The 105,452-nt window shown below is 39.9% G+C and overlaps 2 protein-coding genes across 2 annotated transcripts; both read left to right on the top strand.

Moving 5' to 3' along the window:
• Positions 1 to 26,983: 26,983 nt before the first annotated feature.
• Positions 26,984 to 58,342, top strand: LOC119805899 (killer cell immunoglobulin-like receptor 3DL1; the record flags this gene model as incomplete). The annotated part of the gene is made up of 8 exons (XM_042054412.1): positions 26,984 to 27,062; positions 38,566 to 38,850; positions 40,043 to 40,348; positions 42,237 to 42,530; positions 45,885 to 46,007; positions 46,437 to 46,501; positions 58,155 to 58,174; positions 58,330 to 58,342. Coding segments are annotated over exons 1-8 (1,185 nt in total), but the record flags the coding sequence as incomplete, so codon positions are not given.
• A 6,274-nt stretch (positions 58,343 to 64,616) lies between these two features.
• LOC119805900 (killer cell immunoglobulin-like receptor 3DL1) lies at positions 64,617 to 88,010 on the top strand. Its single transcript, XM_038317665.2, has 9 exons — positions 64,617 to 64,650; positions 64,884 to 64,919; positions 68,279 to 68,560; positions 69,732 to 70,037; positions 72,084 to 72,377; positions 73,124 to 73,162; positions 87,126 to 87,251; positions 87,719 to 87,765; positions 87,867 to 88,010. Exons 1-9 carry the CDS (start codon positions 64,617 to 64,619, stop codon positions 88,008 to 88,010), a joined length of 1,308 nt encoding a protein of 435 aa, XP_038173593.2.
• Positions 88,011 to 105,452: the final 17,442 nt, after the last annotated feature.

Genomic DNA, 105,452 nt, shown 5'->3' with positions numbered 1-105,452 from the left:
GAAGAATCTCAGACACAGAAGATACTATAGAGGAAATAAACTCATTGATTAAAGAACACAACAAATACAACAAAACATTAAAACAAAACATCCAGGAAATCGGAGACACCATAAAAAGACCAAACCAAAGAATAATAGGGGTAGAAGAAGGAAAAGAATTACAGCTCAAAGGCCCAGAAAATATATTCAACAAAATTATAGAAGAAAACTTTCCCAACCTAAAGAAGGATATTCCTATGAAGGTACAAGAAGCATACAGGACACCAAATAGACTGGATCAAAAAAAAAGCATCCCCTCACCATATAATAATCAAAACACAAAATGTACAGAATAAAGAATGAATATTAAGAACTGCAAGGGGAAAAGGTCAAAAACATATAAAGGGAAACCTATCAGAATTACACCTGACTTCTCAATGGAAACCACGAAAGCCAGACAGAAGGTCTTGGATAGATGTACTGCAGACACTAAGAGACCATGGATGCAAGGCCAGACTACTATAGCCAGCAAAGCTTGCATTCATCATCGATAGAGAAAACAAGATATTCCAGGACAAAAACAGATTTAAATAATACATAGCCACAAACCCAACCTTACAGAAAATATTAGAAGAAAAACCACAAACCAAGGAAGCCAACAACACCCATAATAACACAAGCATCTGACAACCTTCCAGCAGCACAACTCAAAGAAGGGAAACATACAAACACTACCACCAGAAAAAATTAACCAGAGTTAACAAACACTGGTCATTAATATCACTTAATATCAATGGACTAAATTTACCTACAAAAAGGCACAGGTTAAGAGAATGGATATGAAAACAGGATCCAACATTATGCTGTTTATAAGAAACACATCTCAAACTTAAAGACAGACACTACCTCAGAGTAAAGGGTTGGGAGAGGTTTTCCAATCAATGGACCAAAGAAACGAGCAGGTGTGGCTATACTAATATCTAACAATATTGATTTCAAACTAAAATCAATCAGAAGAGATAGAGAAGGAAACTTTATACTCATAACATAATGGAGGATTCTCATTGGTTAATAAAGACTCTGCCTTGGCTTTTTGATAGAGCAGGATTTAGATAGGTGGAGTAGACAGAACAGAATGCTGGGAAGAAGGGAAGTTAGGCAGACATGATGAAGCTCCGGCCCAAGATGGACATATGTTAGAAACTTCCTGGTAAGCATCCACCTCGTGGTGCTATACACATTACTAAATATGGGTTAATCAAAATGTGAGAGTTAGGCAGTGAGAGGCTGAAGCTAATGGGCCAAGCAGTGTTTAAAAGAATACAGTTTGTGTGTTGTTATTTTGGGGCATAAGCTAGCTGGGCAGCCAGGAGCTGGGCAGGAATGCAGCCTGCAGCTCATCACTACAATAAAAGGAACAATTTATTAGGAGGAAGTCTCAATTCTGAATATCTATGCCCCTAATATGAAAGCACCCACATATGTAAAAAAACATTACTAGAACTCAAAGCATACATCAAATACCACACTCTAATAATGGGTGATTTCAACACCCCTCTCTCACCAATGGACAGGTCAACCAGACAGAACTTGACAGAGAAATAAGAGAACTAACAGTTGTAATGAAGCAAATGGACTTAACAGACATCTATAGAACATTCCACCCAAACAGAAAAGAATATACCTTCTCAGCATCTCATGGAACCTTCTCAAAAATTGATCACATAATTGGTAACAAAGGAAGCATCCATAGATACAAAGAAACGGTAGTAACCACCTGTGTACTATCATGAAATAAAGTTAGAAATCAGTAACAATTCAACCCCCAGAAAGCCTACAAACTCATGGAAACTGAACAGTCAACTACTGAACCACCCCTGGGTCAAGAAAGAAATAAAGAAAGAAATTTAAGTCTTCCTAAAATTCAATGAAAATAAAGATAAAACATACCCAAACCTAAGGGACACTATGAAAGCAGTGCTAAGAGGAAAGTTCATAGCACTAAGTGCCCACTTAAAGAAAATGAAGAAAGCACACATTAGAGACTTAACAGCACACCTGAAAGCTCTAGAAAAAAGAAGCAGACTCACCCAGGAGGAAAAGAAGATGATAAATAATGAAAAAGAGGGCTGAAATCAACAAAATAGAACACAGAAAATAATCCAAAAAATCAATGAAACAAAAAACTGGTTCTTAGAGAAAATCAATAAGATTGACAAACCCCTATCTAAATTAATCAAATGACAGAGAGAGAACACACAAATTAACAAGATCAGAAATGAAAAGGGGGACATAACACAGACACAGTGGAAATTCGGAGAATAACTAGATCTTACTAAAAAAGCCTGTATGCCACAAAATTGGAAAATGTGAAAGAAATGGACATTTTTAGATAAGTAACATATACCAAAATTAAATCAAGACCTGGTGAACAATTTAAATAGACCTGTAAGTCGTGAGGAATTAGAAGCTGTCATCAGAAACCTCCCTACCAAAAAAAAGCCCTGGACCAGATAGTTTCAATGAAGAATTCTACAAGAACTTCCAGGAAGAGCTAATACCTAATCCCCTTAATGTGTTTCACAAAATAGAAACAGAAGAGTCATTGCCAAACTCCTTTTATGAAGCTACAGTTACCGTGATACCAAAACCACACAAAGACTCAACCAAGAGAGAGAATTACAGACCAATCTCACTCATGAACATCGACACAAAAATTCTCAATAAAATACTGGCAAACTGAATCCAAGAACACATCCAAAAAATATACATTATGATCTGGCTTCATCCCAGAGAGGCAGGGCTGGTTCAACATACATAAATCTATCAACATAATCCATCATATAAATAAACTGAAAGAGAAAAACCATATGATCATTTCATTAGATGCTGAAAAAGCATTTGACAAAATTCAACACTGCTTTATGATAAAATGTCGTGGAGAGATTAGGGATACCAGGTTCATTCCTAAATATAATAAAGGCAAGATACATTAAGCCGACAGCTAATATCAAATTAAATGGAGAGAAACTCAAAGCCATTCCTCTAAAATCAGGTGTAGTGATGAGAGCGGCGGGCTGTGTTCCTGCAGCCCAGCTCCTGACCACCTGGCTAGCTTATGCCCTGAAATAACAACACACAAATTGTATTCTTTTAAACACTTCTTGGCCCATTAGCTCTAGCCTCTTACTGGCTGTCACATCTTGACTAACCCATATCTAATAATCTGTATGCCACCATGAGATCATGGCTTACTAGAAATGATTCAACATGTCTGACCTGGTGGCTGGCTCCATGGCATCTGTCTCAGGTTGGAGCATCATGGCAACTGCCTGAGGCATCTGCCTCACTCCCATCATCCTGTTCTGTCTACTCCACCCACCAATGTTCTGACCTATCAGGCCAAGCAATTTTTTTATTAATTAACCAATGAAATAATCAGATAGACAGAAGACACACGTACATCAATAGGAACAAGACAAGGCTGTCCACTCTCTCCATACCTCTTCAATATAGTTCTTGAAGTTCTAGCAATAGCAATAAGACAGCATAAGGAGATCAAGGGGATTCGAATTAGAAAGGAAGAAGTCAAACTTTCCTTATTTGCAGATGATATGATAGTGTACATAAACGACCCCAAAAACTCTACCAAAGAACTCCTACAGCTGATAAACAACTATAGTAATGTGGCAGGATACAAGATCAACTCCAAAAAAATCAGTCGCCCTCCTATACACAAAGAACAAAGAAGCAGAGAGGGAAATCAGAGAAACATTACCATTCATGATAGCCACAAATAACATAAAGTATCTTGGGGTAACTCTAACCAAAGAAGTGAAAGATCTATTTGACAAGAACTTTAAGTCTTTGAAGAAAGAAATTGAAGAGGATACCAGAAAATGGAAAGATCTCCCATGCTCTTGGATTGGGAGGATCAACATAGTAAAAATAGCAATTCTACCAAAAGCAATCTATAGATTCAGTGCAATCCCCATCAAGGTCCCATCAAAATTCTTCACAGATCTTGAGAGAACAATAATCAACTTTATATAGAAAAACAAAAAACCCAGGATAGCCAAAACAATCCTATACAATAAAAGTACTTCTGGAGGCATTACCATCCCTGACTTCAAACTCTATTATAGAAGTACTTTAATGAAAACAGCTTGGTATTGGCAAAAAACAGAGATGTTGACCAATGGAACTGAATCAAAGACCCGGATATTAATCAACAAACAAATGAACACCTGATTTTTGACAAAGAACCTAAAATTATACAATGGAATAAAGAAAGTGTCTTTAACAAATGGTGCTGGCATCATTTGATGTCAACCTATAGAAGAATGAAAATAGATCCATATCTATCACCATGCACAAAACTCAAGTCCAAATGGATTAAAGACCTCAATATTAATCTGAACACACTGAACCTGATAGAAGAAAAAATGGGAAGTAGTCTGCAACACATGGGCACAGGAGACCACTTCCTGAGTAGAACCCCAGTAGCACAGACAATAATAGCAACAGTGAATAAATGGGACCTTTTGAAACTGAGAATCTCCTGTAAAGCAAAGGACACTGTCATTAAGACAAAAAGGCAACCTACTGTTTGGAGAAGATCTTCACCAACCCTACATCAGACAAATGTCTGATCACCAAAATATATAAAGAATTCAAGAAACTAGACATTAAACTCTAACAAACCCAATTTAAAAATGGGGTACTGAACTGAGCATCAAAATCTCAACAGAAGTAGTTCAAATGGTCAAAAAACACTTAAGGACATGCTCAACCTCCTTAGCAATCAGGGAAATGCAAATCAAAACAACTTTGAGATACCATCTTACACCTGTCAGATTGGCTAAAATCAAAAACACTAATGATAACCTATGCTGGAGAGGATGTGGAATAAGGGGAACACTCATCCATTGCTAGTGGGAATGCAAACTTGTGCAACCACTTTGGAAATCAGTGTGGTGGTTTAGCTGGAAACTGTGAATCAACCTATCTCAGGATCCAGCAATCCCTCTCTTGGGAATATACCCAAGATATGCCCTATCATACTACAAAAGTATTTGTTAAACTATGTTCATAGCAGCACACTTTTTAATAGCCAGAACCTGGAAACAACGTAGGTGCCCCTCAATAAAAGAATGGATAAAGAAGGTGTGGCACATATGCACTTTAGAGTTCTACTCAGCAGTAAAAAACAATGACATCTTGAATTTTGCATGCATTTGGATAGAAATAGAAAACACTTTACTGATTGAGGTAATCTAGACCCAAAAAGATGAATAGGGTATGTACTCACTAATAAGTGGATTCTAGCCATAAACCAAGGACATTGAGTCTATAGTTCGTGATCCTAGAGAAGCTAAATAAGAAGGTAAACCCAAAGAAACACATATATTTATCCTCCTGGATATTGGAAGTAGACAAGATCACCAGGCAAAAGTTGGTAGCAGAGGAGTAGGGGGGTTGGGAGAAAGGGAGATGGGGAGAGAGAAGGGAGAAGGGGAGGATTGGGCAGAGCTTGGGGGAATGGGATGGTTGAGATGGAGGAAGGGTGGATATGGGAGCAGGGAAGAAGATATCTTAACTAAGGGAGCCATTTTAGGGTTGGCAAGAGACTTGGCTCTAGAGGGGTTCCCAGGTGTCCAAGGGGATTTCCTCAGATAGGTCATTGGGCAAGAGAGGAGATGGTGCCTGTGCTGGCCTCCTCCCATAGCCACACTGATGTATATCTTGCATATCACCATAGAACCTTCATCTGGCAATGTATGGAGATAGAGATAGAGACAGAGATCCACATTGGAGCACCGGACTAAGCTCCCAAGATCCAAATGAGGAGCAGAAGGAGGGAAGACATGAACAAGGAAGTCAGGACCCCAATGGGTGAGTCCACCCACAGAGATGGTGGGACTGATCTAATGGGAGCTCACCAAGGCCAGCTGGACTGGGTCTGAAGGAGCTTGTGATCAAACTCGACTCTGAATGTGGCTGACAATAAGGGCAGACTGATAAGCCAATGAAAATGACCCTGGATTTTGATTCTACTGCATGTACTGTCTTTTTGAGAGCCTAGTCTGTTTAGATGCACACCTTCCTAGACCTGGATGGAGGAGAGGGCTTGGACTTCCCTCAAGGCAGGACACCCTGACTTCTCTTAGGACTGGAGAGGGAGTGGGAGGGGGAGTGGGGAGAGTGGGAGGAAAATGGGAGGATGGGAGAAGGTGGAAATTTTTAATAAAAAAGAACATAAAATGAAAATATGGGAAAGACAACATTTATAAATTATAATATCTTTTATAAAATAACATATTAAAATTCTAGTTATAGCAACAAAAAAGAGTCAGAGATATACCTACTGCCTCTGTTAGAAGGCCAACAAAAACCATAAGATAAACAACAGCATCATGTGTGCAGAGTCCCAGTTCAGACCCATCCAGTGTTTGTAGTGGTCACTTAAGTCTCTGAGCCCCTATGAGCCCTGCTTAGTTGATTCTGTGGTCCATGTTCTTTTGGTAACCTGCATCTCTTTGGATGCTATATGCCTTCCTCAACACCATCTGCCTGGTTCCCTCAGTTTTACCTGAAATTTGGATGTATCTGTTCCCATCAGCCACAGGAGAAAAACGCTCTGATGATAGGGACTGATAGGGTTAGGGACTGATTTAGACTGATGAGCCTGGCCATCCAGGATGTGCCAGACATGGGCTCCCTCTAGTGGCTTGAGCATCAAATTAGTCATTGTTTAGCCACTCTGAGGCACCATTGCCCTGGTGCATCTTACAGACAGAAGAGGTCATATATTTTGTGACAAGCTGTAATCCTAGTGAGGCACATCTTATACTTATTTTAAGAACTATTAAGTGAGAAAATACAGGTGGCAAAGTCATTTTCAATTCAGATTCTTTGTTTTTTATTTTATTTGTATTACTACTTTGAGAATAACAAGCAATATGTTTTGATCATATTCCTCCCCTGCTCTACATTCTCCTGGACTTGGCCACCATACTTTGTGTTCTATTTTTTTATTCATGAAGTTCAATTTCTGGTGCTAATATATTTGTGGATGTGTGACATTCCACTGGAGCATGCTCTGCTTGCTTGTATCAGCACTTCTCAAACTAGCATTCCCTCTCTCAGCAGCTATCAGTTGCTATAACTCCTGGGCTAGGCATGGGTCTCATGCCCACCTCCCCTCTCCATGCTGGAATTTTGTCTGGTTTGAGCTTCCCCTGGTGTTTGGCATGCAATTACAACTGCTTATGAAGTTCACATATAAAACTACCTTGTTGTGTCCAGAAGACACTGGGTCTTTGTTATCCTTAGCCTCTTTATGCCATCTCTTCTTCTATCTCTTCCTCAATGATCCAGGAGTTTCTGGAGTGAGCATGTGATATAAACAGCTCATTTCATGCCAAGAATTCTATAGTCTCTTATTCTATGCACCTTGGCCAGTTTAGGGGTTCTGTATTAATCATCATCTACCACAAATACAAGCTCCTCTCCTAAGGGTTGAGAAGTGTGTTAATATGTGGATATAAGAATAAGTCATTAGAAGTAGGTTTAATAATATGTCCATTTAAGAGAATAATAGTAGTAGGTTCTCCATAAAGACTCTTGTGACAAATAAATATTAATATTAATATTAATAAATTAATAAACACAAGGAAGCTGGGCATGATGACACATGTCTTTTATTCAAGCACTCAGGAGGCAAAAGCAGAGCCAAGCAGATCTCTGTTATTTGAGGGCAAGCCTGATCTATTAAGCAAGTTTCAGAATAACCAGTGCTGTTACAGATAAAAACCCTGCCTCATAAAAAAATTTAAAAAATAAATATAAGGTAATCCAGCAAACTGTGTAATCAAAGATTTGCCTTTAATTAAATTCACACTGGGCTTCAACATATGCTTTTCTGTATTCTCCAGATGCTGTTAATTAAAGTTTTCTGTCATCGGGAGCACAGACCTATTTTTTTTAATATTTCATTTAGATTTTCCATCAATTTAAAATATTTTCTAAGATGTTGTTGAAGTAAGCACCTCCTCTTTCTCACATGTTTTCATTAGTATGCTGTTAAAAATCTAGTTCCTCTGGATTGAAGCATTACCTTTTGGAAGAGAACTCATTAAGACTCAGGAACTAAACAAAACTTCACAAGTCTCAGAAAGGCCATGAAACATACAAGACTCACAGATTCAAAAGCACCTTCCCTATGGTTATATAATTCATAATATCTGAGGAGAGAAGAGCCTACAATTCACCACCTGCATACACATTATGCAGACAATTCTGGGGATGGAGCATTCATGAGTCATAACAAGACTTTTTTGGTACAGGCACCTTTCTTTTATTTACATCTCAGGATTATCCCCTTATCCATGATCCAAGTATAATAAACTCCTCAGTTCAGTAAGATAGGCCTAAGTGGATTACTTGTTGGATCTGTAATTGATGCCCTATCTGAGATCAATAAAAGTTTGCTCATATAGCCCCAGAAAGAGTCACACAACCTATGTACACATTACCAATATAAGATATGGTTTCTATTTCTGTGCTAAAACTCCATGAGCAAGGGCTAATTGGAATAAGACTTTCTTTGGCTTAAATACCTTACGTATGGAAGGAAGGTCACAGTTTATTGAGGGAATCCAAGGCAGGAACCTTGAATCAGGAATTGAAGCGGAAGTCATGAAGGTTCACCACACACTGGTTTGCTCTTAATGACATTCATGTCATTTTTCTTATGTAACTTGAGATGACCTGCTCCAGAGTAGCACCACCCACATTGGGCTAGAACTTCCAACAGCAATTCTTTTTTTTCTTCTGTTGCCTTTTTTTTTAATTAAAATTTTCCGCCTCCTCCCTACCTCCCAATTACCTCCTACTCCCCTCTCCACTCCTCCTCCCTCTCTTGTCCTAAGAGCAGTAAGGGTTCCTTGCCCTGTGGGAAGTCCAAGGTCCTCCCCTCTCTATCCAGGTCTAGGAATATGAACATCCAAACAGGCTAGGTCCCCCCAAAGCCAGTATATGTAGTAGGATCAAAGTCCAGTGCCATTGTCCTTGGCTTCTCAGCAGCCCTCATTGTCTGCCATGATCTGGGAGTCCAGTTTTATCCCGTGCTTTTTCTGTCAGTCCAGCTGGCCTTGGTGAGCTCTGATTAGATCAGCCCCACCATCTCTGTGGGTGGGTGCACCCCTCGTGGTCCTGACTTCCTTGTTCATGTTTTCCCTCCTTCTGCTCCTCATTTGGCCCTTGGGAGTTCAGTCCAGTGCTCCAATATGGGGCTCTGTCTCTATCTCCATCCATCGCCAGATGAAGGTTCTATGGTGATATGCAAGATATTCATCAGTATGGCTATAGGAAAGGGCCATTTCAGGCTCCCTCTCCTCAGATGTCCAAGGAACTAGCTGGGGAAATCTCCCTGGACACCTGGGAACCCCTCTAGAGTCAAGTCTCTGCCAACCCTAAAATGGCTGCCTTAATTAAGATATATACTTCCCTGCTCCCATATCCACCCTTCCTATATCCCAACCATCCCATTCCCCCAAGCTCTCCCCATCCTCCCCTTCACACTTTTCTCTCCCCATCTCCCCTTACCCCCATCCCACTCCACACCCAAGTTCCCAATTTTTGCCTGGCAATCTTGTCTACTTCCAATATCCAAGAGGATAACTATATCCAACAGCAATTATTAATCAAGAAAATGCTTAACAGACTTGTCTATAGGTTAATATTATGGATACATTTTGTCGATTGAGTCCCACAACCCAAATTACTATAGTTTTTTTTCAACTTGACAACAAAAGGAACTATGACACTACCCCACCTAGAGGACCACTCTCTTCTGAAGGAAAACAAAGGAGAATTGCATCTGAGGAGAGGGAATGCTTGAGGTGGACTTTGAGTAGTTGTTAAGAGAGAAGGGTATGACTGGGGTGTCTTATATGAAAGAACAATAAATTAAACATAAAACAAGATGAAACTTTTGTATTTTATTTTATTTTATTTTATTTTATTTTATTGAGCTCTTCATTTTTCTCTGCTCCACTCTACTCCTCCCCTTCAACCTTCTGACAAGGCCCCCATGCTCACAATTTACTCAGGAGATCTTGTCTTTTTCTACTTCCCATGTAGATTAGATCTATGTAAGTCTCTCTTAGGGTCCTCATTGTTGTCTAAGTTCTCTGGGATTGTGGTTTGTAGACTGGTTTTCTTTGTTTTATGTTTAAAAACCATTTATGATTGAGTACATATGATAATTGTCTTTCTGGATCTGGGTTCCCTCACTTCAAATGATGTTTTCTAGCTTCATCCATTCTTTGCAAAATTCAAGAATTCATTATTTTTTTCTGCTGTGTAGTACTCCATTGAGTAAATGTAACACATTTTCCTTTCCCATTCTTCAGTCAAGGGGCATTAGGTTGTTTCCAGGTTCTGGCTATGACAAACAATGCTGCTATGAACATAGTTGAGCACATGTCCTTGTGGCATGATTGAGCATCCTTGGATATATATCCAGAAGTGGTATTATTGGGTCTTGAGGAAGGTTGTTTCCTAATTTTCCTAATTTTCTGAGAAATCGCCACACTGACATCCAAGGGGCTGTACCAGCTTGCATTCCCACTAGCAATGCAGAAGTGTTCCCTTTACCCCATAACCAATCCAGTATAAGTTGTCATCAGTGTTTTTGATCTTGGCCATTCTTACAGGTGTAAGATGGAATTTTAAAGTTGTTTTGATTTGCATTTCTTTGATGACTAAGGATGTTGATTATTTCTTTACGTGTCTTTCAGCCATTTTAGATTCCTCTCTGTTGAGAGTTTTCTGTTTAGTTCTCTACTCCATTTTATTTATTAGATTATTTATTCTTTTGGTATCTAATTTCTTGAGTTATTTGTATATTTTGGAGATCAGACCTCTGGTGGTGTCAGTGAAGATCTTTTTCCCATTCTGTAGGCTGTCGTTTTGTCTTGTTCCATCCATTTTCATGCAAATTTCAAGATGTCACTGGGTTTTACACTAAATAGTTCTCCATTTTGCAAATGTACCACATTTTCCTTATCTGTTTTTAGGTAGTGGGGCATCTAGGTTGTTTCCAGGTTCTGGCTATTACAAATAATACTGCTATGAACATAGTTGTCCCTGTAGTATCATTGAGCATCTTTTGGGTATATGCCCAAGAGTGGTATTGCTGGGTCCTAAGTAAGGTTGATTCCTAATTTTTTGAGAAATCGCCATAACGATTTCCAGAGTGGTTATACAAGTTTACCTTCCCACCAGAAATGGATGAATGTTCCCCTTACTCCAAAACCTTTCCAGCATAAGCTATCATTGATGTTTTTGACTTTAGCCATTCTGACTTGTGTAAAATGGTATCTCAGAGTTGTTTTGATTGGCTTTTCCCTGATGGCTAAAGATGTTGAACATTTCTTTAAATATCTTTTGGACATTTGAGATACTTCTTTTAAGTTTTTAATTGTATTCTTTGGAATTTTGATATTTAGTTTCTTGAGTTCTTTACATATTTTGAAGATTAGTCCTCTGTCTGATGTGGATTTGGTGAAGATCTTTTCACACTCAGTAGACTGTCTTTTGTCTTATGGAAAATGTCCTTTGCTTTACAGAGACTTCTTCTGTCCAGTAAGTCTCATTTATTTACTGCTGCTCTCAGTGTCTGTGCTAGTGCTGTTATATCTAGGAAGTGGTCTCCTGTGGCCATGCATTGAAGGCTACTTCCCATGTTCTCTTCTGTCAGGTTCAGTGTGGTCAGATTTATATTGAGGTCTTTAATGCACCTGGACTCAAGATTTGTGCATGGGGATAGATTTGGATCTATTTTCATTCTTTTACATATTGTCATCCAGGTATGATAGCACCATTTGTTGAAGTTTTTCCATTTTATAATTTTAGCTTCTTTATCAAAAGTCATGTATCCATAGGTATGTGGCTTAATATCCATGTCTTTGAATCAATTCCATTGGTCAACCTGTCTGTTTTTATGCCAATACCAAGCTGTTTTCGTTACTGTAGCTCTATAATAGAACTGATGTCAGGGGTGATGGTGCTTCTGAAAGTTCCTTTATTGTACTAGACTGTTTTGGTTATCATGTTTTTTTTTCATTTTCCCATATGAAGTTTATAATTGTTCTTTACAGGTTTGTGAAGTATTCTTTTGGGGTTTTGTTGGGGATTGCATTGAGTCTATAGTTTGTTTTTAGTAGGATTGTCATTTTTTATTTTGTTGGTCTTACCTATTCAAGAGCATGGGAGATACTTCCATTTTCTGCTATCTTCTTCAATTTCTTTCTTTAAAGACTTAAAGTTCTTGTTGAACATGTCTTTCACTTCTTTGGTTAGTGTTACCATAAGATATTTTAGTTATTTGTGACTATTGTGAAGAATGATGTTTCTCTGATTTCTTTCTCAGCTTCTTTATCATTTGTATATAGGAGGGTTACAATTTTTTTTAGTTGATCTTGTATCCTGCCACATTGCTGAAAGTATTTCTTAGGTGTAGGAGTTCCCTGGTAGAATTTTGGGGGTCATTTATGTATACTATTATATCATCTGCAAATAGCGAAAGTTTGACTTCTTCCTTTTCAATTTGAATCTACTTGATCTCCTTATGTTGTCTTAGTGCTCTAGCCAGAACTTCAAGCTATATTGAAGATATATGGAGAGAGTGGACAGCCTTGTCTTATTCCTGATTGTAGTGGAATCACTTTGAGTTTCTCTCCATTTAATTTGATGGTGACTGTCAGCTTGGTGTATATTACTTTTATTGTATTTAGAATTTTTTTTGTATTCCTGACTTCTCAAAGACCTTTATCATGAAAGGGTGTTGGATTTTGTCAAATGTTTTTCAGCACCTAATGAGATGATCATGTTTTTTTTTTCAGTTTATTTATATGGTAGATTACTATTGACTGAAGTTTTCTGTCCTGCCCAGTTCCCGCAGTTGTTAAGTCCCAAAGAAATCACATAGAGGTCTACATTACATATAAACTGATTGGCCTAGGAGCTCAGACTTCTTATTAACTCTTCTAACTTATATTAGCCCATTATTCTTGTCTATGTTAGCCACTTACCACATGACAGTGGCTTACCAGCTAAAGTTTCAACATGTCTATTTCCGGTGGGTCCATGGCATCTATCTGACTTCACCCTTCTTTCTCCCAGCATTCAGTCTAGTCCTCTCCGCCTATCTAATTTCTTCCCAATCAACAGGCTAAGGAAATTTCTTTATTCATTAGTTATTCACAGAACACAGAGAGGAGGAGACCCCCACAACAGATTATATTGACAGATTTTCACATGTTGAACCACCCCTGCATCTGTGGTATAAAGCCGACTTGAAGGATGATTTTTTATGAGTTCTTGGATGCAGTTTGCCAGTATTTTATTGAGTATTTTAACATCTATGTTTATGAGTGAGATTGATACGTAATTCTCTTTCTCGGTTGAATTTTTGTGTGGTTTCAGTATCAGGATATCTGTAACCTCATCAAAGTCATTTGGCAATGTTTCTTCTGTCTCTATTATGTGGAACAATTTAAGAAGTATAGGTATTTGCATTTCTTTGAAGTTCTGGAAGAATTCTGCACTGAAACCATCGGACCCTGGGCTTTTTTTTTTTTTTTTTTGGTAGGGAGGGTTTTGATGACTGTTTCTATTTTCTTACAGGTTATAGGTCTTTTAAATTGTTCACCTAGTTTTCATTTAAATTTGGCATGCAGTATCTATCCAGAAAATTGTCTACTACTTTTACATCTCCCAAATTTGTGGAGTTCTTCGTAACAGGATCTAATGGTTCTCTGTAGTCCTCAGTGTCTGTGGTTATGTTCCACTTTTTATATCTGATATTGTTCATTTGGATGTTCTCTCTCTCTCTGCTTTTTTTTTTTAGTTAGGATAAGGTTTGTCTATCTTGATGATTTTCTCAAATAATCAGCTCTTCATTTTATTAATTCTTTGTATTGTTGTTTCTATTTTATTAATTTCAGCCCTCTGATTATTTTCTGTCATCTACTCCTCCTGAGTGTTTCTGTTTCTTTTTGTTCTAGAGATTTCAGGTGTGCTGTTAAGTCACTACTGTCAGATTTCTCCAGTTTCTTTATGCAGGCACTTAGTTCTATGAACTTTCCTCTTCACACTGTTTTCATAGTGTCTTATAGGTTTGGGTACATTGTGCCTTCATTTTCATTGACAACAAGAACATGTTTAACTTCTTTCTTTATTTCTTCCTTGACCCAGGATGGTTCAATTGAACACAGTTCAATTTCCGCGAGTTTTTAAACTTTCTGAAGTTAGTGTAGTTGTTAAATTCTAACTTTAAACCATGGTGAACCAATAAGATACGGGGATTATTCCAGTTTTTTGTATCTGTTAAGGACTGTTTTGTTACCATGCATGTGGTCAGTTTTAGAGACAGCTCCATGAGGTACTGGAAAGAAAATATATTCTTTTGTGTTTTGGTAGAATGTTCTGTAGATGTCTGTTAAGTCAGCTTGAGTCATGACATCTGTGAGTTCTCTTATTTCTCTATTAAGTTTCTGTCTGATTGATCTGTCCATTGTGGAGAGTGGCAGGTTGAAGTTTCCCACAATTAGTGTTTAGGGTTTGATGCATGGTTTAAGCCTTACTAATGATATATATATATATATATATATATATATATATATATATATATATGTGTGTGTGTGTGTGTGTGTGTGTGTGTGTGTGTGTGCTCTTGTATTTGGGGCATAGATGTTCAGGATTAAAACTTCATTTTTATGGATTGTTCTTGTTATGAGTATAAAGTATCCTCCATCTCTTCTGACTTATTTTAGATTAAAGTCTAATTTGTTAGATTTTAGGATAGCTACACCCACTTGTTTCTTAGGTCCATTTGATTGGAAAATCCTTTCCTAACCCTTTACTCTGAGGTAATATCTGTCTTTGAAGTTGAGATGTGTTTCTTATATACATCAGAAGGCTGGATCCTGTTTCCATATCTATTCTCTTATCCTATGTCTTTTTATAGGTGAATTGAGTACACTGATATTAAGAGATATTAATGACCAGTGATTGTTCATTCCTGTTAATTTTTGGTGTTCGTGTTTCCCTTCCTTGGGGTTTAATGGTATGTGGTTACGAAGGTGCAATTAGCTTCCTTGGGTTAGGGTTTTACTTCTAGTTCTTTCTGTAGGGCTGTATTTGTAGATAGGTATTGTTTAAATTTGTTTTGTCATGGAAAATATTGTTTTCTTCAACAATGGTGATGGAAAGCTTTATTGGCTACAGGGGTCTGTGCTTGCATCCATGTTCTCTTAGTACCTGCAACACATCTGTCCAGTACCTTCTAGCTTTCATGGTTTCAATTGAGAAGTTGAGTGGAATTCTGGTTGCTCTTCCTTTATATGTTACTTGACTTTTTCCTTTGCAGCTCTTAATATTTTTCTTTATTCTGTATGTTTTGCATTTTGATTATTATATGATGACGGAAAGGGGTTTTTTGTCTAGTCTATTTGGTGTTCTGTAAGCTTCCTTTATCTTCATAGGGATATCCTACTGGAGGTTGTAAAATTTTTCTTCTATGATTTTGTTGAATATATTTACTGTGCCTTTGAACTGGAGTTCTTCTACTTCTTCTATCCTTACTATTTTTATGTTTGGTCTTTTCATGGTTTCACAGATTTTCTGGTAGTTTTGTGTTAAGAATTTGTTGAATTTAATATTTTCTTTCTATTTCCTCTGTTGTATCTTCAATGCCCAAGAATCTTTCTTCCATCTCTTGTATTCTGTTGGTTATGCTTGTATCTGTAGTTCCCATTCATTTACTCAGATTTTCCATATCCAGAATTCCCTCTGTTTGTGTTTTCTTTATTACCTCTACTTCAGTCTTCAAGTCTTGAACTTTTTGAACTGTTTGTTTCACCCGTTTTATTGTTTTTTCTTGGTTTTCTTGGGTTTCTTTGAGAGGTTTATTGATTTCTTCCAATATTTTTGTCTTTTCTTCTATAAGGCAATTTTTCATGTCCTCTTTAAAGTTCTCCATCACCCTCATAAAGTTGTGTTTAAAATCATTTTCTTCAGCTTCTTCTGGGTTAGGATGATCAAGTCTTCCTTTTGTATGATGCTGCAATGATGCTTATTAGGCTGTTGAATAAATTCTTGTATTGGTGCCTACCCATCTCTTCCTCCAACTGGTGCCAGCAGTGTCTTTGCCTCTTGGTCCAATCCTTGCAGTGGCTCTCTTTGTCTTTAGTAACTGTTATTTCTCTGCTTTGTACTGCTGCTGTTTTTGTCTCTGGGAGCCACTGGGGTCTTTTGTAGACAGTTCTCTCGGTCTGCTCTCTTGGTTCACTCTCTTGGTCCTCTGTCTTGTTTCTCTCTCTTGGTTCTCTTTGTGGATTTGCAGCCTGTTTTTCAGTGTTCCTCTGCAGTTGCAGGGGATAGGAGTGTTTCGGGACAGAGTGGGACTTGTAACTTACAGGGTCCAATTAATGGGGTAAAGGCGTTGGAGCAACCTACCTTTAGGAAGCTTGGCTGCTGGCTGGCTAGAGAAGCAGAGACAGGTGAGGGAGGGGCCTGCAGTTTTGCCCCAGTATGGAGGGCATAGAGAGTGGGATGCCCCACTTATTGGGTAGTCATTTGCTTCTTGGTCTTCTTTGTGTAGTTGAAGTCTGTGTTGCAGATTTCCTCTGATGTTGTATTGGATAGAAGAGTTTAGGGACAGAGTAGGACTTGTAGCTTACTGGGTCTGTTCTATGGAATGGGAGTGTTGGAGCAGCCTACCTGCAAGAAACTTGCCTGGTAACTCTATAGCTTTATTTTTTGATTGCAATCTTCAATTAACAAATCTCTTTCTTAATGTCTGGCAAGATTTTTGCTGTAATATTAGTAGCTTTACTAATCATACAGGTAATATTTGAGACCACTCTTTATATTCAAATAACTATTCCTCAGCATGGCTGTAAAAGTGTTGTTGTGGCTGCAACCATTATATAATCTAATAAATGCAAAAATAACCACAATTTTCTGGGTGATATCTCTTAATTCCATTGATTGTTTGTGATGATTTACCAATCACAATAGTATTTCCATCAAAAAATGTATACCCAAAGACACTAGTTTTTGAGACAAAAGTGTGTGATTAGAGGTGGAATTCAATTAGGAGAGATATAAATACATTTAAATCACACAAGATATGATACAAAATACTATTGACAGGAATATCAGGGAACGTCTATGACGATAAGTGTAGGTGGTTGTATTTTGTCCCCTGTGCTATTATACATACATATATATATATATATATATATATATATAGAGAGAGAGAGAGAGAGAGAGAGAGAGAGAGAGAGAGAGCATATATGTGATTTCTATGCTATATTAATTTCTTTTTAAGAGCCTGGCCCATTAGCTCTAGCCTCTTACTGGCTAACTCCTACATCTTGCTTAACCCATTTCTAATAATCTGTGTAGCACCACAAGGTAGTGGCTTACCGGGAAAGATTCAGCATGTCTGACCTGGTGGCTGGCTTCATGGCGACTGACCCAGAGAGGAGGGCATGGCGATTGCCTCTCTTCCCTCTTCCTCCCAGCATTCTGTTCTGTCTACTCCATCCACCTAAGGGCTGGCCTATCAAATGGCCAAGGCAGTTTCTTTATTAACCAAAGAAATCAACACAAAACAGAAGACCCTCACACATCAGCAGAATTCACTGGGTTGACATTTCTGATACCTGCCAGGATGTGTCCAGCAGAAAACTTTCTTCCTCTGCTTTCTTCACACACTCTGCCTTTTTTCTTTTTCATTTGTTCTTCCTAAGGCCAAAGCAATGTATTACTGTACTATGGCTTGCAAAATAATTGACAGGGATTTTTATCTCCCCTTTATGCACCCTTCATATACTGTTTCCTATGCAAATAAAGTTGTAGAGCTGAATATTTTGTTGCTTTACTTTGTATCTTAGCAAACATCTGGTAATTCTTCAAAATGCTTTGTCTTGTAGGACTAATCAGAACCCATGTTAATTCCACCCTCACATATGGGCCTGAACCCTTGCATCTGAGGCTACAGTTTTATGATATCCTAATTACTTCTGGAGTTTGACCTCAAGCAGTTAAAGTTAAGCATATTTATACAGTACAATTGCCAGGAGAGATCCCTTGTATAATAAAATCCACAGTGTAAAGGAAATACAATGACATTGAAATTCGATTCAAAGTATATGCTATTTCTTTCAAGAATGTACGCTCTAGAGATAGGCTGCCTGTATTAGTTTATGGGTCTAAGGAAGGGTCTGATGTGGTCTTAGTCATAAAACTAGCTTATAGGTCATTTGGTCTATTAGTCACCTCTATTCCTGGTTGTGGGTGCTTGAGGAATCTCCTGTATATATAGAAAGAGTAGGGGTCATCTAGACAAATAGGTATCTCTGGTTCTGGTTGTAGGTACTTGATAGGGCCTGGACTTTCAGATAACATGGAGTTCACATAGACTATTAGTTACCTCTGGTCTTGCTTGTAAGAGAGTGATATGATCTGAATATTCAGACATCAAATCTCACCAGGCTGTTAGCCACCACTAATTCCCAGACTTCTGGGAAGAAATGCAGGTTATACATCTGTTCTTTGAAAAAACAACCATGGACAGTTAACTTCTCTGATTTCCCTAGTGGGTGGTAGGCACAAGGAACTTTGTGCTCCCAACATGCAATCATAAAGAAAAATTAAATAAAACATTTACAAAAAATGGATGGAACTGGAATTTATTATGTTTATCATAATAAGACAGATTTAGAAAGGCAAATACTGAATTATTTAATATACAGAGGCTAGATTAAAATTGTGGTTTTATATTTTTACTTTTGCCAAATTTTTAGGTCAATGAACAAAGTATTGGGTTCTTATGGCATATTTACAATTATGCCTCATTCTACATGTGTTTGTGTGTATGAATGAGAGAGAAAACTAATGTTATATCTTTTTTGATGATTGCTGAAACTTGTAGAGACAGATTAATATAGAGAGAAGATAGCATAAAGAGGGTGGAGAATTAAGACTGTGAGTAGTAAATCCTTGTAACAGAAGGAAGAAGAAAGAACCAAGTAGAAGATGAAAGGAAAACTGTAATAACAGGGTAGGATGTGATCTAAAGTCTTCCAAGAACAAATTGAGTCATTTCTTAGACACTTCAGGACAAGTGATCTAAAATAATAGAGAGAGACAAACAGCCATCTTGGGACATTTTCGTTAACTCCTTCCAAACCTCAGGGACCATCACAAAAGAGAGACAATGAAGGAACATAAGAACTAGAGGAAGCAAAGGAATGCTGTTTGAGGCTGGTCTCTGAAGATGACAAGGCTATTATTACACAAATGAACTCAGAGCATCTGTGATTACCTAGTGGAACAATAAACCCGAATATGCAATATTGTGTGCTGATGACTAAAGGAATATCAATGTATATTCTCAAGATTGGTTTGTAGCCGGGCGGTGGTGGCGCACGCTTTAATCCCAGCACTCAGGAGGCAGAGGCAGGCGGATCTCTGTGAGTTCGAGGCCAGCCTGGTCTACAAGAGCTAGCTCCAGGACAGGCTCTAAAAAAAAAGCTGCAGAGAAACCCTGTCTCGAAAAACCAAAAAAAAAAAAAAAAGAAGATTGGTTTGTAAAACTAGACAAAGTGGTAACATAGTTTCTGAAATTCTTAGGCAATTTAAATGGTAGGTTTATCTTGTTATTGTTTGATTTTTAATTCAAATGCCAACTTGCCATTATCTATACTCACTTCAAGATAGAGTCTGAGAGTTTGTCTAAATCATAGAGAGTTGGCCTATGTGCATGTCTGGAGGGAAATTTACCTATTTAGTTTCTGTGGTGTGAGAAGACCTGGCCACTATCGAGTCACCATTCTCTAAGCAGGATGTCCTTAAATGTTTTGAAGTGAAGAAAAAAAGTAGAAAATAATAATATATTCCTTGAGCTCTGACTTTGAACTATGGATACCATGTGACCAACTGTCTTTTTCTAGTGACTGTCTCTGTGTTTCATCCACAATGGTGGAACTATAATTGAAATTAAACTTGTATAGTTTTAAAATAAAAGCAAAAAATGGTTGTGTAAATAAAAGTGTTTTAATGTTTGTGTTCCCAGAATTTTGTGGGCTAAAGCATATGGTACTCAAGTTTGAGGTGAGTCTGTTCTTCATAAGCAAATTCTGGTATACACTGGGCTACATAATAAATCCTTCCAGGAAAAAAAATAAAAAGAAGTTTAAGTTGAAAAGATAGGTAGGAATTTGAGCACCACTATAAAATCTTTGAGAAAAACCTTAATAAAATGTAGAAATATAAAGAGAATTCTTGGTCTCTTCTAAGTGTCTAGCCAAGAGCAACTGAAAATAAGTATTTCAAGAAGGAACTGTTCCTTTTGCCTTTGGAGTAACAAATATAGAAATGTGTGGTTAGGAAATCAGACCTCACATATTTTATAGATCAATCTACTCTAATCACAAATATCTGTTGTTGTGAACACATGTGAACAGGATGCTAACTGATCTGAGGCTATATCAGCAAAACAGTCACACAGGAAGCCATCATCCTGTCCTCAGTGATTACTAAAACAAAAGTTGATTACCAAGGAAGGCAGGGCTTCCATAAAAGCTAGACTCATTCTTTCCACAAAGACTAGTTGATTTTAGTGGAAGCTAGAGATAGTCTAAAATCCTCAGCATTCTGCTGAAGTAACAATAACTGTATCTCAAGGTATGGGGCTTGTTTGCTTCTATCCAATATATAACATATTGTCTGAATTTCATGGTACCTGTTGGGCAGTGTCTATTGGTCAATGACTTCATAAAATGTCTTGTGAAGAATGAACCCTTTGACCCACTGTACCTCGAAAGACAACTGGATATGCAGCCTCTCTGGTCAAGATGAGACTTGATGGTCAAGGCAGAAGGGGTAGTAATCTAAGAGAGGATATCATGAGAGCAGCCAATTATGATTGACTTGTAATTGATTTTCACATATGGGCATCATGTGTCCTCATGTGGCCAGCCTTCCCATCACAGAGGGTGCTACTCTGTATAAGTCATAAGGGTAATAGGCACCTAAAGCTGTTAGGAAATCTGTCCTTAGCAAACATCCATCACACAAGCAGAGTTAGTCAGTCAACAAAACAAACCAGTAACAACAATGTGGTGATATCTTGTCTGTACTCTAAAAAATAAAGCTTGTCTGAAGATCAGAGGGTGCAGCTAGCTATTAGTTAAGCATAGAGGCCTGGATATCTGTACAACAGACAGGAAGTGATATGAGTAGGTAAAGATAGGAGGAGAGAGGACTATAAGGTAGGAGGAGACATGAAGTCGACCATTTTGGCTAAGGAGTTAGAAAGGTAAGAGTTGGCTATTGCTTTTTCCTTTCCTCTTTTCTCTCTCTGATCATTCAGCATTTATCCCCCCACCAAAAGAAAACAAGTAAGCCTATTTAAAGATGATGTACAGAAATAAACAGAGAATTCTCAAAAGGGATATTGCAAATAGCTGAAAATCACTTAAAGAACTGTTCCAAATGCTTAACCATTAGGAATATTCAAAACAAAATTACTTAAAGATTCCATCATATGACTGTCAGAATGACTAAGATCAATAAAACAGAAGACATCTCATGTTAGTGAAGGAGTAAATCAAAGAAAACACTCATTTATTTTAAGTGGGAGTGCAAAATTGTACAGCCACTGTTGAAATCAGAGTGTTGGTTCTTAAGGATAATATGAATCAATATATATCAAGACACAGATCTAGTATACTTAGACATATACCCAAAAAATTTCATCCTACTAAAGAGATTCTGGCTTAGATACATTCATTATTGCTCAATATATACCAGACAGTATTTGGAAACAACACAGATGCTCCTCAACAGAAGAATGAATGAAGAAAATAAGGTATATCTACACGATGAATTGTAACCCAGAAGTTAAAAACATGTAACAACATAAAATTTACTAGTTAGTGGATAGAACTAGAAAAAATCATATTGAGTGAAATAAGTCAGACTCAGAAAGACAATATGTTATGCATTTGCTTATATGTTGATATTAGCTGTTTAATTAATGATAACCAAGCTACATCCTTGAATGTAGAGGTTAATTCACATGAAGGGACCAGGGTCACATATGCATCATTTGGAAAAGGGAGATTAAAATAGATGGTTATGGAAAAATGGAGATACGAGTATAGGAAATCAAGTGTGGAGGAGGAGGGATGGGAGAATAAGAAAGAAAATTTGAGAAGAGACAGCTAAAATTTGGGCCATTTGAGAGGTAATAAAGCCTAATAGAGTAGAAGCTTTGTAAAATATGTACATACATGAAGGAGAGCTAAATGAAGTTGTCTAAAATGGATGAGAAAGAGTTCTAACAGGATAGTTCTTGTCAACTTAAAGATGCTCCAGCACCAGGAATAGGTTACAACAAATTGAGACGTTGGCCAAAGAGATCCCATGGGAATCCAAACAACACCAGATGTTACCAAGACTATAAGCTGCTCTTCACAAATTGACAACAAGGCCCTAATGCTAAAGACACAACTCAGTAAACATGGGGAAGTCGATTTGATACCTACACAAAGCTTCACTCCTCTGTTCTAGCATCTTAGGTACACACATTTACTCTACACACTACCAACCATAAATACCAACCCAGCTACAAATCTTTGGTTGACATTGGTGTCATGTATAAAAGATATGCTAGGGCGTTGATGACATTATGAGAGTAATCAACCAAATGTGTGGCTTGACTAAAGGCTTGTTACACAAGGCAGAACCCATACCCAACATTTCTCAGGTGACCATGAACCAGAGACCTGATAGCCCAGGGACCTAGGTTATAAGAAATATTACTGTTCTTAAAAAGTAAAAGATTGCCAGGCAAAAATTGGGAACTTGGGGGTGGGGTGGGTTGGGGGCAAGGGGAGATGGGGAGAGAAAAGTGTGAAGGGGAGGATGGGGAGAGCTTGGGGGAATGGGATGGGTGGGATATAGGAAGGGTGGATATGGGAGCAGGGAAGCATATATCTTAATTAAGGGAGCCATCTTAAGGTTGTCAAGAGACTTGACTCTAGAGGGGTTCCAGGGTATCCAGGGAGATTTCCCCAGCTAGTTCCTTGGGCAGCTGAGGAGAGGGAACCGGAAAAGGCCAGATCCTGTAGCCATACTCATGAATATCTTGCATATCACCATAGAACCTCCACCTGACAATAGATGAAGAAAATGACAGAGCCCCACATTGGAGCACCGGACTGAGCTCCCAAGGTCCTGATGAGGAGCAGAAGGAGAGAGAACATGAGAAAGAAAGTCAGGACCGTGAGGGAACCTCCAGCTGGCGACAGATGGGGAAGGTGACTGAGCCCCACATTGGAGCACTGGACTGAGCTCCCAAGGTCCTGATGAGGAGCAGAAGGAGCGAGAACATGAGGGAGAAAGTCAGGAACGTGAGGGGTGCGTTCACTCATGGAGACCGGTGGGGGTGGGACAGAACTAATGGGAGATCACCAACTCCAGTTGGAATGGGACTGATGGATCATGCGACCAAACCCGTCTCTCTGAATGTGGCCAACAGCGGGGGATGACTGAGAAGCAAAGGACAATGGCTCTGGGCTCTGATTCTTCTGCATGGACGGGCTCTGTGGGAGCCTTCTCAGCTTGGTCGATCATCTTCCTGGACGGGGGGGGGGGGGGGGGGCGTGGGGGGGGAGTTGGGAGGACCTTGGTCTTAGCATAGAGTGGGGAGCCCTGATGGCTCCTTGGCCTTGAGAGGGAGGGAGGGGAGCATGGGTGGAGGGGAGGGGAGGGAAGGGGGAGGAGGAGGGGAGGGAAGGGGGAGGAGGAGGGAAGGAGATGGAAATTTTTAAATATAAAAAAATAAACCATGAGAAAAAAAACAATGAAATGAAATAGCACAACTTAATAGATGTATATCTAGGGTTTGGGGTAAAGAATTATAAGGGTGTAGGGCTGGAGAGAGCGCTCAGAGGTAGAGTCTGTTCTGCTCTTGCGAAGGACACAGATTAGTTCCCTATGCCAACACCAGGAGGCTCACAATTGCCTGTGACACCAGCTCCAGGGTATCTCATCAGTGCCCTCTGCTGGCCTGAAAAGGCACCACAATCCACATGCACATATTAACATATAAAATAAAATAAAAAATTTTAAAGAATATGAATGATACATTTTAAAATAAATTTCACTCAAAGCAAAAATATACTTGCTTTATTTCTTTGCTTTTGAAAAGAAGATGGGGAGAGAAAAGTGTGAAGGGGAGAACAGGGGGAGCTCGGAGGAATGGGGTGCTTGGGATATAGGAAGGGTGGATATGAGAGCAGGGAAGCATATATCTTAATTTAAGGAGCTACCTGAGGGTTGTCAAGAGACTTGACCCTAGAGGGGTTCCCAGGTTTCCAGGGAGACGCCCCCAGTTAGTTCCTTGGGCAGCTTAGGAGAGGGAGCCTGAAAAGGCCAGTTCCTATAGCCATACTGATGAATTTCTTGCATATCACCATAGAACCTCCACCTGACGATAGATGAAGAAAATGACAGAGCCCCACATTGGAGCACCGGACTGAGCTCCCAAGGTCCTGATGAGGAGCAGAAGGAGAGAGAACATGAGAAAGAAAGTCAGGACCGTGAGGGAACCTCCAGCTGGCGACAGATGGGGAAGGTGACTGAGCCCCACATTGGAGCACTGGACTGAGCTCCCAAGGTCCTGATGAGGAGCAGAAGGAGCGAGAACATGAGGGAGAAAGTCAGGAACGTGAGGGGTGCGTTCACTCATGGAGACCGGTGGGGGTGGGACAGAACTAATGGGAGATCACCAACTCCAGTTGGAATGGGACTGATGGATCATGCGACCAAACCCGTCTCTCTGAATGTGGCCAACAGCGGGGGATGACTGAGAAGCAAAGGACAATGGCTCTGGGCTCTGATTCTTCTGCATGGACGGGCTCTGTGGGAGCCTTCTCAGCTTGGTCGATCATCTTCCTGGACGGGGGGGGGGGGGCGTGGGGGGGGGGGGTTGGGAGGGCCTTGGTCTTAGCATAGAGTGGGGAGCCCTGATGGCTCCTTGGCCTTGAGAGGGAGGGAGGGGAGCATGGGTGGAGGGGAGGGGAGGGAAGGGGGAGGAGGAGGGGAGGGAAGGGGGAGGAGGAGGGAAGGAGATGGAAATTTTTAAATATAAAAAAATAAACCATGAGAAAAAAAACAATGAAATGAAATAGCACAACTTAATAGATGTATATCTAGGGTTTGGGGTAAAGAATTATAAGGGTGTAGGGCTGGAGAGAGCGCTCAGAGGTAGAGTCTGTTCTGCTCTTGCGAAGGACACAGATTAGTTCCCTATGCCAACACCAGGAGGCTCACAATTGCCTGTGACACCAGCTCCAGGGTATCTCATCAGTGCCCTCTGCTGGCCTGAAAAGGCACCACAATCCACATGCACATATTAACATATAAAATAAAATAAAAAATTTTAAAGAATATGAATGATACATTTTAAAATAAATTTCACTCAAAGCAAAAATATACTTGCTTTATTTCTTTGCTTTTGAAAAGAAGATGGGGAGAGAAAAGTGTGAAGGGGAGAACAGGGGGAGCTCGGAGGAATGGGGTGCTTGGGATATAGGAAGGGTGGATATGAGAGCAGGGAAGCATATATCTTAATTTAAGGAGCTACCTGAGGGTTGTCAAGAGACTTGACCCTAGAGGGGTTCCCAGGTTTCCAGGGAGACGCCCCCAGTTAGTTCCTTGGGCAGCTTAGGAGAGGGAGCCTGAAAAGGCCAGTTCCTATAGCCATACTGATGAATTTCTTGCATATCACCATAGAACCTCCACCTGACGATAGATGAAGAAAATGACAGAGCCCCACATTGGAGCACCGGACTGAGCTCCCAAGGTCCTGATGAGGAGCAGAAGGAGAGAGAACATGAGAAAGAAAGTCAGGACCGTGAGGGAACCTCCAGCTGGCGACAGATGGGGAAGGTGACTGAGCCCCACATTGGAGCACTGGACTGAGCTCCCAAGGTCCTGATGAGGAGCAGAAGGAGCGAGAACATGAGGGAGAAAGTCAGGAACGAGAGGGGTGCGTTCACTCATGGAGACGGTGGGACAGAACTAATGGGAGATCACCAACTCCAGTTGGAATGGGACTGATGGATCATGCGACCAAACCTGTCTCTGAGTGTGGCCAACAGCCGTGGCTGACTGAGAAGCAAAGGACAATGGCTCTGGGCTCTGATTGTTCTTCATGGACGGGCTCTGTGGGAGCCTTCTCAGCTTGGTCGATCACCCTCCTGGACCTGGGGGGAGTTGGGAGGACCTTGGTCTTAGCATAGAGTGGGGAACCCTGATGGCTCCTTGGCCTTGAGAGGGAGGGAGGGGAGGTATGGGTGGAGGGGAGGGGAGGGAAGGAGGAGAAGGAGGGGAGGGAAGGGGGAGGAGGAGGGGAGGGAGGGGGGAGGAGGAAGGAAGGAGATGGAAATTTTTAAATATAAAAAAAATAAACCATGAGGAAAAAAAAAAAGCTGGATGCACCATCTTCCTCCTCTCTCCTTCTCTCTGCACACTGACTTCCCCAGGCCTGTACACGCCCCCTCTAATAAACTCCTAAACGGGAAAAAAAAAAAAGAAAAGAAGTGGAATTTTATTATTCTAAAAACTAGACAATCAAGCAAATCATTGAATAATTATAACCCAACACAGCATTATTACCAACAAAATCATTTTGATAGAGACATTAGGACTGCTGACATTTTTCACAGAACACCAGAGGAAATACTGGGTCTCAGATTTAAAAAGTAACTACATGCAAACTTTTAGTATAATAATCAAATTGATTATTTGAAGAAAAGGTGTTGGGATACAACTCAGTTGTAGTCATGGTACATGTCGTTACTGAGGATCTGCAATCTGAACAATTTCCAAGAAGCTGTGATCCATCAAAACTATGGTAAAACGGGGAGAGTTTGTGAACGCTCCTTTGGGGACACGCATCTTTAATCCAAGCACTTGTGTGACACTCTCAGGTAATCTTTTAATTCAAAATCAACCTACTCACAAAATGCATTCCTGGCTACCCAAGGCTACAGAGAAACCATGTCTGGAAAAAATTAATAAACACAGGGTGAAAGCGGATGTGCTCTGTTAGTCAGCTTTCCGTGTTGTGGTTAGATAGATACTTCAAGCCACTCACGACATCCTGTAAGTTTTAGTCTGGCTCTGCCCCTTGTCAACTAAATCAGCACCATGCTGTCTGTGCTCCTAAACCTTGTGTCTATTGGTGAGTCGTGCTGGGAATGAAGGGTTTGGAAAAACAGGGTGGGGATCTCCTCCTGGGAGGCTGGATCCATCCACGACAGAAACTCTGGCTTTCTTGGTAGATAATGGTGCATAAATTTATTTTTCAAAGTGACCTCTGGACCAGGCAATGGTGGCACATGCCTTTAATCCCAGCACTGGGGAGGCAGAGGCATGCAAATCTCTGTGAGTTTGAGGCCAGGCTAGTGTACAAGAGCTAACTCCAAGATAGCTAGAGAATATTACACAGAGAAACCCTATCACAAAAGCAACAACAACGACAAAAATGTGAACTCTGGTTCTGCTGTACAAAGGCCCAACGGGGATGGGGAGTTAAGATCACCAGGTTATTGGAAGGAGATAGATCATCCATCATGAGTTTTTCTTTCTAGGCTTCTTCCTACTCCTGACTCCGTTGGCAAAACCGGGTGAGTTCATCCTTAAAACCATCGAATAGATAAGTTTCACTCTAGCAGTAGAGCCTTCATTATGAGGTTTTGGAGAGTGGTTTCCCTTAGGGACTCCTTGGTAAGTTTTCTGAACTTTGAAGTTCAGGCACTAGAAACCTGCCATCCAGTTCTCTTGGAGATACTCTCAGACACTGATCTTGATTGAGTTAGACACCAACTTTAATCAGATAAACTTTGATTTTTGGGGTTTTTTTTTGTTTTTTTGTTTTGTTTTTCAACACAGGTTTTCTCTGTGTGGCCCTGACTCTTCTAGAACACACTTTGTGCAGCAGGCTGCCTGTTAACTCAGATATTTGCCTGTTTTTCCCACCCAAATGCTAAGATTGGAAGAGTGTGCCATAATACTTGGAGAATAAACATTTTTAATTAAAAATAAGCTTCTCCTTTGCTATATCTCAACTGATCACCCCCACATACTTTGAGATTTTGTTATAATTTATGACTTTCAAATACATTTTTCACTTGACAAATGACTGAAGTTATTATTTTTGTCCTCAAACATGAATGTTACAGAAAGAATTTGTGTACCACCTGCAAAATATTGCAGCCTCTTATTTTGGCTTGCTTTTAGTGAGCTACTTCTACATTCTCTACATCAAGATGTTCTCATGCTGCTCATTAGAAGACTTTCCTTTCAGCTTAAAGGACTCCACAATATCTCAAGGGCTTATGGTTGCTGACTCTCTTTTCTGCTATTTTTTAAAAAAATTCATAATCTGTATTTCTGAATAACAGTGTTGCTGACATTTAGAACAGACTTTTTCTTTGTTACACTCATTTCATTGATTACACCATGCTGGTCTCTTGTGGCTTGTAGGTCTTTGCTTAGAACTCAACCATTAACTATATTGGAAGTCCCTCATGTGTTCTTTGCTTCTCTTATCATTCTGATTTCAGGATCTCTTACAATAGCAATATGTTCTGAGATCATGATTATTTGAGAAAAATTTCTTTTGTGTTCCATGACCTTCTTGGACTTGATCAAGGTCATTTTACTCCAGGTTTAAGAATTTTCTATACTCCTTTCTCTACATTTATTTTGCTTATTTTTATTAGCTATTATTCTTGTCTTTTTCTTATTGTTTTGCTACTTCTTTGATAATTTTATGCAATTTATTTTAATTACATTAACTGTCCTGCCTAAACTAATCCTAGTTCCACACCTCTATACACACAAGGAAATCACTGTCTTACTTTATCCTTTTGTAATTTTTGTGACTAATTATCTGATATTGGGATGGTATCAAAAAAATCCTGTCATTCTTCTTCATGGTATATTCATTCTACCCATCAGATTATATAATGCCTGATCTAAGAACACTCATTCTCCTATTTTATCACATGTAATTTTAAAGCATTTGATTAACTTTTTAAAATTTTGCATTTATTTGGCATGCCCCCACAGTCATATACTCTCGTGTTTTGTGTGTGCTTATATATTTGAATCTCTCTCTCTCTCTCTCTCTCTCTCTCTCTCTCTCTCTCTCTCTCTCTCTCTCTCTCTCTCTCTCTCTCTGTGTGTGTGTGTGTGTGTCTGTGTCTGTGTCTGTGTCTGTTTCTGTATTTGTGTGTATTGGGTGTTGGGTATACTTTTGCTATAGGACAAGTGTGTATTTCAGAGGACAGCCTTCTGAAATCAGTTTTTTTCTCTTCACCACATGGGCCCAGCAATGGAACCCAGAAAGTCAGGCATAGCAGCAACACCCTTTATGTCCTTAGACATCAAGCTGGTCCACAAACATGTCAAATTCAGTAGTTGCATGCTTTAATTAAGATTAATGTTGCCAACTTTTTTCTGCTGTTTAATGATTTATTTCCAAACTTTATATTATAGAGTTTGATTTTATATAGTTAGACACTCTCTTAGTCTTTTATAAAAACTACTCCTTTTAAATTTAATTTCTTGAGACTTTCATATATGAGTACTATATTTGCATCATTTCTATCTGTTAGAATATATCTGAGGAATTTGATATCCTATGCCATGGATAATTCCCCAATCAAGTTTCTTGATGCTCTATGCTCAATATCTAAGAAAAGCAAACAAGATGAATGTCTTTCAGCTGATGAAGAGATAATAAAAATGTCTCACACGAACACTCTATAATATTTTTCAGTGGTAAGTAAGAATGAAACCATGATATGTTCAGAAAAATACATGGACTTAGAAAATATTATACTGAGTGATGTTACACAGACCATAAAAAGTGCAACATCTCACTAATGTCTTGTAGTTACCAATCTTTACTCATGGTGTCTTATACTTCTGTCACTGTTTTAGAAATACTGCAGTGAATTATCTGTTGTGGGCATCATAGATCTTCCTTTCCTCTGTATTTACTACCAGAGCCTCAGCATTGTTCTGTGGCATGTTTGAGTTCTCTGATTTTCTTTCTTATTTTCTTTTTGTTTCCTTTTTTCTTTTTTTATTAAAAATTTCCGCATCCTCCCCGCCTCCCATTTACCCCCCTCCTCCCTCGACTCCCCCTTCCTCTCCTGTCCAGAGAGCAGTAAGGGTTCCCTGCCCTGTGGGAAGTCCAAGTTCCTCCCCTCTCCATCCAGGTCTAGAAAGGTGAGCATCCAAACAGGCCAGGCTCACCCAAAGCCAGTATGGTAGTAGGATCCAAATCCAGTGTCATTGTCCTTGGCTTCTCAACAGCCCTCATTGTCCACTATGTTCAGAGAGACCAGTTTTATCCCATGCTTTTTCAGTCCCAGTCCAGCTGGGCTTGGTAAGTTCCAAATAGATCAAACCCACCATCTCAGTGGGTGGGAGATCTCCTCGCAGTCCAGACTTTCTTGCTCATGTTCCCCCTCCTTTTGCTACTCATTTGGACCTTGGGAGCTCAGTGCGGTGCACCAATGTGTGGCTCTGTCTCTATCTCCATCCATCGCCAGATGAAGGTCCCCTCACGGTCCTGACTTTCTTTCTCATGTTCTCCCTACTTCTGCTCTTCGTCAGGACCTTGGGAGCTCAGTTCGGTGCTCCAATGTGGGGCTCTGTCTCTATCTCAATCCATCGCCAGATGAAGGTTCTATAGTGATATGCAAGATAATCATCAGTATGACTATAGGATCTGGCCTTTTCCGACTCCCTCTCCTCAGCTGCCCAAAGAACTAGCTGAGGACATCTCCCTGAATACCTGGGAACCCCTCTAGAGTCAAGTCTCTTAATAATCCTAAAATGGCTCCCTTAATTAGGATATATGCTTCTCTGCTCCCATATCCACCCTTCCTATATTCCAAGCATCCCATTCCCCCAAGCTCTCCCCATCCTCCCCTTCACGCTTTTCTCTCCCCCATCTCCCCTTGTCCCCAACCCACCCCACTCCCAGGTTCCCAATTTTTGCCAGGCAAACTTGTCTACTTCCAATATCCAGGAGGATAACTATATTTTTCTTTGGTTTCACCTTCTTATTGTCTTCTCAAGGATCACGAATTATAGGCTCAATGTCCTTTATTTATGGCTAAAAACCGATTATGAGTGAGTACATCCCATGTTCATCATTTTGGGCCTGGGTTATCTCACTCAGAATAGTATTTTCTATTTCCATCCATTTGCATGCAAAATTCAAGATGTCATTGTTTTCTACCGCTGAGTAGTACTTTAATATGTAAATATTCCACAGTTTCTTCATCCATTCTTCCACTGAAGGGCATCTAGGTTGTTTCCAGGATCTGGCTATTACAAATAATGCTGCTATGAACATAGTTGAACAAATGCTTTTGTAGTATGATTGGGCATCTCTTGGGTAAATTCCCAAGAGTGGAATTGCGGGGTCCAGGGGTAGGTTGATCCCGAATTTCCTGAGAAACCACCACACTGCTTTCCAAAGTGGTTGCACAAGTGTGCATTCCCACCAGCAATAGATGAGAGTAGCCCTTACCCCACAACCTCTCCAGCAAAGGCTATCATTGATGTTTTTGATTTTAGCCAATCTGACAGGTATAAAATGGTATCTCAAAGTTGTTTTGATTTGCATTTCCCTGATAGCTAAGGAGGTTGAGCATGAACTTAAGTGTCTTTTGGCCATTTGGACTTCTGCTGAGAATTCTCTGTTCAGTTCAGAGCCCCATTTTTTAATTGAATTAATTAGCATTTTGAAACCTAGTCTCTTGAGTTCCTTATATATTTTAGAGATCAGACCTTTGTCAGTTGCAGGGTTGGTGAAGACCTTTTCCCATTCAGCAAGCGGCCTTTGTGTCTTAGTGACAGTGTCCTTTGCTTTACAGAAGCTGCTCAGCTTCACGAGGTCCCATTTATTCAATGTTGCCCTTAATGTCTGTGCTGCTGGCGTTATACGTAGGAGACAGTATCCTGTGCCCATATGTTATAGAGTACTTCCCACTTTCTCCTCTAACAGGTTCAGTGTGTTCCGATTAATACTGAGGTCTTTAATCCATTTGGACTTGAGTTTTGTGCATGGTGGTAGATATGGATCTACTTTCATTCTTAAACAGGTTGACATCCAGTTATGCCAGCACCATTTGTTGAAGATGCTCTCTTTCTTCCATTGTGTACTTATGGCTGGTTTATTAAAAATCAGGTGTTCATAGGTTTGTGGGTTAAGACCTGGGTCTTCTATTCGATTCCATTGGTCAACTTCTCTGTTTTTATGCCAATACCAAGCTGTTTTCAATACTGTAGCTCTGTAATAGAGTTTGAAGTCAGGGATGGTAATGCCTCCAGGAGTTCCTTTATTGTATAAGATTGTTTTGTCTATCCTGGGTTTCTTCTTTTCCATATAAAGTTGATTATTGTCCTTTCAATATCTGTGAAGAATTTTGATGGGACCTTGATGGGGATTACATTGAATCTATAGATTGCCTTTGGTAGAATTGCCATTTTTACTATATTGATCCTCCCAATCCATGAGCAAGGGAGATCCTTCCATTTTCTGGTATCCTCTTCAATTTCTTTCTTCAAAGACTTAAAGTTCTTGTCAAATAAATCCTTCACTTCCTTGGTTAGAGTTACCCCAAGATACTTTATGCTATTTGTGGCTATCGTGAAAGGTTATACTTCTCTGATTTCCCTCTCTGCTTCCTTATCCTTTGTGTATAGGAGGGCAACTGATTCTTTTGAAGTAGATCTTGTATCCTGCCACATTACTGAAGGAGTTTATCAGCTGTAGGAGATCTTTGGTGAAGTTTTTGGCGTCGTTTATGTACACTATTATATCATCTGCAAATAATGAAAGTTTAATTTCTTCCTTTCCAATTTGAATCCCCTTGATCCCCTTGTGTTGTCTTATTGCTATTGCTAGAACTTCAAGCACTATACTGGAGAGATAAGGAGAGAGTGGACAGCCTTGCTGTGTTCCTGAATTTAGTGGGATGATCTTGAGTTTCTCTCCGTTTAATTTGATGTTAGCTATTGGCTTGCTGTAAATAGCCTTTATTATATATAGGAATGACCCTTGCATCCCTAATCTCTCCAAGACCTTTATCATAAAGGGGTGTTGAATTTTGTCAAATGCTTTTTCTGCATCTAATGAGATGATAATATGGTTTTTTTTCCTTCAGTTTATTTATATGACGGATTACATTGATAGATTTTCGTATGTTGAATCAGCCCTGCATTTCGGGGATGAAGCCTACTTGATCGTAGTGGATAATTTTTCTAATGTGTTCTTGCATTCTGTTTGCCAGTATTTTATTGAGAATTTCTGCGTCAATGTTCATGAGTGAGATTGGCCTGTAATTCTCTTTCTTGGTTGAGTCTTTGTGTGGTTTAGGTATCAGGGTAACTGTAGCTTCATAGAAGGAATTTGGCAGTGACTCTTGTGTTTCTATATTATGTAATACCTTAAGGAGTATAGGTATTAGGTCTTCTTGGAAGTTCTGCTAGAATTATGCATTGAAACCATCCTGGGCTTTTTTTTGTAGGGAGGTTTTTGATAACAGTTTCTAATTTTTTGTGACTAACAGGACTATTTAGATTGTTCACCTGGTCCTGGTTTAACTTTGGTATGTGGTACTTATCTAAAATAATGTCCATTTCTTTTTTTTTATTTTTCTCATTTTTTATTCAAGTTTCCATCTCCTCCCCTCCTCTTCCCCCTTCCCTCCCCTCCCTTCCACTCATACCCCCACTCCACCCCTCTCCAAAGACCAAGAGCCATCAGGGTTCCCTTCACTATGTTAACTCCAAGGTCCTCCCAGCTCCCCCTAAGTCCAGGAAGGTGAGCAACCAAACTGACAAGGCTCACAGTGAGCCCGTCCATGCTGTAGAGTTCATGTTCATTGCCATTGTCCTTGGTTTCTCAGTCCTCCTCCACCGTCAGCTACATTCAGAGAGTCCGGTTTGGTCCCCTGTTCCATCAGTCCCATTCCGACTGGACTTGGTTGTATCCCGTTAGATCTGTCCCACCGTCCATTTCTTTTACATTTTCCAATTTTGTGGCATACAGGCTTCTGTAGTAAGATCTAATGATTCCCTGAATTTCTTCTGTGTCTGTGGTTATGTCCTCCTTTTCATTTCTGATCTTATTAATTTGCTTGTTCTCTCTCTACCATTTGATTAGTTTGGCTAGGGGTTTGTCAATCTAGTTGATTTTCTCCAAGAACCAGATTTTTTTTTCATTGATTCTTTGGATTGTTTTCTGTGTTTCTATTTTGTTGATTTCTGCCCTCAGTTTGATTATTTACAGTCTTCTACTCCTCCTGGGTGAATCTGCTTCTTTTTTTCTAGAGCTTTCAGGTGTGCTGTTAAGTCTCCAATGAGTGCTTTCCCAATTTAAGTGGGTACTTAGAGCGATGAACTTTCCTCTTTGCACTGCTTTCATAGTGTCCTATAGGTTTTGGTATGTTGTGTCTTTATTTTCATTAAATTCAAGGAAGACTTTAATTTCTTTATTTATTCTTTGACCCAGGTGTGGTTCAGTAGTTGACTGTTCATTTTCCATGAGTTTGTAGGCTTTCTGGAGGTAGCATTGTTGTTGAATTCTAATTTTAATCCATGGTGATCCGATTAGACACAGGTGGTTACTAATATTTTTTTTGTAACTGTGGAAGTTTGCTTTGTTACTGAGTATTGGTCAATTTTCGAAAAGGTTCCATGAGCCACAGAGAAGAAGGTATATTCTTTCCTATTTGGGTGGAATGTTCTATAGATATCTGTTAAGTCCATTTGGTCATTACCTCCATTAAGTCTTTTAACTCTCTATTAGGTTTCTTTCTGATTGACCTGTCCATTGGTGAGAGAGGAGTGTTGAAGTCTCCTACTATTAATGTGTGTGGTTTGATGGCTGCCTTGAGTTCTAGTAGTTTTTTTTTTACCTAAGTGGGTGCTTTTATATTAGGGGCATAGATATTCAGGATTGAGACTTCATTCTGAAGGATTTTTCCTGTAATGAGTATAAAGTGTCCCTTTCCATCTCTTCTGATTGATTTTAGTTTGAAGTCAACTTTGTTATAAATTAGTATGGCCACACCGGCTTGTTTCTTAGGTCCATTTGCTTGATAAACCTTTTCCCAACCCTTTACTCTGAGTAGATGTCTGTCTTTGTGGTTGAGGTGTGTTTCTTATAAACAGCAGAATGTTGGATCCTGTTTTCGTATCCAATCTCTTAGCCTGTGCCTTTTTATAGGTGAATTGAGTCCATTGATATTCAGTGATATTAATGACCAGTGGTTGTTACCTCCTGTCATTTTTCTTCTGGTAGTAGAGTTTGTGTTTTACCCTTCTTTGAATTGGGCTGGTGAAAGGTCACTAGATGTCTGAGTTATTGTGGGAATTGTTGGACTCCTTGGTTTGTGATTTTCCTTCTATTACTTCTGCAAGGCTGGATTTGTGGCTACGTATTGTTTAAATCTGTTTTTGTTCTGGAATATCTTGTTTTCTCCATCGATGGTGAATTCAAGCTTTGCTGGGTATAGTAGTCTAGGCTTGTATCCATGTTCCCTTAGTGTCTGTAGCACATCTATCCAAGACTTTCTGGCTTCATGGTTTCCATTGAAAAGTCAGGTGTAATTCTGATAGGTTTCCCTTTATATGTTACTTGACCTTTTTCCTTTGCAACTCTTAATATCTGTTCTTTATTCTGTATGTTTTGTGTTTTGATTATTATATGGCATGGGGATGCTTTCTTTTGATCCAGTCTATTCTGTTTTCTGTAGGTTTCTTGTACCTTCATAGGAATATCTTTCTTTAGGTTGGGGAAATTTTCTTCTATAATTTTGTTGAATATATTTTCTGGGCCTTTGAGTTGTAATTCTTCTCCTTCTTCTACCCCAATTATTCTTAGGTTTGGTCTTTTCATGGTGTCCCAGATTTCCTGGATGTTTTGCGTTAAGAATTTGTTGGGTTTGTTTTGTTCTTTAATCTGTGAGTTTATTTCCTCTATAGTATCTTCAGAGTCCGAGATTCTTTCTTCCATCTCTTGTATTCAGTTGGAAATACTTGTCTGAAGTTTCTGTTCATTTACTCAGAATTTCTGTTTCTCGTCTTCCCTCGGATTATGTTTTCTTCATTACCTCCTTTTCATTTTTCAGGTCTTGTACTGTTTCCCTTACCTGTTTGATTGCTTTTTCTTGTTTCTCTTGTTTTTCTTGGGTATCTTTGAGAGATTTATTTATTTTTTCTACCTTTTTGTTTGTCATCTCCATTTCTTTATGGCAGTTTTTTACCTCCTGTTTAAGGTCCTCTATTATTTTCATAAAGTACTGTTTAAGGTCAGTTTCTTCTATTTCTTCTGGAGTAGGGTGTTCAATTTTTGTTGTTTCTGGTGTCTGGATTCTGATGATGTCATGTTGCCTTTCATGTTGTTGGAAGGGTTCTTGCATTGGATTCCTGCCCATCTCTTCCTTCAAATGGAGCCAAGAGGGACTTGGTGTCTTAGACCAATCTTTGCTGTGACTGTAGTTGGTTGGATCTCCTCAGTGCCAGAGCAGGAGCTATTCCTTTCAGCACACTCTGAAGGAGCCTGCCCTCACTTGCAGGAATCCTCAGACCTGCCTGGGGGCCAGAGTCTGACCCCTTTGTGTGGATGGCCTTAGTACAGTAGCAGGATAATTGAATACACTAGGGAAGGCTTGGGAGAGGCAGGGACGTGAGAACCAAAGACAATCCTGCACCAGGAGCTGGGGGAGGAGATCTGTTCTCTCTTTCAGGGCAGGTTGCCCCAGGGTCGCACACACTCACCCATTCTGATGGAGCTCCACTGCACTGGATCAATGATTCATCGACTTCTCTGATTTTCATGTGCAAGTTTATACACAGACACCTTCATATTGAAGAGAACCATCACCCCATCACATGCAGATGTTCTGTGAATGTTAATAGACCTTTACTATAAATTCTAACCTGAGAATGGATTTGGGTAAATTGGATACAACCCTGGACAGTATGACATTGGTGTCAGTTTTCCATGTTTGACTACCTTGCCTCCTCTGTTTTGAGATCAGATGCTTTTGGGAGCTGGGCTTCCTGGTACAGTCAATTACTGGAAACATTCCACAATGAGGGACAATTTTTCACTGGGGTACTTAAAAGCCTCTACCTGAGAAGTGTTACAAGATTCCCACACTGTTTGGAGTCTACATTGTCTTCTTGCAGTGTTTTGCTACTGTCTCTTTTCTCAAATACATCTACCAAGTGTATAGGGAAGAATGACCAAGAATCATTTGCTGACAATCAGGAGTCCAAATACTTTCAATTTCCAAGTATCCAAAGAGGCAGAACAATGCTATTCTCTCAATATTTCATGTGCAAAAGGAAAGAGCCTTGAAATGGTTGAGAAACTGTATGTCTGCCTCTAACTTGCCACTCAGTGTAGAAACATGATCTGGTGTGACCTCTGTAAATGAAGCTCTGTACAAGAGCACATAAGGGGCAGAGTCATACAAAGGACTCATCCCGACTGTTTTGTTGTTAATTTTCTCAGTTCTGTGATCCTGAGGGCTGACTCCCCTTGCTCCTGAAGTCTGGGACATTCACAATGTATTTATAACCAGTATTGTTAGATTTCTAGAATCACCGAAGGTGAGTTAACAGCATTCCTTTTTCTTTAACTTAGTGGCCATAATTCTCATCTGTGATCTCATAAATGAGTTTTCCCTCTAGTCATCTGTTAATTTCTTTTTAGATTTCATTTTTTATGACCAAATCTACTTCATTATTTAATAATTACTCAAAATTCTCAATTAACAAATATTTACATAGAAAGACACTCCATGGGTTTATAGTAATTTGGGGACATACATTTCATGAAAATGAACCTATTTTGTTTGAGACTTCCCATGGGAAGACACAATACATGCAGTTATGGTCATCCCATAAAGGAAACCCAGGACAGACCAAACAATGATTGCATCAATGTCCAAACCTTTGAACCTGTGTGTCTGCTGAGATTACTAATAGCAGTATGGATAAGGGTTTATTTGCAGAAAAAAAAGGATGACTCAAAAGCATTACTGAAAGCATACCTCAATATGGGTGATTATCATGAAAGCCAAAACCATGGAGCTCCCTGTACAACTTTCTGGCAACTCCTTTTAGAATTCAGCAGGAAAACTAACTTACAGTGTCTATAGAGTGGGAAGGGCCACTGGTGAATCTTGCAAGTTTCAGCTCTCCAATACATTGATGTTTGTTTACCTCTTGAGTCCTTTAAGCCTTTGAAGCTCTAATATTGAAACCAATGTTTCAGTTCAGAGAAAAGTGTCAAACAAGGAACCCTGAAGAAGTAAAATTTGAAGGTACACCTCTCAGGAATGAAGGTGGATCACTAAATATTTTACTCTGGGTATCTTTCTACAGGAATTAGTAACAAATCTTCACTGTCTGCCTGGCCAAGCCATATTGTTTCTCAGGGACAGTATGTGACCCTTACTTGTGACACTCACAGTGAGTCTAATATGTTCAAGCTGTACAAAGAACATGGAACTCCTATTCCTCAGTTCCATAACAGAATATTCCAGAAAAGACTTCTTTTGGGACCTGTGACTCCAGCATATGCAGGAACCTACAGATGCTGTAATTATAAACCTCAATTCCATAATGAAATTTCATCATACAGTGACCCTCTGAAGATCATCATTTCAGGTCAGAGATCATACTTGTTTTCCACATCATTTGTTGTGTATTTTCATTCATCCCACCAACTGTTCCCACCTTAGAATTTGTAAAACAGGTTTTAGTCAGAGGCTCAGCATTATAAAGGAATACTCAACACAAGAAACTGGAGACTATGATAAACATAACAATATACCCAAGGACATGTATATTCTTTTCCCTGAAGCTTAATGACTCTTGAATAAAACAAGGAAAACTTGGGCCTGACGACGGAACTCATTATCAATAAGAGGGCATCAGGATGCGAAAATATCCTCAATTATCCTGACTCTGCAGAACCACAAGTGTTGATAAAACAGAATAAGGAAAATGCAGTTGCTTCACTTGTGTGCAGTACAAAGCATTATAAGGGGGAGACCCTATTTCTAACTCTGATAGTTGAGGAAGTTTCCAAGTGCCAAGAAATTCACCGGGCCTCTAAATAATGGATGGCAAAAAGAAATGGATTCCTTCCTAGTGATTTGAGGAGTAATATATTCCTGCACAAAATTGATTTATGCCACCTGAGCTTGTTTCTGATTTCTGCCACAAGAACACTTGTGTTGTCTTTAAGAATCACATTTGTAATAATTGTATTGTAGTGACTGGTAAGAATACAGAGACCCATATTAAGGACAACTTAAAAGCTGGGGAAAGGATGTGCAGAAAATGGTAAAGTAAGGAAGGTAATGCATTAACATGTTAGAAGGAAACAATGCAAATGATTCTAGATCAGGAATGCCTTAGAGAAGTTTGAACCATAGAGGTTAGAAGTATTTGCCTGATACCTACCTTCACTACTGATTCTCTTATCTTGTCAAGGATTATACTTGGTCAAAGGTAGCTCAAAATGACTCATGAAGGAGCATGTCAAAATCCTTGCCATGTTTTCTGCATTCCCTGAACTTAAAAAGGAACAGCAGTGGCTATGGTAGACAGGGTCAAATGACACATTCTCATAATAAGTCAATTGGAAAATATTGTGCTGCTACCTGGGCCAAATAAGTGGAAAATAGTCAGAGAAAGATAGGGGAATCTGTGTACAAAGCAGACATATAAGCAGAAAAGGAAAGGACACTGGGACACTAAGAGGAAGAACATATATTAAGGGGGAAAATAGCATAGGAATTCTGGGATACATAGATTGATAGCAGGTTCATACTCACAATCTCTTTATTCCTAGGAATCTACAGGAAGCCTTTTCTCTTGGCTCTACCAACTCCCCTGGTAAAATTAGGAGAGAAGGTGACACTGAAGTGCCATTCAGAGATTATGTTTGATACTTTCACTTTGACTTCACATAGAATGGGAGTAATCAAGGACTCTTTCCAGCTCTCTGCAGAATCTCATCTTGGGATGTCCCATGCCAACTTCCCAATAGGTCCTGTGGCACCTGACCATGCTGGGACTTACACATGCTATGGTTCTTACCACCAAACACCATATGAGTGGTCTGATTCCAGTGACTCTGTTGACATAAAGATCACAGGTAAGAGGGTGCTACCTGGTCCTAATCCTCTCTGTGATGCAGAACAGTTATTCTATTGACTAGAAGTCCTGGGAGGTTGTGTGAAATAGGAGGGTTAGAAACTTAGAGAAAGGCAGCCTGTGGAAGTATATTACTGACATAGACAATGAAAACGGAAATACAAGAAAAGATCATTAGTTATAATGTAAAGCACAGATGTAGGAATGTCAAAGAATCCATAACTAGAGGTAAAGAGAAAGGAGTAACTTGATGAGCTTAATATGATAATATCATCCTTCTACTAATATTCAATGTCCTCAACAATTCAGATTTTTGTTTACTTTCACCTCTACAAGACATCTTCTGGAGCATAGACATATTGTGTGTCTTAGCCAAGTTTATGTGTTGAGTGTGGTTGGTTCTTCATGAGATCTGAGGTCTTGGTACAGATGACACCCATAAAATTTCTATCTAGTTTGACAGTTCTTCCATTCTTGTGGTTGACTGGTTATTCATCCAAGGACAGCATAACCCTGAGTAATTGAGTAGACCACCAGTTTCTGTCTGTTCTCTACATTTCCAAACTGCTGTCAGTCCATGTTCCAAACAAAGTCATCTAGGATGGGTAAAAGAAATCCTATTGTGGTTCTGCCTGGAATACACAGACACAAATAATACAGAGAAATAGAAACAAATACAAATAATATGTCGGGCAGAGAGACTGAGAGATAGACTCAGAGATAGAAAGGGCTGAGGAAATAATAAGCATTGCATGTGTGCAAAAAGAAAACCTGCAAAAAGTCTTAAGGTTGAATGAAATATTTGAAAGATAAAGAAATAATAGCAAATATTGGATATTTCAAATCAGAGATAGGGAGGCAGATGATAGGTTACACTTGAGCAGTAAATATATTACAAGGGAAGGAAGATCATCATGGCTCCTTTACAAGGGAAACAAACACATTTATGGAATATTCTGTCCTTTGAAAAGAGAGATTCATTAACACAGATACAGAAAAAGAGACAAGATAGAAAATGAATTACATAGAATGAAGTCAGATTCTACATTTTTAATATACATAGAATGAGAAAATAATAGGTCATAAAATTGGTAACAAACCATGAGAAAGGGAAGATTAACAAAGAGGGATGGGAAAATAGGACGAATGCATATGCCATGGAAGGGTCAATGCCAGGAAGAACCAGCAAAAGTGGCATACAGGAATAGGGTGAGAAGAAAATGAACAGAATGGACTGCATGATGATGTCTTAATGAAGTCCATTGCTTTATGTCCCAATAAAAACAAAATAATAAGTACCTCTAATTAAACCCTTTGATTGAAAAAACATTTGGAAAACCTGAAAGTATAAGGAAGAACAAGTGGGAAAGAGAAGTGAATCAGAAGAAGTTGAAGAACAATATAAAATACTAGTGTTAATATGATAAATAATACACTATAATAAATATATAGATATATACAGAAACAACAAAAGACAAAGAAGGCATGAAATAAGCAACTGTATTTTACTTTAAGAAAGCAAAAAAGTTTGTAAAAATGAACAAAATACATTGTATGTAAAAGTATTTCATAATCAAGTCAATTAATAAATACTATTAAAATATATTAATAAAAAACTTCTAAAAGACACATGTCATGATCCAATGAATACAACAAGACAAAGAAACTCTCAAAGAGCAAAATGGTGGAAAGAATGCTTGTGTAACACAGTGAAGTCAGAGACACAGTAAGATAAGATTGAAGAAGGCAGAGGAAGAGAATAGAGAGACAGGGAGAAATGTAGAGAAAAAGAGAGAAAGATCATAGAAATGGAAGCAGGAAAAGAGAACACTAAGGAGCACATTGATAAGGAACTGCCCCTCTAACTGTCTCTGCCCCTTTCCTTCTAGGTTTATACAAGAAACCTACTCTGTCAGCCATGATGGGCCCTGTGGTGATGCCAGGGGAGAACATGACCTTGTCCTGCACCTCTGACCATCATTTTGACATGTTCCATCTGTCCAGGAAAGGGATGCCTCAGGTACTTGGACTGCCTGCAGTTCAGAGTCACAATGGAACATTCCATGCCAACTTCCTTCTTGATCCTGTGATACAGGAAGAGAACTATAGATGCTATGGCTCTTTCAGGAACTCCTGCAATGTGTGGTCATCCCCAAGTGACCCATTTTACCTTCCTGTCATAGGTAAGAAAACCTCATCAGTATCTCATGCTTTGAGACTAATAAAATCCTAAAGCCATGTTTGAGAAGCATCCTACTGACTATGGAGAGAAAGTCTCATAGGAAGTTTGAAAGAAGCATTGCCATGAGTCCTCTTTTTTTTATATGTGTGTGTGTTTGTGTGTGTGTATGTGTACTAAAACAATGATGTGCTCAGCAAGCTATATAAATAAGACATCATATAATGTAAGAATATATATATATATATATATATATACACACACATTAACACATAGAACAGTAATAATCAAAGAAAAAGTAGCCTTCAACTTAAGAGTGGTAGGGGATATGGGATATATTGGAGAAAGAATATCAGGAAGGGTTTGGAAAGATGAAAAGATGTGGGAAGGGATCTAAATTATATTTCAATTAAAACTTTTCAAAAAGCAGATGAAATTTGAGAAAGGGTATCAGATTACAAATGATAGATAGGGAGCTTATCAATAAATGCTTACCTCACTTGGCCAAACACCCTGGGACCTCTCTGTACAAGAGAGATATAGAAGGAAGGCATGACATACTCTTACTGGATGAGGTTGGGATCAGTTGAGCAGAGCAGATACGGAGCAGTCCTCCTGATATCTCAGTCATAAAGATCTCCCCAAAGTATGCCTATTGTCTCATAAAAACTTGAAATCCAAGAACAGAGTGGCATTCTTCAAGTGAATCACATAAAGACATCCTGTAACACATTGATATTCAGAACTAAGGAGTGAAGTGGTTGCTGGTCACCAACCTGAAAGGACTTTCCATAAGAGGAAGATAGACACCATCATTGACCACCTCTCTCTCCCTCTTCTGTTCCAAGTTTCTAGTAAACTCACCCAGAATTGTCCTTAATGCACATAACCACACTACACTAGTGAGTAAGTTATTCCTCTTCTTCATTTGAACCATAGACAAAATATCTCCTGTGGTCGTGTGCTGTGCCAGTGGCCTCACAGCTCTGTAATCTTAGCCTCAATATCTTTCTCTGATTCTCAAACTCTGCAAAAACCAGTAGTTATTTAGGGGCAGAATGAGTTCTTTAGGGACTCATCACCTCTAATTCTGCACCTGAGAACCCTGTAAGTGATCAGAAAGGATAATTTCACTTCCTTCCAAACAACAGTGAAGTGCTAATTCTAACTCTGTTTATCCTAGAAAGGGGTGATCAGGCATAAGAGTAAGGAAGCAAGCAGAAGGGAGCATATTACACAAACACAATCTGTGATGGAATAGCCTTGACTTCATATTTTTCCTTTTGGAGAATTATTGTTTGGTTCAGGGATGTTGTAGATTTATAAGTTCCAAAGCAGATTGGCTGAGCACTGGTGTGAATCTCAGGTTAGGACTCTGAACACATGATCTACATTTTGTTCTGTCCTTTTCCTGTTAGTGGTATAAAGTTGATGAGATGGAACACTCATTCACAAGTCACATGAAGTAGAGGTTACATACAAGGAAGCTGCAAGAGATAAATTTGAAGTTTCATGGTATTGCAGTCTGCCAAGTTAAAGGAATGATGTTGATCAGGGATGGAATTGCATCAGCACCGTCCCCCTGCACAATTTATCATGCAAGATGTAGGATGGTCTGCTCAGGATTTTATACTGTGAAGCTATAGGAATATATAGCTAAAGAATAATCATAAAACATTTTGTAGTGCAGATAGTAACAGAGCCCAGGGTGTTTTGAAAAGTTCATCCTTACTGCCATTGATACCATATATAGTACATATTATATTTACTATTAGAATTTTATATGCTAAAACACAGAACACATAGTAATATGACATATGCCATCTAGTATATAATTCTATATGTATTAATTCTTTGATAATTTTAAACAATGTGCTTTGATCATATTCACTCACTTTCTCTACTCCTCCTAGACCTACCTACCAAACTCTGTTATATGTTTTATCCATGAAGTCCCATTTGTGATGCCCATATATTCGTGGATGTGTGACCTACCACTGGAGCATGGCCACCTTACTTGTAGCAACACTCTTGAAACTAATTTTCCCAGCAGTTATTTTTTGCCTATATCTCCTGGACTAAAAATGGGACTTGATGTCCACATCCCCACTGCATGATGGGATTTGGTCTGGCTTGAGCATCTACTGATCTTGTGCATGCTGTCACAACTGCTTTTGAGTACAAACATGCAACTTTCCTATGAGGCATGATTAATCACAACTCAGAGACAGAAATTTGGGTTAAACCTGAAGGTCTGGAAAGAAAAGCAGCCAGCCACTGATTCTTACCTCAACCTAGTCCAAAATGGTGATCTTGCCTCTATGATCTCAGAATGAGACTATGTCTGAGAGCTGTCTTCTCCCGTTTTATAATCCTCTCCAGGGCTGGAAATAAAGGCATGTATCAGTAGGATTAAAGGTATGCACCACCATGTTTCTATGACAAACTAATATGGTTACTGTAATTAAAGGTGTGTGTTACCACTGCCTGGTCTGTAAGGCTGATCAGTGGGGCTGTTTTACTCTCTGATCTTCAGGAAAACTTTATTTATTAATTACAAATGAAATGTTATTGTAGGAAGACCACTTGTTTGTTTCCCAGACATCCGAAATAATCACACAGAAACTGTATTAAATAAAATCACTGCTTGGCCCATTAGCTCTAGATTCTTATTGACTAACTCTTATATCTTAATTGAACCCAGTTCTAGTAATCTATGTATCACCATGAAGCTGTTGCTTACTGGATAAAGTTTCCGGCACCCGTGTCTGGCAAGGTTTACATCCGCCTTATTTCTCCCAGCCTTCATTTAGTCCGCCCCCCAGCTATGCTCTTCCCTATCACAGGCCCAAAACAGCTTCTTTATTAACCAATGGTATTCACAGCATACAAAGGGAATCCCTCTTCAAAATACCACTACAGTCCTCCTGTGTTCACAACACAGTCTTCTTGGTAATTACAATCAAGCTCATTTAGCTAATTTTGGCCCAGCTGTTTTCCACAATGAACACTGAAGATTTGTAGAAGTGGAAGTGATGTAAATGTCCCAGTTAGAGCCAAGCATTCCACAGTGTTTTAGTGTCTGCAGTTTAGCAAGTTGTGGGTATCTGTACTAATCACCTATTGCAAATAGAAACTTCCCTGCTGAGGGCTGAGTGATGTAGTAATACAGTATTCTAAAGAAAAGCCATTAGGAATCAGTTTAATACTGTATGTATTTAGCTGAATAAGAGCAGTTCTTCTTCAAGAATCTTGTCCTAAAAATTAATGGTCTATTACTTATCCTTCTATCATTAAATATTAGGCAATCTATACACTAATCCTAAGATTGACAACTTATTGGATTCATATCTTTCAGCAGATAATCATGGACTCCTGCATATTCTGATTAGAGTGTTATTTTTCATGATGGCTGTCTTCCTCATGTTCATCATTCATTCTCAGTGTTCTGCCAAAAGGAATAAATATCGGGAAGGAGTCAGTGAGTGTCATCTGAGTAGCATGAGAAACTGAGCCTGGAGGAATGCAGGTGTGTGGTCTTCATTTACTTAGCCCAGGACAGGGTCACTGAGGTAGGACTTTACCAATAGAAAAGATAAGCCCTTTTTCTTTCTCTCGGCCCTCAGACTAGGGACTAGATCCTCACTGTATATTCACATTCAAAGCAGGCTAATATTCAGGAGAAGTTTTATGAAAGAGAAAGAAGGAAAGCTGAAAAGAGAACTAGTAGTGTGGCAATGTGATGAGCTGGAGCTTAGAACATAGAGATGCAGAACAGCTGACTCTGCTCTGGGGAAGAAGATCCAACTTGGGTTTTACCATATCTCTCATTAATACATTGGTATTTGATATAAACTTGCAGTAATGCTTTCTTAGATGTTACTAATTACTTCTGCCCATAAAAATGCAGCCATCTATGACAAAGAAGGACATGCAACAGGTAGGCCCTCATGTACCCACCCTCTTCTGTATATGGTGAGTCCTGCATTCCCTCATGCTCTGTAATAACATGTGCATACAACGTCACTTACCATTTACCTCTTTCTAGGAACATGAAAGAAAAGAAATGCTGGAGGTGACATACACAGAATTTGTTCAGGGGACATTGAAACAACAATTGATCATGCCCAATCGCCAGAAGCCTCTGGAATTATCCATAAATATCATGTGTACATGGGAGTTATGAAATGATAAGTTGAGAACAAAGACTGTCTATAGGACATGAGTTCTAAAGGAAGTTCTGAAGAATTCTTCTGTAGAGAACACAGTCTTTTGGCAGCAAAACTAACAAATGCAATGAAATAATTGCTGGAATCATAGGGAAGAAGTCTCTAACTTCAGGACCATCCATCATTATTCCAGCATAGAACTTAATGTGGCTTTTCTTTATTTAAAAGTATTATGGTTCTCACTTTTCCTTTGGACATAAGTCAAAATATCTTCTACAGTCTATGGGTACTTAATCCTTTTTATTTGTGCCAACCTGTAAAACCTAACTAGCTGCAGTTTCTGGACCTACTTGATGATGATCAACCATCATTAACCATTTGAGTATCTCACAATTCCATATCAGCAAGAGGCCCATTCTTTTTATTAGTATATATTACTAATATGTAATAATGTTATCCAACACACTCATTTTCTTATATGTATCTATATTTTGATCATAATCACACCCATTTTCCTATTTTGACTTTTGACTACTCCTGCCGATATCCTTCCAGAAGCCCACACTTAACAATGGGTTTTAGCATATACTGTTCTGTGTATACAAAATGTTCTTTGTCAAAATATTCTTTCATCAGAGGCATCCATGTGCCTTAATCTTTCAATGTAGACTTCTCTATTGAAAAATAGTTTCTAAAACGTGACTGAGGTAAGGCACCATCAGCTTCTCCCATGTTTCTATTACTGTGCTCCTAAAAAATTAACAAGTGTCAATTGAAGCCTTTCAGAAGAGGAATCATTAAGACTCAGGTAATAAACAAAACCTCACAAGTATCAGGAAGATTCTGAAGCATACAAGACTCACATACATTTTCACAAGTGCCTTCCCCCAAAATTGTATGTGTAATTATAATTGCAAAGCATAGAAGACCCTCCATTTGACCAAGGTACCTGCAAGGAAGTGAAGGAGGCCCACATAAATAGTTTTCCTGCAGCATCATCCATTTGGGCGCAAGATTATGGAGGTACGGCCAACTTTAAGTCACCCATGCTCCTTTAATTATCTCCTCATTCATTAGGATTGTTAGTGTTATATTGATGGCTACCTTTATGTTTAAAAGTTTTAAATTTTTGTACTAAGGAGAACTATAAAGAAAAATGGTACTTGAAATGTGAAAGCTTGCTAGTGGTTCATTTTTTTAATTGACTGGTCATGTATAATTTTAGGAAAGCTGCTCTTTCTGTTTCTATAAATAAAAGCTTTCTTTGTACCAGATGGCCTTATGCTTTCATGTGGACAGAATGTAACTTTAGGTGCTTGCCTTTAAAATCATCTGACTGTGGTGTCTGGGGCTGCATTTTGGAATCCCTTGTCCTAGATATATACCTGTGTCAGGATATGAATAAAAGTCTCTGCTTTATTAAAATGTGTTAGAGGCCAGACTGTTGAATCTCTGACAAACACTCACACCCATATCATCATGATCCTGCAAACAATCCTAGTAAATGCATTAGTTCACCAAAATAGTCCTAGGTGGATCATTTATTGGATCTGTCATGGGTGCCCTAACTGGGATCAACAGATGTTTGCTCACATCTCAACAGAGTCATACAGGGTGTGTACACAGTAACAATCTTAAATATGATTTCTATAGCTATTATAAAAGCCCATGACCTAAAGCTAATTGGGACAAAGAATCTGTTTGGATTACATTTCTTACACAACTCCAGATCACAATCCATTCTGTGATACCAAAGTACCTGGAGGCAACAACTGAAGCAGATACAATAAAGTTTATCATATACTGGATCATTCCTCATGCCTTGTTCAGCATACTTTCTTGTACAATTTTGGGTGACCTGCCAAATAGTGTCACCATCACAGTAGTCTAAACCTTTTCACATCAACCATGAATCAAGGAAATGCCCAGCAAACTTACCTATAGACTTATCATGTGGATGCATTTTCTTGATTCAGGGTCCTATTTCCCAAGTGACTATAGCTTGTGTCATATTGACAAAAAACAGCCAAGACATTGCCCCATATGTTCCCTTTTGGATTTTAATACCAGTACTGTGAGGTATATTTTTGTGTTTCTGTCTGTCTGTCTGTTGGAACAGACTGGAACTTTCTAAGTACCCTCAAACTTTGGGTTTTCCTGCTTCAACTTCCCCAAAGTTAAGGTTACAGGGACTGTGAGAATCCTGAAGAAGAAATATTATTTGAAATCTCTTTACTCAAAATTGCCTTCAAAGAACAGAGAAGAGTGGTGCTTTATTGCCGTGACTTGAAAGTTTTATGCAATATAAAAAAATTAATGCTAGAAAATAGATGTAAATGAAAATAATGTTTAGCAAAGGAAGCCAGATTCTAAATGGTAAATACTGCACAATTTTAGATATAAAAACTAGGTTTAAAATTATATTTTAACTTTTTCATATTTATTAACTTTTTAGGTTAACATACAAAGTATTGGGTTTCGTTATTACAAATCTGTAATAATGTTTATCTGCATGTTTGTGTGTGAGAGAGAGAAAGAGAGAAAGAAAGAGAGAGAGAGAGAGAAAGAAAGAGAAAGAGAGAAAGAAAGAGAAAAAGAGAGAGAGAGAGAAAAAAAAGAGAGAAAGAGACAGAGAAAGAGAGAGAGAGAAACCTAGAAAGAAGGACAGGAGAAGGAATTAAAAGGTATCCTTAATGTGAGATTTTTTATTTGAAGAAAATTTCCTTTTTTAGTTTATTTTTAATAATTAATATTTTGCAGCCCAATCATGGTTTTCCCTCCCAGCCCATCCACTCAACTTCATACCCCCCATTCATCTCCTCCTCCATTTTCTTCATAAAAGGGCAGGCCTCCAATGGATATCAGCCAGCCAGAGTATATCAAGTTGCAGTAAGACCTGGAACCTTCTCTCCTATTGAATCTGCACAAGGCAACCCAGTAAGAGCAAAGTGTCTAAAAAGTGTGTAACACTGTCAGAGACACACTAGAAGACTCAGCTGAACATCTGTAACACTTGTGGGGACTCTAAATCAGTCCCATACAAGCTCTCTGTTTGGTGGTTCAGTCTCTATGACCCCCTGTGAACTCAGGATAGTTAATTCTGTGGTTTTCTTGTGTTGTACTTGACCACCCTGGCTCTCACAATCCTTAACCCTTCTTTTCCAATGCATTCACGGAGTCTGCCAAAGGTTTGGATGTAGTTCTCTGCATGTTTCCATCTGTTCCTTAACCAAGCCTCTCTGATAAGAGCTGGGCTAGTCAAAAATCTTTGAACACAAAAGAATATCATAAAGAATCATTTCATTGACAATTTTTGCCAGTCATATTTAGTTCTATCATAAATCTCTGGGCTGTCCAGCCTCTGGGTTCATGCCTTCCAGACAGTATTAGGGGAAAACTACCTCTCATATTACAGGTCTCAATTTGAATCAGTCATTGGCTGGCCACTCCCACAATTTCTGTGCCACCTTTCCTCCACCATATCTTGTAGGCAAAGCAAATTGTAGGTCAAAGTTATGCAACTGGTTGGGGTCCCATTCGCTCCACTGGTCTTGTCTAGTAACAGGACGTGGCTGGTTGAGGCTCTGAATCCTCCATCACTAGGATTCTTAGCTAAGATCACAATCATAGATTTTTAGGAATTATTATTACACCAGGTTTCAAGTTCATCCCAGAGATGCTCCTGATTCCAGTTGTTGTTCCCAGTACTCTCTTCCACCTAATCTCTCTACTGTTCCCATGCCCACCCTCATCAAGACCCCTCCCTCACATTTACCACTGATATCTATTCCCCCTTCACAATGAGATTTATGCCATCCCAAGTCACTTTGTTACTTAGGTTCTTTGGGTCTTTAGAATACAGCACGGTTATCCTTTACTTTAGGGCTAATATCAATTTATAAGTGAGTATACACCATGTTTTTCTTCCTGGGGCTGGGTTACATGACTGAGGATGGATGAACTTTTCAAGTTCCATTCATTTACCAGAGAATTTTATGATTCATAAATGCATATAATTTATTTTGATCATATTCAAAACTGACTTAGCTCCCTAACTCCTCCCACAAACTGGCAACTTACCAAATCAACATCAGCCCCTTGAAGATCTCCAGAAACAGCACAAAAGGGGAAGCAGTGAAAAGAATGAAAGAGCCAGAGAATGGGGAGGTGTGTTGAGAGAGGCTGTTCACTGTACATGACATGCCTGTTGCACACGTGAACATACAGCAACTGTCATTACCTGGTGGATCTATCTCCCTTCATAAGCTCTCCACACACTGGTATCTATGTGAATAAATTGAAAGAGCTGTTGTTCTGAGTATTTTGTTCCTCTTACTTTGAATCTTAGTAAACACCTGATATTTGTGCAATGACTTGGTCTATAATACAGATTAAAATCTGTTTTAATTTCACACACTTATGGTCATGAATCCTGTGAGGGGCCAGAGTTTCATGAACCCTTAATTTCTATTTAAAGAAAACTTTCTACCCTCCCCTGAGGTCTTGGACCTTTAGACTTGTAGCCAGCTGTGGAAATTCCTGCAAATGCTATGGGTAGCAGAGAAATCAACCTCAAGAGGCAATGAGGAAACACAGTTCATCATGACTTAGTTAGCCTGGTTGTTACAGACTTCTTGACTCTGATCCTAAGCAGTTTATCTAAGCAGTTTATTTTATGCACAATGAAAAATAGTATGCTTTGAGAGAAACAAGTTTCCTGGTGTAATACATTCCCTAGGGCAAAAGGAAGTATAATGACATCAAAACTCCATGCAAAGTACATGTCATTTCTTCTGAGAAGAAGGGCTCTAGAAGTAGGCTACCCTTATTAGTTTAAAGTTCATTAATATTTTAGATTACCTTACAAACTATAGAGTCTTTACAGCATATTTATATATATGTGTCATTCTCTCTCTCCTTCCCTCTCTCTCTCTCTCTGTCTCTGTCTCTGTCTCTCTCTCTCTCTCTCTCTCTCTCTCTCTGTGTGTGTGTGTGTGTATGTGTGTGTGTGTGTGAAGGAGAGAGAGAGAGAGAAAATTAAAGCCTCATTTTTTTGTGGTGCTCCCTGAAACTTGCAGATGGGTGTGATATAGAGAGGAAAGAAGCATAAGTGGAGAGGAAAATAAAGAATGGTGGGTAACAGAATTCCTGTAATGGTAAAGCAGAAAGGAGAATCAACTAGGAGAAGAATGGAAACCATCAGGGAGAGGGGAGGCTGTGATCTAAATCTTACATGAACAAACCCTTCACCTCAAATCATCTAAAACAATTTATAGAGACAAACACCAACTTTGGAACATCTATATCAGCGCTTTCAAGGATGAGGGAACATCAGAATGGTGGCCAGTAGGAAGAACATAAGAGTTAAAGGATGGGAAGGAATAATGTGAGAGGCTGGTCTCTGATGACAAGGCTATGAAAAATGAGCAAACAGCACCTGTGATTACCTAGTGGATCAAAAACCATGAATATGTGTAGTGTGAATCGGCGGGGCTGCGTCCCGCCACCCGGCCGCCGGCTAGCTTTACACCCGAAATAATTACATGGAAACTGTATTCTTTTAAACACTGCCTGGCCCATAGTTTCAGCCTCTTATTGGCTAATTATCATATCTTTCTTTAACCCATATTTAGTAATCTGGGTAGCACCACGAGGTGTGGCTTACCAGGAGAGATCTTAACCTGCGTCCATCTCGGAGAGGCGCAGCATGGAGACTCCCTATGGAGACTGCCTGAAGCGTCTCCCCAACTCTACTTCCTTGTTCCCACAATTCTGTTCTGTCTACTCCACCTACCTAATTTTCTGTCTCTTAAAGGGCCAAGGCAGTTTTCTTTATTAATTAACCAATGAAAGAAACATAGACAGATAACTCTCCTCCATCAAATATGCAACTGTATTCATGGTGTGCTGATGACTAAAAGTTTTTCAGGTATATTCTCAAGAGTAGTTAGTATAGCGAGATAAGTGGTGAGACCTGTTTCTAAAAAAATTTAGTCAATTGTAAATAGAAGTGTTATCTTGGTATTTCTGCTAGTGTGGTTATTAATTTAAAACGTTCACTTGCTACAATCTATACTCACTGCAAGATAGAGTCTGAGAGTTTCTCTAAATGACAGAGTTGGCCTATGGGCATGTCAGGGCAAAAGTTTCTTGTTTTGATTAAATGTTGTGAGAAGACCTGGTATCTATTTAGGGAGTGACACCATTTCCTAATCAAGAAAGTTCCTCAAACTAAAATGAAGAAAACAAGCTAAGAATAAGCATGTGTTCTTTGAGTTCTGATTATTAACTATGGATAAATGTGATCAGTTGCCAGGTTGTCGTGGTGGTGCATGCCTTTAATCCTAGCACTCAGGAGGCAGAGGCAGACGAATCCCTGTGAGTTCGAGGCCAACCTGGTCTACAAGAGCTAGTGCCAGGACAGGTTCCAAAGCTACAGAGAAACCCTGTCTCAGAAAAGAAAATGTAACCAGTTATCTGCCTTGAGTGACTGTCTCTTATACTTACCCACAATGATGGAACTTAACTGAAATTGACCTTTTAGAGCTTAAAATAAACAGGAAAATAGTTAAATAGAAGTGGCATGATGCACACATGTGGACCCAGGGTTGGGCAAGATTGAGAAGAATGAACTCATATTTGAGGCCAGTCTGTTCTTCAGGAGTGAATTCTGGTATACACTGGACTGTATAATCAACCCTGCAAGGAAAAAATAAAAGGAAATTTAAAGTGAAAAGAGATGCAGAAATTTGATCACCACTATAAATTCCTTGAGGGAACTACCCCTAAAAGTCAGAAATATAAAGAGAAGAATTTACTCTTTATAAGAGACTACTCAAGAGTAACTGAGAACTAAGTATTACAAGAAGAAAGTATTCTTTCTGCTTTTGAAGTAACAAATATAGAAATAAGTGGCCAGGAACTCAAACCTCACACATCCTGTTGGTCAATCTACTCTATAGCAAATATCTGATGTTGTGAACTCACATGGACATAAAGCTAACTGAAACTATATTTGCATAACAGCCACACAGGATATGAACATCCTTTTCTCAGAGATTACAAAAATGTAAGTGGGTTACCAAGGAAGATGGGGTCCCCACAAAAATTCGACCCACACTTTACAGAAAGACTAGTTGAATTTAGGACAGCTGATGATAGTCTAATATCCTTAGCATTATGCTGAGGTACCAGTAATTCAGTTTCAAGGTTTTGAGCTTGGCTGTCTCTCTATATAAATGTCTGGGTTTCATGGTGACTGTCATCTGACATAGGTTCTATGGTGATATTCAAGATAGTCATCAGTCTGACTATGGGACAAGGCCAGTACAGGCACCCTCTCCTCTACTTCCCAGGGTCCTAGCTGGAGACATCCCTGTGGACATCTGGGACCCTCTCTAGAGTCAAGCCTCTTGCCAACCCCACAATGCCTCCCTTAATTAAGATATCTTTTTACCTGCACCCATATCTGTCCTTCCTTCTCAGCCATCCCCGTCCCCCAAGATTTCCTCAAACCTCTCCTTGTCCCTATTTTCTTCCCCTCTCCCCTTAACCCCACCCCACCAACATCCCCATTCCCCCACCTTTTGCCTGATGATCTTGTTTGCTTTCAATTCCCAGGTGGATCTATACATGTTTTTCTTTGGGTTCACCTTATTACTTCGGTTCTCTAAGATCACTAGGCTCAATGTCCTTTGTTTATGGCTAGAATCCACTAATGAGTGAGTACATACCATATTCATCATTTTGGGTCTGGTTTATCTCACTCAGGATAGTGTATTCTATTTCCATTCATTTGCATGCAAAATTCAAGATGTCATTGTTTTTTGACTGCTGAGTAGTACTCTAATGTGTAGTTGTGCCACACTTTCTTTATCCATTCTTCTATTGAGAGACACGTAGGTTGTTTCCAGGTTCTGGCTATTACAAATAATGTTTCTCTGAACAGAGTTGAACAAATGCTTTTGTAATATGATTGGGCATCTCTTGGGTATATTCCCAAGAGTGCAATTGCTGGGTCCTGAGGTATGTTGATTCCCAATTTTCTGAGAAACCACCATGGTGATTTCCAAAGTGGTTGCAAAAGTTTGCATTCACACCAGCAATGGATGAGTGTACCCCTTACTCCACATCCTCTCCAGCATAGGCTACCATTGGTGTTTTTTATTTTAGCCATTCTGACAGGTGTAAGATGATATCTAAAAGTTGTTTTGATATGCATTTCCCTGATAGATAAAAAAGTTGAACATGTCCTTAAGTATCTTATGGCCATTTGAACTTCTGTTGAGAATTCTTTGTTCAGTTCAGTACCCCATTTTTTAATTGGGTTGTTTAGAATTTTAATGTCTAGTTTCTTGAGTTCTTTATATATTTTGGAGATCAGACCTTTGTCTGATGTGGGGTTGCTGAAGATGTTCTCCCATTCAGTGATTTGCTTTTTTGTCTTAATGACTATGTCCTTTGCATTACAGAAGCTTCTCAGTTTTAGGAGGTCCCATTAATTCATTGTTGCTCTTATTGTTTGTGCTACTAAGGTTATAAGTACGAAGTGGTCTTCTGTGCCCATGTATTGCAGGCTATTTCCCACTTTCTCTTCTATTAGGTTCAGTGTGGTTGGATTTATATTGAGGTCTTTAATCCATTTGGACTTGAGTTTTATGCATGGTGACAGATATGGATCTATTCTCATTCTTCTACAGGTTGACATCCAGTTAGGCCAGCACCATTTGTTAAAGATGCTTTCTTTCTTCCATTGTATAATTTTAGCTTCTTAGTCAAAAATCGGGTGTTCATAGGTTTGTGGATTAATATCTGGGTCTTCAATTCTATACCATTGCTCAACATCTCTTTTTTTATGCCAATACCAAGCTGTTTTCATTACTATGGCTCTGCCAGTCAGAAGAGATGGTGAAGGACACTTTTTACTCATAACAGGAACAATTCATCAAGATGAAGTCTCTATCCTGAATATCTATGCCCCTAATATAAAAGCACCCACATATGTAAAAAAAAATTTACTAGAACTCAAATCACACATCAAACCCCACACACTAACAGTAGGAGATTTCAACACTCCTCTCTCACCAATGGACAGGTCAACAAGACAAAAACTTAACAGAGAAATAAAAGAACTAACAAATGTAATTAATCAAATGGACTTAACAGACATCTATAGAACATTCCACCCAAACAGGAAAGATTATAACTTCTTCTCATGGAACCTTCTCGAAAATTTATCACATACTCAGTAACAAAGCAAGCATCCACAGATACAAAAAAAATGGAATAATCACCTGTGTCTTATTGGATCATCATGGAGTAAAGCTAGAATTTAACAACAATTACACCCCCAGAAAGCCTACAATCTCATAGAAACTGAACAGTCAACTACTGAACCACCCCTGGGTCAAGGAATAAATAAAGAAAAAAATTAAGTCCTTCCTCGAATTCAACGAAAATGAAGACACAACATACCCAAACCTATGGGATACTATGAAAGCAGTGCTAAGTGGAAAGTTCATAGCACTAAGTGCCCACATAAAGAAAACAGAGAAAGCTCACATTAGATACTTAAAGGCACACTTGAAAGCTCTAGAAAAAAAGAGCAGAATCACCCAGAATAGGTAGAAGACTGGAAATAATCAAACTGAGGGCTGAAATCAACAAAATAGAAACACAGAAAAGTATTCAAAGAATCAATGAAACAAAGAGCTGGTTCTTTAAGAAAATCAACAAGATGACAAATCCCTATCCAAACTAATCAAAAGGCAGAGAGAGAACACACAAATTAACAAGAACAGAAATGAAAAGGGGGACATTCTTATGATCGTGTACAAAACTCAATTCCAAATGGGTCGAAGGCCTCAACATAAGAACAGATACAATGAACCAGACAGAAAAGGAACTGGGGAACACATTCAGACACACTGGTATAGGAAATAACTTTATGAATGGAAAACCGATAATACATGCCCTTAGAACAACAATTAATAAGCAGGAACCCATGAGACTGAGAACCTTCAGCAAGACAAAGAATGCCATGATTCATACAAGGCAGCATCCTAGTGAATGGGAAATGATATTTACTATTTCCACATCTAATAAGGACTAATATCCAATAGAACTCCATAGCAAGAAAATAAATAACCCCATTTAAAGATGAGGCACAGATATAAATGGAGAATTCTCAAAAGAAATATCTCAAATAGCTGAAAATCACTTAAAGAACTGTCCAAATTAAATTACTTTAAGAAAAAAATTAAGGCCTTCCTCGAATTCAACGAAAATGAAGACACAACATACCCAAACCTATGGGATACTATGAAAGCAGTGCTAAGTGGAAAGTTCATAGCACTAAGTGCCCACATAAAGAAAACAGAGAAAGCTCACATTAGATACTTAAAGGCACACCTGAAAGCTCTAGAAAAAAAGAGCTTTAAATTACCCATGTCTGCCCTTGTGTCTGAGGTGGCCCTGAAATACCAGGTATCCCTGTTTCAGTGCTGAGGAGTTTCATCCAGGTGGGTGAGTGTGTGCTATCCTGGGGCAGATTGTCCTGGAAGAGAGCACAGCTCCCCATACCAGCTCCTGCTGCAGGATTTCTCTGTTCCACTTGACCAGGCCCTGCCCTGTCCTGCCCCCACATCTGCCCTTGCATCTGAGGTGGACTTGGAATACCATGTATCCATGTTTCAGTGCTGAGGAATTTCATCCAATTGGGTGAGTGTGTGCTATTCCCGGACAGACTGTCCTGGAAGAGAGAACAGCCCCCCACCCCAGCTCCTGCTGCAGGATCCCTCTGTTCCACTTTACCCTGCCCTGCCCTGCCCCCACATATGCCCTTGTGTCTGAGGTGGCCCTGGAACACAAGGTATCCCTGTTTCAGTGCTGAAGGGTTTCATCCAGAGGAACAGGAACAGTTACTGCTCCTGAATGAGGAGATCCACCCAGAGAGTCAGTCACAGCAGACTGGACCAAGACACCAAGACTCTCCTGGCTCCATTTGAAGGAAGAGATGGGCAGGTGCCAATGCAAGAATTCCTCCAACAACATGAAAGGCAACATAGCATCACCAGAAACAGGATCACGAAACAAGAAGAATTGAACACCCTACTCCAGAAGAAATCAACTTCAAATGGAACATTATGAAAATATTAGAGGACCTGAAACAGGAGGTGAAAAACTGCCATAAAGAAATAGACTTGACAAACAAAAAGGTTGAGGAAATTAATAAATCTCTCAAAGATACCCAAGAAAAACAAGAAAAAGCAATCAAACAGGTTAGGGAAGCAGTTCAAGACTTGAAAAATGAAATGGAGGTAATGATGAAAACACAAACCAAAGGAAAGCTGGATATGGAAAAGCTGGATAAATGAACAGAAACTGCAGAGGCAAGTGTTACCAACAGAATACAAGAGATAGAAGAAAGAATCTCAGACACTGAAGATACTACAGAGGAAATAAACTCACTGATTAAAGAACAAAACAAATCCAACAAATTCTTACCACAAAAAATCCAGGAACTCTGGGATACTGTGAAAAGACCAAGCCTAAGAATAATAGGAGTAGAAGAAGGAGAAGAGTTACAACTCAAAGGCCCAGAAAATATATTCAACAAAATTATAGAAGAAAACTTTCCCAACCTAAAGAAGGATATTCCTATGAAGGTACAAGAAGCATACAGAACACCAAATAGACTGGATCAAAAAAAAGCATGCCCTCGCCATATAATAATCAAAATAAAAAAACATACAGAAAAAAGAACAAATATTAAGAGCTGCAAAGGGGAAAGGTCAAGTAACATATAAAGGGAAACCTATCAGAATTACACCTGACTTCTCAATGTAAACCATGAAAGCCATAAGGTCTTGGATAGATGTACTGCAGACACTAAGAGACCATGGATGGAAGCCCAGACTACTATATCCAGCAAAGCTTGAATACACCATCAATGGTGAAAACAAGATATTCCAGGACAAAAACAGATTTAAACAATACATTGCCACAAACCCAGCCATACAGAAAATACTAGAAGGAAAATCACAAACCAAGGAAACCAACAACACCCATAATAACACAAACATCTGACAACCCTCTACCAGCAAAACTCTAAAAAGGGAAACATACAAACTCTACCACTGGAGTTAACAACCACTGATCTTTAATATCACTTAATATCAATGGGCTCAATTCACCAATAAAAAGGTACAGGCTAAGAGAATGGATATGAAATCAAGACCCAACATTCTGCTGTTTACAAGAAACACACCTAAAACTTAAAGACAGACACTACCTCAGAGTAAAGGGTTAGTAAAAATTTTCCAATCAAATGGACCAAAGAAACAAGCGGGTGTGGCGATACTAATATCTAACAAAATTGATTTCAAACTAAAATCAATCAGAAGAGATGGCAATGGACACTTTATACTCATAACAGGAACAATTCATCAGGAGGAAGTCTCTATCCTGAATATCTATGCCCCTAATATAAAAGGACCCACTTATGTAAAAGAAACATTACTAGAACTCAAAGCATACATCAAACCCCACACTCTAATAGTAGGAGATTTTAATACTCCACTCTCACCAATAGATAGGTCAACCAGACAGAAACTCAGCAGAGAAATAAGAGAACTATCAGATGTAATGAACCAAATGAACCTAACAGACATCTATAGAACATTCCACACAAACAGAAAAGAATATACCTTCTTCTCAGCATCGCATGGAACCTTCTCAAAAATTGATCACATAATTGGAAACAAAGCAAGCATCCATAGATACAAAGAAATTGTAGTAACCATCTGTGTACTATCGAACCACCATGGAATAAAGCTAGAATTCAACAACAATGCTACCTCCAGAAAGCCCAAAAACTCATGGAAATTGAACTGTCAACTACTGAACCACCCCTGGGTTAAGGAAGAAATAAAGAAATTATACTTTTCCTTGAATTCAATGAAACAAAGACACATCATACCCAAACCTATGGGACACTATGAAAGCAGTGCTGAGGAAAGTTCATAGCACTAAGTGCCCACATTAAAAAAATGGAGAAAGCTCACATTAGAGACGTAACAGCACAGCTGAAAGCTCTAGAAAAAAAAGAAGCAGATTCACCCAGGAGGAATAGAAAACTGGAAATAATCAAACTGAAGCTGAAATCAACAAAATAGAAACACAGAAAACAATCCAAAGAATCAATGAAACAAAAAACTGGTTCTTGGAGAAAATCAACAAGATTGACAAACCCCTCGCCAAACTAATCAAACGGCAGAGAGAAAACATGCAAATTAACAAGATCAGAAATGAAAAGGGGGACATAACCACAGACAGAGAGGAAATTCAGAGAATCATTAGATCTTACTACAAAAGCCTATATGCCACAAAATTGGAAAATGTAAAAGAAATGGACACTTTTTAGATAAGTACAATATACCAAAATTAAATCAAGATCAGGTGAACAGTTTAAATAGACCTGTAGGCCACGAGGAATTAGAAGCTGTCATCAGAAACCTCCCTACCAAAAAAAGCCCTGGACCAGACGGTTTCAATGCAGAATTCTACCAGAATTTCCAAAGGGAGCTAATACCTATATTCCTTAATGAATTTCACAAAATAGAAACCAATGAGTCATTGCCAAACTCCTTTTATGGAGCTACAGTCACCTTGATACCAAAACCACACAAAGAGAGAAACAGACCAATCTCACTCATGAACATCGAAGCAACAATTCTCAATAAAATACTGGCAAGCTGAATCCAAGAACACATCCAAAAAATCATACATTATGATCAAGTAGGCTTCATACCAGAGAGGGAGGGCTGGTTCAACATAAGACAATCTATCAATGTAATCCATCACATAAATAAACGGAAGGAAAAAAACATATGATTATTTCATTAGATGCTGAGAAAGCATTTGACAGCCAGACGATGGTGGTGCATGCCTTTAATCCCAGCACTCGGGAGGCAGAGGCAGGTGGATCTCTGAGTTTGAGGCCAGCCTGGTCTACAAGAGCTAGTTCCAGGACAGGCTCTAGAAACTACAGTCTCGAAAAACCAAAAAAAAAAAAAAAAAAAAAAAAAAAAAAAAAAAAAAAAAAAAAAGCATTTGACAAAATTAAACACCCCTTTATGATAAAGGTCTTGGAGAGATTAGGGATACAAGATTCATTCCTAAATATAATAAAAGCAATATACAGCAAGCCAACAGCTAACATTAAATTAAATGGAGAGAAACTCAAAGCCATCCCACTAAAATCAGGAACAAGACAAAGCTGTCCACTCTCTCCATACCTCATCAATATAGTATTTGAAGTTCTAACAATAGCAATAAGACAGCATAAGGAGATCAAGGGGATTCGAATTGGAAAGGAAGAAGTCAAACTTTTATTTGCAGATGACATGATAGTATACGTACGCGACCCCAAAAACTCTACCAAAGAACTCCTACATCTGATAAACACCTTTAGCAATGTCTCAGGATACAAGATCAACTCCAAAAATTCAGTTGCCCTCCTATACACAAAGGATAAAAGAGCAGAGAGAGAAATCAGAGAAACATCACCTTTCACAATAGCCAGAAATAGTATAAAGTATCTTGGGGTAACCGTAACCAAGGAAGTGAAAGATCTATTTGACAAGAACTTTAAGCCATTGAAGAAAGAAATTGAAGAGGATACCAGAAAATGGAAGTATCTCCCTTGCTCTTGGATTGGCAGGATCAATATAGTGAAAATGGCAATTCTACCAAAAGCAATCTATAGATTCAATGCAATCCCCATCAAAATCTCAACAAAATTCTTCACAGACCTTGAGAGAACAGTAAATAAGTTTATATGGAAAATCAAAAAACCTAGGATAGCCAAAATAATTCTGTACAATAAAATGCCAGAGGCATTGCTATCCCTGACTTCAAACTCTATTACAGAGCCACAATAATGAAACCAGCTTGGTATTGGCACAAAAACAGGGATGTTGACCAATGGAATCAAATCAAAGACACAGATATTAACCCACAAACCTATGAACACCTGATTTTCGACAAAGGAGCTAAAAGTATACAATGGAAGAAAGAAAGCATCTTTAACAAATGGTGCTGGCATAACTGGATATCAACCTGTAGAAGAATGAAAGTAGATCCATTTCTATCACCATGCACAAAACTCAAGTCCAAATGGATTAGAGACCTCAATATTAATCTAAATACACTGAACCTGATAGAAGAGAAAGTGGGAAGTAGTCTACAACACATGGGCACAGGAGACAACTTCCTACGTAGAACCCCAGTAGCACAGACAATAAGAGCAACACTGAATAAATGGGACCTCCTGAAACTGAGAAGCTTCTGTAAAGAAAAGGATACTGTCATTAGGACAAATAGGCAACCTACTAACTGGGAGAAGATCTTCAGCAACCCCACATCAGACAAAGGTCTGATCTCCAAAATATATAAAGAACTAAAGAAACTAGACTTTAAAATGCTAATTAACCCAATTAAAAAATGGGACATTGAACTGAACAGAGAATTCTCAACAGAAGTTCGAATGGCCAAAAGACACTTAAGGTCATGATCAACCTCCTTAGCGATTAGGGAAATGCAAATCAAAACAACTCTAAGATGCCATCTTACGCCTGTCAGAATGGCTAAAATCAAAAACGCCAATGATACCCTATGCTGGAGATGATGTGGAGTAAGGGGTACACTCATCCATTATTGGTGGGAATGCACACTTGTGCAACCACTTTGTAAAGCAGTGTGGTGGTTTCTCAGGAAATTCGGGATCAACCTACCCCAGGACCCAGCAATTCCACTATTGGGAATCTACCCAAGAGATGCCCAATCATACTACAAAAGCATTTGTTCAACTATGTTCATAGCAGCACTATTTGTAATAGCCAGATCCTGGAAACAACCTAGATGCTCTTCAGTGGAAGAATGGATGAAGAAACTGTGGAATATATACATGCTAGAATACTACTCAGCGGTAAAAAACAATGACATCTTGAATTTTGCATGCAGATGGATGGAAATAGAAAACACTATTCTGAGTGAGGTAACCCAGACCCAAAAAGATGAACATGGGATGTACTCACTCATAATCGGTTTCTAGCCATAATTAAAGGACATCGAGCCTATAATTTGGGATCCTTGAGAAGATAATAAGAAGGTGAACCCCCCAAAAAAAGATATAGTAATCCTCCTGGATATTGGAAGTAGACACGATCGCCAGGCAAAAATTGGGAACTTGAGGGTGGGACGAGACGCCGCCAAGGGAAGATGCGGAGAGAAAAGCGTGAAGGGGAGAATGGGGGAAGCTCGGAGGAATGGGATGCTTGGGATACAGGAAGGGTGGATATGGGAGCAGGGAAGCATATATCTTAATTTAGGGAGCCATCTGAGGGTTGTCAAGAGACTTGACCCTAGAGGGGTTCCTAGGTTCCTAGGGAGACGCCCCCAGTTAGTTCCTTGGGCAACTGAGGAGAGGGAGCCTGAAAAGGCCAGTTTCCTATAGCCATACTGATGAATTTCTTGCGTATCACCATAGAACCTCCACCTGGCGAGAGATGAAGAAAATGACTGAGCCCCACATTGGAGCACCGGACTGAGCTCCCAAGGTCCTGATGAGGAGCAGAAAGAGAGAGAACATGAGAAAGAAAGTCTGGACTGTGAGGGAACCTCCACCTAGCGATAGATGAAGAAAATGACTGAGCCCCACATTGGAGCACTGGACTGAGCTCCCAAGGTCCTGATGAGGAGCAGAAGGAGAGAGAACATGAGAAAGAAAGTCAGGACCGTGAGGAGTGCGTTCACCTATGGAGACGGTGGGACAGAACTAATGGGAGATCACCAACTCCAGTTGGAATGGGACTGATGGAACATGCGACCAAACCAGACTCTCTGAATGTGGCCGACAGTGGGGGCTGACTGAGAAGCAAAGGACAATGGCTCTGGGCTCTGATTGTTCTGCATGGACGGGCTCTGTGGAAGCCTTCTCAGCTTGGTCGATCACCTTCCTGGACCTGGGGGGAGTTGGAAAGACCTTGGTCTTAACATAGAGTAGGGAACCCTGATGGCTCCTTGGCCTGGAGAGGGAGGGAGGGGGGGTATGGGTGGAGGGGAGGGGAGGGAAGGAAGAGGAGGAGGAGAGGAGATGGAGATTTTTAAATATAAAAAAATAAACCATGAAAAAAAATATTAATGCTACATCTTAAAAGAACTTTCAGTTAAAGCAAAAATATACTTCTTTATTTCTTTGAATTTTAAAATGAAGTGGAATTTTATTATTCTATAAACTAGACAATGAAGTAAAATATTGAATAATTATAATCCAATATGGGATTATTACTAGCATCATCATTTTGATAGACACAATAGGATTGCTGTTATAACATGACTAATATTCATTGGAAATTTTGCAAAGAACAACAAAGGAGACATTGCATCTCATATTTAAAAAGCAACAACTTGCAAACATTTAGTACAATAATCAAATAATTGATGATTTGAATGAAAAGGTGTTGGGTCCAGGATGCAACTCAATTGTAATCATGGCAGATTCTGTGGCTGAACAATTTATAACTAAACAATTTCCAAAAAGCTGTGTTAGTCTGAGACTATGGTAAAACGGGGAGTGTTTGTGAACCCTCCTATATAGACCACCCCTTTAATCCAAGCACTTGTTGGGCACTCTCCAGTAGACCTTTGAATTGAAAACCAGCCTGCTCTACAAAGTGTATTCCTGACTAGCCACGGCTACAGAGAAAACATGTCTGGAAGAAAATTCATAAACATGGGGTGAAAGCGGATGTGCTATGTTGGTCAGCTTTCCGTGCTGTGGTTAGATAAATACTTCAAGACTCTCATGACATCCTGTATGTTTTATTCCAGCTCTGCCTCTTGTGATCTAAAGAAGCACCATGCTCTCTGTGCTCAAAAGCATTGTGTGGCTTGGTGAGTCCTACTGGGAATAAATGGCGTGGGGTGTCAGGGTGGAAATATTAGCCTAGAAGACTGGAACTGACCACAGCAGAAACACTAGCTTCCATGGTGGATACTGGTTAATGAGTTCATCTTAACAAAGCGGTCTCTAATTCTAATGTATGGAGGCCCAACAGGGATGGGGAGGTCAGAAGGCTAGGCTGTTGAAAGGAGATAGATCATCCATAATGAGTTTTTCTTTTCAGGCTCCTTCCTAATCCTGAGGATGTTGGCACAAGCAGGTGAGTCCATTGTTAAAATCTTGAGTTACTACCCATCCCAAAAAATAGGTTTTATTATAACAAGAGATCAGAATCACAGTGTGTTGTCTTGTGGCTTCTGTGAATGGCTCCTTGGTGAATCTTCTGAACTGTGAAGTTATGATGCCAGAATCCAGCCTCTCAGATCTGTCTGAGATTGTCCCAGACACTGCCCCTGGATGAGAAAGGCATCAACTTTGTTCAGATAAGCATTTTCTCATCTTTTCAAGAAAGGATTTCTCTGTGTATCTCTAACTATCCTAGAACTCACTTTGTAGATCAGACTGTCCATGAAATCAGATATTGGCCTGCCTCTTCTACCCAAGAACTATGATTAAAAGTATGGTTCAAAAAACATGGAGATTAATCAATTGTTTTAAAATCTATTTTGCAACACTCTAACCTAACCACCTCCACATACTTTGAAATTTTGATGCTGTAATTTATGACTTTCTATGTATATTTGTCACTTGAAAAACCATTGAACTTGCTGTTTTTGTCTTCAAAGATATATACAAATGATAAAATATGTATATCTCCAGCACAATATTGCTACCTCTTATTTTGACTTGCTATTAGTGAACTACTCTACATTCTCTATGTGAAGATGCTTCCATGTAACTCATTAGCAGCCTTTTCTTTCTGCTTGAAGAACTTCACAGCATTTCCTGTGCTTATGGTGATTGAACTCTGCTAAAATTTTTCTGAGAAATTCATTATCTCTTTTTCCGAAGGCCAGTGTTGTTGATATTTATAGGCAGGTTTTTTCTCCACTCACCTCATTGAATGCATCATCCTTGTTTCTTAGGACCTGTAGATATTTTCTCTGAAGTATGATAGTAACTGTACTGGAAGCCCCTCACTTGGTTTTTACTTCTTTTTTAATTCTGATATCAGGATCTCTTATGATAAAATATGTTCTGTGATTCTGATTATTTCAATTCAACTTTTTGTGTGGTTGGACCTTCTTGGACCTGATCATGTTCATTTTACTTCTTTTCAACAGTGTGATAGCATTGCTTCTCTATGTTGTTTCTGTTTTTTTAATTAGTTCTGTTATTTCTATCTTTTTCTTAATATGTTAATGATTCTTTTAGAATTTTATACAATGTGTTTTAATTACATTTATCCCCCTGTCTAACCTTATCCTAGTTCTATCTCCTCCCCTATACACCCAAGGAAGCCTCTATAATTCTTTATCCTTTCTTGAATTTTTATGACTGATAATTTGGTATTAAATGGTATCAAAAAATCTTGTCATTCTTCATTGCTTTTTCATTCAGGTTCTGTATTTACCCATAAGACTATATAATGCCTGATCTAGCCTCACTCATTCTCCTGTTGTATCAAGTATACTATTGAAACACTCTATCAACATTTTTTCCTCATTTTTTATTAAAGATTTCAATCTCCTCCCCTCCTCTTTCCCCTTCCCTCCCCTCCCTTGCACCCATACCCCCACTCCCTCCCTCTCCAGGCCAAAGAGCCATCAGGGTTCCCTTCACTATGTTAAGTCCAAAGTCCTCCCAACTTCCCCTAAGTCCAGGAAGGTAAGCAACCAAACTGACAAGGCTCACACAGAGCCCATCCATGCCGTACAGTCAAAGCCCATCGCCATTGTCCTTGGTTTCTCAGTGCTCCTCCACTGTCAGCCACATTCAGAGAGTCCGGTTTGGTTGCCTGTTCCATCAGTCCCATTCCAACTGGACTTGGTGGTCTCCCGTTAGTTCTGTCCCACCGTCTCAATGGGTGAACGCACCCCTCACGGTCCTGACTTCCTTGCTCATGATCTCCCTCCTTCTGCTCCTCATCAGGACCTTGGGAGCTCAGTCTGGTGCTCCAATGTGGGGCTCTGTATTTAGTCTAACTTGATAATGTAGTTGGGAAAACTAGTTGCAATCATGAACAGGATGACCTTGACATCAGTTTTGCTGGTTTAACTAGCTTACTTCTTCTGTTTTAAGATCAGATGATGTTGCTACTTTGGCTTCTGGGTCAAATAAGATCATTGGACATACTTCACAATCAGGGCCAGTCTCTCACTGGCATCCATGATCACCTCTGCTGAGGAGTGCTGCAAAATATCTATACTGGCTAGAGTCTATATACTCCTCACTGAAGTGTTTTGCTATTTGTCTCTTCTCTCATGAACATCCACCATTAAATACAGAACAACAACCAAGATTCATGGGCTGACAATCATAAGTTGAAATCCTTTTTTATCATTAAGTGACCCAAGTATCACAGAAGGCTATACTCTTGAAGTTTCATATGCAAGAAGCCTTGAAATGGTGTGGAAACTATATGTCTGCCTCTAACCTATATCACTCTTAGTGTTTAAAATGAGTCAGTATGACCTCTGTAAATGAATGTCTATACAACAGTATATAAGGGACAGTTAGAAGGATTCGTTCCTCCTATTTTGTTGTAGATTTTCTTTATTTATTTGGTCTATGGGCTCATTCACCCTCATTCCTGAGGTCTGGGATGCTTACAATTTAATTTTAATCTAAGTATTGTTAGATTTCTAGAGACTGTGAAGTTGAATCAAGAGCATGCCTTTTCTACTGTCTTAGTGTGCACAGTTCCCATCTGTCTTCTCACATATTAATCTTTCCCACTTGTCAACTGATGTAGCTTCTTTTTAGATTACATTTTTATAACCAAATTTACTTCATTATTTAATACTTACTAAGAATTCTCAGTTAATGTATCTTATCATAGAATGATATACATTATGTATGTTGTAGTTAGGGAACACCCATTACATGAAAATGACACTACTGTGTATACGACTTTTCTTGGGAATATATAACACAGGAAAATCTGTTCACCACATAAAGGTAACACGGAACAGAACAAACAATGATGCAAAAACGTTCAAATAGGTAAATTTGTGAGTTTACTGATATTACTAATAGCAGTATGATTGAGAACTTATTTGCAAATATAGGGGAGGACTCAAAAGCATTATTGAAAGCACATCTCACTATGGGTGATTATGATGAAAACCAAAACCCTGGAGCTCCCTGCATTACTTTCAGGCAGATAAACTGCTGTTTGATACCACCTCTTAAAATCCAGCAGGACCAGTAGCTTACTGTTTCTGTAGAAATAGAAAGGTTCACTTTTGAACTTTGCAAGTTCAACTTTCCAGTACATATGATATGTGTTCACTTCCTGAATCCCCTGAGTATTTCAGCTTCTAACTCTGAAATAAGGATGTTGCAATTCAGAGAAACTTGTTGTACAAAGGACCATGAAGAAGTGAAAACTGGAGACTCAGATGTCAGGAATGAAGGGGGATCATTAATTATTTTACTCCGTGCATCTTCATGCAGGAAGTCATGACAAGCCTTCACTGTCTGCCTGGCCAAGCCCTGTAGTCCCTAATGGACAGCATGTGGAATTTCGTTGTGACTCTAATAAGTATACCACATTCAAGCTGTACAAAGAATATGGAGACCCTATCCCTCAGATCCATGAGAGAATATTCCAAAAGAGCCTTCTCCTGGGTCCAGTGACAAGAGCATATGCAGGAACCTACAGATGCTATGATTATAATTGTCAATGTCCTAGTGAACTCTCATCACACAGTGACCCTCTGAAGATCATAATTTCAGGTCAGAGATCATGTTTGGATTATCATTTCATTTTCTCAAATCTCCACACAATAGAATTTTCAGGACTAATTTTAGGCAGAGTCTCAGTATCACAAAGTAATATTCAACACAGGCAGTTGGATACCTTGGTGAACAAAACATAAACACAAGGATGTGTATTTTCTTCTCCCTGAGACTTCGTGCATGTTAAGGCAGTGTTAAGGAGTATTAAGTCAGGGATAATTTGGGCTTGAAGATGGAATCCCGGTATTAACAGTTTGACATCAGGATAGGAGAATAGCCTGAATTATCTAGGCTCTATAGAAAAACAAGGAAGCATAAAACTAAATGAGGAAAAATACTATTATAAGCATAATTAACATTATGAGGGAAACATCCTAATGCTAACTCTTACAGTGGAGGAAGGGTCCAAGTGCCAATAAAAGCATGAGGATTCTAGAAACTGGAAGGCACAAAGTAATAAATACTTACCTAGTGATTTCAGCAGTAACATTCCTGCATATCACTTATTTATGCTATTTCAGCTTGTTTCAGAGTTCTGGTTTTCACAACACGTGTTTTTCTTAAGAATCACATTTGTGATTAATTGTTATGATAGCAATTGGAAACTAAAACAGGAGTCAATGTCAAGGCCAACTTAAGAACTGGGCAGGGAAGTGTAGAGGTCACTAAATCAGCAAAGTAATATATTCATTTATTGTAGGAAATAATACTCATGATACCATATTTGAATAGCCTTACAGAATTTTGAACCATAGAAAAGTTCAGCAGAGATTTCCTAATACCTACCTTCACTACTAATTATCTTACCTTGCCAATGATTATAGTCATTCAAAAGTATCATTAAAAGGACTAATGAAAGAACCCAGCCAAAAGCTTGCCATGTTTTCTGCCTTCCCTGAACATAGAAAAGAGCAATAGTGGCTAGAATAGACTGGTTCAGCAGACACTTTCTCCCAACAAACCAGTGAGAAAATACTGTACTGCTACCAGAGTCACCAAAGTCAGAAATAATCAGAGAAAGGTGGAAAAGATTGTGTACAAAGTTGACATAAACACAGACAAGGACACTGGGACACTGACAGGAAAAACATAAGGTGGAAAACCATAGATTTTCTGGGATATATAGACTGAGGTCAGGTTCTTACTCACAATCTCTCTATTTCTATAGGAATCTACAGGAAGCCTTTCCTATTGGTCCTGTCAACGCCCCTGGTAAAATCAGGAGAGAAGATAACTCTAGAGTGTCATTCAGAGATTATGTTTGACACTTTCATTTTGACTTCACATAGAAAGCAAATAATCAATGGCTCTTTCCAGCTTCCCGCAAAATCTCATCATGGGAGGTTCCATGCCAACTTCTCAATAGGTCCTGTGACACCTGACCATGCTGGTGTTTACACATGCTATGGTTCTTATAACCAAACACCATATGAGTGGTCTGAATTCAGTGACCCTGTTGACATAAAGATCACAGGTAAGAGGGTGGCTAACTGGTCCTCATCCTCTTTGTGATACAGAACTGTTATTCTATAGACTTGACATCCTGGGAGGTGGTGGGAAAAATGAGGTGGGGGGGAACTTAGAGAAAGGCATCCTTGGTAAATATATTACTGACATAAACACTGAAAACTGACACACAAGAAAGACCATTGGTTAATATAAAGCCCAGATACAGAGAGGTCAATGGAGTCATACCTAGAGGGAAAGAGAAAGGGGTGACTCAGTGAAATTGATATAATCAGAGACAATGACATCCTTCTACTAATATTCAATAACATCAACACTTCAGAATTGGGTTTACTTTCCACCTCTTCAAGTCATCTGTCAGAGGCATAAACATGTCATTTTTCTGATATGAGTTTATGTGCTGAGTGGGGCTTGTTTTTTAATGAATATGAGGTCTGGATAAAAATGGAACACATAACATTTTACCTAGTTTGACAGTTCTTCAATTCCTGTAGTTGACTTATTATTCATCAAAAAATAGCATAACCATGGGTAATTGAGCAGACCATCAAGTGCTGTTTGTTCTCTGCATTTTCAAACTGTTGTCAGTCTATGTTCCCAAGTTATTCAGACATTCTAGGATGAGTGAAAAAAATTTCTAACAGTTCCCCCTGGGATACACAGAAATAAATAATGCAGAGGCATGGAAATACAAACAAATAGTAAGGGAGACGGGGGGACTGAAAGAAAGATGCAAAGATAGAAAGGGCTGAGGAAAATGTAAGCATGGCATGTGTGGGAAGAGAAAACCTGCAAAAGTCTTAAGTTTGAGTGGAAGATTTGAAAGTAGAGATGGAAAAAATAATTGTAAATATTGGATAACTTAAGGCAGAGATATGGAGGTTGATGGAAGATTATACTTGACAAGTATACACACAAAGAGTATTAAGTGAGAGATCATCGGAAAACAAACACCACATTAATAGAATATCCTGCATTTGGAAAAGAGATCCATTAACACAGATATGAAAAAGATACAAGAAAAAATTAATTACTTAGAATGAGGTCAGATTCTACATTTTTAATATACAAAGGATAAAGAAGTTGTAGGTCATGAAATTGGGAAATAACCATGAGAATGGGAAGGAGATTAACAAAGAGGGATGTATAAAGAGGAAGAATATATATGCCATGGAAGGCTAAATGCAGAAAAGAACCAGCAAAGGTATAAGGGAGGGAATTGGAAAGAAAATGAACAAAATGTACTATATGTGATGTCTTAATGAAGTACATTGATTTATATGTTAATAAAAACAAAATAACAAGCCGGGCGGTGGTGGTGCATGCCTTTAATCCCAGCACTCGGGAGGCAGAGGCAGACGGATCTCTGTGAGGCCAGCCTGGTCTACAAGAGCTAGTTCCAGGACAGGCTCCAAAGCCACAGAGAAACTCTGTCTCGAAAAACCAAAGAAAAATAACAAGTACCTCTAACTAAACCCATTGTTTAACAGAATATTTGGAAAAACTTAAAAGTATAAAAAATAACAAAGGAATGGGATCAGTGGAAGTTGAGGGACAAGCGAGAATGATAGCATAAGTGTGATTAAGATTACATATATAAATATATGTAACAACACTGAAAGGAAAAGAGGCCATGAAATAATGTAATTATATTCTAATTTCAATTTTTTAATGAAAACAAATATAAAAATATATTACATATTTGAATGTTCAATAATAAAGCCAATTGTTTCTTAAGTTAAATATCTGTTTATAAAACAAATATAAAAAGAAAGATGGTATGAACCTATGCATATAAAGGTATAAATTACCAAAAATAAAACTGAGGCAAATGTATGATTATAGGATTGATGTTAAGTCAAAGAATCAGTAAGATAATATAGAAGAAAAGAGGGAGATAGAAAGAAACAGGGAGGTAGAAAAAACAAGACATGAAGGTTGAGCTTGAGAGAGAGTGATCACAGAAATGGAAGCAGGGAGACAGAACTCTGAGGAGTGATTGAACACTGGTAAAGAATTGCCCCTCTAACTCTCTCTGCCTCCTTTCTTCCAGGTTTGTACAAGAAACCTTCTCTTTCAGCCATAAGGGGACCTGTGGTGATGTCAGGAGAGAACATGACCTTGTCCTGCACCTCTGACTATCAGTTTGACATGTTCCATCTGTCCAGGGAAGGGGTACCTCAGGGACATGGACTGCCTGCAGAGCAGAGCCACAGAGGGACATTCAAGGCCAACTTCCTACTTGTTACTATGATCCAGTCTGGGACCTATAGGTGCTATGGCTTTTTCAGGAACTCTTCCCATGTGTGGTCATCCCCAAGTGACCCACTGTACATTTCTGTCACAGGTAAGAAAGTCTTATATATTCATCATGTCTTTTGACTAATGAAACTCTAAAACCATTTCTGAGAACCATCCTACTGATAATGGAGAGACTCAGTAAATACACATATACATAATCTGTATATTATGTATACACATATACATATATACATATATATATATATTTGTGTGTGTGTACATATACACTTAACAATATTAATAAAAGACAAAGAGGCTATCAAGATAAGGAAGTGTGTAGGAAAACTTGAAAGAAGGCTACCTGGGTGGAGCTGGAGAGATGACAGGGATAGAGTAAGAGATACAATTATATTTCATTTTAAATTTTTTTATTTATTTTGAGAATGAATATCATATCACAAAATAATAGACAAGGTGTTTCCCCAACAATCCTTATCCTGATTGGTCAACCACACTGGAATGTGTAGGTCTCCGGGGAGAATTAAAAAGAGGTCAGGACAGACTCATTAGGGATAAATTTTCAATCAGTTTGGGTAGGTCACAGATGGAGCAGTCCTGATCTCTGCCTCACATAGATATCTCCATGGTATTCCCATTGACACATCACAATTTGAAAACAAAACTTCAAAGCAAACTACCTAATGGCATCATATAACACTAAAGACTCAGCACTAAGAGGTGGAGTGAGTGCTACTTACTATCCAAATCCAAAAGACTTTCGAAACAGGGAAGGTACAAAGTCTTTGATGAACCTTCTCTCTCTTCTCTCCCCTTCCCTAGTAAGCTCATCAAGAAATTGTACTTCATGCATCAAACCAGACTCCAAAACTAGTGAGTAATTTTTCCTCTTCTCTGTCATGGAAACGTAGGGACCAAAAACTCTTGGGTTCATGTTTTGACTCAGATCCATCACAGCTCAGTAGTCTTAGGATTATCATCTTCTCTCTCTGATTCTTATAACTCACAACATCAGAAGTTTTCGGGAGTAGAGTGAAAACTATGTCTGAGATCTCCTACAAGTGAAAAGGAGAGCATATTTTACTCCCTTCCAGGAATGATAAACTGCTCATTCTATTTCAGTTCCTCCTGGAGAAAATGTTATGAGGCCTGAGAGAGGAAGAAAGTGAGAAGAAAGGATGGTTTTATAAAAATATTGCCTATGATGGAATAGACTTGACTTTACTTTTCTCCTGAGAGACAATTCTTTGTTTGGCTCGAGAGTGTTGTAGATATAGAAGTTGCTAAACAGATTAACTGAACACTACTACCAATCTCAGATTAAGATAGTAAACACATGACCTCTACATGGTGTCCTTCAGGTCTTTGCCATATGCATAATGCATATATGTTCATGGAGGTGTAGACTTCTGAAGGAGCATGGTCATCTTACTAGCAACAACTCTCCTAAAACTGACACTCCTCTTCCCAACAGTTATCAATTGCCTACAGCCCCTTGACCAGGGGTAGGACATCATGTCCACCTTGTCTTTCTGTGCCGGGAATTTATCTAGTTTGAACTTGCATCACTCTTGGGCTTGCTACCATGACCTCTTGGAAAGTTTATGTATTCAACTGTCCTGCAGTGTACAGAAGACAGTTTCCTTATAGTCGTACAGAGCCTCTTTTGCAATCTCTTCTTCCATCACTTTCACAATGATGGTGAATATTTGGAGAAGGATATATGATATAGATGTCTCATTTAGGGCCAACAATTCTATGATCTCTTATTCTCTGCAACTTAACCCAACTGTGGGTATCTCTATTGATCACCATCTATCACAAATATAGACTCCACTGCTGAGAGGTGAAAAATGCATTAAAATATGGTTATAATAATAACTCATTAAGAGTCGGTTTAACACTATTTCCATTGAGATGCATATTATTAGTAGGTTCTCTATCAAGACTCTTGCCCTAAAAATATCATATTAATCATCCTTCAATAAATAAATGCTGTGGAACAATCATCTTTTATCCTGTCACTTGTATTATTTTTAATCAAACACTGATTGACTAGTAGCCAGGCAATAAGTATAGGTGGGGCAGTCAGGCAGGAAGTAGTGGTAGGACAATGAGAACAGGAGAATTCTTAGAAGAGGGAAGAGTCAGTCTGAAGGAGTCAGTCTGCAGTCATCAGCCAGACACAGAGGAAACAAAATGAGAATACCTCACTGATGAAGGTACCAAGCCATGTGGCTAACACAGACAAGAATAATGGGACAATTTAAGATGTAAGAATTAATTAATAAGAAGCCTGAAATAATAGGCCAATTGATTTATACTTAATGTAGACTTTTGTGTATTTCTTTTATTTTTCCATTCAGAAATTTACACTTCCTCCCCTCCTCCCATTCCAGTCTCGCTCCCTCACTCACCCTCTTCCCTCCCTCTCCCTCCTTAAGAGAAGGTAGAATACCCTGCCTGTGGGAAGTCCAAGGCCCTCCCCCTCCATCCAGGCCTAAGAAGCTGGGCATCCAAATAGACTAGGGTTCTAAAAAGCCAGTACATGCAGTAGAAACAGGCCCCAGTGCCATTATCAATGGCTTCTCAGTTTGCCCTCATTGTCAACCACATTCAGAGAGTCTGGTTTGATCACATGCTCATTCACTCCTGGTCCAGCTGGATTTGGTGAGCTCCCATTAGAACAGGCACACTGTCTCAGTGGGTGGACCAACCCCTCATGGTCCTAACTTCCTTGCTCATCTTCTCCCTCCTTCTGCTCTTCAACTGTACATTGGGAGCTCAGTCCATTGCTCTGATAAGGGTGTCTGTCTCTGTCTCCACCCATTGCCCAATGAGGAGTCTATGGTGATATTTGAGATAATCATCAGTGTGATAGTGGGGCAAGGCCAGTTCAGGCACCTTCTCTTCTGCTGCCCAAGGACCTTGCTGGGGACATCCCTGTGGACACCTGGGATCCCCACTAGAGCCAATTCTCTTGCCAACCCTAAAATTGCTCCCTTAATGTAAATATTTTCTTCCTTGCTCCTGTATCAGCCCTTCCTCCATCTCCACCCTCCCACTCCCCAAAGCTCTCCCCAGTTTTTCCCTTCTTCTTTCTCTCTCCCCCTCACCCCATCCCCCAACCAAACACCTACATCTACCCACACCACCATGCTCCCAACTTTTGCCCGGTGATCTTGTTTGCTTCCAATTTCCAGGAGGATCTATATGTTTTTCCTTTGGTTCACCTTGTTATTTGGCTTCTCTAGGCTTGTGAACTATATATAGGCTTAATGTCCTTTGTTTATGGCTAGAGTCCACTAATGAGTGAGTACATATCATATTCATCTTTTTGGGTCTGGGTCATCTCACTTGCGATAGTGTTTGCTATTTCCATCAATTTGCTTGAAAAATTCAAGATGTCATTGTTTTTTACTGCTGAGTAGTAGTACTCTAACATGTGTATATTCCACACATTCTTTATCCATTCTATTGACGGGCATCTAGGTTGTTTCCAGGTTCTGGCTATAACAAATAATGCTGCTATGAACATAGATGAACAAATGCTTTTGTACTAAGATTGGGCATCTCTTGGGTATATTCCCAAGAGTGGAATTGCTGGGTCCTGAGGTAGGTTGACTCTCAGTTTCCTGAGAAACTGCCACACTGATTTCCAAAGTAGGTTGCACAAGTTTCCATTCCCACCAACAACGGATGAATGTACCCCTTACTTCACAACCTCTCCAGCATAGGCTATCATTGGTGTTTTTGATTTTAGCTATTCTGACAGGTGTAAGATGGCATCTTAGAGTTGTTTTGATTTGCATTTTCCTGATCACTAAGGAGGTTGAACATGACCTTAAGTGTCTTTTGGCCATTTGAACTTCTTCTGTTGAGAATTCTCTGTTCAGTTCAGTACCCCATTTTTAATTGGATAAATTAGAGTTCTAATGTCTAGTTTCTTGAGTTCTTTATATGTTTTGGAGATCAGACATTTGTCTGTTGTGGGTTTGGTGAAGATCTTTTCCCAATCACTAGGTTGCCTTTTTGTCTTAATGACAGTATCCTTCAGTTTACAGAAGCTTTTCAGCTTCAGGAGGTCCCATTTATTCAATGCTGCCCATAATGTCTGTGCTACTGGGGTTATATGTAGGAAGTATTCTCCTGTGCCCATGTGTTGCATTCTTCCCACTTTCTCTTCTATTAGGTTCAGTGTGGTTGGATTTATATTGAGGTCTTTAATCCATTTGGACTTGAGTTTTGTGAATGGTGATATATATGGATGTATTTTCATTCTTCTGCAAGTTGACATCCAGTTATGCCAGCACCATTTGTTGAAGATGCTTTCTTTCTTCCATTGTGTACTTAGCTCCTTTATCGAAAATCAGGTGTTCATAGGCTTGTGGGTTAATATTTATTTCTTCAATTTGATTCATTGGTAGGTAAAGTCTCTGTTTTTATGCCAATACCAAGCTGTTTTCATTACTGTAGCTCTGTAATAGAGTTTGAAGTCAGGGATGGTAATGCCTCCAGAAGTTCCTTTATTGTATAGGATTGTTTTGGCTATCCTGGGTTTTTGTTTTTCCATATAAAGTTGATTATTGTTCTCTCAAGGTCTGTGAAGAATTATGTTGAGATTTTGATGGGGATTGCATTGAATCTATAGATTTCCTTTGGTAGAATTGCCATTTTTACTATGTTGATCCTAGCAATCCAAGAGCATGGGAATCCTTCCATTTTCTGGTATCCTCTACAATTTCTTTCTTCAAAGACTTAAAGTTCTTTGCAAATAGATCTTTCACTTCCTTGGTGAGAGTTACCCCCAAAATACTTTATGCTATTTGTGGCTATCGTGAAAGGTGATGTTTCTCTGCTTTCCCTCTCTGCTTCTTTGTTCTTTGTGTATAGGAAGGCTACTGATTATGGAGGTGATCTTGTATCCTGCCACATTACTAAAGGTGTTTAGCAGCTATTGGAGTTCTTTGGTAAAGTTTTTGGATTTAAGTACACTACCATATCATCTGCAAATAATGAAAGTTTGGCTTCTTTCTTTCCAAATTGAATCCCCTTGATCTCCTTATGTTGTCTTATTGCTATTGCTAGAACTTCCAGCACTGTAGAAGGAGTTGTGGGCCACTTCCAACCACCCAGCTAGCTTTACCTCAAATAATTACATGGAAACTATATTCGTTTGAACATGGCCTGGCCCATTCGTTTCAGCCTCTTACTGGCTAATTCTCACATCTTAATTAACCCATTTCTATTAATGTGTGTAGCACCATGAGGTGGTGGCTTACCAGGAAGATTCTAGCCTGCATTGATCTCATGGAGGAGAGGCATGGTGACTGCCTGAGGCATTTGCCTCCCTGCTTTCTTCCTCCCAACATTCTGTTCCGTCTTCCCCACCTACCTATGTTCTGACCTATCAGGCCAAGCAGTTTTCTATATTAATTAACCAATGAAAGAAGACCCTCCTACGTCACAGCACTATATTGAAGATGTATGGAGAGAGTGGACAGCCTTGTCTTGTTTCTGATTTCAGTGGAATGGCTTTGAGTTTCTCTCCATTTAATTTGATGTTAGCTGTTGACTTGCTATATATTGCTTTTATTATATTATGTATGACCCTTGTATCCCTAATCTCTCCAAGATCTTTATTATAAAGGGGTGTTGAATTTTGTCAAATGCTTTTTCAGCATGTAATGAAATGATCAAATGGATTTTTTTCTTTCAGTTTATTTATATGATGGATTATATTGATAGATTTTCGTATATTGAACCAGCCCTTCATCTCTGGGATGAAGTCTACTTGATCATAATGGATAATTTTTTACATGTGTTCTTGGATTCAGTTTGCCAGTATTTTATTGAGAATTTTTGCATTGATGTTCATGACTGAGATTGTTCTATAATTCTCTTAATTGGCTGAGTTTTGTGTGGTTTTCGTATCAGGGTAACTGTAGCTTCATAAAAAGAGTTTTGCAATGACTCTTCTGTTTCTATTATGTGAAGCACATTAAGGAGTATAGGTATCAGCTCTTCTTGGAAGTTCTGGTAGAATTCTGCATTAAAACCTGTTGTGATTAGTGGTGCAGGAGAATTGTCTGTATTCTGTCAATCATGTTTTAAATAAACGCTGATTGGACAGGCAGGAAGTATAGGTGGATCAACCTAGTCAGGAAGTAGAGGCAGGGTGAAGGAGAACAGGAAAACACTGGGAAGGTGGAAGCCCATTCCTCCCCAGTCCTTACCAAATCACTTAAGAAGTAAGATGTAACCTGCCCCACTGAAAAAGGTACTGAGCCATGTGGTTAACATAGATAAGAATAATGGTTAATATAAGCTACAAGAGCTAAGAAATAGCCTGAGCTAATGGGCCAATCAGTTTTATAATTTATGGAGATCTCTGTGTGATTTTCTCTGGGACTAAGCAGGTGTGGGACTGGACAGGACAGAAACCCCAACGAGCTGGCCCGCATGTTACAGAATGCCATTCACATAGATAACTGCATCCACAGAAAGCTGAGAAAGCTTGGGGAAAAATAGAGTAAAGCATGTTTTCTTTCTTTATTTCCTCATTTTTTTATTCAAGATATCCATCTCCTCGCCTTCTCCTCCCCCCTCCCTCCCCTCCCCTCCACCCACATCCCCACACCACCTCTCTCCAAAGACAAAGAGCCATCAGGGTTCCCTTCACCATGTTCAGTCCAAGGTCCTCCCAGCTCCCCCTAAGTCCAGGAAGGTGAGCAACCAAACTGACAAGGCTCACAGTGAGCCCGTCCATGCTGTAGAGTTCATGTTCATTGCCATTGTCCTTGGTTTCTCAGTCCTCCTCCACCGTCAGCAACATTCAGAGAGTCCGGTTTGGTCCCCTGTTCCATCAGTCCCATTCCGACGGGACTTGGTGGTCTCCCATTAGATCTGTCCCACCGTCTCAATGGGTAAAAGCACTCCTCGTGGTCCTGGCTTCCTTGCTCATGATCTCCCTCTTTTTGCTCCTCATCAGGACCTTGAGAGCTCAGTCTGGTGCTCCTATGTGGGGCTCTGTCATTTTCTCCATCCAATGCCAGGTGAAGGTTCTATGGTGATATGCAAGATATTCATGAGTATGACAATAGGATCGGGACATTTCTGGCACCCTCTCCTCAGCTGCCGAAGGAACTAGCTGGGGGCGTCTTCCTGGACACCTGGGAACCCCTCTAGAGTCAAGTCTCTGCCAACCCTAGAATGGCTCCCTTAACTAAGATATATAATTCCTTGTTCCCATATCCACCCTTCCTATATCCCAACCATCCTATTCCCCGAAGCTCTTCCCATCCTCCACGTCACACTTTTCTCTCCCCAGCCCCCCATCCCTCCATCCCCCCCACCCATTATATTCCCATTTTTTGTCCGGCAATCTTGTCTACTTCCAATATCCAGGAGGATAACTATATATTTTTATTTGGGTTCACCTTCTCATATACCTGCTCTAGGATTTTTTATGAATTATAGGCTCGATGTCCTTTATTTATGGCTAGAAACCAATTATGAGTGAGTACATCCCATGTTCATCTTTTTGGGCCTGGGTTACCTCACTCAGGATGGTGTTTTCTATTTCCATCCATTTGCATGCAAAATTCAAGATGTCATTGTTTTTTACCGCCGAGTAGTACTCTAATATGTATATATTCCACACTTTCTTCATCCATTCTTCCACTGAAGGGCATCTAGGTTGTTTCCAGGTTCTGGCTATTACAAATAATGCTGCTATAAACATAGTTGAACAAATGCTTTTGTAATATGATTGGGCATCTCTTGGGTAAATTCCCAATAGTGGGATTGCTGGGTCCTGGGGTAGATTGATCCCAAATTTCCTGAGAAACCTCCACACTGCTTTCCAAAGCGGTTGCATAAGTTTGCATTCCCACCAGCAATGGATGAGTGTACCCCTTATTCCACATCCTCTCCAGCAAAGGCTATCATTGGTGTTTTTGATTTTAGCCATTCTGACAGGTGTAAGATGGTATCTCAGCGTTGGTTTGATTTGCATTTTCCTGATTGCTAAGGAGATTGAGCATGCCCTTAAGTCTCTTTTGGCCATTCGAACTTCTTCTGTTGAGAATTCTCTGTTCAGTTCAGTGCCTCATTTTTTAATTGGGTTAATTAACATTTTAAAGTCTAGTCTCTTGAGTTCCTTATATATTTTGGAGATCAGGCCTTTGTCTGTTGCGGGGTTGGTGAAGACCTTTTCCCAGTCAGTAGGCTGCCTTTTTGTCTTAGTGACAGTGTCCTTTGCTTTACAGAAGCTGCTCAGCTTCTGGAGGTCCCATTTATTCAATGTTGCCCTTAATGTCTGTGCTGCTGGGGCTATACATAGGAAGCGGTCTCCTGTGCCCATTTGTTGTAGAGTACTTCCCACTTTCTCCTCTAACAGGTTCAGTGTGTTCAGATTGATATTGAGGTCTTTAATCCATTTGGACTTGAGTTTTGTGCATGGTGATAGACACGGATCTACTTTCATTGTTCTACACGTTGACATCCAGTTATGCCAGCACCATTTGTTGAAGATGCTTTCTTTCTTCCATTGTGTGCTTTTAGCTCCTTTATCAAAAATCAGGTGTTCATAGATTTGTGGGTTAAGATCTGGGTCTTCTATTCGATTCCATTGGTCGACTTCTCTATTTTTATGCCAATACCAAGCTGTTTTCAATACTGTAGCTCTGTAATAGAGTTTGAAGTCAGGGATGGTAATGCCTCCAGAAGTTCCTTTATTGTATAAGATTGTTTGGGCTATCCTGGGTTTCTTGTTCTTCCATATAAAGTTGAATATTGTCTTCTCAAGATCTGTGAAGAATTTTGATGGGATCTTTAAGGGGATTGCATTAAATCTATAGATTGCCTTTGGTAGAATTGCCATTTTTACTATGTTGATGCTCCCAATCCAAGAGCAAGGGAGATCCTTCCATTTTCTTGTGTCCTCTTCAATTTCTTTCTTCAAAGACTTAAAGTTCTTGTCAAATAGGTCTTTCACTTCCTTGGTGAGAGTTACCCCAAGATATTTTATGCTATTTGTGGCTATCGTGAATGGTGACGCTTCTCTGGTTTCTTTCTCTGCTTCCTTATCCTTTGTATATAGGAGGGTGACTGATTTTTTGAAGTTGATCTTGTATCCTGCCACACTACTAAAGGAGTTTATCAGCTGTAGGAGTTCTTTGGTGGAGTTTTTCGGGTCGCTTTTTTACACTATCATGTCATCAGCAAATAATGAAAGTTTAACTTCTTCCTTTCCAATTCGAATCCCCTTGATCCCCTAGTTTTGTCTTATTGCTATTGCTAGAACTTCAAGTACTATATTGAAGAGATAAGGAGAGAGTGGACAGCCTTGTCGCGTTCCTGAATTTAGTGGTATGGCCTTGAGTTTCTCTCCATTTAATTTGATGTTAGCTGTCGGCTTGCTGTAAATAGCCTTTATTATATTTAGGAATGATCCCCGTATCTCTAATCTCTCCAAGACCTTTATCATAAAGGGGTGCTGAATTTTGTCAAATGCTTTTTCTGCATCTAATTAGATGATCATATGTTTTTTATCCTTCAGTTTATTTATATGATGGATTACATTGATAGATTTTCGTATGTTGAACCAGCCCTGCATCTCTGGGATGAAGCCTACTTGATCATAGTGGATAATTTTTCTAATGTGTTCTTGGATTCTGTTTGCCAGTATTTTATTGAGAATTTTTGCATCGATGTTCATAAGTGAGATTGGCCTGTAATTCTCTTTCTTGGTTGAGTCTTTGTGTGGTTTAGGTATCAGGGTAATTGTAGCTTCATTAAAGGAATTTGGCAATGACTGTTCTGTTTCTATATTATGAAACACCTTAAGGAGTATAGGTATTAGGTCTTCTTGGAAGTTCTGGTAGAATTCTGCATTGAACCCATCAGGTCCTGGGCTCTTTTTGGTAGGGAGGTTTCTGATAACACTTTCTAATTCTTCGCGACTAACAGGACTATTTAGAGCATTTACCTGGTCCTGGTTTAACTTTGGTATATGGTACTTATCTAAAAAAGTGTCCATTTCTTTTACATTTTCCAATTTTGTGGCATACAGGCTTTTGTAGTAAGATCTAATGATTCTTTGAATTTGCTCTGTGTCTGTGGTTATGTCCCCTTTTTCATTTCTGATCTTATTAATTTATGTGTTCTCTCTCTGCCGTTTGATTAGTTTGGCTAGGGGTTTGTCAATCTTGTTGATTTTCTCCAAGAACCAGCTTTTTGTTTCATTGATTCTTTGGATTGTTTTCTGTGTTTCTATTTTGTTGATTTCTGCCCTCAGTTTGATAATTTCCAGTCTTCTACTCCTCCTAGGTGAGTCTGCTTCTTTCTTTTCTAAAGCTTTCAGGTGTGTTGTTAAGTCTCCAATGTGTGATTTCTCCATTTTTTTTAAGTGGGCACTTAGTGCTATGAATTTTCCTCTTAGCACTGCTTTCATAGTGTCCCATAAGTTTGAGTATGTTGTGTCTTTATTTTCATTATATTCAAGAAAGACTTGAATTTCTTTCTTTATTTCTTCCTTGACCCAGGTGTGGTTCAGTAGTTGACTGTTCAGTTTCCATGAATTTGTAGGCTTTCTGGGGGTAGCATTGTTGTTGAATTCTAATTTTAATCCATGGTGATCCGCTAATATGTTTTTGTAACTGTGGAAGTTTGCTTTGTTACCAAGTATGTGGTCAATTTTCGAAAAGGTTCCATGAGCCGCAGAGAAGAAGGTATATTCTTTCCTGTTTGGGTGGAATGTTCTATAGATGTCTGTTAAGTCTATTTGGTTCATTACCTCTATTAAGACTCTTAATTCTCTGTTAGGTTTCTGTCGAATTGACCTGTCCATTGGTGAAAGAGGAGTGTTGATGTCTTCCACTATCAGTGTGTTTGGTTTGATGGCTGCCTTGAGTTCTAGTAATGTTTCTTTTGTATAAGTGGGTGCTTTTGTATTAGGGGCATAGATATTTAGGATTGAGACTTCATTCTGATAGATTTTTCCTGTAATGAGTATAAAGTGTCCCTTTCCATCTCTTCTGATTGATTTTAGTTTGAAGTCAACTTTGTTAGAAATTAGTATGGCCACACCCGCTTGTTTCTTAGGTCCATTTGCTTGATAAACCTTTTCCCAACCCTTTACTCTGAGTAGATGTCTGTCTTTGTGGTTGAGGTGTGTTTCTTGTAAACAGCAGAATGTGGGATCCTGTTTTTGTATCCAATCTCTTAGCCGGTGCCTTTTTATAGGTGAATTGAGTCCATTGATATTAAGTGATATTAATGACCAGTGGATGTTAACTCTGGTTGTCATTTTTCATTTGGTAGTAGAGATTGTGTGTTTCCTTTCTTTGAGATGTGCTGGTGAAGGGTCACTAGATGTCTGAGTTATTTTGGGCAATGTTGGACTCCTTTGATTGTGAATTTCCTTCTATTACTTTCTGTAAGGCTGGATTTGTGGCTATGTATTGTTTAAATTTGTTTTTATCCTGGAATATTTTGTTTTCTCCATTTATAGTGAATGAAAGCTTGGCTGGGTATAGTAATCTGGGCTTGCATCCATGGTCTCTTAGTTTCTGCAAAACATCTATCCAGGACCTTCTGGCTTTCATGGTTTCCATAGAGAAGTCAGGTGTTAGTCTGATAGGTTTTCCTTTATATGTTACTTGACCTTTTACCTTTGCAGCTCTTAATATTCTTTCTTTATTCTGTATGTTTTGTGTTTTGATTATAATATGGCGGGGGGATTTTTTTTTTGATCCAGTCTATTTGGTGTTTTGTAAGCTTCTTGAACCTTAATAGGAATATCTTTCTTTAGGTTTGGGAAGTTTTCTTCTATAATTTTATTAAATATATTTTCTGGGCCATTGAGCTGTAATTCTTCTCCTTCCTCTATGCCTATTATTCTTAGGTTTGGTCTTTTTATTGTGTCCCAGATTTCCTGAATGTTTTGTGATGAGAATTTGTTGGATTTGCTGTTTTCTTTGATCATTGCATTTATTTTCTCTATGGTATCTTCAGAATCTGAGATTCTTTCTTCTATCTCTTGTATTCTGTTGGTTATGCTTGTTTCTGTAGTCTCTGTTCATTTACATAGATTTTCCATATCCGGCTGGCCCTCGGGTTGTGTTTTCTTCCTTGCCTCCATTTCAGTTTTCAAGTCTTGCACTGTTTCCCTTATCTGTTTGATTGTTTTTTCTTGGTTTCCTAGGATATCATTTACGGATTTACTCAATTCTTCAAACTTTTTGTTATTCTTCTCATCCATTTCCTTAAGGGAGTTTTTCACCTCCTGTTTAAGGGACTCTATTACTTTCATAAAGTCAATTTTTTCTACTTCTTCTTGATTAGTGTGTTCAAGTCCTCCTGTTATAACTTCATTGTGTTCTGGTGCTTTCATGTTGTTTTTCAAATTGTTGGAGGAATTCTTGCATTGGCGCCTGCCCATTTCTTCCTCTGAATAATCCCCTTTGGGTCTTCTTTGAGAAGTTCAATTCCCCCCAATGAATTCAATTCACTCACCCCAATGAATGATGGATCCTCTGGCAGACTGTCAGGTCTCCTTGCAGGCCAAGTTGCTCGCTGACAAAGGGCCTGCCTTGCTGGGGCAGGCTAATGAAGGAGGGGACCTCCCACCGGCCTGGGTGCACTCAATTCCAGGACCCCAGCGCCCAAACAGGCTGAGCTGTGGGATTTTGTGGCCCCAAAGATGGGAGGATGAGGCGGGGTAGGGGGTTCTGGGTGCAAGCTGGGAAGGGACAGGAAGAGAGAGGCAGTATCCGGGGAGAATAACCCCTGCAGGAAGAGCAGGAAGTGTGCGGGTGGTAGGGAGAGTTGGGGAATGTCGGTGGTCCCTCTCAGGGCAGCTGCCCGGTTCAGGCACTCACTCCTCACTCACCCCAATGAATGATGGATCTTCTGGCAGACTATCAGGTCTCCTTGCAGGCCAAGTGGCTCGCTGACCAGCATGTTTTCTTGGTAGCAGCAATTTCTTGGGTCTGCTCGGCTTGCTAGATGTAAGCGAGCACTCCCATTTAAGAGAGGCTTCCTGACTCAGCTTTAGCTGCAAAACCCTACAGATCTGTAAGAGGTCCTGCCACAAAACGCTTAAATGGTATTGATAAAAGCTGAAGGAATGCTTTCTGGTTTTTAGCGATAGCATGAAAAAAGCTGTGCTGTTTTAAAATGCCAGCTTTCTGGGCTGTTCTGCCAGGGCAAACTCTGACTCTTTCAGGCAGGTGGTCCAACTATGAAGCATTTGACTGTGGTTTGTGAGCACACTGAGGCAGCTTGCTTCCTGTCAGGGATCTTGAAATGCCATAGAGTTGTGACAATAAACATGGCTACAGCCAGTACCTCTGTCATGAGGCTGGAATCATAGAAAGCTAAGGAATGGGCTGGATCCAGCCGTCAAAGCAATGGCTTAAATTCTACCCATATTGCTTGTTAAATTAAAGATCATGTAGTCAGAAAAAGAGAGATGAGTAGTAAAAGAAAGATTCAAAGAATTTTTTGGATTTGCTGTTTTCTTTGATCAATGAGTTTATTTCCTCTATAGTATCTTCAGCGTCTGAGATTCTTTCTTCTATCTCTTGTATTCTGTTGGTAACACTTGCCTCTGCAGTTTCTGTTCATTTATCCAGCTTTTCCATATCCAACCATCCCTCGGTTTGTGTCTTCTTCATTACCTCCATTTCAGTTTTCAAGTCTTGAACTGTTTCCATTACCTGATTGATTGCTCTTTCTTGGTTTTCTTGGGTATCTTTGAGAGATTTATTTATTTATTCTTTCTTTTTGTTAGTCTTCTCATCCATTTCTTTGAAGGAGTTTTTCACATCTTGTTTAAGGGTCTCTATCACTTTCATAATGTTACGTTTAAAGTCTATTTCTTCTACTTCTTCTGGATTAGGGAGTTCAAGCCTTCCTGTTGCATGTTCGCTGGATTCTGGTGTTATCTTGTTGCTTTTCAGGTTGTTGGAGGAATTCTTGAATTGGCGCCTGCCCATCTCTTCCTTCAAATGTGGTCAGGAGAGTCTTGGCATCTTGGTCCAATCTTTGCTGTGGCTAACTGTGTACTTGGGGGTTTTTCTTGTTCTGCCCTCTCTTAGGTCCCCTCAGCATTGCAGTTGGCTCTAAGATTTCCTCCACCCTGAAGTAGGCTGTGGTGGTAGATCTAAGGGCCCTGCAGATGAAGAGGAGTACTTGGTGGCAAGATAAGATGGGGTAAATAGAGAAAGCCAGTAGCCAGGGGGAAGTCCTGCTGAATGGCCAGAAAGTTTAGGGAAGTGGAGGGGGCCTGTCCTCCATTCCCAGGGCATCTGGCTGGCCAAGGCAAGCACACACTTACCCCTTCAGATGGATCTCCTTGTACAGGAGCAAGGCCTCTTGCTGGCCAAGGACCTCACAGACAAAAGGGAAGGCTTGCTAGGTGCTGGCTCAGTGGAACAAAGAAACTCCTGCAGCAGTTACACTCACCACTTTTTTCCCCAGACCCTCAACCCTGAAGCAGGCTGAATTGGGGGATCTTATGACTCTGCAGATTGAAAGGGGTGCTTGGGGGCAAGCTGGGATGGGATAAGTAGAGAAAGGCAGAAGCCAGGGAGAAGCCCCGCTGAATGGCCAGAGAGTTTAGGGGATTGGAGGATGCCTGTGCTCCTTTCCCAAGGTGTCCAGCCACTGGCCAGGCATACATTTACCCCAACTTTTATATATTTCTTTAGACCTGAACAACAGCAGGACCAGACAGGACAGAAACTTATGTCAACAAATAAATACTATTAAATCTATCAAAATGGTGATCCTAAGACTTACCTCTTATTGGATTCATATCTTCCTCCAGATAACCACAAGAATAAGCATATACTTGTGGGGCTGTCAGCGACCTTGAGCCTTGTCTTCCTCATCATCCTCCTTTATTCTTGTTACTTCGTTAAAAACAATAAGTCTCAGGAACAAGCCAGTGAATGTCATCTGTGTAGAGTGAGAAAGCAAGACCAGAGAAATACAGGTGTGTTCTTCATTTACAAAAGGATACTTGGGCCAATACAGGTAAATTGAGGAAGGGTTTTCTAAACAGAAAAAAAGTCTTGCTCTTTCCCTTGGCTCTCAGATAACTAATTCCTCCATGCATTTCTGCATTTTCATATTCAAAATATGTTCTAATATCTAGGAGAAGATATTATAAGAAAGAAAAAGAGAAAGGAGAGATGGAGGAAGTAAGGGAGAGTGGGAGACTATACTGAAGGAAAAATACTAGGGTACAGCATTGTGGGATGGAATGGCAATTATAGAGTATAGATGTTTTGATTCTAATTTGTGGCAGGTGAATAACCATGGGTTTACCGTATCTCTCGCTAGTACTTTGATTTGAAATTATACTGCAGAAAAACTTTACTATGTTTGTTTGATTACATCTTTCCCCTAAAAATGCAGCCCCCGTGGACCAAGAATCTGATGTGAGTCCAACACTGAACAGGCAGGTGGGTCCTCTTGAGTCTGTTCTCTTCCATGTGTTTTAATATTTCTTCATTGTCTGCAAATTATGTGCATAAAACATTGCTTTAAGTTTACTCCTTTCTAGGACACTAAAAGACAAGAAGTTCAGGAGGTGACATACTTAGACTTGGATCGCATCTTCAAACAAAAATTGACCACTTCCATTTCCCAGATTCCCAAAGAATTTTCCACAGATCCCAGTGTGTACATGGAAGTCAGGAAATGTTAATCTGAGAAGAAAGATCTTCTTCACCCCATGACTTCTCACAGAACTGTCTCAACAAATCATCTATGGAGACCACAGACTTTTCTCCAACAAAGGCTAATATATGCAATGAAATAACATCTGGAATCTGAAGACAGAAGTCCTTAACTTTGGGACCATCCTTCACTATTCTAATACAGTTTGGAAAGTAGCTTTCCATTATTTAGAAATATTATGACCCTCATTAATCACTCCAAATAAATGAAAATTTAGTACTCTGTCCATGAGTCTCTGTTTTATTTCACTCTGGCAGAACTCTACAACCTAACTAGCAGTAAATTCTAGATCTACTCGAAGATGGAATCATGATGAGTACTTCACAATTCCATATCAAGAAGAAACTCACTCTTTTTTAGTATATATTTTGAATGCTTAATAATGTTATACAACAAACTGAATCTCATGACAATTCCTTTTTTGTGGGACTTGTGGTTGGGAGATATTGTTGAATACCTTTGTCCTCCTGTACTGTGCAGATCAGTCAGTAGCTTTTAATTGGGCATAGGTTCAGGTTCTCTGTGTTCAGTGATGTAAGTGTTGTCTTCATCAACAGGACCCTACTACCATCAGATTGTAGACAGCAACCAGTAATCATTTTTTATTAAAAATTTCCATCTTCTCCCCTCCTCCCACTTCCCTCTGCTCCTCTCCACCCACACCCCCATTCCCTTCCTCTCCAGGCCAAAGAGAAGTCAGGGTTCCTTACACTATGGGAAGTCCAAGGTCCTCCCAATTCCCCCCAGGTTCAGGAAGGTGAGCATCCAAACTGACAAGGCTCACACAGAGCCCGTCCATGCAGTAGAATCAATGCCCAGTGCCATTGTCCTTGGCTTCTCAGTCAGCCTCCACCCTCAGCCACATTCAAAGAGTCTGGTTTGATCACATGCTACATCAGTCCCATTCCAAATGGCCTTGGTGATCTCCCATTAGATCTGTCCCACCGTCTCAGTGGGTGAACGCACCCCTCGTGGTCCTGACTTCATTGCTCATGTTCTCCCTCCTTCTGCTCCTCATTAGGACCTTGGGAGCTCAGTCCAGTGCTCCAATGTGGGTCTCTGTCTCTATCTCCATCCATCACCAGATGAAGGTTCTATAGTGATATGCAAGTTAATCATCAGTGTGGCTATAGGACAAGGCCAGTTCAGGCACCCTTTCCTCTGCTGCCCAATAAACAAGCTGGGGACATCTCCTTGGACACCTGGGAACACCTCTAGAGTCAAGTCTCTTGCAAAACCTAAAATGGCTCACGTAATTAAGATAACTTCTTCCCTGCTCCCATATCCCCCTCCTCAATCCCAACCACCCCATTCTCTCATGCTCTCTCCATCCTCTCTTTCTCCCTTCTCTCCCTGCATCACTCTTATCCCCACCTCACCCCCAACACTGTGCTCCCAACCACTGCCCGGCAATTTTCTCAATTTCCAATATCCAGGAAGATAACAATATGTTTTTCTTTGGGTACACCTTCTTATTTAGCTTCTCTAGGATCATGAATTATAAGCTCTATGTCCTTTATTTATGACTAGAATCCATTTATAGGTAGTACATACCATATTCCTCTTTTTGGGTCTGGGTAACCTCACTCAGGATGGTATTTTCTATTTCAATCCATTTGCATGCAAAATTCAAGATGTCATTGTTTTTTTACCATTGAGTAGTACTCTAAAGTGTATATGTGCCACACCTTCTTTATCTATTCTTCTATTGAGGGGAACCTAGGTTGTTTCCAGGTTCTGGCTATTACAAATAGTGCTGCTATAAACATAGTTGAGCAAATACTTTTGTAGTATGATTGGGCATCTCTTGGGTATATTCCCAAGAGTGGGATTGCTGGGTCCTGTGGTAGGTTGACTCCCAGTTTCCTTAGAAACCACCACACTGATTTCCAATGTGGTTGCACAAGTTTGCATTCCCACTAACAATGGATGAGTGTTCCCCTTACTCCACATCCTCTCCAGCATAGGCTATCATTGGTGTTTTTTCCCCATTTTTCATTAAAAATTTCCATCTCAACCCCCCTTCCTCCCTCTTCCCTCCCATCCCTTCCACCCATACCCTCAATTCCTCCCACTCCAGACCAAAGAGCCATCAGGGTTCCCTTCACTATGTTAAGTCCACGGTCCTCCCAACTCCCCCTAAGTCCAGGAAGGTGAGCAACCAAACTGACAAGGCTCACACAGAGCCCATCCATGCTGTACAGTCCAAGCCCATCACCATTTTCCTTGGTTTCTCAGTCATCCTCCACCATCAGCCACATTCAGAGAGTCCGGTTTGGTCCCCTGTTCCATCAGTCCCATTCCAACTGGACTTGGTGATCTCCCATTAGTTCTGTCCCACCGTCTCAATGGGTGAACACACCACTCACAGTCCTGACTTCTTTGCTCATGATCTCCCTCCTTTTGCTCCTCATCAGACCCATGGGAGCTCAGTCCGGTGCTCCAATGTGGGGCTCTGTCTCTATCTCCATCCATCGCCAGGTGAAGGTTCTATGGTGATATGTAAGATATTCATGAGTATGGCAATAGGATCTGGCCATTACTGGCTCCCTCTCCACTGCTGCCCAAGTAACTAGCTGGGGGCATCTTCCTGGACACCTGGGAACCCCTCTAGAGTCAAGTCTCTGCCAACCTTAGAATGTCTCCCTTAATTAAGATATATATTTCCCTGTTCCCACATCAACCCTTCCTATATCCCAACCATCCCATTCCCCCCAAGCTCTCCCCATCCTCCACTACACATTTTTCTCTCCCCAGCCCCCATTACCCCCATCCCACCCCACCCCCAAGTTCCCAATTTTTGCGCAGCAATCTTGTCTATTTCCAATATCCAGGAGGATAACTATATGTTTTTCTTTGGATTCACCTTCTTATTTAGCTTCTCTAGGATCACGAATTATAGGCTCAATGTCCTTTATTTATGGCTGGAAACCAATTAGGAGTGAGTACATCCAATGTTCATCTTTTTGGGTCTGGGTTACCTCACTCAGGATGGTGTTTTCTATTTCCATCCATTTGCATGCAAAATTCAAGATGTCATTGTTTTTTACCACTGAGTAGTACGCTAAAATATATATATTCCACACTTTCTTCATCCATTCTTCCACTGAAGGGCATCTAGGTGGTTTCCAGGTTCTGGCTATTACAAGTACATAGTTGAACAAATGCTTTTTCATTTGATATGATATGATAGGGCATCTCTTGGGTATATTCCCAAGAGTGATATTGCTGGGTCCTGGGGTAGGTTGATCCCGAATTTCCTGAGAAACCACCACACTGCTTTACAAAGTGGTTGCACAAGTTTGCATTCCCACAAGCAATGGATGAGTGTACCCCTTACTCCACAACCTCTCCAGCAAAGGCTATCATTGGTGTTTTTGACTTTAGCCAACCTGACAGTTGTAAGATGGTATCTGAAAGTTGTTTTGATTTGCATTTCCCTGATTGCTAAGGAGGTTGAGCATGCCCTTAAGTGTATTTTGGCCATTTGGACTACTTCTGTTGAGAATTCTCTGTTCAGTTCAGTGCCCCGTTTTTTAATTAGGTTAATTAGCATTTTAAAGTCTAGTCTCTTGAGTTCCTTATATATTTTGGAGATCAGACCTTTGTCTGTTGTGGGTTTGGTAAAGATCTTTTCCCAGTCAGTAGGCTGCCTTTTTGTCTTAGTGACAGTGTCCTTTACTTTACAGAAGCTGCTCAGTTTCAGGAGGTCCTATTTATTCAATGTTGCCCTTAATGTCTATGCTGCTGGGGTTATAAGTAGGAAGTGGTCTCCTGTGCCCAAATGTTGTAGAGTACTTCCTACTTTTTCCTCTAACAGGTTCAGTGTGTTCAGATTGATATTGAGGTCTTTAATCCATTTGGACTTGAGTTTTGAGCATGGTGATAGATATGGATCTATTTTCATTCTTCTACAGGTTGACATCCAGTTATGCCAGCACCATTTGTTGAAGATGCTTTCTTTCTTCCATTGTGTGCTTTTAGCTCCTTTATCAAAAATCAGGTGTTCATAGGTTTGTTGGTTAAGATCTGGGTCTTCTATTTTATTCCATTAGTCGACTTCTCTGTTTTTATGCCAGTACCAAGCTGTTTTCAATACTGTAGCTCTGTAATAGAGTTTGAAATCAGGGATGGTAATGCCTCTAGAAGTTCCTTTATTGTATGAGATTGCTTTGGCTATCCTGGGTTTCTTGTTTTTCCATATAAAGTTGAATATTGTCCTCTCAATCTCTGTGAAGAATTTTGATGGGACCTTGATGGGGATTGCATTGAATCTATAGATTGCCTTTGGTAGAATTGCCATTTTTACTATGTTGATCCTCCCAATCCACGAGCAAGGGAGATCCTTTCATTTTCTGGTATCCTCTTCAATTTTTTTCTTCAAAGACTTAAAGTTCTATTCAAACAGATCTTTTCTTCCTTGGTTAGAGTTACCCCAAAATATTTTATGCTATTTGTGACTATCATAAAAGGTGATACTTCTCTGATTTCCCTCTCTGCATCCTTATACTTTGTGTATAGGAGGGCAACTGATTTTTTGGATTTGATTTTGTATCCTGCTATATTACTGAAGGAGTTTATCAGCTGTAGGACATCTTTGGTTGAGTTTGTGGGGTTGCTTATGTACACTATCATATCATCTGCAAATAACGAAAGTTTAACTTCTTCCTTCCCAATTAGAATCCCCTTGATCCCCTTATGTTGTCTTATTGCTATTGCTAGAACGTCAAGCACTATATTGAAGAGATAAGGAAAGAGTAAACAGCCTTGTCACGTTCCTGAATTTAGTGGCATGGTTTTGAGTTTCTCTCCATTTAATTTGATGTTAGCTGTCAGCTTGCTGTAAATAGCCATTATTATATATAGGAATGACCCTTGTATCCCTAATCTCTCCAAGACCTTTATCATGAAGGGGTGTTGAATTTTGTCAAATGCTTTTTCTGCATCTAATGAGATGATAATATGGTTTTTTCCTTCAGTTTATTTATGTGAAGGATTACATTGACAGATTTTCATATGTTGAACCAGCTCTGCATCACTGGGATGAAGTCTAATTGATCATAGTGGATAATTTTTCTAATGTGTTCTTGGATTCGGTTTGCCAGTATTTTATTGAGAATTTTTGTGTAGATGTTCATGAGTGAGATTGGCCTGTAATTCTATTTCTTGGTTGAGTTTTTGTGTGGTTTAGGTATCAGGGTAACTGTAACTTCATAAAAGGAATTTGGCAATGACTCTTCTGTTCCTATATTATAAAATACATTAAGGAGTATAGATATTAGGTCTTCTTGGAAGTTCTGGTAGAATTCTGCATTTAAACCATCTAGTCCAGGGCTTTTTTTGGTAGGGAGGTTTTTGATAAAAGTTTCTAATTCTTTGCAACTAACAGGACTATTTAGATTGTTCACCTGGACCTGGTTTAACTTTGGTATGTGGTACTTATCTAAAAAGATGTCCATTTCTTTTACATTTTCCAATTTTGTGGCATATAGGCTTTTGTAGTAAAATCAAATGATTCTCTGAATTTCCTCTGTATCTGTGGTTATGTCCCCCTTTTCATTTCTGATCTTATTAACTTTCTTGTTCTCTCTTTGCCATTTGATTAGTTTGGCTAGGGGTTTGTCAATCTTGTTGATTTTCTCCAAGAACCAGCTTTTTGTTTCATTGATTCTTTGGATTGTTTTCTGTGTTTCTATTTTGTTGATTTCTGCCCTCAGTTTGATTATTTCCATTCCTCTAATCCTCCTAGGTGACTCTGCTTCTTTTTTCTAGAGCTTTCAGGTGTGCTGTTAAGTCTCCAATGAGTGCTTTCTCTGTTTTCTTTAAGTGGGCACTTAGTGCTATGAACTTTCCTCTTAGCACTGCTTTCATAGTGTCCCATTAGGTTTGAGTATGTTGTGTCTTTGTTTTCATTAAATTCAAGGAAGACTTTAATCTCTTTCTTTATTTCTTCCTTGACCCAGGTGTGGTTCAGTAGTTGACTGTTCAGTTTCCATGAGTTTGTAGGCTCTCTTGGGATAGCATTGCTGTTGAATTCTAATTTTAATCCATGGTGATCCAGTAAGACACAGATGGTTACTAATATTTTTTTCTAACTGTGGAAGTTTGCTTTGTTACTGATTATGTGGTCAATTTTCAAAAAGGTTCCATGAGCCACAGAAAAGAACGTATATTCTTTCCTATTTGGGTGGAATGTTCTATAAATGTCTGTTAAGTCCATTTGGTTCATTACCTCCATTAACTCTTTCAATTCTCTGTTAGGTTTCTGTCTGATTGACCTGTCCATTGGTGACAGAAGAGTTTTGAAGTCTCCTACTGTTAGTGTGTGTAGTTTCATGGCTGTCTTGAGTTCTAGAAGTGTTTATTTTACATAAGTGGGTGCTTTTATATTAGGGGTATAGATATTCAGAATTGAGACTTCATTCTGATGCATTTTTCCTGTTATGAGTATAAAGTGTCCCTTTCCATCTCTTCTCATTGATTTTAGTTTGAAGTCAACTTTGTTAGAAATTAGTATGGCCACACCCACTTGGTTCTTAGGACCATTTGCTTGATAAACCTTTTCCCAACCCTTTAGTCTGAGTAGATGTCTATCTTTGTGTTTGAGGTATGCTTCTTGTAAACAGCAGAATGTTGGATTTTTTTTTTTTTTCGTATGAAATCTCTTGGCCTGTGCCTTTTTATAGGTGAATTGAGTCCATTGATATTAAGTGATATTAATGACCAGTGGTTGTTAACTCTGGTCATCCTTTTTTTTTGGTAGTAGAGATTGTGTGTTTCCCTTCTTTGAGATGTGCTTGTGAAGGGTTGCTAGATGTCTGAGTTATTGTGGGCATTGTTGGACTCCTTGGTTTGTGATTTTCCTTCTATTACTTTCTGTAAGGCTGGATTTGTGTCTACATATTGTTTACATTGGCTTTTATCCTGGAATATTTTGTTTTCTCTATTGATAGTGAATGAAAGTTTTGCTGGGTATAGTAGTCTGGGCTTGCATCCACGGTCTCTTAGTTTCTGCAAAACATCTATCCAGGACCTTCTGGCTATCATGGTTTCCATAGAGAAGTCAGGTGTAAGTCTGATAGGTTTACCTTTATAAGTTACTTGACCTTTTTCCTTTGCAGATCTTAGTATTCTTTCTTTATTCTGTATGATTTGTGTTTTGATTATAATATGGCGAGGGGATTTTTCTTTTGATCCAGTCTATTCGGTGTTCTGTACGCTTCTTGAATCTTCATAGGAATATCTTTTTTTAGATTGGGAAAGTTTTCTTCTATAATTTTATTAAACATATTTTCTGGACCATTGAGCTGTACTTCTTCTCCTTCTTCTACCCCAATTATTCTTAGGTTTAGTCTTTTTATTGTGTCCCAGATTTCCTGAATCTTTTGTGATGAGAATTTGTTGGATTTGCTGTTATCTTTGTTCAGTGTGTCTTTTTTCTCTATAGTATCTTCAGAATCTGAGATGCTTTCTTTTATCTCTTGTATTCTGTTGGATATGCTTGTTACTGTAGTCTCTATGCATTTATCTAGATTTTCCATATCCAGCCGGCCCTTGGTTTATGTTTTTTTCCTTGCCTCCATTTCAGTTTTCAATTCTTGAACTGTTTCCATTATCTGTTTGATTGTTTTTCCTTGGTTTCCTAGGATATCATTTATGGATTTACTCAATTCTTCAAACTTTTTGTTATTCTTCTCTTCCATTTCTTTTTTTGTTTGTTTGTTTGTTTTTTCGAGACAGAGTTTCTCTATGGCTTTTGGAACCTGTCCCGGAACTAGCTCTTGTAGACCAGGCTGGCCTTGAACTCACAGCGATCCGTCTGCCTCTGCCTCCCGAGTGCTGGAATTAAAGGTGTGTGCCACCATCACCCGGCTTCATCCATTTCTTTAAGGGAGTTTTTCACCTCCTGTTTAAGGGCCTCTATCACTTTCATAAAGTCAGTTTTTTCTACTTCTTCTTGATTGAGTTGTTCAAATCCTCCTGTTGTAAGATTCTGGTGCTTTCAAGTTGTTTTGAGATTGTTGGAGGAATTCTTGCATTGGTGCCTGCCCATCTCTTCTTCTGAATGCTCCTCTATGGATCCTCTTTTACAGGATCAGGTGTCCTTGCTTGCCAAGGAGCTCACAGACAAAGGGCCTACCTTGCTGCAGGCAGGCTATTGAAACAAAGATACTCCCACCTGCCAGACCAGGAAGGATAGGGGGTTGAGGAGTGTCTGGGCTCTGTCCCCCGGGCTGCTGCCATGGGGTCAAAGAAACTCATGCCCACCCAGTTGCACTCCCTATCCTGTCCCAGCGCCCCAATCAGGCTGAGCTGGGGATGTTATGAGCCTGAAGAGGGGATGAAGAAGGGAGGGTTTTCCTGGATGCAAGCTGGGTGGGGTAGGAAGAGAGAGGCAGTAGCCGGGGAGAATAGCCCCAGCTGGAAGACCAGGAAGGATAGGGGTTTGAGGAGTGTCTGGGCTCCTTCTCCCGGGCTGCTGCTGCGGGGTCAGGAACTTACCTCCCGGATGTATCTTCTGGTACTAAGACCAGGTGTCCTTGCTGGCCAGGGATTTCGCAGACAAAGGGCCTACCTGGCTGCAGGCAGGCTATTGAAACAAAGAAACTCTCGCCCACCCGGTTGCACTCCCTACGCTATCCCAGCACCCCAATCAGGCTGAGCTGGGGATGTTATGAGACTGAAGAGGGGATGAAGAAGGGAGGGTTTTTCTGGATGCAAGCTAGGTGGGGTAGGAAAAGAGAGACAGTAGCTGGGGAGAATAGCCCCAGCCGGAAGACCAGGAAGGGTAGGAGGTTGAGTTCATCTCTATTTCTTTATGGCAGTTTTTCACCTCCTGTTTAAGGTCCTCTAATATTTTCATAATGTTCCATTTAAAGTCGATTTCGTCAATTTCTTCTGGAGTAGGGTGTTCAATTCTTCTTGTTTTGTGATCCCTGGTTTCTGGTGATGTCATGTTGCCTTTCAGGTTGTTGGAGGAATTCTTGCATTGGCGCTTGCCCATCTCTTCCTTCAAATGGAGCCAGCTGAGTCTTGGTGTCTTGGTCCAGTCTGCTGTGACTGATTCTCTGGATGGATCTCCTCAGTGCAGGAGCAGGAACTGTTCCTGTCCATCTGGATGAAACTCCTCAGCACTGAAACAGGGATACCTAGTATTCCAAGGCCTCCTCAGACACAAGGGCAGATGTGGGGGCAGGGCAGGGTCAAGTGGAAAAGAGTAGCCCTGAAGCAAGAGGTGGGGTAGGGAGGATGTGCTCTCTTCTGGGATAGTCTGCCCTGGGATACCACATACTCACTCATCTGGATTAAACTCCTCAGCACTGAAACAGGGATGCCAGGTATTCCAAGACCACCTCAGACACAAGGGCGGATGTGGGAGCAGGACAGGGTCAAGTGGAACACAGAAACCTTGCAGCAGGAGCTGGGGTGGGATAAGGGGCTGTGCTCTCTTTCGGGACAGTCTGCCCCGGGATAGCACAAACTTACCCATCTGGATGAAACTCCTCAGCACTGAAACTTCATGACAATTTCTATAGGTATTTTTTCTTTCCTTTATTTTTTATTGTTTTTATTGAGCTATACATTTTCTCTGCTCCCTTTGCTTCCTGTTTCTCCCCTTTTACCCTCTCCTAGTGACCCCCACACTCCTAATTTACTCATTCAATCTTGTATTTTTCTTCTTCCTATTTAGATCCATGTATGTCTCTCTTAGGGTCCTCTTTGTTGCCTAGGTAGTCTAAGGTTGTGGACTGTAGGTTGGTTTTTCTTTCCTTTATGCCTAGAAACCACTTATGAGTAAGTATATATTATATTTGTCTTTCTGGGTCTGAGTTACCTCACTCAATATGTTTTTTTCTAGATATATCCATTTGTCTACAAATTACAAGATGTCATTACTTTTCTTGCTGTATAGTACTCTATTGTGTAGATAACCACATTTTCTTCATCCATTCTTCAGCTGAGAGGCAACTAGGTTGTTTCCAGGTTCTGGCTTTTAAAAATATTGCTGCTATGAACATAGTTAAGAATGTGTCTTTGTGGTGTGATTAAGCATCCTTTGGATATATACCCAACAGTGAGTGGTACTGCTGGGTCTTGAGGTAGATTGTTTCCTAATGTTTTGAGAAATTGCCCTACTGATTTCAAAGCAGCTGTACCAATTTGCACTGCCATCAGCAATGGCAGAATGTTTCCCTTAGCCCACATCTTCTCTAGCATAAGCTGTCATCAGTGTTTTTAATCTTGGCCATTCTGACAGGTGTAAGAAGGGATCACAGAGTTGTTTTGATTTGTGTTTCTCTGACGGCTAAGGATGTTAAACATTTCCATAAGTGTCTTTCAATCATTTGAGATTCATCTGTTGAGAGTTCACTGTTTAAGTCTATATCCCATTTTTATTGGATTTTTTTATTTTGATGTCAAGTTTCTTGAGTTCTTTGTATATTTTTTATATTAGTCCTCTGTCCAATGTAGTTTGTTGAAGATCTTTTCTCAATCTGTAGTCTGCCACTTTGTCTTATTGACTCTGTTCTTTGCTTATAGAAACTTCTCAGTTTCAGGAGATCCCATTTGTTAATTGTTGCTCTCAATGTCTGTGCTACTGGGATTATTTTTTGGAAGTCTTGAGGCAGGGAAATAACACAATCACAAGAAAGAGCCTGCAAATTCACAATGAATAAGCAAAATTGGTCAAAACAACCTGTCAGCATAGCAAAACCATGTTAACTAATGACATGCACTCCTAGCCAATCACAACATACCAGCCCTGACCACCAGTTTCAAAAGGATCAACTAAAAATGTTCCTGTGGCAGCTTAATTTCTCTAACCCAATAAAAACCCCTGAACTTTTTACAATAAAGAGCTTCTGTATTAGAATCTCTTGGGGTCTATGTCTTTGACTCCACATCTTCTCACCCCCTGCCCTCGGGGAAATGAGGATTACACAATAGGCAGCAACAACAACTGCAAACTGGCACCCAGTGTGAATGGACTTTCTCCATTGCTTGCTTATTTGGGTCCCTTTGGGGCATTTTTCTTTCTTGTTTGCTGCCCTGACTGCTGTCCCTATCCCAACTCTCTGCCAGCATCCTGAGGCTGCCCCCTTTAGCTGTTTTTGGTGAGTTGACCCCTATTTTAGTTTTCTAAGCTCTTGGGGAGTTGGGGCTTTCTTCTTATTCCTATTTTTTTCTTTCTCCTATTTGTCTTCCTGGTTAGGAACTCTCCATTGTGATTTAGTTCATCCTAGTACCTCCTGGTTAGGAACTCTCCATTGTGATTTAGTTCCTCCTAGTACCTCCATGTAAGGGCTGACCATCCAGGAGGTAGAACTAAAAAAAAGACAAGTCTTTTTCACCTGGAGATACTGTGTGAGCATAGGGTCATGGCCTAACAAAGCACAGAAGTCCCTACTATAAACAAAACACTTGGTCCACAAACACTACTTCTGTCCTTGTCCTTGTGTTGATGATGACTCCCACTGAGCCTGAGAGCAACTGGCAACTTTTGCCAGGGGTCCACTCTTCGGGATTGTCTGAAGGTTTTCTTGCTTTACAGGGAGTTCCAGCTGCTCTTTGTTGTATAGACTGTTGGATTTCCTCTCCTAGTTTCTCTTCTCAACTAAGCAGGTTACTTGACCACTTATTAAAAACCTTTATGGTGGTGACTTGTCTCTTAGTTCACAGGAAGGCTTTGTTTGACTGTGGTTGAATCCCTTTTCCTTTATGGGATTGGAGCATTCTCCTCAAATGGTGGGTAGCTACTTCAACTAGCTTGACCCTGGAACTGAGCCCAGGGACTAAGATGCAGTTCTTTCTGCTCACCCTTTGTCTTCTGGTGACTCTTTTCTTTGCTATCCCTCCTCATAGTCTCCTCCTGAGACCCATAATGAATAGTGCCCTTTCCCCAGAGGATGGGGCATTCCCTTCTCTGCCAATGCTGCCAAGAGTTCTGTGAGTCCCATGCAAGGGCTACTCCCCTGAATTTTGCCCATTGTTTTCACCTCTACCTAGTCTCCCACCTACAATATACAGAGCCTGGAGCAGAGCTGCCTTTTCTGGCCATTTTGTTGAGCTATTACAGCATCACCTCAAAGATGAGATGGTTCAGGCCTCAGGATCACTCTCCCCACCTGTCTTGACCCCATTGAGTCCTAGTGTGGAGATTACACCACCATATGATTTGTTCCTTTACAGCAGCAGGGTGGGTGGGACCCTTGCTGTGTTAGGCCCATGTATATCTTCTGATGGCCTAACTGGCCCACTTCCTTCCTCAGTTTCTTCCTCCTCTACAACATCCTCAAAGCCAAAGCTCAAGAAATGCTTTCCCCTTTCTTTAGTGGGTCGCTCAGTCAGAGATTCTTTATAAGGCATTCTGCAGTGCTGAGAAGCCATTGACAATTCCTCCCCAGGTTGGCTTCTGGAAACCATGTCAGGCCCTCCAGTCCTAGATGGAAACAGCAACTCTAACTCCTCTGGTGGTGCTGGGAGAGTTGGCAGGGGGTTGGCTAGTGATGGCACATCCCCTGGGGAAAGATAGACTCATCACTTCGAGAGGATCAGACTGTGTCATGGAGGGGTAACCTTGAAAGACACAGCAGGACTGGATAATGGAGGAGGGGTGGCTGGGCTGACCTCAGGAGAAGGAGCTTAGCCTCAGTGGCAGAAGTATCACCTACTACTTCAAAGTGAAGAAGAAAGAGGAGGAGGAAGTGGCTTCAAGTTCTTCGTACCACCCAAGGTATCCCAGCCCCAACTCAGCATTTCCTATTATATCACTGATTCCAATGGCCATAGCCCTAGAAATGCCTGACAAGGAGAACATGTTTGTGGTTAAGGTAGAAGGCCATTTAGAGTACATTCTTGAGACAACTGATACACTTCATGTGAAGACCTGGATATCTGACATCCAGGAGTCCCTAAGCCCAGGAAGCTGTCCTACTATGGGCCCTACCCCATGGCCCTGTCCCTGGCTTCTGGGACATCCTTCCTCATGAAGGATAACACAGACAGCCTGGAGTTGCCCTTCCTGAATCATTCAGAGTCTGCCCGGCCAGGATCTCATGCTGGGACCTAACAATATTAACAACCTTCCTCAACACCCAGTAATACCACTTTGGGGTATATAACCAAAGGATGCTCAATCGTGCCATAAGGACATGTTCTCAACTATGGTCATAGCAGCATTGTTTGTCATAGCCAGAACCTGAAAACAACCTAAATTCCCCTCGACTGAAGAATGGATAAGGAAAGTGTGGTACATTTACAAAATGGAGTATTACATAGCAGAAAAAAAATGACATCTTAAAATTATCAGGCAAATGGATGGAGCTAGAAAACATCATTTTGAGTGAGGTAATACAGACTCAGAAAGACAATTATCATATGTACTCACTCATAAGTGGTTTTTAAACGTAAAACAAAGAAAATCAGCCTACAAATTACAATCCAAGAGAACATAGACAACAATGAGGACCCTCAGAGAGACATACATGGATCTAATCTACATGGGAAGTAGGAAAATACAAGGTCTCCCAAGTAAATTAGGAGCATGGGGACCATGGCAGAGGCTTGAAGGGGAGGGAAAAGGAATGGAGGGAAGCAGAGAAAAATGTAGATCTCAATAAAAAATTAATAAGTAAGATCTGATGAAATTAATAATAATCACAAAGGAAAATGACACCATCATTAAGTCAAGGTGTTAGCTTTAGAGAATGAAAAAGGATATTTACTAACAATGTATATGCTGGATGACTAATATCAAAACTATATAAAGAATAAAAAAACTACATACCAAAATCTAATAAACCTATATTCAAATGGTATGCAGCTATAAACAGAAAATTCATGAAAGAGTTAATTCAAATAGCTGAAAAACAGTTAAACATATTATCAACATACCTTGACTGCAGGAATATGAAAATCATATTAGCAAATGTCAAAAAACAAGAGACAACTCATGTTCCCAAAAAATGAGTCAAAAGAAACACTCATATGTTGCTGGTGGGAGTAAAAACTTGTACAGTCACTATAGAAATGAGTGTGTTAGTTATTCAGGAAGATGGGAATCACTATACCACAAGATATAGTATCACTACTGTGGGGCATATGTCCAAAGGAGGTATCATAATATCACAGACATTCTGACTTGATATGTAGTAGCTAGAATTTGGAAATAACATAAATGTTACTCAACAGAAGTTTAGATAAAGAAAATTTGTTTTTTTTTCAAAATGAAGGATTACTTGACTTAAAAAAATGGAGCATCACAAAATTTGCAGGTAAGTGGATGGAACTAGAGAGCAAGCAAACTTAAGAGAAATAACCCAGACTCAGAAAGACAATATGGTATGTATTTGCTTATATGTAGATATTAGCTGTTAAGTCAACTATAACCAAACTACAGTCTATAGGTCTAGATGTTAGGTGTAGACTAAGAAACTAGTGTTACAGACACAACTTGTTGGGAAAGGGAGATAGGACAGACAGTTATGGATAAAGGGAGGAAGGTGGTAGAACAGGACTTAGTAGAGAGGAAGGGTAAGGGAGGAATAAGGAGGAAATCTGAGATGAGATATCTAAAATTAAGGGCCATCTGAGTATTATTATAGAAACCTACTACAGTTTTACCCTCCTAAAATATATACATATATGATGGTGATCTAAATAAAACAGTCAATAATGACAGAAACAGAGTTCTAACAGAATGTATCTTAACTTCAAAAGAAATTTCCAGTACCTAGAATGGGTTACATCTCCTGGGAATGTAGGTCAAAGGGGACCCATGGGAATCCCTAAACCATCCAGGCTATTACAAAGCCTATAGTTTCCTTTCCACACACTGAAAGCAAAGTCATAGTGTTAAAGATAACACGATTCATTAAACATAGAGGAGTCAATCTGGTGCCTCAATAGAGCCTTCATTCCTGTGTGCTAGCATATTTGGTACAGAAAGTCACTCTGCATACAACCAATAAAGAAACATAAACAACAACCCAGTCACAAAATCTTTTATCTTCTTTAGTGTTGTACCTACAAGATATAGTATAGCAATGGTGGCATGTTGTAAGAGCCTACTTGTTCATTACCAAGTGCCTAGACTCTGAAAATATCCACACAGAAATGGTGTTAATTAAATTGCTGCTTGGCCTATTCACTCTAGCTTCTTATTGGCTAGCTCTTACATCTTGAATTGAACCCATTTCTATTAATCTGTGTATTTCCACTTAGCTGTGGCTTACTGGCAAGGTTCCATCCAGCGTCTGTCTCTGGCAAGGTTACATAGCTTCTCTCAACCTCACCTTCATTCTCCTAGCATTCACTTTAGTTTTCCTTGCCTAGCTCTACTATGCCCTATCACAAACCAAAGAAATTTCTTTATTCGTTAACTAATAAAATCAACACATATACAGAAGGACCTTCCACACCATTTCCCTTTCTCTGTTTAAGTAAAAGGGAAGGTTTCAACTCTAACATAGCAAAACCACATACAACAAGGCAGGTATCAATAAGAATTACAATCACAACATTTATATCTACTTTATCTTTTATCCTAAGGAAAATTATAATTATAAATATCTATTCTTTAACTCCATCAAAGACCCCAGAATGATACAAGATTACCCAGGCAAACAGAAAGTGCATTTTAAGTAACCTCCAAAGCCAAAAACTGACAGAGCTATCTTGCCACCTGGATAGTCACCCAAAGTTCCCCTCCAATGTTGCAGGCACCCATCTTCAGCCCACAGTATCTGGCAGACTTTTCCATGAAGCAAGAAATTTCAAAGAAAATTCTGGCCTCATCCTCCCGTCTTTGGGGCCACAAAATCCCACAGCTCAGCCTGTTTGGGCTCTGGGGACCCGGAATTGAGTGCACCCAGGCCGGTGGGAGGTCCCCTCCTTCATTTGACTGCCCGGAGCAAGGTAGGCCTTTGTCTGAGAGCTGCTTGGCCTGCAAGGGGACCTCACAGTCTGCAGAAGGATCCATCATTCTTTGGGGTGAGTGAGGAGTGAGTGCCCGAACCGCGGCAGCTGCCCGGAGAGGGACCACTGACTCTCCACAACTCCCCCTGCCACCAGCACACTTCCTGCTCTTCCTGCAGGGGTTATTCTCCCCGGATACTGCCTCTCTCTTCCTGTCCCTCCCCAGCTTGCACCCAGAATCCTCCCCCCCCTCCCCCTGCCTCATCCTCCCGTCTTTGGGGCCACAAAATCCCACAGCTCAGCCTGTTTGGGCTCTGGGGACCCGGAATTGAGTGCACCCAGGCCGGTGGGAGGTCCCCTCCTTCATTTGACTGCCCGGAGCAAGGTAGGCCTTTGTCTGAGAGCTGCTTGGCCTGCAAGGGGACCTGACAGTCTGCAGAAGGATCCATCATTCTTTGGGGTGAGTGAGGAGTGAGTGCCCGAACCGCGGCAGCTGCCCGGAGAGGGACCACCGACTCTCCACAACTCCCCCTGCCACCAGCACACTTCCTGCTCTTCCTGCAGGGGTTATTCTCCCCGGATACTGCCTCTCTCTTCCTGTCCCTTCCCAGCTTGCACCCAGAATCCTCCCCCCCCTCCCCCTGCCTCATCCTCCCGTCTTTGGGGCCACAAAATCCCACAGCTCAGCCTGTTTGGGCTCTGGGGACCCGGAATTGAGTGCACCCAGGCCGGTGGGAGGTCCCCTCCTTCATTTGACTGCCCGGAGCAAGGTAGGCCTTTGTCTGAGAGCTGCTTGGCCTGCAAGGGGACCTGACAGTCTGCAGGAGGATCCATCATTCTTTGGGGTGAGTGAGGAGTGAGTGCCTGAACCGCGGCAGCAGCCCGGAGAGGGACCACCGACTCTCCACAACTCCCCCTGCCACCAGCACACTTCCTGCTCTTCCTGCAGGGGTTATTCTCCCCGGATACTGCCTCTCTCTCCCTGTCCCTTCCCAGCTTGCACCCAGAACCCTCCCCCCCTCCCCCTTCCTCATCCTCCCGTCTTTGGGGCCACAAAATCCCACAGCTCAGCCTGTTTGGGCTCTGGGGACCCGGAATTGAGTGCACCCAGGCCGGTGGGAGGTCCCCTCCTTCATTTGACTGCCTGGGGCAAGGTAGGCCTTTGTCTGAGAGCTGCTTGGCCTGCAAGGGGACCTCACAGTCTGCAGGAGGATCCATCATTCTTTGGGGTGAGTGAGGAGTGAGTGCCCGAACCGCGGCAGCTGCCCGGAGAGGGACCACCGACTTTCCACAACTCCCCCTGCCACCAGCACACTTCCTGCTCTTCCTGCAGGGGTTATTCTCCCCGGATACTGCCTCTCTCTCCCTGTCCCTTCCCAGCTTGCACCCAGAATCCTCCCCCCCTCCCCCTGCCTCATCCTCCCGTCTTTGGGGCCACAAAATCCCACAGCTCAGCCTGTTTGGGCTCTGGGACCTGGAATTGAGTGCACCC

The sequence above is a fragment of the Arvicola amphibius genome, unplaced genomic scaffold, assembly GCF_903992535.2.
Source record: "Arvicola amphibius unplaced genomic scaffold, mArvAmp1.2, whole genome shotgun sequence".
In the NCBI taxonomy this organism is placed as follows: Eukaryota; Metazoa; Chordata; class Mammalia; order Rodentia; family Cricetidae; genus Arvicola; species Arvicola amphibius.
This window is presented reverse-complemented; position numbering and strand designations above follow the sequence as displayed.

Coding starts and splice junctions, on each gene's coding strand:
- LOC119805900 (XM_038317665.2), top strand. CDS start 64,617: ATGCTCTCTGTGCTCAAAAGCATTGTGTGGCTTG. Junction 87,252..87,718: donor TCAGGAACAAGCCAGTGAAT/GTCATCTGTGTA, acceptor CTAAAAATGCAG/CCCCCGTGGACCAAGAATCT. Junction 87,766..87,866: donor GTCCAACACTGAACAGGCAG/GTGGGTCCTCTT, acceptor ACTCCTTTCTAG/GACACTAAAAGACAAGAAGT.